Source organism: Podarcis erhardii (genome assembly GCF_964252035.2).
Source record: "Podarcis erhardii genome assembly, chromosome: 13".
Taxonomy (NCBI): domain Eukaryota; kingdom Metazoa; phylum Chordata; class Lepidosauria; order Squamata; family Lacertidae; genus Podarcis; species Podarcis erhardii.
Window position 1 is genome coordinate 32,769,924 of NC_138502.1, and position 138,712 is coordinate 32,908,635.

At 45.3% G+C, this 138,712-nt stretch overlaps 2 protein-coding genes and 2 long non-coding RNA genes across 7 annotated transcripts; 3 read left to right on the forward strand and 1 right to left on the reverse strand.

Annotated features, from left to right (window-relative positions):
• Positions 1 to 1,351: 1,351 nt before the first annotated feature.
• Positions 1,352 to 69,128, forward strand: IGF2BP1 (insulin like growth factor 2 mRNA binding protein 1). 3 transcript variants are annotated; one of them, XM_081837908.1, is made up of 15 exons: positions 1,352 to 2,035; positions 3,682 to 3,742; positions 48,338 to 48,386; positions 49,204 to 49,255; positions 50,382 to 50,445; positions 53,450 to 53,731; positions 54,973 to 55,107; positions 55,758 to 55,880; positions 56,664 to 56,799; positions 59,938 to 60,054; positions 60,311 to 60,427; positions 61,686 to 61,760; positions 63,784 to 63,915; positions 65,057 to 65,170; positions 67,980 to 69,128. In XM_081837908.1, exons 1-15 carry the CDS (start codon positions 1,861 to 1,863, stop codon positions 68,070 to 68,072), a joined length of 1,725 nt encoding a protein of 574 aa, XP_081694034.1. In that variant the 5' UTR covers positions 1,352 to 1,860; the 3' UTR covers positions 68,073 to 69,128. The 3 variants fall into 3 exon arrangements, with proteins under 3 accessions (XP_081694034.1, XP_081694033.1, XP_081694035.1); XM_081837907.1 differs by having other exon boundaries at positions 1,356 to 2,035; positions 59,932 to 60,054; XM_081837909.1 differs by lacking the exons at positions 1,352 to 2,035; positions 3,682 to 3,742; positions 48,338 to 48,386 and adding an exon at positions 48,941 to 49,007 and having other exon boundaries at positions 49,202 to 49,255; positions 59,932 to 60,054.
• A 3,853-nt stretch (positions 69,129 to 72,981) lies between these two features.
• On the forward strand, positions 72,982 to 80,279 carry LOC309328281. The gene is made up of 2 exons (XR_014150729.1): positions 72,982 to 73,648; positions 73,681 to 80,279. It is a non-coding gene; the product is annotated as an uncharacterized lncRNA (long non-coding RNA).
• A 2,294-nt stretch (positions 80,280 to 82,573) lies between these two features.
• LOC309328283 lies at positions 82,574 to 84,572 on the forward strand. Its single transcript, XR_014150731.1, has 2 exons — positions 82,574 to 83,752; positions 83,790 to 84,572. It is a non-coding gene; the product is annotated as an uncharacterized lncRNA (long non-coding RNA).
• Positions 84,573 to 87,423: 2,851 nt separating this feature from the next.
• B4GALNT2 (beta-1,4-N-acetyl-galactosaminyltransferase 2 (SID blood group)) lies at positions 87,424 to 123,611 on the reverse strand. Of its 2 annotated transcripts, none has more exons than XM_081837963.1 (11): positions 123,479 to 123,611; positions 119,732 to 119,899; positions 109,986 to 110,123; positions 103,436 to 103,542; positions 102,654 to 102,691; positions 100,854 to 101,034; positions 97,557 to 97,643; positions 94,972 to 95,159; positions 91,096 to 91,236; positions 89,726 to 89,945; positions 87,424 to 88,079 (listed from the first exon to the last, which is right to left on the reverse strand). In XM_081837963.1, exons 1-11 carry the CDS (start codon positions 123,553 to 123,555, stop codon positions 87,868 to 87,870), a joined length of 1,557 nt encoding a protein of 518 aa, XP_081694089.1. In that variant the 5' UTR covers positions 123,556 to 123,611; the 3' UTR covers positions 87,424 to 87,867. The 2 variants fall into 2 exon arrangements, with proteins under 2 accessions (XP_081694089.1, XP_081694090.1); XM_081837964.1 differs by lacking the exon at positions 123,479 to 123,611 and adding an exon at positions 121,314 to 121,452.
• Between the last annotated feature and the right edge of the window lie 15,101 nt (positions 123,612 to 138,712).

The window sequence follows — 138,712 nt, forward strand, 5'->3', positions numbered from 1 at the left end:
CTCTTGCCCTTTTGCTGATATGAGGTATTTATTGACGAACCAAACAAAAAACAAAACAAAACAGGAAACCTACAAATGTTTAGGAGGAAAACTACTCATCGAAAAGTTGCAAGGCAAAGGAGAGCGGCTAGCATCGCGTTTGCATTCCATCTATTTGGAGCGAGCGGCTGCCTAGTCAGTACACAACATCATCATCATCATAATTATCATCATCATCATTATTTCAGAAAGTTCTAACAGGGTTGATACATGGTTTATTATTGTGGTTATTAAATCGCTTTTATGCTTGCGGAGGAGAAGCACCAGCTGGATGGCAAGAGGAGGAGAAGTGCCCATTTCAGATTCGTGCGTTTCCAACGCACCCGCCACATTTTCTTAAGAAACGCTAACGTGACATATTAAAGTTCGCAAACGTGTGAACCTTTCTTTCTGGCCCGCGGGATGCACAAATGAAAATGAAGATCGTGTGCTGCGGTATCACAGCCACCCACAGGATGTTTCCATTTTATATCTTATCCATCTATCATCTGCATATATATATATATATATATATATATATATATATATACACTGTATATATATCTATGTGTGTGTGTGTGTTGGGGATTCAACAGTAGTTCTAAAATTATTATTGCACCAATAATGCCTCCACAACTCTTCACACAAACCAAATTCCAATATGGCTCTCGTCCATGCTCACCACCCCCACGATCGCATCTGGTCATCTTCGCCTTTCCCCCCCTTCAGAATCCGCCCCCCCTTCCTAAGGCGATCCCCAAATCGTGCGGATGGGCAGAGCGAGGCTCCGGATGCACCGCGCGCGCTTACTTTGCGCGCCTGCTTGCTCTCCTTCCTTCCTCCGCCCTCTTTCCTCGGGGCGAGCCAGAGCGCCCTTTGAATTAAGTTTACACCCAGAAAATCTCATTCAAACTCTTTCAGAAGCAGCTCATGGCTCATGAGGGGGAGGGGTGGGAGAACCGGCTGGGGGAAGAGGGGGGTCGCGATGGGGGTTGGGTCTCGTCGCAGCCCTCCAGCAAAAGCGGTGGGGTGGGGAGGAGGCGAGAGAGGTGGTCCTACTACACAGATTTGGATTCTACAAGGAAATGGAGAAAACGGGTTGTTGTTTTTTAAGGGGAGGGAAAGAAAGATGGGCAAAATGTAAATAAAATAGTATTTGCCGTTGGGGGGTGGGTTAAAAAAAAGAAAGAGAGCGAGCAATGGAAAGCTGCCGCGCCTCTGCCCATGAGCGCGTCTGTCGGTGCGTGCGCGCCCCTCCCCTCGGAGGGGTGGTCCCTTTTGGGGGCTCCACCACGTGGCTTCCTCTTGCAAACATTTTCACTCATTTTTCCAGGTCGATTTTATTTAGGGGCGGCGCCAAAGGCTGCCTTCAGCCTCAGAGACGTCCTATGTGGTGTGTGTGTGTGCGAGTGTGACACATGAGCTGCGACTCAAAAGGAGTTGGGGGGCCGCTGGAAAAGGAAAAAAAAAAGAGCCATTTTCCCAAGTCCGCCATAGCAAGTTGCATCCAGCCCCACCAGCCCCATTGATTCCGTCAAACAGGGAACATTTCCCCCCCTCTTTCCTCTTAGATCACCCCCACCTTTCCTCCCCACACCCAAAATAACAGGCTTTTCCTACTTGCTGGGCCTACAAGATTGAATAAGAAACTTTTTTTTCCAAACAAAAAAAGAGAGGTAGGATTTTTTAAAAAAAGAATCTGTTGAAAGTTTCACACCCACCCACCTACCATCGCCCTCCTTTCCCCACCCCGGTGTGTGAGATAATATATTTTCCCTCCCACCTCCCGTGACTCCCTCCCTTTTTGGACCTACCCCACATTTTGTGCAAAACGCATCAGCCATGAACAAGCTGTATATTGGGAACCTCAACGAGAACGTGACTCCGGCGGATCTGGAGAAAGTCTTCAACGACCACAAGATCTCCTTCAGTGGCCAGTTCTTGGTGAAATCTGGCTACGCCTTTGTCGACTGCCCAGATGAGCAATGGGCCATGAAAGCCATCGAAACTTTTTCTGGTAAGCCAATGGATCTCTCTTGTCTCTTCTCCACCCCATCCCCCCGCTCTCTCCTTCTGAAGCCGTAGTGGATTTAGGGTTTTTTTTTGTTTTTTGGGGGGGGGTTGAGATTTTTTTAAAAAATTATAGATCCAAACACATTTCTTTTTTTAAAAACAACAACAGCGGCAGCAGCAGTAACTGCCTAGCGCTCCCAGTTCTGGCGATCCTCTTTTCCCTTTCCAAGATCCACACCAATGTGGTTTTGCAAAGATGCGTTCAGCCACACTTCTCCGATACTCGTGCGTCTTCCGCCCTGTTTCTTTTCTACCTCTGGGGTGTCATCAATGAAAGTTCACTTTCGTTTCGTATTTCTCCCCCACTACTCTCCCATCCGCAACTTGGGGTAGTTGGGGACACACACACACACACAGCTTTGCACCCCCCCTTCGCCCTGTCTATCTGACCCCGAGTCGAGAACCATGTCTCTTGTGTGTCTTGCGTAATACACAACTTGTAGGGCCTAGGATTGTTAGTGTTAGCTTCCAGTGGATTTCTAGAGGGCTCGCAGAATTCTTTTATTTGTTTGAATTCCTCCTCCCTCCCACCCAGAAGGTTTCCTCTTCTAACATAGTGGATCTCCCTTAAGGGTAAAATTTGGCAACCCCCCTCGCAACGTGAAAACGCGCACACAAAAAGGGCGAGAATGACAGTTTTCTCTTTTGCTCCCGGGAAGTCTTTGGACGCCCCCCCCCAAATCAGCCCCCGCTCTCTCTGGAGATGAAAGGGGGGATCAAATCAAAATATTAAGCCCCTTTCCCCTAATTCGAGGTTCCATGATCAACCCCCGCCCCCCGGCCTCGGTGGTTCGTCTTGCAAGGCCATTTGGGTTTTGCCATGGGATCAAATGCTCTGTTTTTGCCCTTTAAAAGAGTGTGAGGTGCTTTGTGGGATGGGAGAGGGGCTCCTCTGGAAGTGGGAGGTGGGGAGGGAAGACGGGAGTTGTTGGACTTTGGCCATTTTGATTTTAAACTGGGTTTTCCTGGGGCATGTGATGTGTGTATTAGCGCGAAGGTCGCCATGCTGCTAAGAGATTGAGAAGAGGCAGAGAGGAACTAGCAAGCAAAGCTGATGTTGCCTTTTCCTGGGGAAAAACCTCTTTTGCCCCTTACTCGAAAGGAACACATCAGAATTTAGTTTCCCCATCCTTTTCTAGATTCACGTTCCTTCTTCCCAGCTGAATACAGTTTTCATGGATTTTCTTATTATTATTTTTTAAAAAAAGATACAGCCGAACAAGTTGAGGTGGAATAAATCGACGGAAGAGGCCTTGCAAATCTTAAATTTGCCTTTCCTGTGATTAAACAGATCTTCCAGCGTGTGAAGGAGGAATGAATTGAATGTACAAAAAGTAGGGTCATGGGGAAACCTCCATTATTGGTTTCTTCCATTGTTTAGTCCCCTCAATTTGAAATCCAGTTTTTTGTTTTATCTAGAGGAAAACGCACCTCCCAAGGCAGTGGGATTTCTGATGAAGGCCATCTGAATTCCCCAATAAAATTGAATTAAAATATGAGGAATGGGAGCAAAAGTTGAGCTGTATGTGAGAATGGTGTCCAGGTTTCCTTATGCACATGTTTTTTTAAAAAAGACACTTGTGTTTTTAGGCAAAGTGGAGCTGCATGGAAAACAACTTGAGATTGAACACTCAGTACCTAAAAAGCAAAGGTAATCCAGTTGTTTAATTTCTTTAAAATTTTCCATGTTGAGAAAATTCCATGTTTGCTTAAAGGAAAAGAAGAAAACGTGTTTTTAAAATTCCCCAGAGTTGTGCAGACAAAACTAGGTGTATTAGCATTTTCAATCTCTGCTTTGAAAGGAAACTATTTTGAAGAGAGCAGAAAACAAAATTGGTGGCTAATTTGATTCACCCCCCCATCCAAATTCCTAGAGTTACTTTTGCAGAGCAATCCTATGCAAGAAGCTGGTGCAAATTGGTGTAAATTAAGCTGTCATAAAGTCACACCAAATCCAAACCCTGTTTAGCAGTGGGGCTGCTGCTCTGCTTAATCCTGAAAGAGGGGAAAACTTTCAAAATAGTGCTTTTACACTGTATTGCCAGATCACGTGGCTGAGCCAAATGGGTTTAGGATCCTGCCTTAAGCCCCTTTCTCTGGTCCCACCCCCACCACGCCCCTTTTGGGGAGACTTACACAAGCCTCAACTCATCCAAACTGAGCAACTTACTCTCATGTATCTTCAGCTAAGCCAGGGTTGGGGCCTTGAGCTTGACTTCTGTATCCTATGCAGCTCATCCTGGTGGATCTTGCCCATAGGATTGCCCCCTTAAAGTACCAGAGGGGAAAAGAGATAAAATCAGAATACAGTATATTCAGAGGGAATTTGAAAATTGGGAGGCAGAGGTGCTCTTTTGTAAATTTCAGGGCCATTTACTGTAAATAAATACCTACTTGAACAGACTTTCCTCTGCAATGCAACCTTTTAATGCTTTGTTTTAATTTAATGTAATGCTTTGTTTTAATGCTTTAATGTATTGGTTTTTTTCTCATTTGCTGCCCCTCTGAATAATTCTCAAACTTTACATCTTGGTGGAGATGTAGTTATCTCATCATGCTTTAATGTGGTATTAACATATTCAATATGTGTACTTGCTGCTTGTACAATGGTTTGGTTGCCTGGATTAAAAATGGCAGATTTGGATAGGCATGGTGAAGCAAAAATCACATGGTGTGGAGAAAAGTTACAATTACTCTTCATTCCTGTGAAATCTAGGAGACGCAAACATCATAATGCGCTGTTCCACCAGAATTCAGTGTGAATTTGTGTTTTCCAGGCAGTTGTTTAAAAAATAAAGGGGGTGGGGTGAAAGGTGAGTGTTTGTTACTATATAGTTCAATATATTCTGTTTTGTGATTCCCATCACAATTTCTCTTTCTCCTTTTGGGGAGTGTAGATATCTTGGACTTTCAAACTTTGTAGCAGAATGTGCTGATGGAGGATAACATTTCTTTTTTATGAATGACTTCCCTCAGCTCCCTCCGGATTGGAAGGCTCCCGAAATCTATTCGATAATTTATTTTATTGTAGCAACAGGCATGGGCCTTGTGTAATGGGTGATCAATAGTGCTTGTAACTGTCTTTGTGGCATGGTACACAGTGTAGCTGTGGTTTAAAATGACAATTGGGAGAAGGATTTTGGGGCAGGCAATTCTAGAATGAAACAAAGCAAAATAAACATTTGGGAGCTGGGATTGGGTGTTGGAGGGAGAGAAAAGGAACTTGATTATTCTTGTTTCCTGTTCAGCGCTTTCAAAAAAGCCTGTCAGTTGTGTAGAAATTTGATGATTTTGAGGAGTTGCTGATTCTCTTTAAGTCTTGCTAAGTAATGCTAAGAAATCTACCATATACAAATTAATCACTTGAAAGATTTTGTAATTCAAAGCAAATTGTGGTTATATGGGTGTAAGTAGGAAGAAAAATTAAACCTGGTAGTAGACTTGAGGCAGAGAAATCAAACAGATCCCAGACGACTTATCACTGGGGTATATTTTCACCTCCATGCATCTAAACATCTGCCTTCTTAATAGTCAGTGGCCATGTTGGAGTTTTCAAAGTCTTCCTTAGAAGAGTTGGTCTGACGTCATCTGTTGCATGCCAGGATTTAATTTGTAGGTTCCCTTAAAATACATTTTTAACCTTGTGCTCAGGATGTGTGATAAAGTGACTTCAATAGTTTCCCAACAGGGATTTTGCATTTCTTTCCTATAGAAGTGAGAGTAAAAATGTTGAATCTTTTGGGCAAGGTATTAAGGGCAAGAAAGGAGAGCCTGTATTTCATACAAGATCACTTTTCCATTGATAAAAATGTATACTCTGCTAGCTTGAATTTTTACAGGGCTAAGGTGTTTCCTTTCACTTGTATCGAGACTTGATTTTCTTGTTTGGGATGATACCCAACTAGTTAATTAAATATGATTAGCATAGTCTCAATAACTGTGAGAGTTGTTTTCCCCTTCTCTCTAAATCTGTAAAAAATGTCACCTTTTAAGTGGAAGAAAATTCTAGCCAAACAGAGGCATACTGATCTGTATCCTTTGTTTATTATTTTTTTTAATGAAGTAAAACCACAGTTAAAAATAAATAAAGCTTGGCTTATTTCTTGAGCCTCATTTACTAGAAGTTGCCCCAAAATACTCAGATTTGAAAGGAAAGATTTCTAGGAATGATTATAATCTACACTGCCACTGACATGGCATGCCTACCATTTATAAACTCTGCCACCTGGATATCTTAAATAGTAATTAAAACACGTGTAGGATGTGCTACTGGCCTCTGTAAAAATGGTTGGTCCTGAATATATCTAAAAGGGCTTATCTCCACCACAATTGTGAATGATTTCAGCTAGTTTTTAATGAATTGGTTGTTGCAGGATGTTATATTTTTAAAAAATGAAGCTCAACAAATACCAAGTTGAGATACCAAGCACAGAGTTAACATTTTCTTAATATATGAGATGCACAGATGGATAAGTAAATTTGCGATTTCCTACTTAGAAAAACTGAACTATATACAAATAAAGCACTTAATGAGAAGTCTTGTTGGGTCTTTCTGGGACTGTAATATCTCTACTTGACATTCTTGTTAAAAGTTGCATTTACTTACAAGAAAGTACTCCCGAGTTGCAATTTATATATATTTAAAAAGACTTTGTGTGTTTGGGATGTATGTTTTCAGTTATAACTTTATTGAAAAAAAGGACATGGGGGGATTTTTTTTTTTTTGCAATTTTATTCCTTAAAAGTCAGCAAATTCCTTTGGTGGTGGAAAGGGTTAATTAAAACAACCTCGAAGATGTTTTAAGGACTCAAGAATGTTAAGAAATGTTTGGAGGTTAGGGGTGGGGTTGTCTCAGACTGAAAAGATTGAAGTGGATAGAGTTGTGGGGTGGGGTGGGGGACCAGGACAAATGTGAATGGATAAGAATGAGAGGAGGGAAAATTAAGTGAATCCATCAAGCAAACATTCCAAATATGAAAGACTGGAAGTGACTAGCATAGAGAGAATGAAATTTAGTAACTAAGGAAACAGTGATTATACCTCTGTAGTCAAAATTCTAACTAATAGGGACATGTTGCATGTGATGGTTTTAAGGCAGTTTTTCTACAGGTATAGCTAAGCTTTGTTATTCACAAAAGTAGCACACTTATTAATTATTAGGATTTTTGTTGTTGTTTGGGGTTAACTTCTGTAGAATTATGAGAAAACTTGCTTAAGGTATCTCGTCAATACATGTGCAGTGTCTTAAGTTAGGCTCTTTTTAATAGAATGTGTGAAAGCTTAGATCCTGTAGTAGATGTGTAGTTTTCTACAAATTTAGCTGAAGATCCGTGTGTCTGTGAGCTTTTTATCCTTACAACAAACAAGGAACTAACAGGGCAATCCTATGCATTCCTACTCAGAAGGAAGACACATTGAGTTTAATGGAGCTTTCCCCCAGGATGATTGTGTGTAGAGGTTTGCAGCCTTAAGTTTAATGGGAGAATCTACAAAAAAACATTTGCTTTAATTTGTTACTGTTCAATTCCCAGCAAAAGGGTTAACTTTACACTTGTTTTGCATCAAAAGGAAAGAAAGTTGGAATCATGCTAAAAGCTTTCACTTAAAGGAGCTTAAACGTACTATTTCAAAATGGTTCTGTTTTGCTTTTTGCATACCTATTTTGGTAGATTTACCTGTTTGGTATTGCTTCATATATATATATTTTGGTTACAGGCAACAGTGTCTTTCCTAGGGAATTGTTGGGGGTATAAAAGTAAGCTCATAAAATGCAACGGGTAATAGGGACAGGAAAGGCAGAAATGACATGTAGATTTAAAATCTCTGTTGCAGTACAGTGGTACCTCGAGTTACATACGCTTCAGGTTACATATGCTTCAGGTTACAGACTCGGCTAACCCAGAAATAGTACCTCGGGTTAAGAACTTTGCTTCAGGATGAGAACAGAAATCGTGCTCCGGTGGCGCGGCAGCAGCAGGAGGCCCCATTAGCTAAAGTGGTGCTTCAGGTTAAGAACAGTTTCAGGTTAAGAACGGACCTCCAAAATGAATTAAGTACTTAACCTGAGGTACTGACTGGTTTCCAATCCAGGAACTGTTCATAGAGTTAAAGATGTGCCCCCAAAGTAGCCCTACTTAGAGGCAATAAAAATGGGAAAAGGTTGGTGTGAAGCAGTTACCCCTAAGTGGCTAGAGAGCCAACATGTGACAAGGAAAGTTTCGCGTCTCGCTGGATCGCTTCTATTGATCCCATGCTGCATACTTTTTCTGCATGGCGCACTGCAAATTCACATGAGGGAGATCCCACGGATCAAGAAAAGTATGTCTTGTCTTCAGCTTGGACCTGGTACCTTTTGAGCAATGTGAATTAATTGGATCTTCCTGGTTGAAATTTTTAAAGTTAGACAGGCATAGGCAATCCAAACCTATGCATTTTACTCAGAAGTAAGTCCCAATATGTTTGGTAGGGCTAAGTCTCAGGGAAAGTGCAGCCTTAGTAGAATTCTAAGCACCTGTTTAGTTCTTAAAAGTTTCAACTGAAGAGGGGAACTAAGGGGGCAGTTTTTCACTGGTTAGAAAAGTGTTCATATTTTACATAAAGGAAAAATAGAAGTTTTAGGAGAATTCACAAGTAATTCTTGGTTTGCATTTGCAGGGAAACATACCTCAAATGATAAATGCCATTCTTCCCACGCCCCTTTTTATGTATTCATTTCCCCCCAAACTTCCCAAAATACCCAGAAAAATGGATGCTTTTCAGAACTGTGGCAGCAAAAAGTTGGGAAAATGGAAGAGATTCTTGAAAAAAATAAGACAAATTTAGCATTTAAAAATCCCAAGCATCTAAGATAGAGAATCAACTCCAAGATGCCTTATAGGAGGTTCTATTTATTGGTAGCTAATAACTAGTCTGCTCAGCAGATACATGCTGACTTTATGAGTTGAATGCGTTTCCCTTGGTGACACCACAAAAGATTTCTTAAGTCTTAATTCCTATGCACACTTACCTGGGAGTCAGCCCCACTGAGCGAAGTGGGGCTTGCCTCCAAGGAAATGTGCAGGTTTACAAATACAGATTGCACGGTATGCCCTTTTAAATTTAGTGAACTTTTGTGGGGGTTTTGTAAAGGCAGGGGGAAGCATTGGTGGGAAAGTTCAGTTTCCTGAAAGGGTAGTGACACTTGGAACAAAGCAGCAAATATTTGCTTTAGAAGAGACGTAGAATGATAATTGGTTCTAGAAGTTGTGATACCTACAAGTTGTAGCTCTCTAAAAAGATGGCATGCTAAAGATTTGGGAAAAGAAAGTGCAGCTTCTTAGTTTTACAGTGGTACCTTGGGTTAAGTACTTAATTGATTCTGGGGGTCAGTTCTTAAGCTGAAACTGTTCTTAACCTGAAGCACCACTTTAGCTAATGGGGCCTCCTGCTGCTGCTGCGCCGCCGGAGCACGATTTCTGTTCTCATCCTGAGGTAAAGTTCTTAACGTGAGGTAATATTTCTGGGTTAGCGGAGTCTGTAACCTGAAGCATATGTAGCCCGAGGTACCACTGTAATTTGTTTTCAGCTTTACACCACGTACTGTATAGTTAAATGGCGGTGTCCATGATTCCTGGGGTCTAAGATGCTGCATTTATGAAAAGAGGAAGGTACTTGTTCATATTGGTGAGGCAGAACTTTGAAAACCAGGATCCTTTACCCAGAACAGGGGAATTGTGCCCTTTTCTTTTTGAGCAGTCGATTTCCCCCACTTGGCAGCATGTTGCTTGAGAAACATTAGCCCCATGTCTTCCCTTGGGTTCACAGCATTTGCCAAATGGTTCTTTGGGTCCTGTTGTTGTGTGAGTTCTCTGCATATCTGAGGACCTCTGACTTAGCATTGGCCAGGATGATGGTTTGGGCTTGGATGTGTGGGTATTCCTACCATAAGCCGGTGTGTATTTAGCTAGGAGTAAGCCCCATTTGTGGTCTAAACCACAGAGCCTAGGACTTGCCGATCAGAAGGTTGGCGGTTCGAATCCCCGCGACGGGGTCCCTGCTCCTGCCCACCTAGCAGTTCAAAAGCACATTAAAGTGCAAGTAGATAAATAGGTACCGCTCCGGTGGGAAGATAGAATGGCGTTTCCGTGCACTGCTCTGGTTTGCCAGAAGCGGCTTAGTCATTCTGGCCACATGAACTGGAAGCTGTCTGCGGACAAACGCTGGCTCCCTCTGCCTATAGAGCGAGATGAGCGCACAACCCCAGAGTTGTCTGCGACTGGACCTAACGGTCAGGGGTACCTTTAAACCTCATTTTACTTAGTCGGATGCAGTTCTGAGTAAACAATTTGGTATTGTGTTTTGGGGTTGGGTTCAGCTGTAGCAGCCCAGTTGTGTAACAAATAGGACTTCGCTTTCCTCCCCTCTCCAGTGGCAGGGAAGCAGAATCCCATCATAATGGTATTATAAATAATAGAACCTGTTATTCCCAAGGAAGATAGTACAGTGGTACCTCGGGTTACAGACTCATCAGGTTACAGACTCTGCTAACCCAGAAATAGTACCTCACTTTAAGAACTTTACCTCAGGATGAGAATAGAAATCGTGTGCCAGCAGCGCGGCAGCAGCAGGAGGCCCCATTAGCTAAAGTGGTGCTTCAGGTTAAGAACAGTTTCAGGTTAAGAACAGACCTCCAGAACACATTAAGTTCTTAACCCGAGGTACCACTGTAGTGGATTAGTGAACTAGGCGACCCACAGGGTCCCTTCCAACTCTACAATTCTATGATGCATTTGGTGGTGTTTTTGCCATTCTGTGGGATGAGCAGTGTCTATTTATCTGAACCTCAGTGTCCCTTTTTCTTATTGCTTGTCTTAATACTTGAGTTTTGTTTTGAAGGCTGTGGATCTGCTAGGAGAAGGTGGGCAACTTGTTTGGCCCCCAAGATCATTCATGTGTTCTCAGCTTCAATTCCAGCATCTCTTGGTGTTGCTGAGAGAAAGCCCCCATCTGAGACCTTGGAGAGATGTGGCCAGTCATTTTAGACCATCGTGGACCAGTGCTCTGATTCATGGATATAAGGCTCCCTTCCTACACTAAAGTGGTGGTGGTCCTATTTTATGAAGTTCTGGTGGGAAATGTCAATGGCTTCAGGTTTCAGGAATTCTTGCAATCGTAAAGGGTATGGAAACCAAGCCTTGTGGGGAACGGTTGAGGGAACTGGGTATGTTTAGCCTGGTAAAGAGGAGACTGAGAGGAGATATGATAGCCATCTTCAAATATCCAAATGGCTGTTTTCTCCTGCTGCAGAGGGTAGCATCTGAATCAGTTACAAAAGAATAAGATTCTGACTAAACATCAGGAATAACTTTCTGACAGTAAGAGCAGTTTGACAGTGGAGCAGACTCCTACAAGGGGTGGAGGGGACTCTCCTTCCTTGGAGGTTTTTAAGCAGAGGTTAGGTGGCCATCTGCCATGGATGCTTTCATTGAGATTCCTGCATTGCAGGGGGTTGGACTAGATGACCCTGGGGACCCCTTTGAACGCTACATTTCTGTGCTCTCTAATGCTTCATTTATTTGGTGTATTAGAGCAAGAGAAAAAAGTTAGGATTCTATCCCAAGTGATGCCAAGGAGCTCCACTTTCCTTCCAGCCGAGTGCTTAAGAACATCTTTAATATCACTTTTTTGAAGTCTGTAGTCAAAGGTGTTTAAAAACATCTGCTGGACGCTTGATTAATGGAACAATCCAACTAAGAAGATTCAGCTTTAAGAATGGGTTTAAATCAGTTTATGCTTCAGCAGCTAGTAAGATGTTAGATGTACACAGGCTTCATGTATACAGTACAGTCGTACCTTGGTTCTCGAACGTAATCCGTTCCGGAAGCCCCTTCGACTTCTGAAAACATTTGAAAACCAAGGCACTGCTTCCGATTGGCTGCAGGAGCTTCCTCCAGCCAATCGGAAGCTGCACAAGACGTTCGGCTTCCAAAAAACGTTTGCAAACTGGAACACTCACTTCCAGGTCTGCAGTGTTTGGGAGCCAAGTCGCAAGGCGTTCGACAACCAAGGTATGACTGTATCTGTAAAGCACTTTTAAAGAACATTCCTTTCCTTCAGAGAATCCTGGGAACCATAGTATACCCCTCACAGAACTACAATTCTCAATCCTTAATGAGCTACAGGTTTCTTTGGAGCAAAACAAAGTTCTTTAAATGCATGGTGTGTGTGCAGAACATGTCACCATTAAATCTCTGGGATTTAAACCCTGGTCTTTATTTATTTCACTGGTATTTAGGCATGTTTTTCCTCTGGGATGAAAGATGAATTCAAGACAAATATTTTGTCTAGATCTGAATAGACATTTCTTTTTCTGTGGCTTTTGCTGATCCCATTTCCCAACTAATGCAGAATACGTATGTATGACAAAATTGCCTCCTGACAATCTTAGGAAAGAGGTTGAATCAAAAACATGTTTTGTCTTGATCCAGCCTTGTGTTGAACAATCCAGAAGACTAACTCAGCTTGTGCAAATTCACTGACTTTGGGCTGGGGGAAAAAGTTTACATGAACCTGTACAAGATTGGTTGGAAGCCAATAAGATACAGAATCGCCTTGAGGAATCTTGAGAGTCAGATTCCTGCTATTTGCATAGTCTCGGGCGAGTCACTATTTCTGATTCTGAGATCCCCTTCAGCAAAATAGAAATAATTCTGACTTACCTCTGAGGAGAATTACGAGAACACAAACAGGAGTAAGAATCTAGAGAGCTGGTCAGTTAGAGAGCTAGAATACCCCAATGGTTAAAAGATGGTTGTAGAAGAATGGTGGTTCTCAGGGTTGTGGCTTTAGTAAGTGAATTAACAAAAAGGCAGATCTTTCAAACATCTCTATTTTCCACTGAGAGATGGTGCACGAGGTTTACTGGTAAAAAATTTCCAGCATACAGTGGTACCTCGGGTTAAGTACTTAATTCATTCTGGAGGTCCATTCTTAACCCGAAACTGTTCTTAACCTGAGGTGCCACTTTAGCTAATGGGGCCTCCCGCTGCCGCCGCACGATTTCTGTTCTCATCTTGAAGCAAAGTTCTTAACCCGAGGTACTATTTCTGGGTTAGCGGAGTCTGTAACCTGAAGCATATGTAACCTGAAGCATATGTAACCCGAGGTACCACTGTAGTTGAGTTGTACTTAATTTTATGTCTGAGGAGTGTGTTGAATATCACAGGTTAAGCTTTTTGTTCATGTATATTCTTTTGATCCATTATACCATATATGTACATAGAATTGGTCTATTAACATTAAAAAGGAAAGGAGGAAAGAATCAGGTGGGGTGTGGGGAGGGAAATAAATTAATTCAGACAAACATGTGAGAGTAGTATGAGAAACTCAGATATATAAGCTAGGGGCCAAATGGCTCCTTAAACCAAGGTTGCAGTTGCCAAAATGGAATGTCTGGTTTACATTTTGAGGCATGACTGCTCTGAATTCTTATTTTTCAAATGATGGATTGACCGTGATTGATTCTCAGTTACACATCTGGCTAGTTCAGATGACAACCTTGAGAAAGGTTAAGAGCTTCGAGAACTTAAAGAAGATAAGTCACTCAATCTAGGGACCGTCCACATACATATTGGCCTATTCCGACCTCTTTTTCTTAATGGTGACAACTTCTGCTCACGCTGCACAGAAAAAGCAATATGGTTCCTGAAATTCATTCTGATTGTGTGGATAAAACATAACTGGTTGAATTCTACAGAATGGGGTATTAGTGTGTGAAAATACTCCAGATCCAATGATCCTGGCGCCCAGGCTTCTTCACTTGGTCAGAAGTGGTCTAAAGCCAGGTGCAAAATGCACCTGATGTGTGGTCAATTTTGAACACCTGAATACAAAAAAAGGAGAGGAGGCAAGGAAAAGAGAGGGTGGAAAAAGTAGAGCTATTCCTATTAGTACCAGGGTTAGTGACCCAAAGGTGCGCAGTGTTTTTAATTTTTTAAAAAATATATATCAGATTTTTCAAATTTAAATCAGATTTTTTAAAGTTAAATTGGATTTCTAAAATAAAATGCTTTTGGAGGAAAAATCTTTCTAAAGATAGTTTTCTATTTAAGTTACATTCTACTCCAAAGGCTATTCATCAGGAAATAAGGATTTGTTTTAAGTTTTTCACGTATGCTAAAACTCAGTCTAGTTTTTTTATTTTAAAAAATCGTTTAACCACATGATCAGTTAACAAACATGGATACATATGCTATAATGTTATTGTTTTAGTTAAATTAATTGTTTAAATTGTTATCAAGGAAATGATTATTTTTCTCCTTCCAGCAAAGTACAGCAGAAAAGTTGTCCAAATATAAACAGTTAACTTATTAAACCTCACAATAATTTCATAATTATTTGTCTATGTATTTCTAATGTATAACCAAATCAGTAATTTTTGATATAACTGTAAAAACTACTCAGAAAGTTTATTATTCCAAAAACAAAACCTTCATCTGGTTGTATATATTAAGATTATATCAGCAAGAATGAGTCTTTCTGTAAAATAAAAATAAAAATATTTAAATCAAGTCTTACTGACTAGTGATTTAAATCAATTTGATTTAAATCAGATCCACCCTGGACCAAGTGAGGGTAGGCAGTCTTAACAATCTGTGTCTGAGCAGCACGTTGTTCAGACTGAAGAGCCAGCCCAGAGCCAGCAGCTTTATAACACCTGGTGGAATCCTATTGGCTCCTTGTGTCACCTGATTTTGCTATCTGGTAGGTACAGAGACTGGTACAGAGATAGGTGCCCAGGTCCCATTGCTAGAGTTCTGTTTGGGACCTCTGGCCTCTCACACAAGCCAAATTCAGCTGTCTCCGTGGTTATTGTGTTAAAGGATCCTACCAGCGACCCTGTCCCCTTCCATCCAAGCATATGGGTCCAGGTTCCTGTAAGGAAGGGACGTGGGTGGCGCTGTGGTCTAAACCACTGAGCGTTTTGGGTTCACTCATCGGAAGGTCGGCGGTTCGAATCCCCGCAATGGAGTGAGCTCCTGTTGCTCAGTCCCTGCTCCTGCCAACCTAGCAGTTCGAAAGCACGCCAGTGCAAGTAGATAAATAGGTACTGCTGCGGAGGGAAGGTAAACAGTGTTTCCATGCGCTCTGGCACTCGTCACGGTCCTCCATGCACCAATAGCAGTTTAGTCCTGTTGGCCACACAACCTGGAAAACTCTCTGTGAACAAACGCCGGCTCCCTCGGCCTGAAAGCGAGATGAGCACCGCAGTGCCGTTTAGTCGCCTTTGACTAAACTTAACTGTTCAGGGGTCCCTTTACCTTTATGCAGGGCTAGCATTCAGTGAGTGTACACACATAGTGTGCTTCTTGCCCTGACCACAATAAGTAGAAATTAATGCCTTCAGTTAAGCATTCTAAACTCAAAATAATTTTGAAAAATTGTAAGGAGTTGCCAGTCACCAGGACAAATACATGTGCAGGTGTTAAGTCTTGTCTGCAGTCATCCATATGACATCGAAACAGATTTGCAAAGCTTTTTGCATTACAGTTTCAGCTCACATTCACAGGGTATACCGGAGCTCAGAGCCTTAAGATCATTTTTCCATAGTGTCTGCTGTGACTGAGACAGACGGAGATTACTGCACTATTGTCAATAAACGATATGAATGGGGAGCATACATTATTGACTTAGGAAGGCTAGCCCTGGACAAAGTTTGAGATGGCTAATGTAGAGCTTGGGACAGAGTCTGTGCAAGTTTGTGTACACAGAGCTGCAAAATCTGAGAACAGTAGAAGTGAAGCCCCCCCTGGGTTTACTCTTTCTGGGTAGTTTTCCACTATCTAACAAGTTGAGAATAGCTAGAGGCCAAAGGAGCACAACTCCCAATCAGATTTTCAGATCAGTTAAGATATATTGCTTGGATTCAAAGCCACGTTCATTCAGCATAGCTGAATAAGACTTCTAGATTGCATTGCCTATCTATCAGCATTTTTAAAAAAGTAATTAAATGTATAAACAGGTGACAGGGAAAAAATAAAAGAGCAATTTGTTTGCAAAGAGAGAGAAAAGAGTAAGTTGTCACAATCAGTAAAGAAGACACCTATGTAATGTATTAAGTAATAATAAAACATATCAAGAGGGAAAGGATATGTAGTTTATAATTACAAAGCATACCATGGCCTAAATACAAACAACTGCAAGTTTTTATTTCAAAAAAATATATACAAAGCATTATATAGCATTTATAAACAATGTTTTTTAAACCTCTAAGCAGTGTACAGTTAAAAAAAATATGATATTGTTAAAACAAAAATGCAGCCCAAAACCAATAAAACTGCAGTATAAAAGAGCATATAAAATCAAATAAAACAGGAAGTCATGGGCCACAAACACATAAAATAGTGTGCAGTCTGATGGGTCAGGGAAAGTGAAGATGTTGAAAGCAACTTGTGGTTGCTGGTTTACTTATGGCAGAGAGGGAAGGGCATTCCAAAATACAGGGGCAATATGAGAAAACACCCATTTTCAGCTCACTGCCCTATGCTGGCCACATGACCCCGAAAAACTGTGTGCGGACAAACGTCGGCTCCCTCAGCCAGTAAAGCAAGATCAGCGCCACAACCCCAGAGTCGTTCGCGACTGGACTTAACTGTCAGGGGTCCTTTACCTTTACCTTTACCTTCAATCCTGAAAGCCTTGGTGCTCGGAGGTTTTGGCTCCTGAACGCCGCAAACCCGGAAGTGACTGTTCTGATTTGTGGACGTTCTTTGGAACCCAAACATCCGATGGAGTTTCTGCAGCTTCTGATTGCCTTGGAAGTCGAACAGAATCCATTCCAGAAGTCCGTTCGACTTCGAAAATGTTCAGGAACCAAAGTGCGGCTTCTGATTGGCTGCAGGAAGCTCCTGCAGCCAATCAGAAGCCCCGTCGGACGTCCAGCTTCTGAAGAACGTTTGCAAACCGGAACACTCACTTCTGGGTTTGCTGCGTTTGGGAACCAAAACGTCCAATTACCAAGGCGTTTGACAACCAAGGTATGACCGTACAGTGGTACCTTGGGTTACATACGCTTCAGGTTACATACACTTCAGGTTACAGACTCCGCTAACCCAGAAATAGTGCTTCAGGTTAAGAACTTTGCTTCAGGATGAGAACAGAAATCGTGCTCCAGCGGCATGGCAGCAGCAGGAGGCCCCATTAGCTAAAGTGGTGCTTCAGGTTAAGAACAGTTTCAGGTTAAAAACGGACCTCCGGAACGAATTAAGTACTTAACCTGAGGTACCACTGTATAGGGGAAAGAACCTCCATTTCCTCAGCAATGGTGCATTGCCATTTTGGTGCTCGAAAAAGTCAAGGAAGCTTGCCAAACAGGTGGGCTTTCTTGAAGAACGTCGCATGGACGCCGTGCTACAAACAAGCAACGACCATCCACACACGTACGACGCCACAAATGTCTCTGTATGTGGAGTATGTTGCGAGTGGCTAAAGCCAAATTTCAGGCAGCCAGGAATGTTCATCACTCATTATTTCAGCCTTGCAGCTGACCACACGTGGTTTTCCGCATCTCACAGAAATGTGGTTGTGGTGGTGGTGAGGATGATGATAAGAAAGCATCCCATCTGCTCTGGGGTGGCTTGAGTGGTAGATCTTGCCCAGAAGAATAAACACACTGGGTGACTGGCTAATGGCTATGCTTCGTCATCTGATCCCTTCCATGCAGTGAATTATTGTCACCTTGTAACATAGCCTTTTGGGATCAGCTGTCAGACCACCAGTATTCATTTCAGCCCTGGGACCGCAGCTTGGACTAGCTATTTTCAATGCAAAATGTGCCTTTCCACCGTTCTGCATTGTTTCCTACTAGGAGACGCAGACCATCGGTCCACCCCTCTTCTGGTTTTGCTCCCCAACCACGCTGTAGCACCCACCTTTTCTCATTTCATGGCCTGTGTGATGTGTCCCACTGCTGCCCCCAAGATCTCCTTCATCTCCTTGCCCGGCTTCTGTCAACACCGGGTCCTGTGGATTTCCATCATGCGCTTGTGAAATTCCGACTTCATTCTTCCGAGTCCCTGGACTTTTATGAATTAAGGCAACCACAGCAGGCAAAGCTCAAGTTTGTTTTTTAAAATGGAGGTGAGGAGGAGGAGGATTGTACCCCAAGCGCCCTTTTGCTCTTTCAGGAAATGGGTCATTTGTTTTATTGCAGCTGACACTTGAGAGCCATGACATGATCAGGAACGAAGTGAATTAGCTGCATTTACAGCACATTGAGGTGGGCACAGTGGATCTGTGGTACCTCGGTTTACATACGCTTCAGGTTACATATGCTTCAGGTTACAGACTCCGCTAACCCAGAAATAGTACCTCGGGTGAAGAACTTTACCTCAGGATGAGAACAGAAATTGTGCTCCGGCGGCCTGGCGGCAGCAGTGGAAGACCCCATTAGCTAAAGTGGTGCTTCAGGTTAAGAACAGTTTCAGGTTAAGAACGGACCTCCGGAATGAATTAAGTACTTAACCCGAGGTACCACTGTCATACACAGTGGTGGCAGAAACAAAAATGGGAGGGAGGGTCTTGTTGCAGATTCACTTTAAGTAAGTAGCCTGTGTTGTCGTGTCAACCTGGCTGGCCGCGAAGTTATAAGTGAAACTCGGCCTTCCCAAACCTGCAGACTCAAGTCCATTTGCAGAAAATAGATTTGGTGTGTGCATATTTGCTGTACTAGATGTGCAAAAAGGATGGCAGGGTGTAGAGGGGCTGGGATTACCCCAACCAGCAAGCTGGCAACGCTTCGTCCCATTTGTATCCTTGTGTGGAAGCTCTCCCTTACCTTCGTTGACTGATTAAGGAAGTGTGTGTTGATGGTTAAAACCCTTCTGGCATGCCCGCTTTTTCATAGTGGTCTTCACGTTTTGGTGGCCTTCCAAAATTCATGTTAACAGCGGCTGACCAGTTTTGCTCTGGGGTTTGGTGGTGCTCAGAGAAACCCCAAAGCCCAGAGCAACTGACGAGGAAACCTCTAAGCTTGGGGAAATGGGGGAGTGGGTGGGTGGATTGCCACCAGTGTTCAAAATTAGTTGGGTGCCAGGTGCGTTTTGCAACTGGCAGCGGGTCCAATTGCGACCAGGGAAGATCTTTGGATATCAGGCTAGCAACTGGGGAAAGCAAAATATCACTTAGAAGAAGGATCTGACATATTTTCCCTGAAGCTTGTTTTTTTTTTATCCTAGATTGTTTTATTGGATGTTTTAACGTGTTGTAAACCGCTTTGAGATTTTTTCCTCTTTAAAATATATAGCTGTACCTTGGTTGCCGAACGGCTTAGTTGCCAAACATTTCAGCTGCCGAACATCGAAAACCCGGAAGTGAGATTTCTGTTTTTTGAATGTTTTTTGGAAGCTGAACGTCCAATGTGGCTTCTGCGGCTTCCGATTGAGTCCAGGCAGCCCCTGCAGCCAATCGGAAGCCGCGCCATGGTTTTGGAATGGTTCCGGGAGTCAAACGGACTCCCAGAACGGATTAAGTTTGACAACCAAGGTACAACTGTAAAGCGGTAAAATAATAATAATAATAATAATAATAATAATAATAATAATAATAGTAGTAAAACAACTGCAACAAAAGTTACCTAGACATTCTGTTGTGGCTACCGTACCCTAGGTTTAAGGTAAAGGTAAAGGGACCCCTGACCATTGGGTCCAGTCGTGACCGACTCTGGGGTTGCGGCGCTCGTCTCGCTTTATTGGCCAAGGGAGCCGGCTTACAGCATGACTAAGCCGCTTCTGGCGAACCAGAGCAGCGCATGGAAACGCCGTTTACCTTCCTTACCTTCCTATTTATCTACTTGCACTTTGACATGCTTTCGAAGTGCTAGGTTGGCAGGAGCAGGGACTGAGCAATGGGAGCTCACCCCATCGCGGGGATTCGAACTGCCGACCTTCTGATCGGCAAGTCCTAGGCTCTGTGGTTTAACCCACAGCGCCACCTGCATCCCATAAGTTTAAGGTACCATTTGGCTATTAGCTTATTTGTCTGAGTTTCTAACACTCGTTTATAGTCTGGGAGTTCTCTGGGAGCACATCTTGTAGCTGACAGAGGCTAGAAGCAACTTTTCCCAGGGATATCCTTGCCATTGCGACACATGCAATGGATTGGATGACGCTACTGTGCTCTATGCAGGCCTGTACCTTAAGGCTGGCCTGGAAGCTACTGCTAGTGTAGAATGCTGCAGGAGGCAACACTATTTCAGCACTTGCTAAACAAACAAAACCCATTTATTTTTCCAAGCCTTTGCTGGCAGTTCATACCAATTTGTTCTAAATTTTGTCGTGGCCGACTGCTTTTATGAGTGTTATTATACGTGCGCTGGTTTTATGGCAACTTTTAAAAGTGCCATACAGCTATCTTTAGTTTTAATGAAAGTGTGGCATCAAAAACATTTTAATTAAATAAAGATAATATATAGAACAAGCGATTGCATCAGGATTTAAAATTTGGTTGGGGTAGGGAGTTTGAATTTGCTTCTCCCTCCTGAGGAATTACCTGAATGATGAGTTTGGGTGAGAAAAGAATAAAGTTTAGAAGAGTGGGGTAGAAGAATTTCAGGATTTCAGAAAAGTTGATATACTAACAGTGAACTCATCCTCCCAAACGCTGATCTTTAGGTAGCTAAAACAGCACCATCCGCACACAAGAGAGAGATATAATTACACCAAAGGTTGTGGGTTCGAGTCCCATGTTGGTCAAAAGATTCCTGTCTTGCAGGGGGTTGGACTAGATGACCCTTGCGGTTCCTTCCAGCTCTGTGATCACCAGGCTTGGGAGAATCTCTCCCCACCGCTCCAACTCTACCCGGCTGCCTATTTAGGACTCAACATGGTTAGTGTCCACAAAATATTGTTGGGCATAACTGGAAACCTAGAATTAGGGGAATGGAGAATATTTGGGACGTTGTCATGACTGCCTGGCTCGAACTCTGGACAGGAGTGCTCTGCGCTGCAACAATTTGTTGCAAGATGCGCATAAAAGCTACCTTCCTTTGAAAGACATGGGTGAGCACTTCGCTTCCTGGGCCAATCAAGACACGTATATACAGTTGTACCTTGCTTCTCAAACTTAATCCGTTCCAGAAGTTCATTCCAAAACCAAAGTGTTCCAAAACCAAGGTGTTTTCCCATAGAAAGTAATGCAAAATGGATTAATCCGTTCCAGACTTTTAAAAACAACCCTGAAAACAGCGATTTAACATGAATTTTACTTTCTAACGAGGCCATTGATCCATAAAATGAAAGCAATAAACAATGTACTGCAGTCACACAATCAGTAGCTGAACTAGGTTCCACACAGTCACAAAAACAAAACAAAAAAGAGCCACAAAAACGCAAAATAAATCACACAAACAGACAGACCTCAGCGTAACACTCAAAACAGAAGCATGGCACTCAAAACAGAGCACGTTCGACTTCTGAAAAAAGTTCGCAAACCGGAACACTTACTTACTTACTTACTTACTTACTTACTTACTTACTTACTCGTTGTTTGAAGACTATCCCTGCCTCCGGGTCTGGCCTTGACCGGATGGATACTGGAATCAACAGGGGAAACCTACATGACCTGAAGGTGTTGCTGTGTAATGCCAGGTCAATGAGGAATAAAACCACTGCCATCCACGACCTGATTGTGGATGGAGGACTTGACCTGGCATGTGTGACAGAGACCTGGTTGGAGGAAGCAGATGGGCCTGTCCTTGCCGCTGCTTGCCCACCAGGTTTCTCTTACGCACAGCAACCCAGGTCATGTGGGCGGGGAGGGGGGGTTGCAGTGATTTTTAGGAAGTCACTAGCTTGCACCAGGCGTCCTACTGGGAAGATCCAGTTTTCTGAGTGCATGTTCTGGAAGTTGGGCAATAGGGGCAGTACAGGATTCCTTTTGGTGTACCGACCTCCCCGCTGCACCAAGGATTCCCTGTCTGAGCTGCTTCAGGTCGTGGCGGATTTTCTCCTGGAGACACCTAGTTTGGTTGTCCTAGGGGATTTTAACATCCATGCCGACACGACCTTACAAGGGGCTGCTCTGGACTTCGTGGAAAGCATGGCCTCCATGGGGCTGTCCCTGAATAAGTTTGGCCCAACTCATAGTCATGGACATGCCTTAGACCTGGTGTTCACCTCTAGTGACGTGGGTGATCTGACACTAAGTAAAAGTGAAACAAAAGAAGTGCCATGGTCAGATCACTTCCTGGTGCAACTGGACTTCTCCGCGACCCTTCCCCTCTGCAGGGAGGTGGGACCAATTCGGATGGTCCGCCCCCGCCACTTAATGGATCCAAATGGTTTCCAGAGAGTGGTAGGGGATGCCTTATCCCATGTTGATGGCCTTTCAGCTGATTCCCTGGTGGCCCGCTGGAATGCGGAGTTAACCAGGGCTATCGACTGTCTGGCTCCGAAGCGCCCTCTCCGATTGCATGGAGCCCGGACAGCTCCGTGGTTTTCTTCGGAGCTGAGGGCGATGAAACAATCGCTGAGACGGCTAGAGCGTCGGTGGCAAAAATCTCACTCCGAATCTGACCGGACACAGGTTAGAGCTCAACGTCGAGCCTACCAAGTGGCGATAGCGACGGCGAAGAAGACTTTCTTCACCGCCTCTATTGCATCTGCAGAAAATAGTAGCAGGAGACTTTTTCAGGTGGTTCGTAATTTAACGGAACCACCTTTACCACCGGGGCTTTGTAAAGACCCCAAGATCTCCTGCAACGATTTTGCAAAGTTTTTTGCAGATAAAATCACTCATATTCGGAAGGAGCTAGACACCACCGTGGGAGCAGGGCTGGGGCGGGAGAGTGCTAGAGCTCTGTCTGGTCAAGTTGCATGGAATCGATTTCAATCCATTACCCCCGAGGATGTGGACAGGCTGCTTGGACGCGTGAAACCAACCACCTGTCTCCTGGATCCTTGCCCATCCTGGCTAATAAAAGCAAGCCGGGAAGGGCTGGGCGATGGGCTCTGTGGGGTGGTGAATGCTTCCCTCTGTGAGGGAGCATTCCCAGATCCGCTGAAAGAGGCGGTCATCAAACCGCTTCTTAAAAAACCATCTTTAGACCCGGCCAGTATGGCCAACTATCGCCCAGTCTCAAATCTTCCATTCTTGGGCAAGGTGATTGAGCGCGTGGTTGCTGAACAACTCCAGGCACGCCTGGAGGATGCGGACCATTTGGATCCCTTCTAATCGGGATTCAGGCCTCATCATGGGACTGAAACTGCCTTGGTCGCGCTGGTTGATGATCTCCGGCGAGCTAGGGACAAAGGTGAGAGCTGTTTCCTAGTTCTGCTGGATCTCTCAGCGGCCTTTGATACAATCGACCATAACATCCTTCTGGACCGTCTAGAGGGGCTGGGAGCTGGGGGCACTGTTATACAGTGGTTTCGCTCCCTCCTCCTGGGCCGTGTTCAGAAAGTGGTGGTGGGGGATGAGTGTTCAGACCCCTGGGCCCTCACTTGTGGGGTGCCTCAGGGTTCCGTCCTCTCCCCCATGCTTTTTAACATCTATATGAAGCCGCTGGGAGAGATCATCAGGGGGTTTGGACTGGGTGTCCATCAATATGCAGATGATACCCAGCTCTACCTCTCTTTTAAATCAGAACCAGTGAAGGCGGTGAAGGTCCTGTGTGAGTGCCTGGAGGCGGTTGGAGGATGGATGGCGGCTAATGGATTGAGGTTGAATCCTGACAAGACAGAAGTACTGTTTTTGGGGGACAGGGGGCGGGCTGGTGTGGAGGACTCCCTGGTCCTGAATGGGGTAACTGTGCCCCTGAAGGACCAGGTGCGCAGCCTGGGAGTCATTTTGGACTCACAGCTGTCCATGGAGGCGCAGGTCAATTCTGTATCCAGGGCAGCTGTCTACCAACTCCACCTGGTACGCAGGCTGAGACCCTACCTGCCCGCGGACTGTCTCGCCAGAGTGGTGCATGCTCTAGTTATCTCCCGCTTGGACTACTGCAATGCGCTCTACGTGGGGCTACCTTTGAAGGTGACTCGGAAACTACAACTAATCCAGAATGCGGCAGCTAGACTGGTGACTGGGGGCAGCCGCCGAGACCACATAACACCGGTCTTGAAAGACCTACATTGGCTCCCAGTACGTTTCCGAGCACAATTCAAAGTGCTGGTGTTGACCTTTAAAGCCCTAAACGGCCTCGGCCCAGTATACCTGAAGGAGCGTCTCCACCCCCATCGTTCTGCCCGGACGCTGAGGTCCAGCGCCGAGGGCCTTCTGGCGGTTCCCTCATTACGAGAAGCAAAGCTACAGGGAACAAGGCAGAGGGCCTTCTCGGTAGTGGCACCCGCCTTGTGGAACGCCCTCCCATCAGATGTCAAAGCGATAAATAACTACCTGACATTCAGAAGACATCTTAAGGCAGCCCTGTTCAGGGAAGTTTTTAATCTGTGATATTTTAGTGTATTTCTGGTTTTTATGGAAGCCGCCCAGAGTGGCTGGGGAAACCCAGCCAGATGGGCGGGGTACAAATAATAAATTATTATTATTATTATTATTATTACTTACTTTCTGAAACACTGGGTTTGCAGTGTTTGGGTTCGAAGTTGTTTGAGTACCAAGGCGTTTGAGAACCAAGGTACCACTGTATATAAAAAAATACACCTCCCCCCCCCCCCCGCCCAGCCAAACAGGTCAAGAGAGAAAGGACCCGAAAGCTGTCTTCTTCCAAGCTGCCTGCCTGCCTCTGCTTCGGAAAGCCGGCCTCGCGCTTTGAGAAACTTGGCTTTATTCGCAGGGGAGCGAGAGAATAAAAGAGAGAGAGAGAGAGACCGCAGTGTTCTGTGCCGTGGATGGGATTTGCAGCCTGGCACGTGCCCGCCTTTCAGCTGCAGCTGGCTTCCCCCAGAGCTCTGCCAAGTCCGGGCAGCTCCATGGCTTCCTGTGGGATTGCACCATTTAATGGCTGTGGGCTGCCACCCTCCTTTCCTAAACACTGCCCCTGATGCCTGGGAGGAGCTCCCTCGGAAAAACCTGGCAAGGCTGCTCCTGCAGCACGCGTGCCGGTACCACTCGTTCCTTCCAACATGCAATGGCCTACAGTACAACTAACTTGGCAGCTGGCATGCTCCAGTCCTTTCCTATTAATGCCGATCACAGCTGACTCACTGCTTGTGTGTGTGTGTGTGTGTATCTCTGCCCGCCTCCTGTTCGTAGATACCAGTCGCTTTCATTTTACGCTGCAATTAGCATTGAACTTCTCTTAAACACCCACCGATCAGTTCAGGATCCTATACAGTGGTACCTCGGGTTACAGACGCTTCACGTTACAGATGCTTCAAGTTACAGACTCCGCTAACCCAGAAATAGTACTTCGGGTTAAGAACTTTACCTCAGGATGAGAACAGAAATCGTGCAGTGGCAGTGGGAGGCCCCATTAACTAAAGTGGTACCTCAGGTTAAGAACCGTTTCAGGCTAAGAATGGACCTCCGGAACCAATTAAGTTCTTAACCCGAGGTACCACTGTAGTTTGAATGTCCAAAACTAACATTTAAAAAATCCAGCCTAACCAGAGAACGATCCCAGCCGTTAGGGACACCTGTTGTCAGAAGTTGTGTGAAGAAAGCCATTGTACACGCTGGGAGGGGAATGGGGCAGATTGGCGTGCGTTAAAAGTCTGCTCCCCAGATCCAGTTATCAACAGACTTGGATTTATTTTGGCAGGGGCTGGATGGAGGCAACGAAAGAGGCGGAAGAAAAGGGGAGGGTGGAGGAGCTCTGCAGTTGTACTTTGGCTTCCAAATGCCTTGGCAGTCAAACTTTCTGGTTTTCGAACGGTCTTTTGAAAACTGAACGTCCGATGGGGTTTCCAACTGCCTGCAGGAGCTTGCTGCAGCCAATCAGAAGTCGTGCTTTGGTTTCTGAACATTTCAGAAGTCAAACGGACTTCTGGAACAGATTCATTCGACTTCTGAGGTACGGCTGTATTTAAATAGGGAAATGGTTCTTTGGCATGTTGGGGGAAATTAAGTTTGCGTCTTAACTTCTTATTCATTGTGTCGTATCTGGCTCCTCTTGCTCCCCATTTTATCCTCACATCAACCCTGCAAGGCGGGTCAGGCTGAGAGTAAGTGGCTGGCCAAAGATCACCCAGTTTCATGGCCGAGTGGGGATTCGAACTGTGTTCTCCCAGGTCTTAGTCCAGCACTTGTACCACTGCACCATACTGTTTATTACACTGTACAGTGGTACCTCGGGTTACATACGCTTCAGGTTACATACGCTTCAGGTTACATACGCTTCAGGTTACATACTCCGCCAACCCAGAAATAGTGCTTCAGGTTAAGAACTTTGCTTCAGGATGAGAACAGAAATCGCATGGCGGCAGCGGGAGGCCCCATTAGCTAAAGTGGTGCTTCAGGTTAAGAACAGGTTCAGGTTAAGTACGGACGTCCGGAACGAATTAAGTACTTAACCCGAGGTACCACTGTACATAAAACCACCGGGGAAGGTTGACTGGAGATTTGCGCTAAGGTGTCCTCATCAGGCTGATGATGCTCAGCTCTCTGTCTTTTGTACTTCCATCTGATCCCGTGGATAGTTCTAAAATGGTGTCTCATGTGTGTAATGGATTTGATGTGGACACCGCTGGTTGGTTGATTCCGTGGTGAAGGGCCTGTTCTGGATGGGGTTTTACTCCCTGTTTGATATATTAAGTGTATGTCTATATATAACAGTGTCGGATATATAAGCTAATTGCCAAACGGCACCTTAAACATATGTTCGCCACAATGGAATGTCTAGCTGCCTCCCCCCCCCCCCATTTTTTGTTGTTAATTTATTTTCTACACCATTTTATATTTCAAAAGGGGGGTGGGATCTCGAAGCAGTTTACAGCCTATGAAACCATCAAATAAAACAATCCAGAATAAAGCAAAATTCAAGCTTCGAGGAAAACATATTTCAGATCCTTCTCTGAGGTGACATTTTGCTTTCCCCATATTTAGTTACCTGCCTAATTCATATTGCTGCCCCATAGCAGAAGTACTCTAGGAAGCCAGTGTGGTCAGAGCATCGGACTAGGACCTGGGAGATCAGGGTTCAAGTCCCTACTCAGTCATGAGGCTCACTGGGTGACCTTGGAGTCAGCATCACAACCTCTTAACCTACTTCACAGGGTTGTCGTAAAAAAAATGTAGTATAAACACTGACAACTGGGAAACACTGGCTTGCGAGCGCTCCAGTTGGAGAACAGCCTTTTCCAAAGGTGTCATGGGCTTTGAAGACACTTGAATTCAGGACGCAAGGGAGAAATGTGCCAAGAAGAAGGCACGCTTGGCAAATCTACACCGTGATCAACTCATGCCCGGCAACCAATGTCCCCCAAGAGGAAGGACGTGTGGATCCAGAATTGGCCTCCACATTCACTTACAGACTCATTGCTAAAACCGTGTTTATGGAAGACAATCTTACTCGGCTACGAGTGATCGCCAAAGAAGAAGAGAGATTAACTGAGGAAGGGGGTGAACCATGTACTCCTTGGGATATAAATGAGCTATACATGGAATAAAAAGGTGGGATATAAATGGAATAAAAGAGCTCTTCAGCTTACCTCCTTAAGAAAGCAGGAGAGTTCAGCCAGGTGGATTCAGAGATCACCACATGGTCGCAAGTATTATTATTATTTATTGAATTTATATACAGCCCTATACCTGGGGGGGGGGGTCTCTTTACCTTTACCTTTATGCAGGGTTTGGGGCACGAATCTCTGCCAGCCCTACCTGGAGATGACAGAGATTGAGCCTGGGACCTGTTGATCCACAGCCCTTCCCTGAACAATGAAGAGGAACATGGGAGAAGGCCCTCAGCATAAGTTTATTTATTTATTGAATTTATATACCGCCCTATACCTGGGGGGTCTCAGGGTGGTTCACAGAATAAAATGAAGATATCAAACCACAAAATACATAATAAAAATAAAAACAACAACCCAATAGCCCCCCTTCACAAACAATTTTTTTTTTTTTAAAGGGCATAGGTTGTAAAACAGATCAACCAAAGGCCTGGTTAAAAAGGAACGTTTTTGCCTGGTGCCTAAAGGTGTGTAACGAAGGTGCCAGGCGAACCGCCCTGGGGAGAGCATTCCACAGATGGGGAGCCACTGCAGAGAAGGCCCTGTTTTTGTGTTGCCACCCTCCGGACCTCTTGAGGAGGAGGAGGCACACGAAGGAGGGCCACAGAAGATGATCTCAGGGTCCGGGTAGGTCCATATGGAAAGAGGTGGTCCTTGAGGCATTGCGGTCCTGAGCCGTTTAAGGCTTTATAGGTGAAAACCAGCACTTTGAATTGGGCCCGGAAACTAATTGGTAGCCAGTGCATACGGACCAGGATCGGTGTAATATGCTCAAGCCATCTTGCTCTGGTGAGCAACCTGGCCGCTGAATTCTGCACCAGCTGAAGTTTCCGAACCGTTTTCAGAGGCAGCCCTATGTATAACGCATTGCAGTAATCTACCTTGAGGTTACCTGCAATTAGACTCCCACCAGTCACAAAACAGGCCTGGTGCCTGGTTGTACCCCCTCAGAAGCACTACATTCATGGCATTGAGGGGTAGGGGTGGTTCTTTTGTACCTGTTCCTGGCCTTGCCCACCCTAGAAGCCGGGCTGTGTAGACGCCTGGCATCATCCGGCAGGGCACTTCTTAGGTTATGCTCTTAATGTTCCTTGTTGGCTGCTTGGCACTGAATGGGAAGTATCCTTGTCCTGAATGGACAAACAAATGAATAAATGCATTGCAGCCACAGACCGATGAAATTTGATAAGACACAGAAGGAAATGCATAAATAGAATACTGTTGAATTTCCAGAGGGACCAGAAGGAAGTCCTTACTTTACCGTCTCCTCCTTAATTTGTATTGACAGTGGAAGGGATTTAGCTCACTTAACTACTAATACAAATAGAGTAATGTAATCAATTAAACAAGAAAAATAAACAATTTCCAGTGGATCTTCCTGGCTGAGTTCTTAATAAAAGAAGAGTCAGCCTCTCTTTGGGCTCCCTATACAAATTATATGGATTCCCTCTCTCATTCCACAAGGATAAAATTGTTCGCTAAGCCAAATCTTATTAAATTGGCCAGAGGCTGGTTGCTCGCTTGTGTGGAGAGTGATACAAGGTGAGGAGTGATATTTATATATTTCTTGTTTAAATTTATACCCCACCCTTCCATCAAGATTCATGAACCCTGGGCAAGGAATGACACGAAAGACTCATAAAACCACAATCGATAAAATCAACTCAGGCAGTTAAATCTGTCAAATGCTAAAGGCAGCTTACAATAAAACAGGATCGTACACACACACACACACACACACACACACACACACACACACCAGTTTACAAGTGATGCATTTGGCAAGCTCTTCACAAAGGCCCAGGCAAAGAGATGTCTCCCCCTCAGCTATCACCGAAAGATGAACAATGATGGTGCTGGCTGTACCTCACGGGGAGGGAATTCCATAGCCAAGGTGCTGCCACGAAAAAGGCCCTATATCATGAGCTTTGCCTAGTGATGGAGCAATGGGCAGAGTCTCTCCTGCAAATGTTAATGCACAGGGAGAACTTATACAAAGTGGATAGCAGCTGCATCTGTCCATACCTGGACCTGGGAGCTCATGAAGGTTGATAAGCTGAGAATGGGTATTTCAGATGAACTCCCCACTTTCCCATTGAGCGTATCCCCGCCTTGTTGACGAGCCCACAAAAGGTTCCATCCTGCACAGATGTTTACTAGCCAGCAGAAGAGAGATGGAGAAGTAACAGCCTTACAGTGGTGCCTCGGGTTACATACGCTTCAGGTTACATACGCTTCAGGTTACAGACTCCACTAACCCAGAAATAGTGCTTCAGGTTAAGAACTTTGCTTCAGGATGAGAACAGAAATCATGCTCTGGCGGCGTGGCAGCAGCAGGAGGCCCCATTAACTAAAGTGGTGCTTCAGGTTAAGAACAGTTTCAGGTTAAGAACGGACCTCCGGAACGAATTAAGTACTTAAACCGAGGTACCACTGTACTTGGCTTCTATGTTGTGTGCAGAAAAGTCCCGTTCTCCTGTTGCCGCCCTCCAGACCTCCATTGAAGGTGGCACATGGAGGAAAACCTTGGACAGCGATACCTTGCCTCCAGAACTGGCCCAAAGAGTATCTTGTGTGCACCATATTTAGAAGGACACCCTACTGACCTTTGTAAGTTCTCCCATCTTGCTGACCTTACTTGAGCTGAAAGCCTCTCTTTATCAATTCAGCAGATAAGTGGCAGAGGAAGGATGCATGGTCTCTTCCAGATCACCATGTAGTGCTGCTTGTTTCTTTTTTTGGCATGCCATGCAAGGGCAGAGATGCCATTTTCCTTTGAGTTGGGCATTGATGTTGGTTTTGCATGCTCAGGAATTGGCTGGCCTCTTCTCCTTGTCCTGCAACAGCCCAGAGGAGCTGCCTTCCACTTGCCCAAAGTACCTAGTTTGCTCGGGAGGCAGCAACCATTGCTTTAACCCAGGCATAGGCAATCTTGGCCATCCAGATGTTTTGGGACTACAATTCCCATCATCCCTGACCACCGGTCCTGTTAGCTAGGGATCATGGGAGTTGTAGTCCCAAAAATCTGGAGGGCCGAGTTTGCCTATGCCTGCTTTAACCGAGTGAGCTGATGTTCAGTGCAAATACATGCTTTGTTGCTCATTTCATCTGGGGTGTGTGTGTGTGTGTGTGTGTGTGTGTATGCATACGCATTTTAAGTTGCAATCTTGGCATTGTGGAACTAAGCTGGTATTCCATGAGATGATTAGAGGCTTAACCTGCCTGCTTGAATAACTTTTTGTGTGTATGTTTAGCGAAAACGCGTGCTCTGAACTGCTTGGGAAACCCAACCGAAGGCGGCGCAAACAACACGTTAAATTTCTAGACCAGAGAGTAGTATTTATTTCAGGTTCCTGCATAAGCCATATACCTTCATCCATGTGGATCACAGCCCCGAAACTTGTTTTCAGCATGTCTAGAGTAATAAGAAAGGAATGCCTCTTAAGGGTGTGCAGTATTGCTCCCCACCAGGCCCAGACAGAGGGGGGGGCATAGGGGCCACTTGGCCCAGGCCTCCGATTCCAAAGGGGACCTCGGTCAGCATATTCACAATCACAGGGGATGCAGTGGGGCGAACGCAGAGGCGGCAGCGGTGGTGGGTGGATTCCCTGGGGCCATGGCTGGCAGTGCGAGAGAAAAGCTTCCCCAGTGTCTGGAGTGGGGCCTGCGATCAAGAATTCACAGAAAAGGAATTTATAAGACTTCAGTTATCCCCAGGGTAAAAAAGGGGGGCACATTATCTACCTGGCCCGGGCCTCTGCCTGGCTCTGCAAGGCCCTGCTCCCCACCACCACTAATGCTAAGCACAGGCAAACCCCTTTTGCATGGCGCACTGGATCTTGCTGGATCCAATTGTGTGCTACCCTCTAGGCTGCAGCACTTCCATTTCTGCCTCTAGGGCAAAGGGAGAGATGGCTGCCTTGCCAGGTTCTCAGGGAATCCTCCCAGCCGCTTCTGCTTGGTGTATCCTGATATATTTCCTGCATGTTACACATGCAGAAACGCCCCCTCACTACATCTAGCATCAAAAATAGCAGTGCTTATTTATTTTAACTTTCCATGGCAACGTATAGGCTCGGAGGATGGGGTTAGCTCGTGTTTCAGAGCTCACCGCTACATACGAATTTTGAGGAAGAATTTCCTCTGATCAGATTGTTGCTAACCTGGAGCCGGTTTATGATAGATCACAAAATACGCTCAAGACTTTGCTAATCTGTTCTTCACCCCCCTCCCCTTCCATTCTTTGCCACATGTTGTCTCCTTTTCTCTCCTGATCATGTACTCTTGCTTAAAGGCCTTGTTTGCACACCATGGTACGGCACAGTCTGATTTGAACCATCGTTAAATTGTGAACGGGACGCGGGTGGCGCTGTGGGTTAAACCACAGAGCCTAGGGCTTGCCGATTCAAAGGCCGGCGGTTTGAATCCCCGTGACGGGGTGAGCTCCCGTTGCTCGGTCCCTGCTCCTGCCAACCTAGCAGTTCGAAAGCATGTCAAAGTCAAGTAGATAAATAGGTACCACTCCAGTGGGAAGGTAAACGGCATTTCCATGTGCTGCTCTGGTTCGCCAGAACCACATGCTGGCCACATGACCCGGAAGCTGTACGCCGGCTCCCTCGGCCAGTAAAGCGAGATGAGCACCGCAACCCCAGAGCCGGTCACGACTGGACCTAATGGTCAGGGGTCCCTTTACCTTTACCTAAATTGTGAACACGTGTCCCCCTTGCCCCATGTCACGTGAGTCCCTGTGTGGCTTCTCCCCCCTTCCCCCCTGCCCCAACTTCCTGTGGCACCCTCAGTGTGGGAAAACACTGGGCATCTTCAGTTGGTCACAAGTGGTTGATTTCTAACACTGCTTTAACACCAGAAAGTTCTTCCTGAGTCGGCCCCTCCTTTCTTAGGATGCTATCCCTGTTCCCACATTTTAGCTCCCTTCCCACACTGTTCCAGTTTCCCTCCATGAGTTGGAGGCTGATCTTCTGAACTGAAGAGCCCCTTGTGCTCCTGATATTTTAGGGTTCTAAAACGCACATGAGGCTTCATTGAGTCAGAAGATCACCCTCCCAACTTGTGGAAGGCAGTTGGGGCAGCAGTGGAGATGGAGCGAGACCATATGGTCCAAATCATGAAGTCCTGAAGAGGGACTACTGATTCTCCGGTCTGCCGCGTCTCTGCAAAGAATTCTAAAAAGCTCGTGAGATGTGTTTGGTGTGTCCGCCAGCACAAGTGGCTGTAGCCTTTTATTGCCCTTTCCAAATGCACGGTGGAGACTTGCTTGTATTCGGGGGTTTCTCAACAACAGGAGTTTTCCCCTTGTTGCAATTGGCAACTGTGCTCACCAGCTTCCCCTTTCCCCCACCCACCCCAGCAAGGAGTTGGTGCTTGGTATGCAATATCCACGTATTTCAAGGGAAGTGAGAATATGCTTTGTCTGTAGCTATGTGGGAGAAGGATCATAGCTCAGTGGTGGAGCGTCCGCTTTGCCTGCAGAACGACATTTGGGGTACTGGCAGACCAGAAGAGGGCATTCCGTGTGACACTTCCTAAGTTGTGAAATTCCCTTCCCACAGAGGTGCATCTTACATCTTCATATAGTTTCTGTTGCATGCTTCTCTTTGCTCCACCCTTCAACACTTGAGGAGTATATCTGCAGGACCTGCCTTATTCCTGTGTCTGTAATTCGTTGTGTCTGGACAGGCGTCTCCCCAGTTACACGGGGGTTATGTCCCCTGGTACTATGCGTATACATGAAATCGCATACAGTGGGAGACACCTTCTAAACCACCAGACCTCCCCCCCCCCCGAAATCCACAAAAATCCACCAAATTCTACCGCAATCCTATCCTCCAAACCTTCCTTCTCAAACTCCCAACTCTCCACAGGCCTCAAATGTTGGTGCAAAGGCTCATGGGATTACTAGCCATTTTACTGCTCTTTTTGTGCCGTTTTGGCAGTTTTCCTGCTCTTTTCAGGCCATTTTCATGCCTTTTCACAGTTTAAACCGATTTCTTTCAATGCCACGTGTATTTGCGGTCACACACAAATCTCACGCACATGGTTTGTTTTGAGTGCTTTTTAATATAGATTTTAACATTGTTGTAATTTTTGCTAATATTTTACGGTGAAGGGCAGGTCAGAGATGATGGTGGTGATAATAATGATGATAATAATAATAATAATAATAATAATAATAATAATAATAATATATTATTTATACCCTGCCCATCTGGCTGGGTTTCCCCATGATGGTAATTATTACAAGTGTATGGTTATTTGCCATCCTGTCCTCCAGAGTCCCTGCGCTAGGAGATTATGTTGGTATCTGGGGCTCTCCCTTAGGTGGGTTATTACATTACAACAAATATTTTCTTTGTGTGCACATTTGTGGGGGAGTAAGCTTTGCGGGAGCATAGGATATCAGCTAAACTGGCCAATCCTCAGTTCCTCCCTCACCATGTACCAACCCCTCCCATTCTGACTCCCCCCCCCCATTGGCATAATACACTGATTTAAAGCGATACCACCGTGAAGCTGTCACAACCTGGAGTTATGCCAGCATATGGGATTCACTTGCAATCCTATCCTTACCCAGCTGCCGTAACTCCAAGGATAAATTAGCACGTTTGGGTGGAGGGGGGAGAAGGAAGGAAGGAGAAACTAATTTTGTGGCACTCAGTAGGAATGCCGTGATGGAGCAGTCAGGAGCAAGGGCTTGGCATGAGATAAGGGGTTTTTTTGTGCATGGCAGAAGGCCAGAACATGGGCTCCGATCTGCCAAATTCAGACTACCCACATAAACTACTACTTCCTCTTCCAGCCATGTCTTAGTTCCTTTTTCCTGTGGCGAGTCAATCTTTCACCCTCACCAAAAAAAAAACACAACCAAACCCCAAACTCGGTCGTTGTCCCGTCCCCCCCACTGTGTCTCCCCTCTGTTACAAAATCCTTTGCCATCCCCGATGCCTGGCGCAATCCACACCCCTGGGGATGTGCTGGTTCTGTTCAAAATTTCCCAGTTAAACGAGGACAATTGCATCCTTCTTGGTGCAGCTGGAATGCAGCATACATGTGTTGGTTTTTTAATTTTAAATTCCTGCAATATCATTTGACTAGATCTGACAGATGAGAATCTAGTATATTTGAGAGTAAAACAAAAGTGTGTGTGAGAGTGAGAGAGAGACTGAGACTGAGACTGACTGACTGAAAAAGAGATTTATGTGGCCACTTGTTCATGATCGTTGCTGTTGGAGACATTCAGAACCAGATAAGTAAATGGTTCTTATTTTAGACTTCTCAGTTTCCTTCACACACGCAAAAAGAGAGACTTGCAGAAACCATACTGAGCTCTTTATTTGCTTGCAATGCCACCTCCCTTTTTCACAGCTCAGCTTTCTCTTCCCCGAAGCCATCCTTGGAACAGAACCATCCACAGTGGAGGTGTAGCTCCAATCTAATCTTTAAGATGCTTGTAGAGAAATGGCCGAAGAGACAAGGCTTTGGAGCATTGGAACAGCTGGATGTGAAGTCCGGTGCCTACAGGTGGCAAGCTGCCTTGAAGCTGACCTGTTATCTAATATTACAGCACCAGAGCTTCATGGGGCTGACGTAGTTCAGTGACAGATCATCTGCTTTGCATGCCAAAGTTTTGATTTCAGGTATCTCCAGGTTAGGGACACGGGTGGCACTGTGGATTAAACCACAGAGCCTAGGACTTGCCAATCAGAAGATCGTGGTTCGAATCCCCGCGATAGGGTGAGCTCCCGTGGCTCAGTCCCTGCTCCTGCCAACCTAGCAATTCGAAAGCACGTCAAAGTGCAAGTAGATAAATAGGTACCGCTCTGGCGGGAAGGTAAACGGCGTTTCCATGCGCTGCTCTGGTTTGCCAGAAGCGGCTTAGTCATGCTGGCCACATGACCCGGAAGGTGTACGCCGGCTCCCTTGGCCAATAAAGTGAGATGAGCGCCGCAACCCCAGAGTCGGCCACGACTGGATCTAATGGTCAGGGGTCCCTTTACCTTTACCTATCTCCAGGTTGGGCCGAGAGAGCTCTTCCTTCCTGAAACCCTGGAGAGCCGCTGGTAGTCAGTGTAGACAGAATGGAACTAGATGGACCAGTTGTTCTGACTCTGTATAAAGCACCTTCCTATGTCCCTGTGCCTTTTTGTCCCAGAGTGGACTAAAATTATTTATCCCTGTTTGTTTCTGGTTCAGACCACTCACTGGATCGCTTCTGGTTTGACACACAGTGCTAGAAACTCAGATATATAACCTAGGTGCCCAAATGGCTCCTTAAACCAAGGTTGCAGTCGTCAAAGTTGCCATTTTGGGGCAAGACGGCTCCATAAAGTTACCGTATTTTTTGCTCTATAAGACTCACTTTTTCCCACATAAAAAGTAAGGGGAAATGTGTGTGCGTCTTATGGAGCGAATGCAGGCTGCACAGCTATCCCAGAAGCCAGAACAGCAAGAGGGATCACTGCTTTCGCTGCGCAGCGATCCTTCTTGTTGTTCTGGCTTCTGAAATTCAGAATATTTTTTTTCTTGTTTTCCTCCTCCAAAAACTAGGTGCGTCTTATGGTCTGGTGTGTCTTATAGAGTGAAAAATACAGTACCTTTCAAACTGTGGATTGACTGTGATTGATTCTCCGTTAAACATCTGTTCAGATGGCAACCTTGAACTAGGTTAAGAGCTTTGAGAACTTAAAGAAGAAAAGTCATTCAATCTAGGGACCGTCCACATATATTATTGGCCTATTCCAACCTCTTTTTGCTTAACGGTGACTGCTCCTGCTCAGGCCGCACAGAAAAAGCAATGTGGTTCCTGAAATTCATTCTGATGGTGCAGATAAAATATAACCAATCGATTTCTACAGGATGGGGTATTAATGTATGAAAACAGTCCATACCCAAGGATCCCCAGGCATGCACCTCCAGATGGTGATGTCAGGCATTATCCTGGAGCCCAGGCATCTTCACTTGGTCGTAGGTGGCCAATAGTCAGGTGCAAAATGTGCCTGGCTAATTTTGAACACTATTGGCACACCTGTGAACCAGTTTGGTGCTGCAGTGCATTCTTAATCTGACCTTGTGGTAGTAGAATAATTTCATAGCTCCAGCGTGGAAGTGTTTTCTTGCTACCATTGGCGGAGGGGAGGGGGAATCAGACGAGAGTAGGCTACAGACTGGCCCTACTCAAACTACACTAAGAGCATGTACACAAAGGCTTGGTTTGGCTTACAGCACAATGGCATATATGCTTCCTTGGAAGTCAGCTCACCTGTGCTCACTGCGACTTACCCATTGGTGTGGTTAGGTCATTTTACACTCTAGATTTAATAGTCTTATGCCATAGCAGAGCTCTTTCAAGGGTCATCTATATTACTTTACCTGTTCAATATGTGGCAAGCCCGCACTGCTACATTGGCGGGGGGTGGGGAGAGAGGGGCTCCTGCTTATTCTGCTGCATGTCTGCTCCAAAGCCCTACCCTGATAGCACTGCTGGATGTACTCCATGGTAAATGTACACGGGTGGTGCTGTGGGTTAAACCATAGAGCCTAGGACTTGCCGATCAGAAGGCAAGTTTGAATTCGGCGGTTCGAATCCCCGTGACGGGGTGAGCTCCCGTTGCTCAGTTCCTGCTCCTGCCAACCTAGCAGTTCGAAAGCACCTCAAAGTGCAAGTAGATAAATAGGTGCCACTCTGGTGGGAAGGTAAATGGTGTTTCCGTGCGCTGCTCTGGTTCGCCAGAAGCGGCTTAGTCATGCTGGCCACATGACCCGGAAGTTGTACTCCGGCTCCCTCGGCCAATAAAGCGAGATGAGCGCTGCAACCCCAGAGTCGGCCACGACTAGACCTAATGGTCAGGGGTTCCTTTACCTTTACCTTTAAATGTACCGTACTTTTCCGTGTATAAGACGCGGGGTTTTTTACTCTAAAATAAGGTTAAAAATTGGTGGGCATCTTATACTTGGATAGTGCATATGCGGGACGGGCGATTGGTTGCAGCCGTGAGCAGGAGCTTTTCAGTGGCGATTGGGTGGGTGATTTGTGGCTGTGTTAAGGGCTGCTGTGGATTGGCTACCACTTGTTTTATTTTGCGACGCGTGCCATTGGCAGCGTTTGTGAGTCGGGTGAGTGATTTTGGTATTCCCCTGCGAAAAAGCTCAGTAACTCTGGGCCATCTCCCCCATTTTCTTAAATTGGAGTCCCGAAAAGTAGGGGGCGTTTTATACACGGGGGCGTCTTACACACGGAAAAATACAGTACTTAGGATTGACCTCTCAGGCAACCTGTTTGCCAGGAGTAAAAGACCTGCTGTTATGGTCAATGTGGTTTCAAGTCCACTGAGCCTAAAGCTGAAATGAAGTACAGTGGTACCTTGGGTTACATACGCTTCAGGTTACATACGCTTCAGGTTACAGACTCCGCTAACCCAGAAATAGTGCTTCAGGTTAAGAACTTTGCTTCAAGATGAGAACAGAAATTGTGCTCTGGCGGCACAGCAGCAGCGGGAGGCCCCATTAGCTAAAGTGGTGCTTCAGGTTAAGAACAGTTTCAGGTTAAGAACGGACCTCCGGAACGAATTAAGTATTTAACCCGAGGTACCACTGTAAACACCTAACCTGGGGAGGAAATCTCTTTGAACTCAGGAGAACTTACTTTTGAGTAGATATGCATAAATAAAATAGCTCTCTTTCTTTCCTGCATAGGAAAGAGATCCCAAAGGATTACCATCTCTTTGGCATATCACAAAGCACAATTGAGGCACATTGATCCGAACAGGAATTTTGAATCAAATGTGTGTGGTTTGCAAAGCTGACTCACTCATTTGAGCAAGCTAAAAAAAATCAAGTGCAACCCCAAGTTTCTTTGAATTTTGATTTTCTTTATTTGGCGACTAGGTTTCCTTATTCTGTATGTTTCTGTATTTTATTGGACTTGCAATAAGTACTTAATGTAAATTGCAAAATGAAGGCGCACAGAATATTAAGGAATTCCCAGTTCCAAGCCTTGCCCTTTGAGAAGGGATTGGTTTTTCTGAACTGTTTTTTCCCCTCCCATTTTGTTGCTTTCCCCACTTATGCAGATGTACCCCGTCTTTGGGCACCGAGGCGATTAATTGTATTTTTCTTTTTCTTTTTAAAACAACAACCCCAAACCATGGTGACTTTGGGTAGCTCTGCCAGGATCTCCAGTGAAAAATGAAAAATGAAAAGGAAACCAAAAATGTGTTTCTCATTGGAATGGAGGGGTCTTGTCCCATTTTTGATCCCCCTCCCCTTTTTGGTGGGGGGATGGAAATTGTAATGAAATCTCTTGCTTGAATGCTGTTCCATGTCCCCAAATGAATGGAGGAGCCATTGTTTAAGGAGTCTGGAATGCAAGGAATGCTGTACTATAGGAAGGGGTCAGAGGGATTTAAGTTGATAGAGGAAAACATGTGTTGAACCAATTCCTACCTCAGCCAGTTCGGCCAGACATCTTTTCGGCTGTGCAAAAACCTGAGCTGAGAAACTTAAATTCTGCACTCGGTTGTATAGGACTAAAATTTATTTATTTATACTCTCCTTCCCCTGTTTCTATTATTTTTAATCAATTTTAAGCAGTGGGATTAATCAAGTAAAAGATTTTGTTGAAATGTGCCCTTCTAGTTAACGTGGTAAGCTGCTCCTTTCTTCGTCTTGAGATTTTCTTGGACAAAAAAAAAAAAGACCCTTCGAAGGCTGGCCTTTGGTTCCCAGTCTGTTTCTGAAAGCTTTGTGTACTTCAGGATGAAACTGTGAGGCTTTTCATTCTCATCACAGGCAACGGAAGCTGGCAAATCCTCACTTGAGGAAAATGGCAGTATGTTTCTAAAAACTGGATCTTCGGTAATATAAGCAGTCTTTAAACTCGACTAAGCTTTCCTTTGCCATGGGGGGAAGCCATTTTAAATGCCTGTCTCTGCACACAAAGCACACACAGACAGGTGAGACCTGCAACGAAAGAATCATAGAGTTGAAAGGGACCCTGTGGATCATCTAGTCTAACCCCCTGCAATGCAGGAATACGCAGCTATCCCTTATGCGGATTTGAACCCGCAACCTTAGTGCTACCAGCACTGCATTTGATCCAACTGAGCTATAATGAGGTGGGAATGTGGAATGCTTCTGTTCAGGGTTCCGGCCAGCCATTTCCCTTTCCAGGATACAATTACAGTCATACCTCGGCTTCCAAACGCCTTGGGAGTTGAATGCTTCAGCTCCCGAACGATCGAAAACCGGAAGTGAGTGTTCCGGTTTTCTAACATTCTTTTGGAAGCCGAATGTCTGACAGGGCTTCTGATTGGCTGCAGGAGCTTCCTGCAGCCAATCAGAAGCTGTGCTTCAGAAGTCGAACAGACGACTATTCCATTCCAGCTCCAGTTTTCCATCTGTCTGCTCCCTCTTTCCCCTGTCAAATCAGCTTTGAGGATTTTTCACACGCACACTCTTAAGAGGTAGGTTTTGTTTTGTTTTTTAGTTAAAAGTTTTAAAAATATTTCTGGAAACCTAGGGGTTCATCCGGGCATGCTAATGAACGGATGGTGTTGATTTTTGGCTGCATAAGCAACGGCACTCGTGAGAATGGGTTCCATCATTGCTACATGGGATGTTAAAGGCAACATGGTTTTTCCATTGGCAAATGGCACCTGCTGTGCATTAAATCCCGAGGCTTCTCATACTTGTTTGCTTGCTTGTTTAGAAAATGTTTTTATACCATCCTTCAACATTTCCGATTTCAGAGGATCATGCAATGTACAGTCGTACGTCTACTTACATATCCCTCTGGATACAGAATTTTTGGGTTACGGCCACGTCAAACCCAGAAGTGTATACTTCCGTGTTTCGCCGCGCACACATGCGCAGGAGCGCGCCTCTGTTTACATTATTTTCAGACCCCCGGAATGAATTAAGTTCGTATCCGGAGGGTCCACTGTATAACCAACATCAGCAGCACTCTCAGTCAACAAAAAGCAGCAGAGAAAATCTTAAAATGGACTAAACTTAGCCTTGGGAAATTTGCTCTGATGAGAAAGCCCTTATGGTTGATCTTGGTACCTCTAATGATGCATGCCTTCTGCTGAGTCAGGACCCTGTCCCATCTAGCTTGAATACTGCCCACACCAGGTTATCTTCAGCTTTTTCAGATGCACTTTGAACCCCATCATGTATTTAGGGACCTGTTTCTTCATCTTTGGCCATATATTTGCATCATTGTTAGAAATTCCCCATTTGCACTTCCAGTTGCGACCACGTGGAGGTCTCTGGGGGAAAGCAAAATGCCTCTTAGAGAAGGATCTGAAATATTTTCATTAAACCTGAATTTTTTAATTCAACTTTTATCCTGGATTGTTTGATTTGATGTTTTAATGTGTTGTAAACCGCATAGAAATGATAATAATGATAATGATGATGATGATAATTGCAATTATTATTCTTCGGGAACAAAAGGCACCCAGACATTCCATTGTGGTGACCGTAACCCAGATTTCAGGTGCAATTTGGCGATTAGCTTATAGACCTGAGTTTCTAACACTGATTCGCATGGTGGCCGTGTTCCTGTTGCGACCTACCTTAGATTAGGCCGTGATCCACTAGTGAGTTGCGATCCACCAGATGAAGACCAGTGGTCTATACTAATTGGCAGCAGCTATCCAGGGTTTAGAAGGACGCGGGTGGTGCTGTGGGTTAAACCACAGAGCCTAGGACTTGCCGATCAGAAGGTCGGCGGTTCGAATCCCCGCGACGGGGTGAGCTCCCGTTGCTTGGTCCCAGCTCCTGCCAACCTAGCAGTTCGAAAGCACGTCAAAGTGCAAGTAGATAAATAGGTACCACTCTGGCGGGAAGGTAACAGCGTTTCCGTGCGCTGCTCTGGTTTGCCAGAAGTGGCTTAGTCATGCTGGCCACATGACCAGCTGTACGCCGGCTCCCTCGGCCAGTAAAACGAGATGAGCGCCGCAAGCCCAGAGTCGGTCACAACTGGACCTAATGGTCAGGGGTCCCTTTACCTTTACCTTTACCCAGGGTTTGGGGCACGAATCTCTGCCAGCCCTACCCGGAGATGACAGAGATTGAGCCTGGGACCTGTTGATCCACAGCCCTTCCCTGAACAATGAAGAGGAACATGGGAGAAGGCCCTCAGCATAAGTTTATTTATTTATTGAATTTATATACCACCCTATACCTGGGGGGGTCTCAGGGCAGTTCACAGAATAAAATCAAGATATAAACCACAAAATACATAAAAAATGAAAACAACACCCCAGTAGCCCCCTCCTTCACACAAAAATACATTTTTAAAGGGTATGTAAATCAGATCAACCAAAGGCCTGGTTAAAAAGGAATGTTTTTGCCTGGTGCATAAAGGTGTGTAATGAAGGTGCCAGGCGAATTTCCCTGGGGAGAACATTCCACAGACAGGGAGCCACTGCAGAGCAAGCCCCGTCCTCATGTTGCCACCCTCTGGACCTCTTGAGGAGGAGGCATACGAAAGAGGGCCTCAGAAAATGATCTCAGGTAGGTTCATATGGAAAGAGGTGGTCCTTGAGGTATTACAGTCCTGAGCTGTTTACGGCTTTATAGGTCAAATGCAGCATATGTTCTTAAGAGAACAAGTATGACAACAAAGTGGCCCTCAAACACAGCAAATGTTGAGGTTTTGCAAATATGCCGAGGCCCCCACAGGTCCCATCCCTGATATTTCCTGGTAGTGTTAGGAGAGAAATATTATCTGAAATCTTGGAGAGCCACTGGTCTCGGTTCTCCATCTGTAAAATGGCAATATTTTACCTCTGTTGACCAGTCTACCCATTAGGGATTCAAGTTCCAGAGCTGCTTGAGCTCAGTGCCTCTCTTTTTCACAGGTTTAACCCCTATTGGTAAGGAACTGTAGCACAAGAAGAATGCAGTTAGAAAGGGAATAAGTGCTGAGGTAATTGAACCTTGCGTGTAAATGGTCCATGCAAAGGGGAGTTGCGTGTTTCCTGGGTGTAGATACTGGGAAGGGTGGGTGGGTCGGCTGAGGAGCTCAGAGGAATGATAGACCCAGATAGATAAAATATGAACAACCAAAAACTTTGGCAGGATTAGAGTAATGCTTGTACAGTCGTACCTTGGGTAACGAACGCCTTGTGAGTCGAACATTTTGGCTCCTGAACTCCACAAACCCAGAAGTGAGTGTTCCGGTTTGTGAACATTTTTTGGAACCCAAACATCTGACGCAGCTTCCTACTGGTTGCAGGAGCTTCCTGCAGCCAATCAGAAGTCGCGCTTTGGTTTCTGAACATTTTAAGTTGGAACGAACTTCCGGAACAGATTCCGTTCGACTTCTGAGGTACCCTTGTAATGTATCAAAAACTAAGGAAATAATGGATTGTTTTAAGAAGAATAGCGAAAATATATGATGCAGTCGAAAATGTTTGATAATGTAAACCATGGAGGGTTGGAGGGAAGTCTAAGGATTCAGGGAATCCTAAATGTTGATGATTATGATCAGTGTTTGAATTTAAATGTATAATGTAAAATTGAATAGAAAAGATTAAAAAACAAGATAGATAAAATACAATTTGCACGTGGAGAATAGTCACAGCGGATAGCGAGTGATTCGCATGGCCACAGATCTGTTACAGTATTTGCATGTCACCAGCCCTAGATCGCAGCTGCTTGGTGAATTGAGGAATGTCCAGAAAGTCAAATGTTCCACCTGTACTTGTATGTGGCAGCTGCTGCAGAAGGATGGGATAATTTTGGCTCTGAAAATTCCCAAAGATTCTATTTTGGGAAGCAGGAGTCGTGAGGAGGAGCAAAATCAGGAAAAGAGGTGTCTGCTTGTTGCTCTCGGGTTGGCACACTTATTAAAATTCTCCGCTGCCGTTACTCTTCTTTAATTTCTTTCTCCTCGGCCTCCCATCCATTAAAAATGAGAGCATGTTTTATAGACAGCCCTTAGGCTCTTTATAGAGATCCTCTCTCTCTTTATTGACCCCCTGAGATTCAAACTGACGCTCTCCGAGTGTAATTTTGCTCGCCCCATCTCCTTCCGATGGATGCGATTTTCAGAATGCTCTGGAGAGCCAGACAGGAGACGGAGGACTCAGATCCCAAAGACTTTGGAAGCATTAGGAGACAGAATATGATGTCTCGGGTTTTCCTACAGGATGTGGTAAAAGCTAGGAGACTTAGGGAGCAAGGGGGATGGGGTTGCTATGGTTGATGGATGCTCTTTCATCTCGTGCTATGATGACCCAACATTTTGGAACAGCTGTCAAATAATCCACCTTGCGGAATAATTTAATACCAGGTTGAGCCACTTGTTCACATTCAAAGCTGGGGGGACTGTTGCAACAAAGTGGGCATGGTTTGTGGTGGCGGCAGCTGCTACCCCGGATAGAATTTAAAACAATAAATTAGAATTTTTGTTTACAAAATTAGGGAGCCGACGTGAAATGCCCAAATTAGAACGGGAGTTGTGGCACCATCCCAAGCTCCCCAATGATGTAAGAATATATGAAATAAGAATGGCATTTTGGTGGTGATAGTAAGATGGTATCTTATCATTAGTTGTTGGAGAAGTCATCATTGAAACCATGTTTGCGGATTAAACCATACCGTGCAAGCATCCCGATGGCATGAGCAGGTAAGCAGATGAGGAAATGAAAGCACAACGTTCTCTCCAAAGAGCCAGCGTGGTGTAGTGGTTAGGAGCGGTGGACTCGTAATCTGGTGAACCGGGTTCGCTTCCCCGCTCCCCACATGCAGCTGCTGGGGGACCTTGGGCCAGTCACACTTCTCTGAAGTCTCTCAGCCTCACTCACCTCACAGAGTGTTTGTTGTGGGGAAGGAAGGGAAAGGAGAATGTTAGCCACTTTGAGACTCCTTAGGGTAGTGATAGAGTGGGATATCAAATCCAAACACTACTTCTTCTTCTTCTTCCAAAGCTTCTCCCTGACAAGCTAGGATTCACAAACCAACAGTAAACCTTGGTTATGGCTGGCAGGCAATCCCAGGAACAACTCGTAATCTGGGTTTTGAAGTACCGGTAACACTAAAGTTATCCCCCTTGACCTGGTTTGTTTATCTTACTTATGCAGAGGGAAGATTCCAAAATGGGAACGACTGGGATTTCTACACTTTGTGGTTTATTAAGCCAAGGCTCTTTGTCATATGCAAACATGGAAGGCCCCATCTGCACTGTATGTTTAAAGCACTTTCATACCACTTTAACTGTCATGGCTCCATATGTATGTATGTATGTATGTAATTTATGAAGGATGCTGAGCATTGTTAAGAGACCCCTTTTTGCCTCACAGAGCTATAATTCCCAACGGTTCTTGGGTAGAGATGGTTAAACCACTCTGGGAATAGTAGGGGAATGAAGGGGTGGTCTCCTGAGAACTCTCAGAAGCCTTAACAAACTACAGTTCCCAGGGTTCTTTGGGGGAAGCCATGGCTGTTTAGATGCTGCTTTACATGTATATGGCAGATGCGGAACATGGCACATAGAGACATGAATTTTGGAGGTCAAACCTGTTACGGTTGGTCATTTGTCAACATTTTAAGACTGTTGCCAAACAACCTGTCCTCCTCGCCTTTCTTCCTGTTTTTCCTGTTGACTTTACTCCAAAATGTGTATTGCATTCAATTCGAAGCTGAAATAGTTGTTTGCTTGGAACTCAGAGCCTTCTTCAGGCACAGAAGGAAAATAGCTGGCAGGTAAAGGTAAAGGACCCCTGGACGGTTAAGTCCAGTCAAAGGCGACTATAAGGTTGCAGCTCTCATCTCGCTTTCAGGCCCAGGGAGCCAGCATTTGTCCACAGACAGCTTTCCAGGTCATGTGGCCAGCATGACTAAACTGCGTCTGGTGCAATGGCACATGCTGACGGAAGCCAGAGTGCACGGAAACTTGGTTTACCCCCACAGCGGTACCTGTTTATCTACTTGTACTGGCGTGCTTTCCAACTGCTAGGTTGGCAGGAGCTGGGACAGAGCAACGGGAGCTCGCCCCGTCGTAGGGATTCGAACCGCCGACCTTCTGATCGACAAGCCCAAGGGGCTCAGTGGTTTAGACCACAGCGCCTCCTGCTTCCTCAAAGAACTCAAAGCCGCCTTCAGGCGCAGAAGGGAAATAGTTAGCATGGAGCATTGGACCCCTGCAATTTCTGGCAGGAAGAAGCCTCAGAGCCTGATCATCTGCTTTTTTCGGATCAACAGACAGGTTACTTGCTGCTGTCGGCCTCAAGCTTGCAGCTCAAGGATCTTTAACTGGAAGGTCTAGATCAGGGGTCAGCAAGCTTTTTCAGCAGGGGGCCGGTCCACTGTCCCTCACACCTTGTGGGGGACTGGACTATATCTTGAAAAGAAGAAAAGGAACAAATTCCTATGCCCCACAAATAAACCAGAGATGCATTTTAAATAAAAGCACACCTTCTACTAATGTAAAAACACGCTGATTCCCAGACCATCCGCAGGCCGGATTTTTACAAGGCGATTGAGCCGGATCCAGCCCCCGGGCCTTAAGTTTCCCTACCCATGGTCTAGATCAGTGGTTCTCAACCTGTGGTTCCCCAGATGTTGTTGGACTACAACTCCCATCATCCCTGAGCTCTGGCCTTGCTAGCCAGGGGCGATGGGAGTTGTAGTTCAACAACATCTGGGGAACCACAGGTTGAGAAAGGCTGGTCTAGATGCTAGCCTTAGCTTCAACCTGTTGCCCACAAGTTAACAGCCATCAAACGGAAGTTAGCCAAGCCTTATCTTCTGAGCATGCCTGGAGAGGTTAACACCACTGTATATCAGTGCCTCTAATCCATGCTAAATCCCTGAGGCATCCCAGCAGCACTTCCTGATCAAGTGTATTGGGGCCTAGTAAGACCAATGGGGTTGCACCCCCTCAGTCCAGGACTACAAGTAAATTGTCCATCTGAATGACCAAATCTGTCTCTGTCCGCTTGCAAAGACTGGAACCAGACTGCTTATAGATAGACAGGAATTCACAAACAAAAAAGTTTAATACATGAGTGCCTGGGCCAGATAGATGTGTGTATGTTTTCAGAACAAACAAACAACAGCCATTTTATTATTTATACCCTGCCCAGCTGGCTGGGTTTCCCCAGCCACTCTGGGCATCTTCCAGCACATATAAAAACGTAATAAAACACCAAACATAAAAAAACTTCTCAATATAGGGCTGCCTTCAGACGACTTCAAAAAGTTATGTAGTTCTTTATGTTCTTGACAACTGACGGGAGGGCGTTCCACAGGGAGGGTGTCGCTGCTGAGAAGGCCCTCTGTCTGGTTCCCTGCAACCTCATTTCTCACAGTGGGGGAACTGACAGAAGGCCCTTGGAGCTGGACCTCAGTGTCTGGGCTGAACGATGGGGGTGGAGATGTTCCTTTAGGTATACAGGGCCAAGGCTGTTTAGGGCTTTAAAAGTCAGCAACAACACTTTGAATTGTGCTCTGAAACATAGGGGGAGCCAGTGAAAATCCTTTAGGACCGGTGTTATATGGTCTCCCAGCGGCTGCTCCCAGTCACCAGTCTAGCTGTTGCGTTCCGGATTAGTTGTAATTTCCCAGTGGGTAGCCCCACGTAGAGTGCATTGCAGTAGTCCAAGTGGGAGATAACCAGAGCATGTACCACTGTGGCGAGATATGCTCACCTAGCTGACCAACCCATGCTGAGTTCGAAACTGGCTGATGGTGTTCTGGTTCTCCTGGATTAGGTGATGACGGCTCGAATTCTGACTGCAGCCCGAGTCCTTTTAAAGTAGCTGGTAATTCTTCCCTGAGAAGGAGGGAGATGGTGCATGTCTTTCTGAATATCTTGACTGCTTGCAACAGGCAACAGTAGCGCCCTCCTTATCTGGCCAGATATGACCTGGCGGTGGACTGGACATGTCTGGTGCAGGACTGGCCACGCATACAGCCCGTTGGGTTGGACGCGAGCCATTTTTATCTGTAAAATGAGTTTCCAGAGTCTTTTAAAAGCCAATTAAGTCCATAAGCCTCTGGGGGCAGACTATCTTAATAGGTTTGTTGCAGAGGTCTGGAGCACACCGTACAAGTTCATGGGCACTGATCATGGGTATGCAAACGTTGAACGCACCAGATTCATTCTAGCTTATTATTATTTTGTAATCTGTAGACAACCTTCTTTTACAGTATACGAGCAGCAGCCTTGAGGTCCTCTCTAGAGAATCTTGTAGCATTGTTGTCAGACATAATTTTCAGATTGGTTTTCTAATAATAGGATTATTGTTCCTGGGTGTGTGGAGGTGTGGAATTTGCTTTTATTTGATTTTTGCATGTGGAAATGTATTTTAATTTTGTAAATTGCTCGGAGAGGAAGTTTCCTTCATAGGGCAGCCTCAAAATCTTCAAAACAAACACTAAAAATGGTTTGGGGCACAATTGCAGATCAAGACTGAGGAAAGCTTCATCTGTTGAATTTCTGCATGTCATAAAGATGTTTAAGGTCCCAGGAGCCTTATCAGATGTTAATCCTACAGTACAATAATTAAAATTATGTGAACCGCCCTGAGACCTTCGGGTATAGGGCAGTATAGAAAACAAACAAACAAACAAACAAATAAATAATAAAATGTATCCTTTGTTTTAGGAGCCGCAAAATTCAGATAAGGAACATCCCCCCTCAGTTACGATGGGAGGTAAGTGAGGTCTCTGACAAGTGCATAGTCTTAGCATCTGTGTCTGAAATGTCTTTTTAATAAACTGGAAGCTGCATGCTGGATGAGTGAGCTTTCGGATACTTTGAGATGTGTGAATGGGGCAGAGCAATGGAGATTAATTATTAGATTTTCCGATTCCCTTTCGTTGCAAAGAAAAGAATCCCGCTGGAGCGAAAGGAAAGAGACCAGATTAAATGGAGTTTCCCTCTTGCAACTCATGCATTTCCTAAACAATGGTGCATGCTAGTCTAACCGCTGAAATGTGTTTATTTACAATATTATGTTTGCATACCGTATGAGTACATTTTCAGGTTTTTTGGGTTCCGCTTTGAGACCTTGGCTCCATCTTCAGTATAGATTTAAGAAAGTAACCTTGCCTCTTCAAACACTCAGGGCACCCTCTAAAGAATCCGGGGAACTGTGGTTTGTTAGGGGCGTTGAGAGTTCTCAAGATATTCCTATTTCCCATCACACGGAGCTACAATTATCCAATTGGTCGTCAATCCCTCTTCCCAGGGAACTCTGGGAATTGTAGTTCTGGAAGTGGAATGGGGGGTATCCTAGCAACTCACAGCACTCTTTACAAGCTCCAGACTCCCCAGGGGTTTTTTTTTGGGGGGGGGGCAGAGGCACGACTTTAAATGTTCTTCATCTCCTGTGGGCTGTTGTTGTTTTGTCCTTCATTTTTGGCGCTTCCTTTCCTGATTTTTACCTTTGGTGAAATTTTCAGTATAACTCTTTCTCTTTCTTTCTCTTCCACAAACCACTTCTTTTTGTTTCTTCCACATCTGAATAGGTTCTGGATGGTTTGCTAGCTCAGTATGGTACTGTGGAAAACTGTGAACAAGGTAAGGACCTTTGAGATGTTTCAGAGAATGTATATGGGTGGGCCTTGGAGCAAAAGACAGGAACCAGACCAGGGCAATGGATGAAACAGGTTGTAACTACTGAGCCTCTTGGGTTTGCCGATCAGAAGGTCGGTGGTTCGAATCCCCACAATGCGGTGAACTCCCATTGCTCTGTCCCAGCTCCTGCCAACCTAGCAGTTCGAAAGCACACCAGTGCAAGTAGATAAATAGGTACTGCTGTGGCGGGAAGGTAAACGGTGTTTCTGTGCGCTCTGGTTTCCATCACGGTGTCCAGTTGTGCCAGAAGCGGTTTAGTCCTGCTGGCCACATGACCTAGAAAGCTGTCTGTGGACAAACACCGGCTCCCTCAGCCTGAAAACAAGATGAGCGCCACAACCCCATAGTTGCCTTTGACTGGACCTAACCATCCAGGGGTCCTGTACCTTTTTTTTTTTTTTTTTAACCTTTAATCATAGAATTGTAGGGTGGGGACCCTGAGGAGCATCTAGTCCAACCCCCTGCGATGCAGGAATCTCAACAGACTCAATACCTGACAGATGGCATTCTGACCCCTTTGCTATTCATTCATTTACCAGATTTCTGGACTGCTGTTCCTTACACGTAGTGATCTCAGGGTGTGAGGTTACAGCATAACATATTGCATAGACTCAGCTCAGGACAGAATTTGTGGCATATGGTTAAGGGTGAAACGCATATTCGTAAACAGACACACGTTATAACTCTAGCAGAAGATCCCAGATCTCTTTGTTGTATTCATGTATGAATACACGTGAATGCTGGACATGTGTGTGGGTTTAGACACATATATATGTCCCCGCAGACAACAGGGGCAGCAATAATACCACACACAATACCTAGCGGAAATGGCAGGGTTCAGTGTGGATCCTTCTGAGCCCAGGGCTGTCAGCAGGTGCCTGGTCATCCTGACACCACCCCTGTGGTCCAATCTGCTGGAAATTGTGAAAAAGCAAACTTCTTTAAGCTCCAGCCCTTGCTTTCTCTCCTGGGTGGTGAGGATTGAGCTTGTTTTATACAGAGTTATTTTTATTGATGATATGGGAGTCTGCTTTAGCTAACCGAGATTTCTTCTTCCTCCTCGTGCAAGTGAATACGGACAGTGAGACGGCGGTTGTCAACGTCACCTACTCCAACCGGGAACAGACCAGACAGTGAGTTTTTAAAGTACCTTATTGGCTTGTACAGTGGTGCCTCGCAAGACGAAAAGAATCCGTTCCGCGAGTCTCTTCGTCTAGCGGTTTTTTTGTCTTGCGAAGCAAGCCCATTGATGGCTTAGCGGATTAGCGCTATTAGCGGTTTAGCGGCTTAGCGGCTTATCGGATAAGCGGCTTAGCGGCTTAGAAAAAGGGGGGGAGGGGGAAAAACCCGCAGGAACTCGCAAGACATTTTCGTCTTGCGAAGCAAGCCCATAGGAAATTTGTTTTGCGAAGCACCTCCAAAACGGAAAACTCTTTCGTCTAGCAAGTTTTCCGTCTTGCGAGGCATTCGTCTTGCAGGGCACCACTGTAATTGTTATCTGACTTGGTCCTTGGGTGTGTTTACAATTCTGTGCAGGGCTTCGAAATCTGTGGCTGGCAAAAAACAACAACCCAAAATGCATTTGCTGCTGCCTGCCTCCTTAATTTATTTCTGTTGCAAAGTCTGTGACTTGTTTATTACAGTGGTACCTCGGTTTACAAACTTAATCCATTCCGGAAGTCTGTTCTTAAACCAAGGCACGCTTTTCCTAATGAGGCCTCCTGCCGCCAGTGCCCTTCCACCGTTCGGATTCCATTCTTTGACCGAGGTAAAGTTCGCAAACCGGGACGCTGCTTCTGGTTTTGCGGAGTTTGTAAACTGAATCGTTCGTAAACAGGGCTGTTCTTAAACCGAGGTACCACTGTATTTATTTAAGTGCATTTCTAATGTCTCATCCCCGCCCCCCGGTGATATCAGCAATGTTCAGTATTACACAGTTGACTAACATTTTCTTCCTCTTCTTGGGACCACATTCTCAGGGTTGTGTGACAGTGGTGACTTAGGGCTGGACAGGGAGGTTTAAAGCTCTCTTCCCACCTCAGCAATGGTTGGCTTTCTGCAGCATGAGAAACGGCAGAAGAACACCACAGGGAAGTTATTTGGGTGACCATGACTGGGCTTGTAAAAAGCAACTGAGCAAAAACATGGCAGTTCATCACCAAACTCTGAGCACAGAAGCACCTCAAAAGCAACAAAAAGGGTTCCTGCCATGATGCAATGTGTAGAAATAGTGGGGGTTGCAGCAGCATCAAAAAAGAAAGAAAGAAAAAAGAATTGCAGTATCGGATTTAAAGGTAGCAGCAGCCGCCGCCATGTGTTGGGATGCTGGGATGTGTTACCAGGTTGTCCCATAATGTGGCCTTGTTAATGGTAACACCCCCATCTATAGGTGGCTGTGTGGAACTGCAGCCCATTACTACAATTATACTCTGGCCTTGCTTTCTTAAGGCATGTTGTAATCCTAGATCTCTGATGAGTTTACCTCAAATACAGTGATACCTCGGGTTACATACACTTCAGGTTACATACGCTTCAGGTTACAGACACCGCTAACCCAGAAATATTACCTCGGGTTAAGAACTTTGCTTCAGGATGAGAACAGAAATTGTGCTCCAGTGGCGCAGCGGCAGCAGGAGGCCCCATTAGCTAAAGTGGTGCTTCAGGTTAAGAACAGTTTCAGGTTAAGTACGGACCTCCAGAACGAAGTAAGTATTTAACCTGAGGTACCACTGTAAATAAATAAAGAAGCTGATTTGTTTGTTTGATTGTTTGTGGTAAACTCCTTAGAGATCTAGGATTGCAACATGCCTTAAGAAAGCAAGGCCAGTGTGTGTGTGTGTGTGTGTGTGTGTGTGTGTGTGTGTGTGTATACATATACAGTATGTATATGTATATGTATATGTATATGTATATGTATATGTACACACACACACACACACACACACACACAGTATGTTTCCGTGTATAAGACTAGGTTTTTTCCTTAAAAATAATGTCAAAAATAAGGGGGCGTCTTATACATGGAGGCCCCCATTTTCTTAAATCTGTGTCCCCAAAAATAGGGGGCGTCTTATACATGGGGGGGGGGGCGTCTTATAGATGGAAAAAATATGGGGTATGTGTGTGTGTATTCCTTCATTCATTCTCCACCTCCAAACCCGTTTCATCACATTTAGTTTAAGGTGAAATGTACATCTTGACAAAATCTTAACGTGTAGCGATAAAAAACGTCAGGGTTTGAAGTGATTTTTTAAAAAAATGCCATTACTGATGGCTATTTCAAATTAATGGTGGTGGAGGGAAGAGAACTGCCCGTATATTAGCTTCCTTTCCCTTTGTCAGAAGTGAATAGGGAGAAGGGAAGAGCAAAAAATAATAATCAAAAAAATCACTGGAAATGAGAAGCAAGCCCTGTGGCAATTGGAAGAGGGAAGAGGGCTCGTGGGTTTCAAAAAGGGGTGGGGGCAGATGCATGAGGAACCTTCCGGCTTTTCAAGATGGCCTTGTTCCTATATGTTCTTGGCTGTTTTATCAAAACAAATTCCTTCCAGTAGCACCTTAAAGACCAACTAAGTCAGTTCTTGGTATGAGCTTTCGTGTGCATGCACACTTCTTCTTCTTCTTCTATCTGAAGAAGTGTGCATGCACACGAAAGCTCATACCAAGAACTGACTTAGTTGGTCTTTAAGGTGCTACTGGAAGGAATTTGTTTTGTTTTGACTATGGCAGACCAACACGGCTACCTATCTGTAACTTGGCTGTTTTATATATCGGCCTTGCCATGACTCCATCCCTTTTTATTTACTATAATAATACAGCATGTGGTGTGTCTCATAGTGAAGCCTCTGGTGTGTGAATTGGTAGAGCTGCTGCGGTGGTGGCATGGAAGAGAGAGTAGTTTGAAGTCCAGCTTCTGTGAGGGAAGGAAAAGTTGTCAGCTGGTTGGGGATTAAAACCTCAGGACAAGCTGAGGAGTGGTCCTGGCCAAGACTGCACACAGTAGTAGGAGGACTTGATTTCACATGCAGATTTTAACTAACCAGACAGTTCTTTTGACTGCAGATGTGCTGATTTTAGTTTTAAGTGGAGTTAATTGAGCGGCTTCTCTCTCTGTGTATCTGTCCGTCTTGTCTTCAGAGCCATTATGAAACTAAACGGCCACCAACTGGAAAACCACGCACTGAAGGTCTCCTACATCCCCGATGAACAAACAGTCCAGGGTGCAGAGAACGGGCGCCGAGGGGGCTTTGGATCGCGGGGTGCCCCGAGGCAAGGTTCACCCGTGGCTTCAGGAGCACCCGTGAAACAGCAGCCGGTAGACATTCCCCTCCGCCTTCTCGTTCCCACCCAGTATGTGGGAGCCATCATTGGCAAAGAAGGTGCCACCATCCGCAACATCACCAAGCAGACGCAGTCCAAGTAAGGCCCTGATAGCTTAGCAAGTGTTTCCATAGCAACCCCGCTTGCTTACTGCTACACCTTTGTACTGATTCGCTGCCAAGAGTGTGCTAGGTGCTGCATGGGACACAAGGCCGGCCCTATCGTTGGGCAGAGTGAGATGTCTGCCTCAGACGCTGGGGTGTGAGGTGCCGGAAGGCACAGTGGTGTGTGTGCCAGGCAAGCTGCGTCGCATCCCTTCGGATGTCCTGCAGGGCTTAGGCAGAGTGGAAGGCCCTGTCCTGTTGACGCTGCTGAAGCCCAGTTGGTCTATGGGAGACGCCATCTTGTCCTTCTCCCTAGGCAAATAAAGCGACTTGGGGTATGCTCTGGTGGAAATGTAGTCCAGAAGGATTTAAGCTGTTAAGACTGGAGGGTCAGAGGCCTGGGGGTTGGGATTCAGAGAACAAAACTGTGCCTGCTCTTGGGCCTAGAAGGCACCTCAGGCTGCAGATGTGGGTGCTGTTAAGGGTGGCACATTGGGACATTTATTTATTTACAAGAGTGTTTATGTGTCTTTATATAATATGTATGTGTGTGTGTGCGCACACACACACACACGTGCACACATTCTTGACCCGCTGCAGGGTATTTTCAGTGATGGTCCCCCATTTGTGGAGTGCCATACCCTGTGAGGTACAAATGTTTCCCTCATTGTTACCTGGCTCATGGAGACCCAACCCAATGGGAAATGATATATTACTTTATCATTTGTGTTACCCTTGTGTTACCCTTTCTCTAACAACTTCCTCTTTCCCTTTCCCCTCACTGCAGCCCCATGACGTAGCTTAAGCTGAGAGACAGGGACTAGCCCAGGAACTAACCCAGTGAGCTTGATGGCTGAGGAGGAGTTTTAACGCAGGCCACCTCAGTCCCAGTCCCAGAGCTCCATTGTTCGAGATTCAAAATTACTTCTACTGCGGAAATGTTCCTTTACTGGATGTCTAAGAAGGCTTACAAATGGCCTTGTTCTTGCCCGGGGAGTTTTACAGATCTTCCTGAGGTTGACAAGATGGATATGGAAGGGGCAAAGAGAAGGATTGTAAGATTTGTAGTAAAAATGGGGAGTCTGGGCAGAGGCAGAGGAGCAGCCAAGGGGATTCAGGTTTCTGAAGGATCTGTTGGGTGGACTTTGGGTTTCTGGTTCTTCAGGCGCATGCTGTGATCCACCTTTTCTGAGTTTTGCTACTCAAGCAGCTGACTCTTCTCTCCCTTCCCTGCAGAATTGACGTGCATCGGAAGGAAAACGCCGGCGCAGCAGAGAAAGCAATCAGTATCCATTCGACCCCAGAGGGCTGTTCTGCCGCTTGCAAGATGATTTTGGAAATCATGCAGAAGGAGGCAAAAGACACCAAGACGTAAGGCTGTGGGCTATCGTTGGCGCAAAGTGTGGCGTTGACTTATTGGATAGTTGTTTATTTCCTTGACATCTGATGGGAGGGCGTTCCACAGGGCGGGCGCCATTACCGAGAAGGCCCTCTGCCTGGTTCCCTGTAACCTCACTTCTCACAGGGAGGGAACTGCCAGAAGGCCCTCGGAGCTGGACCTCAGTGTCTGGACTGAGTGATGGGGGTGAAGATGCTTCTTCAGGTATACGGGACCGAGGCCATTTAGGGCTTTAAAGGTCAGCACCAACAATTTGAATTGTGCTTGGAAACGTACTGGGAGCCAATGTAGGTCTTTCAGGACCGGTATTATGTGGTTTTGGCAGTCACTCCCAGTCACCAGTCTAGCTGCCGCATTCTGGATTAGTTGTAGTTTCCTGGTCACCTTCAAAGGTAGCTCCACGTAGAGCGCATTGCAGTAGTCCAAGTGGGAGATAACTAGAGCACGCCCTACTCTGGTGAGACAGTCCACCTACAGCTTCCAGAAGAGGCCTGTCTGTTCAGGGGTTGGTGTCCCAAGGCATAACAGGTTGCCTGGAATTGACCTCAGGAACTTGTCAGAAGGTGGGAGTCCAACCCTCTGATTTCAGCCCTCCCCCTCCAACTTCTCCCCCCTCACGCAGGGCTGATGAAGTGCCCCTGAAAATCCTAGCCCATAACAACTTTGTGGGACGGCTGATCGGCAAAGAAGGCCGCAACTTGAAGAAGGTGGAGCAGGACACAGAGACAAAGATCACCATCTCTTCGTAAGGATTTCTTTTCCCTTCTATCCCCTCACCCCCTTTTGTTTTGACCCCCTTTTTAAATAAAAAAGGTATTGTATTCAAATTAGGCTGTGTTCACACTAGGGCGCTATGGAGTGTTGAATCTGTGTTTCCCTTCATCCACACTGGAGCAGTTTCTATTTTATGCCTTCATAATCTACCTCAAGAGTTTCCCGCCAATACAGTGGTGCCTCGCAAAATGAAATTAATCTGTTCCGCGAGTCTCTTCGTCTAGCGGTTTTTTCGTCTTGCAAAGCAAGCCCATTGACGGCTTAGCGCTATTAGTGGCTTTTAGCGGCTTATCGGCTTAGCGGATAAGCAGATAAGCGGCTTAGAAAGGGGGGGGGGAGGAAAAAAAACCCGCAGGAACTCGCAAGACATTTTCGTCTTGCAAAGCAAGCCCATAGGAAATTTGTTTTGTGAAGCACCTCCAAAACGGAAAACCCTTTCGTCTAGCGGGTTTTCCGTCTTGCGAGGCATTCGTCTTGCGAGGCACCACTGTACTGTTGGGCAAGGGGTATATTTGTACTGTGTGTTGTTGTCCTCTCCCCTCAGTTAGTTACTTCCCTGCCCACCATAAGTCTGGCAACTTGAGGTGCATTGTGGATCAGTGTGCACTTTTTTTTAAAAAAAATTGTTTTTTTGAAAGACGTATTTTGCACGTAACAGCAGTCAAAAATGAATTGAGATTATGCATGTTGCTCCAAGTTGGGCAAGGATTTGGGGACACTTGCGTGAAAGGCTGATGCTTCCTTTCCTCCCCAGGCTGCAGGATTTGACCCTGTACAACCCTGAAAGGACCATCACAGTGAAAGGCTCCATTGAGAACTGCTGCAAAGCAGAGCAAGAGATCATGAAGAAAGTGAGAGAAGCCTATGAGAACGATGTGGCGGCTATGAGTGTGAGTCTGCTTATGTTGCACCTTCTTTGGGCATTTAGAAGCTCTAAAGACAGCCCATCTAGAGCTACTGCTATCTGTCTGGGAATCGCTGGCTTTCCATCAAAAGGCTCCGAAATCCATCCAGCTGCTTTGTATTAATACGTTATCCTTTAAAAGCCATTACCTAGTTGGTTGTGGACTTGGGAATCTTAATTCTTGCACTGGGTTCTGCATTCTTACTTTGAATAGCATTGGTTCCTCCCTGCCATACTTTCTTTTCCTTTTATAGGTTATAATGGTATGACAAATAAAGTAAGGTGCAGATGGGCAGGTGGGATGATAGAAATTCTTGTGGACTAGAAACTTTTGCTAACTTGGTTGCAACATCATAATAAGTTAAGTAGTCAAAAGAGAGGCTGTTAAATGGCAGGTGGAGGAATAACTTCTAAGAAGAAATATGTGCATTTCTCTTGATTTGAAGCAGAGGCCCTGAAACAGAGAAGGTTGGTCACAAATGAACCCACCAATTAATATGATGATGATGATGATGATATATTTATTATTTATACCCCACCCATCTAGCTGGGTTTCCCCAGCCATTCTGAGCTGCTCCCAACAGAATTAAAAGCACAATAAAGCATCAGTCATTAAAAACTTCCCTAAACAGGGTTGCCTTCAGATGTCTTCTAAAAGTCAGATAGTTGTTTATTTCCCTGACATCTGACGGAAGGGCGTTCTACAGGGTGGGCACCACTGCCGAGAAGGCCCTGGTAGTAGTAGTAGTAGTAGTAGTAGTAGCAGCAGCAGCAGCAATATTTAATATTGACATTGGGCTTTTTGAATGTTCAGATTGCAGTAATCTTTACAATAATTGGTAGGCATTCTTATTCTCTATAGTAGATGGAGAATGAGAAAGACTTAATTCTGATGTATTGGTTGCATATGGGCAATCAGTCTCTGGCTTAATGAACACAGGCAATGGGATATTAATGCACAGTGTGCAAATAATGGGCAGCCCTTTTGATTCTCCCTTGGTGCAAGTGAACAAAAAAGCCAGGAAGCCGCAGTTAACCGCAGCTTCCTGTTAACACGCAAAGCGGGAGCTATGGTTAATAGCTCCCAAACAAGCCAGGATTCATAAGTCAACCTTATGCTGTGTTTTAAAGCTGGCTTCTGATCCTGGCTTGCTTGGAAGCCATGAGCCACAGTTCCCAGTTAGAAGGTAACAGGAAGCCGTGGTTGATTGCAACTTCCTGTCTTCTCCTGCACCCATTGGAAGGCAGGAGGAAAGCCGCAGCAAAGGGGTTATGTGCAAGTGTGCACGACCTGGATTATTAAGCTAGAACATGAATATCTGCACCAGGCCAATGTTGTACCATGGTTTGGCAAACAGCAGCATCTCTGTGGCTTTCTGGGCTCCCACTTCTTCCATCTTGCACCTGGGCTGCCTCCTCTCTGGTTTTTGCTAGCCATTGTTGTTGTTTAGTCGTTTAGTTGTGTCCTCTTCTTCGTGACCCCATGGACCAGAGCACGACAGGCCCTCCTGTCTTCCACTGCCTCCCGCAGTTTGGTCAGACTCATGTTTGTAGCTTCGAGAACACCAACCATCTCGTCCTCTGCCGTCCCCTTCTCCTTGTGCCCTCCTTCTTTCCCAACATCAGGGTCTTTTCCGGGGAGTCTTCTCTTCTCATGAGGTGGCCAAAGTATTGGAGCCTCAGCTTCAGGATCTGTCCTTCCAGTGAGCACTCAGGGCTGATTTCCTTCAGAATGGATGCGTTTGATCTTCTTGCAGTCCATGGGACTCTCAAGAGTCTCCTCCAGCACCATAATTCAAAAGCATCAATTCTTCGGCGATCAGCCTTCTTTACGGTCCAGCTCTCACTTCCATACATCACTACTGGGAAAACCATGGTTTTAACTATATGGACCTTTGTTGGCAAGGTGATGACTCTGCTTTGCTAGCCATAGTATACGGTGAAACCTGAATTTTCAATCTCAGGTTAGTCCCTTACCTCCAGAGTGCAAGCGGCTGTTCCAAGATTCACACCCACCATAGCTTGACATTGACTGTAGTTAGCAAGAAGCAGGAAGTGGAAGAGGGGTGTGTGGCGTTTGCCTCCTAGGTGGGTCATAAGGAAAGGGTTAAATGCGTGTGATGTGATTGGCCAGAGAGAAACTGAAAGGAGGAGTTAGAGTGAGAGTCGGAGTGGTCTGAAAGTCAGTTGAGAGTTGGGAGTTGAAGAAGGAAGAGGGAGGTTAAGTCTGTGGGTTGGTCGAGTTGTGTGGTGAGGGAGTGAGAGGAATTGTTAGGTGGAGTCAGATAGATAGTTGGAATAATCAGTTTAAAGTTGTTAGGAACGTATAGGACAGTTAAGGAATTAAGAATCTGCCAAGAAAAATTAACTGAAACCATAAGCTTGTTCATGCCTATAAAATAAACTTGATTATTTGTTAATGTTAACAACTGTCTGGACTCCGTGTGTACCCGTGAGGAGAAAAGGGTTGGTGGCAACGAAGAAAGCAATCACGGTGGTGGCACAGGGTCAATAGACCGTCAAACGTCCAGGGGCCCTGTGTGATCGCCACAGGGACCTATGCATGTGAATGGAGAAAGGAGGTTGTCCGAGGCCCACAAGTCTGCAGTGTTGCCCTCGATTGCCAAATTCTGTGAGTTGCACCATGGTGGCTTGCCTAAAGCCACCTGGGGAATTCCAAGAGTGACGTGAGCTTGCTTCCGAGTTCTCTGCTCCCACTTCATAGCTTGTGCTGCACCGTGCTTCATAAATGTGTCGGGTTCACTGCTTTGGGGTTGCGGAACAGTTTCTCTTTGTTTACCTTGAGCAGCTGATCAACCTGGGTGCATAATGGAAAGTGGCAATGTGCTAAAGTGTGTTTCGGTCCCCTAATTACTGTATGGACGCCACCTGTGCCCAAACTTGTTTCCATGGGTGCAGAAGTTTATTATACAGAGCCTTTGGCTGCTTTCTTGGCTGTCTAAATCAGGACAAGTTGATTGAACCAGTCTGCAAAAAGCAAGGCAAAACCGTTGCACCGTGAGAAGTGTTTCAGTGCTGACAGCGAATTCACAGTAAAAAGGTAGAAATTAATACTTTGCTTGCCATATTACATTTTCTCACTCTCTTTTTCTTTTAGCTACAGTCGCACCTGATACCTGGGCTGAACCTAGCTGCCGTTGGCCTCTTTCCTGCCTCTTCCAATGCGGTGCCTCCTCCCCCAAGTAGTGTCTCTGGAGCAGCCCCATACAGCTCTTTTTTGGTAAGCTTGAGCTCAGCCTGCACACAACATGCACTAGCATAGAGCTTTCCTTTTCCTGTGGTGTGTGTGAGAGTTTCAGACAAAAGCACATGCGAGCGCTGCCAAAACAAACAACCCATGCATTAAACATTCTGTGACATCATAGCAAGTCAGCCAATGGTGGGTGCATGGCAGACAACAGTTTCAAACCTAGTAGTTTGGGATATCCCGTTGGACTGATACTGACTGGTGACCCCAGAAACTTTTATCTCGGCAGCCTCCTGAGCAAGAGACAGTGCATGTCTTCATTCCTGCCCAGGCTGTGGGTGCGATCATCGGCAAGAAGGGACAGCACATCAAACAGCTCTCCAGATTCGCAAGTGCCTCCATCAAGGTGCCCGTTCCATCCTGTTTAATCCCTATTGTTAGTTTTGTTGATTGATGCAAGCCATGATGGTGCTAGAAAACAAAGTAGGCATCCCAGGGTCCCATTTGAATTCCAGGGGAGCTGTGGAAGAGCAACCTGGAATCAGAGAGTTGTAGAGTCCAACCCCTTGCAATGTAGGAAAACGCAGCTGTCCCATACGGGGATCGAACCTGCAACCTTGGGATTATCAGCACCATGCTCTAACCAACTGAGCTATCCAAGCTGATCTACATTATTTGGTTCATGGGGGAGCTTTCCAGTGGATTATACCGTTATGCTTGTGTTGATGCAACTTATTGGCACTGTCCCTTCTGCTTGCTATTCTTGAGAGTTTGGGATCTTAAAATCTGCGGCAAATCTTTTTTACAAAGGCACAGCCAGTTTGCCAAGAGTGATGCAAAATTCCTTTTATTTCTTCCCAGCCTCCTGTTAGCAAAGTCAGGTACCGTATTTTTCGCTCTATAACACGCACCCGACCATAACACGCACGTAGTTTTTAGAGGAGGAAAATCCGTAGGCATGCCACCCGTAGGCATTCCCTCCATAACACGCACAGACATTTTCCCTTACCTTCTAGGAGGAAAAAAGTGAGTGTTATGGTGCAAAAAATACGGTAAATAACACAGAGAGAGCCCAGAGAGAAAAGAAATCCTGAAGAAACTGAACAGAAACAGTGTATAATTTAATAAGAAAGGAACAGTAAGGTTTTGTCCTTCTTGGTTCAGGCCTTGTGCATGGCAGGTATCTGCCCGCTGCCTGCTTCAAAGAGCCCTTTTGCAAAGTGCTTTAATACAGCCTGCCTACTTGTCAGGTTTGGCATGTGAGGCCAATACTGAGAAGGATCTGGCTCTGAGTCAAAAGTATTCCTCACCCCTGGTCCACATGGACTGTCAGGTAGGAGAGGCTTTTTCTTGTCCTCCCTGGAGATGCAGGGATATGATCAGGGACCTTCTTTCTGCAACCAAAGCATGCACTCCACCAGGGAGCTGTGGCCCTTCCCTAATTGATTTCTGCAGCTGTCTTGCCCTGGACTCCTTTAGAGGAAGGTGTAGGGTATGCCATCTAATAAATAACAATCACAATAATTGCCATCAGGAATGGATGGATCATCCTTTGGCTCAGTTCAGTCTGAACTCAGTGTCTTGGGAGTAGAGGGATGGGGAATAAATCCCAGGCTTTGCTGATAAATGGCTCTCCCTTCTGTTCTTCCTCTTGTGTCCTTCAGATTGCTCCTCCAGAGACGCCAGATTCCAAAGTGCGAATGGTGATAATCACTGGACCACCGGAAGCCCAATTCAAGGTTTCTTTCCTTCCTTCTTACAGATCAGTGGCCACAGGGGGACTTAAACATGATTACAAGCATCATCTTCATTATTTACTGAGTGCTGTTACTCAGGCCCTGTTACAGGCTTCAAATAGGCACCCAGTTGGCCACTGTGAGATCAGTTTGCAGAACCAGATGTTACCGTTACTGGTTTTTTAACATTATTTAATCACCACTATTGTGTCACAATAGTGATGTGAAGGGACACGGGTGGCGCTGTGGGTTAAACCACAGAGCCTAGGACTTGCCGATCGGAAGGTCGGCGGTTCGAATCCCTGCGACGGGGTGAGCTCCCGTTGCTCGGTCCCTGCTCCTGCCAACCTAGCAGTTCGAAAGCGCGTCAAAGTGCAAGTAGATAAATAGGTACCGCTCCAGCGGGAAGGTAAACGGCATTTCTGTGCACTGCTCTGGTTTGCCAGAAGTGGCTTAGTCATGCTGGCCACATGACTGTATGCCGGCTCCCTTGGCCAATAAAGCGAGATGAGCACCGCAACCCCAGAGTTGGTCACAACTGGAGCTAATGGTCAGGGGTCCCTTTACCTTTATTTTGTCACAATCCATATGCACAATGCTTTACAGAGTAACACAAGCAGAGAGAGAGAAAGAGGGAGAAGTCTCTGCCCTGAGGAGATGACCGCTCACATTTCAATAATAAGAGAGGCAACAGTCAGAAGAATGGACTGTATTTTTTGGCAAAGCGTGTTTAAGGAGATAACAGAAATCACTGGGTTAAAGCTGACCAAAACAGGTAGCATTGTTATCAATTTATGATGGGGTGGAAGATTTGCAGGCTACGAAGGACTCGTTCACAAATTTATTGACAGCTGCACGAATAAGGATAGCTAGGGAGTGGAAGGGGCAAGCAGAATATAAAATGGAAGAATGGTACAAAGAGGTGTGGGATATAGCTATTAATGATAAATTAACATGTGCCATTAAGGTAAGGCGGGGAATACGCAGCAGAAATTATTTTGAGGAGATATGGAGGGTGTTTGTAGAATTTGTGCTGTTAAAACAGAAAGGGGTCAAACCATCGCAAGAGGTGTTGAAATTTTGGGAGGCTGGATAGTTACAATGGAATAGTCTCGGTGGTGGGATACACATTTTTATTCTTATTTATTTATGATTATTACTTTGTCAAAATAAATTAAGAATAAGAATAGACTGTTTAAAAGCGCCTTGGAGTTTTTTTTTGTCATGGAGCTCTCAGTGAGCAACAAGACAGCAACTAACTCAACAAAGGTCTTGCTGACACTAAGCTCTAGGCCTGCCCCTCCCCTCTAGCCTCTCACTCTGGATCTCTCCCAAGCAGATGAAGGCTGTGTTGAAGGGGGTGGGCTCCTTCTTTGGACCTGTCTGGCCTGTTGCTCAGCAAATGTGCAGGATCCTCCTCAAGTGGGGAGGAGAGTCAGCAGGACTGGGACTGTCTTGGTCACACGTTTTGACTCTCAGCCTCCAATCCTGTCCTGGAAGGCTTGCCTTCTCCTGACCCTTCCTTGATCACACAAGTCTCCTGTTTCTATCAGCTTCCAGCTTGTCCCATCTGCTGACTGCTCCTCAGTGTCCCACCACCAGGCTTCACACACTAAGGTGTCATCTTTGGTGCCTTCCCTGGGGGGCTGTTGGGCTGGCAGCTCCCCCCCACTCCTCCCCATCCAGCCTGGCCCTGACAGTTTTAAAATACAGTCGTACCTTGGTTTTCGAACAGCTTAGTTCCCAAAACGTTTGGGCTCCCGAACGCCGCAAACCCAGAAGTGAGTGTTCTGGTTTGCAAACTACTTTTGGAAGCCGAATTTCCTCCGTAGGAAAAACGTAGCTGCGTTTTTGTTTCTGAATGTTTCGGAAGCTGAACGGACTTCCGGAACGGATTCCGTTCAACTTCCAAGGTACGACTGTATAACCAGCGCTAAGTCTTCTGGGCTGGGACAAGGCCAGGGATGTCCCTGGAACTGGTTGATTAATATCCTCCTGGTTTCTTCATTTCCTCCCCACCCTTCAGGCTCAAGGGCGGATTTATGGCAAACTTAAAGAGGAAAACTTTTTTGGCCCCAAAGAAGAAGTGAAGCTAGAGACGCACATCCGAGTTCCCGCTTCAGCCGCAGGGAGAGTCATTGGCAAAGGAGGCAAAACGGTAAGTGAATGGTCGGGTCTGCCAAGGCCTGCTTTGGGGCCAGACCACTGGCACTGCCATGACCCAAGATGGAGTATGGAGTGTGTCTCACAATGATGGTGTTTGATTATTATTGGTTATTACTTATTGAGAGCCTGCAAGCGTGCTAGAAGTTAAAGCTGGGGCATGGTTCACACTTTGACACCTGCCAAGTGTTCAGAAGAGGCTGAATTCTAACAGAGCCAGACCATGGTTTCTCCCCCCCCCCCACATCATATTTTCTTCTCTATTAACGTATATAACATACATAATCTATTCACACTTCTATCCAATCTCATACAATAGTTCACTTCCCCCTACCTCTTTACAGCTTCGTCATCTCTCTTTAATTCCTTATCTTTGTACTGTGTTCTAGCAAACTTTCATCCTTCTCTTTATATAATATCTTTCCTCTGCTGTGTTTGTGTGAAATTTACTCTAGGCACATCCAAGTATTACTTTGGGAATCATACTTAATTTTTAAAACAATCCCATTCTTTCTCGATTTTTATGTTTGAGTGATTTCTTATTGCTTGTCAGAAACAGAATGACAGACCATAGTTTCTTATGATACCAGAATCAACACTGTCTTGACAAAAGGGGGCATGCAAGTAACTAGTGATTTGAAGTCATGCCTGGAAGTGTTTTGCCAGCAGTGGTCTGGGCCTACAGTAACAATTTGTGGTGTTACATTTGCGCTGACAAAACCGTTGTTTGGGGTGATGCTGTGCCCTCATAGGGTACTGTTTAGAACAGCGTCCAAAAATATTAGGGGAGAAGGAGGAAGAAACCTATAAAACCATAATTTGCATGTCTGAAACACAAACCATGAAGTTTTAACTATGGTTAGTGCAAAGCGTGGTTACCTTTGAACCCAGTCTTATTTTTAAGAATCTGTAGGAGTAAGTGGAAGGGAATGTTAGTGTTTAAGTTACAGTATACAGAATAAGATGGCTTAAGTTAATCTTGAGCGCAGGCAAGCTTGAAGTTCTCCTGTTAGCCTTATTAAAGTGGAGTGAAGCTGGATCGCAGGAGCAGCAGCAGTGCAGGAGAGCTGAATCAGGGCTACTTCGTTTCATAAAATCAAAATGCAATTAAGCATTACTGTCTTTCCACTTGACAGGTCAACGAGCTGCAGAACCTGACAGCAGCAGAAGTAGTTGTCCCGCGGGACCAAACTCCCGATGAGAACGAGCAAGTCATTGTCAAAATCATCGGACACTTCTACGCCAGCCAGGTAGGGGCCACAATAGACCATTCTTGCCATATTGGCGTGGGTGGAAGAGGTTAAATAAGAACTGGACTAAAGACTTCCCCCACCTGATAGTGTTGGACTCTTAAGTCACATCAACTCCAGCCTTCGTAGCCAATAGTGAGGGATGATGGGAATTTTGAGTCCCAACAAAATCCCGAGGGCAGCAGTTTGGAAAAAGCAGGTTTAGCAGTATCAGAAGCACCCACTCCCAGGTTAAAGACACAGTTTGGTACGCCCAGCAAGGACAAATTGTAGTTCATTTAATCTATAGTTTATTGACACAAGGGATGTAGGTGGTGCTGTGGGTAAAACCTCAGCACCTAGGACTTGCCGATCGTCAGGTTGGCGGTTCGAATCCCCGCAGCGGGGTGCGCTCCCGTTGCTCGGTCCCAGCGCCTGCCAACCTAGCAGTTCGAAAGCACCCCCGGGTGCATCTAGATAAATAGGGACCGCTTACTAGCAGGAAGGTAAACAGCGTTTCCCTGTGCTGTGCTGGCTCGTCAGATGCAGCTTGTCACGCTGGCCACATGACCCGGAAGTGTCTGCGGACAGCGCTGGCCCCTGGCCTCTTAAGTGAGATGGGCGCACAACCCTAGAGTCGGACACGACTGGCCCGTATGGGCAGGGATACCTTTACCTTTACCTTTTATTGACACAAGCAAAGATCAACCCTTGGTTTCTGAACCTGGTTTATTCCAATCACCATGGTTTAAACCAGGGGTCAGAAAACTTTTTCAGCAGGGGGCTGGTCCACTGTCCCTCAGACCTTGTGAGGGGCCGGACTATATTTTTTTTTTGGTGGGGGGGGGGGAATGAACAAATTCCTATGCCCCACAGATAACCCAGAGATGCATTTTAAATAAAAGGACACATTCTACTCATGTAAAAACACGCTGATTCCCAGACCATCTGCAGGCTGGATTTAGAAGGCGATTGGGTCGGATCCGGCCCCCGGGCCTTAGTTGCCTACCCATGGTTTAAACTGGCATCTGGTACATGCCAAGGAAGAGAGGAAGCGATTAAGCCTAAGACTGGAGTAATCTCTTTCCAAAGTGCTTAAATATTGTTTTGTATTATATTCAGGAAGCCTATGTGCAATTTAAATGGTCAGTGGGTTTTCTGTAAAGGAGCAGAAACTTAAGATTTCTTACACTGACTGACAGGAGCCTCTCTGGGGGCTCAGACAAGGGGACATTTCTTGCCCAAACTCCAAATGTCAGGGATTGAACGTGGGATCTTGCTGGTTGCTCCAGCAAACCCAAACCAGCATACCAAGATCAAACCTTGGCTACAGACTGTGGTTTGTTGAGACAGAAATCAATTGCAAACCATGGTTTGGATGTGGTGCTAAGCCAGGAATCATGGTTTGCTTCATCCCAGTGCAAATGAGTGTGGCAGGCACAATAAGCATTGCTTTGTTTATTTCTTGAATGTGTTTATAATCCTCCCTTTGTGCAAAGGCCCCAAGGTGGAAAATGCACACACATACAGTCAACCTTGGTTCTTGAATGCCTCTGTTATTGTACGTTTTGGCTCCCGAATGCCAAAAACCTGGAAGTAACTGCTCTGGTTTTCAATTGATTTTCGGAAGCTGAACGTCTGATGCGGCTTCCATTCTGAGTTTCCCTATTGTATTGAGGCTTCCGCTTTCAGTTTTTGGTTGTCGAACGTTTCAGAAGTTGAATGGTCTTCCGGAACGGATTACATTCAACAACCGAGGTTTGACTATTCTTATATGGAGATCTTGAAAGCATGAGCCAGATTAGAAGGTGAGGGGGCATTCTTTTTTCTTTTCTTTAAATAAATGTAGATTCAGGTAGGTGCCCGTGTTGGTCTGATGCAGTCAAAATAAAAAATAATAATAATAAATTGTCCAGTAGCACCTTATAGACCAACTAAGTTTGTTTGGTATAAGCTTTTGTGTGCTTGCACACTTCTTCAGATATAAAGACGTTATCTGAAGAAGTGTGCATGCACACAAAAGCTTATACCAGAACAAACTTAGTTGGTCTATAAGGTGCTACTGGACAATTATTTTTATTTAAATAAATGTGTTTTGGTATTAATTTTCAATAAAATCAATAGGAGCAGGCATTCACCAGACATTTGGGACCCAAGTTGTTTGGGGCTATACACATAACATGGGGAAGGTGTTACCTCCTTCCTCCCTCAGATCTCACATTGATCAATTAGTTTGAACAAACAAAAGTGCCTAAATTTCATGCGAACGGGACGAAGAAGGAAGCAAGGTGGCTCTCTCTGCTCCCAACAGTTGTCTCAATCGAAGTTGTTTTTGTGGATTTTAGAGCTCGGTATTACACAACTCCACATCACCTCAAGATCCCACTTCCAGCCTGGAAGATTCAGGGACTCTTGACTCCTTCAGATACAGACATACCTTGGATCCCAAACACCTTGGTACTTGGATGTTTTGGCTCCTGAACGCTGCAAACCCGGAAGTCAGTGTTATGGTTTGTGAACATTCTTTCATTTCCACGGCTTCCGATTGGCTGCAGAAGCTTCCTGCAGCCAATCAGAAGCCGTGATTTGGTTTCTGAACGTTTTGGAAGTTGAACGGACTTCCGGAACGGATTCCATTTGACTTCCAAGGTACGACTGTACTTCATGGAGTTTGTCAGCCCCAGCCTGCACAGGTAATGGGAGTTGTGGTCCAGAACATCTGGCGGTCACCCAGTTGGGGAAGGTTGATCCACCATATCAGGCCAGTGCCATTGTTATAAATCTGTTTGCCCTCTCTCTCAACCCCCTCCCCAAATCTTTTTCTTGCCAGATGGCACAACGCAAAATACGCGATATCCTTGCTCAGGTGAAACAACAACATCAGAAGGGGCAGAACAGCCAGACGCAAACACGGAGGAAATAGGAAGTTTCTTTACCCTGGGTGTGTGAAAGAGAAAACAAAAGAGAGAGAGAGAGAGAGAGAGAGGAAGTGATGGACGAACGGACGACATTGACAACGGATGAAACAAAGCCAAGCCGAAAGAGTGATGAGCTGTTGATGCAGAACCCTAAGAGTGGCTGGGAATCAGTTTACCGTAGGAGGGCATTAGTAACTTTCTTGTAGACGGGTGACTTAATGTCTCACGAGCCAAAGGCAGTGTGCGATTGGCTCCTCGGTCATGCTGTGTGTATATATATAATATATATATGTGTGTGTATGTGTGTTTATTCCTCAGGCATGCAGCACGTATGTATGTAAGGATGTATGTATGTATGTGTATGTATATTTATATATACACACATAAATATGGAGCGGGGAGGGGGATTGGATCGGCCAATAGAAAAGAAAAATCCTAATCGGATCCCATAGTCTGTCGCAGTCCAGTAGCTTGAGGGGGCGGGAGCGTTCCCCCATGCAGTTTGCTGTGCTTTTTACCAAACGAAGGGCAGAGCAAAGGCATGTAAATCACACCCCCTCTCCCCCCAATCAAAAACACTTGTAGGGATTTATTTGGGAAACTTAATCTGCCCTCAACATCCCCACGTTGAAAAACAAAACAAAAGCCACATTAGTTTTCCCAGTCAGCGGGAGAAGGAAAATGGAGTGGGACCAGATTCTTTAGGGTTATCCAACGAACCTTTCTACCTGTTTTCTGGATGACCCAAGTTCTGTTTGAGTTGGTGGTTGTGGAACTCCGCTAAGGCCTGGTTGTCGGGGTTTCTTCTTGCTGCAGCCGTGTGCCCAAATAACTGGAGCTGCCGAGTGTTTTGACCTGGGAGAAGACACTTCGGCTGACCTTGCCGCCATCAGGAAAGCAGCCTGACTCCAAAGTCGCCATGTTTTCCATCCCACAACTTCACCTTGCTTGGTCATGGCAGCTTTCATCTCTAGGTTTCTGGTGGCGCTCAGCTCCGTACCAGTTTCCAGAACTGAAAATTGCTCTGCCAGCCCCACTTGTCAGGTTTTCCCTCACTTTGCTGCGGCTTCTGCAACCTGGCGCCCCCTAGGTGTTGTTTTTTGGACTACACCTCCCACAACCACTGACCTTTGGCCATGCTGGCAAGGGCTGATGGGAAATAGAGGTGAAAACATCTGAAGGGGGGCACCATGTGGGGAAGGATGACTTGCAGGGCTGCACAAGTAGGCTGGGGGTTATCTGGACCCATGCGCCCTCAGCTTGTGTATACCTGCCCTAAAAGTAAAACCAGCTCCCAACTTTTCATCCCAATGGCACACACACGTCGTTGAGAGGTTTCCTCAAAATATATTTTGAGCATAGAATTCTACCCACGTATTAAGGTTTCCTCCACCCCTTCTTTCTTAGAAATTGTCAACCGATGGGGAGGGTTTGGTTCTCCTTCAATTGGCCACCACAAAATCCCAGTTGTCCTGAAAACAAAGAGACGTAGGGAGGGAAAACAAGGCAATAACCCTGTCTTTTCAGAAGTCTCCCCCCTAAAAACCACACAATGGCTTAATTCAAACGTTGATACCAAACCATGGTTTATAGTAGCTTTAAAGGAAAAGCCACACGATGGTTTGAGCTTCCCGGCACAGAGTGAAATGGTGGTTTAGAGCTTCTTGTCTGTTTCCTGCTTCCATTTCTTCTGTGCCAGGACCTCCAGAGCTGGAGAAAGGGTTGTAGCTATGTTCCAGCAATTCAGATAAATTACAAAACATGATTTGTCAGGGCAGACAGTACAGTGGTACCCTTGGTTTACAACCATAATCCGTTCCGGAGGTCCCTTTGTAAACCAAAACAGGTTGTAACCCAAGGCACGCTTAGACCAATGGCGCCTCCAAATATTTTTTGTTCATAATCCAAAAAAATGGGTTGTAATCCAAAAAAAGGTTGCAAACTGGGACACGCACTTCCGAGTTTGATGTGTTTGTAATCCAAAACGTATGCAAACCAAGACATATGCAAACCAAGGTACAACTGTATGTCAAACCAAACTTAAGCTTCCTTAGACTATAACCCCTTAGTCGCTTGCCTGGGAGTAAGCCCTGTTAAACTCAGTGGGATTTCCTTCTGAGTAAACACATACAAGATTGTACTGTTAACCATGTATTTGGTGTGGTATCTGAATTGAGCCAGCTTCCTTGAAAAGTCTCCAATTTCCTTAATTAATTAAGGAAATAAGTGCATTCTTTCTCCCTCTCTCTCTCTCCCCCCCGACCCAACTGCCCTGGGTATTTTCATTTGTTAAGACAGGGAAAGTATTGAAATAATTCGAAAATCAAGCAATGGGGAAGCATGTCAAGATTTTAATCCACCAAAGTCAGCAAATACTTAATTAGGATTCCTGGTGGAGTGAATTGCAAAACATCACTGATAAAAGACAGAGATCATGGGAATGTGTCCCAGAAAATTAGAATGCTCATGAAATAGCAAGTCACCAGATTTAAATATATCCAGTTCAATTTTTTAAAAGAAGAAGCTATGGCTTGAACCCAGAGAAGCTTCATGCAATTGCGGAAGCATCTCTTGATCTGACTCACTCAGCTTTTTGCCCCCCTTTTTTTTTGCGGGGGGCAGATTTTTTATAAGAAACACCCAAACTTGGGGTTTTAGTAGTTCGTTGTTTTTTTTAATGCACCATCTGATTCTTATAAAAATCCAAGGTTGCAAACCAAATTTTAGTCACGAAGAGCAGATATGGCTGAGCAAGTTTTTAATTTTTGCTGAAAACGTATGAATTTTTTTTTTTAACCTAATGGTTAAGTAAGGTAAGGCGGCTTTGTCTTTTTATTTTGTTTTTAAGAAAGGTTATTTTATACTCCGGTGCCACTCTCTTGAATTTGTGGGTGTAAATTTTGATGTTTCAGTCCAGACCCACATCAAACTAAAATGAAATAAAACCCCATTTCCTGCTTCAAATGCACACAATCCCCGTAATTCCAAGGGACACTTCAGGGTTCATGCTTCTGCCTGCAGTTGACATGCCTCTCACACTAGCCAGACACTCTCCAGAGAAAAATTGAGCATGCTTAAATCCTAATGAAATCACTGCAGTTTAAACCTATGCAGTGTTCTCTGGAATGTCCCTGCCTAGAGACTTTAAATGGATGTCAAGGTCTTTGCTATGGAGCAAAGCCGACTGCAGTCCCCTGGGGAATAGCCATCTGCTCCCAGGTTCTGTTGAACAAAAGCTATAGTTGCCCCATCCCCCCACCTTGGTCACCTCTGGCAAATTACCTCCTGCTCTAGGGTAGACCTGTAGCCAGCTGGTGGCTTAAATGCACAGAAGCAGCCTTGGGTGGGGCGGCGAGAGGGTGTATTCACGGACCTGTCCCTGCTTAGGGGACTTGTGCCCCGGGGGGCACAGTGGAGACAAGCGGAGGTCACACAGAGACCATGTTGGGAATTCCTGCTTCTGCCCTTGATGGCCCAAACCCCAAAAAGGTCTTGTACAACCTATCAATGCTAGATCAGTGGAGGGGGGTGGTTGTTTTTAAATACACACAGGTCCTTAGATTGCATGACACATGAGCCATAGCCTGGCTTTAAAACCACACCCTTGGGGTTGGGGTGGAACAGAAGAAAAGAAATTGGTTGACATGTTGGCGAAAATTTCTCAGGCCAGAATCCCATGATTTCAGGCACCCACCCAGCCTAGGAGAATTAGATCCCCAAATCCTCTTTGGTTAATTCCAGAACAGGTCAGGGTTTCAGAAGTTTCTCCCCATCGCAGTGTCGCGTTACTTGGCGAGGTCTCGCCCGGGGAGCTCCACCTGTTGAGTGCCATCTCTAATCACTTTTGGTATCACGTTGCCCTACTTTCAAGGAACCTCAGCGCTTAGTTATACCAAAAAGAAGGGAAAGATGTCTGCCCTGACCCAGAGAACCTGAAAGCCGAGTGTGTCAGGGCAAATGGCTTCCTCCTCGATATTAACTCGTATGTTTGAAATGGGCGACCCTGGGGACTTAGACGGTGAAAACCTGTGCATGTCTACTCAGTGGTAAGCCTCATTTAGTTCAATGGGACTTGCTCCTAGGTGTGCATGTATAGGAAAGCATTATCAAGGACCTTGAACCCCAGGTTTAAATTACCACCCGCCCCGGGTACTGCTGTAGGAAACAAACCAATGTGTCTGAATCCCGCTCCCAGGGAAATGGAGGAGTCCAGTATGAACAAAAAACCCCATTATGTTTGGATTTCGATCTGGGGGTTGGGAAGGGAAGGAAAACCGGGGGGGGGGGTGTTTACAACTGAAACCAAAAGTAATTTTTTTTTGAGAATTGGAATGACTTAATTTTGGAAAGTGGGGAGGGGGGAGGGAAAGATCTTTTCTGCCACAGGAATGTCGAACGTCTTTATGAGGCGATACCAAATATAGACATCAGAAGAATGTAATGTGGTTACTGATCCCAGTCACTCTTACGCGAACTTTAAAAAGAAAGAGAGAGAAAAAATGTGTTATACAAATATGAATACAATGGATTTGTGAGTATCTGTGAAGGACAGGAAACTGCCTGGCTGGCAGCCAGATTACCGAACAAAGTTTTGTCTCTGCGTTCAGTCAGGCACTTGATGGGTTAAATCTCGCTGTTCCCCTGAAGAAAACCCACCCAATCCCCACAGTGCTCCAGAGAGCTTAAAACTCAGGTGAATCCAGTGCTAATTTTCCTGTCATTTGGATTCAAAATAGATTTGCAGCAGTGTCATCCAAAGTATGCTTCTGGGTGTGTTTATGTTCCCCTGTTAACCTAAAAGACCTGCAGGCCTGACTCCCCACAATGTAAAATAAGCCCTGCCCACTTACTAGCTTCTAAGAGGGCTTAACTCCAGGTCCGTGTCCATAGGATTGGGACCTACACAGGCTTATAGGCAAGTGTGCATAGGATTTCCGTTCTTGTGGCACACCCAGTGTTGCTTAGTCTTAAAAGAGCAGGGCGAGCTGCCAAGTCGCCTTTGCAGAGGCAGCTGGGGAAGGCAATGTACCACTCTGCGTACAAATTAGTCCTTTCTTGCACATCTGTCATCCCCAGGGCAGTTCTGAGTAGTGAGCATGGGCAACAAACCTAACCCAGGAGGAATCATTATGTGTCCAGGGCAGAGAGCAAACTATATGACTTTCTCACATGGATGGAACACCATGCCCAAAGATCTCAATTCCATTCAGAGGCTGCTGCAATGGACCTTTCAATCCGAATGTGCAGATTCTGGGGAAATCAAGATTTCTGGGTTTTAAGCTCTCTCAACTTGGGAATCAAATTGCATAGAAATAATTGAGATTTAGTCTAGAGGCATATGTGACCTGATTTTTGAAGCTAACATCGTGATCTTAAGCCAAGCACATTGACATCAGTATGGGTTTAGTGTCGTGCTGGATCAAATTTTGCCATCCCTGAAAGAAGGGCAGAGAAAAAGAGTTCTGTGGGGCAAAGCAATCTTTGCATTGCAATGTACATCTATATTAGCAGAGACAAGACTTCTGTTCTAATTTGACTCGCTGGATGGCCAGGTTTAACCAATACCTTTGGGACTGGGCCTGTTTGTCCCACCACAAAAGCCTTGAGATCCAGGTTTGGGTTGAGCAACAGCAGGCAAATCCAGTTCCAGTGTGTTTTCCACGTTCCTAATGCTCGACTGACAACTTTGAATTTTAGATTGAAGCGGCTGCATGGATCTTGCTGTTTACACTGAAGCAATTTCTGTCCTTTTTCATGCCTTCCAACAAAGAGACGTGTGCAGGAAGGTCAGGCATTGCTGTGTGTTTTAAGGGAAAAGGACGGGGAAAATAGGAAAAAAAGAAAAATGAGAGGAAAATGTGGAGGGAAAAAAGCTACCTCAAGGTATGAAGTTACCTCAGCAATTGTTTTGTTTTTGGGCTTGCTGATATTTTATATAAAAGCTGATAGTCTTGAATATTTTATTTTTTTAATGAAAAGAGAAGTTAAGTTTCATAATTTCTTATGAGCCAGAAGTTGTTATGCAGGTCGGCAGTGTTATGAGCTCTCTATGGAGAACGACAGAGACTTCAGACGTAGCGGAAAAGATGGCAGATCTCTCTCCACCCCTAAAAACGACAGTTCGGTCTTTGCCTTACTCTGAGAATCAAATAGCCCCTCAAAAATATGGCTGGTTTAGGATCTGCACCTTTTGATTACAGTGTCCAAATCGTTAAAATTTGTGTGATTAGACGCCACCCTCAAAAAGGCATATGTAAGAAAAACAAACACCAAACTGCAGTCTAGAGTCTTGTCCTGATTTAAATTCTCTTAATTTGGATGTTGGGGTGAGTTTACTTAATCAGTGTAGGTGGTTGTAGCTCTGTGGTTGGTTGCTTGGATTAAAGTTCAGGCCTGTTTATTCTCTCCGGATTTGGATATCAATGGTTTTTGCTGTTTGGCCTGCAAAAGGTGGGATTTCTCAGCCATGTTTTCCATCAGTAGGTGTTGCTGCTTGCACAGATAATGGCATTCTAGCAATAAAATGCAAAGAGAAATCACTTGAAAATAGCTGGTCCATGGTTGATTGTCTAGGCTAGGGAGATGGTAGCTTCCCCAGCCTCATGGGACCAGCTTGTAATTTATACAAGTGACCAGGTGAGGAAACCACCAGAGACACCACACAATTTTGAGCGACTTTGGTTGCATAAACTCAGCCTTCACTGCAGCAAAACCAGAGAAATCAAAATGGAGGTTTGAGTTTGAGGATTCGGAGGCTGATGATGGTCAAGGAGCAACGCAGATCAGGAACAAAACTTAAGAATCAGAACCCAACTCTTGACCTTGTAGACATGTGACCCTCTTTTCCGCTATGGTGCTGTGACATATTTTACAAAGATTACCTCAGTTATACTGAGGAGAAGCAGGCCGTTATTTTTTTTAAGAAAAGAAAAAGAAATGGGAGCCAATTTTCGGTGTGGTTTTTGTACCTTCTCAAGGATGAAAAGCGCAACCCAAACTGACGTTATTTGAAAAGGTTTGTGGAGGGTTTTTTTTTTTTTTAAAGGAACTTGCGTTTGCTACTCTCCATTGCACTTGGAGTAGAAAGCCCTCTGAATGTGTAATTTTCATCTGTTGTAAATGAATTCATGAGAGGCCAGCTTGACACAGATACTTCTACCCAGAGGCTCTTTTACTCACATATAAACTGGGAATTCTGGGTTTTTGAGGGTTGCTGTATTGGGCTGCTCAATGTATCTTTGCTCTTTTAAAAAAAAGTAACTACCCTTTTCTGTAGAGATTATAGAGACTGAGAAGAACAGCTCCCAAATTTCCCAGCTTCTAGAATAATCAAGTAGTATCAGATTTTCCTTTCGACAACACGTACAGCTAACCATATGGCTCTCTAATCTGCTTTTTTGATTGAAAAACTTTGATGTTAGCCCATGATCAATGTTATGGGGTGGGGTGGTTTTTCTTTTTTCTTTTGGCCCCTTTTATCAGCTTAGGAAAATTGCAAGATGCTCTCTTGTTAGGAAAGGAAACCAGGAATGGTTTATAAAATTAGGAAGGGGGAGGGGGAGAGTATTGTTTCAAATGCATCTTATCTATTCAGGGGCATTGCTAGATCCTTAAAAAATACTTGGGCCATGCCACAAATTTGCATATGCTTAAATACGTAGCGATGCAAATTCAGGCCAACTTTTCAGAATGTAAGCAAAAAAAGGCGCTTTTTAAAGTTTTAAAAAGGAGGTGGGAGGGTCAGGGAATCTGGGGTCTTTTGCAAAAGACCTGGGGCAGAGGGGCCCCTCGGTCGCCCCCAATATCACCCCTGCATCTGTTCTTTTCCCTACAGAAAGTGGGTGGGTGGTAAATCACTTTCCTTCTTTTAAAAAATAAATCTCTCACTTCTCTGCTTTTAATACAGACTTGCATAGACCAGTTTTTAATGATTATTATTCAGACATCAGCCATGACAAATAAAGTGGGTGTTTTGTTTGTCAACAGCAAGCAATTTTGGGTATTTGGTTCAAATTGCAATCTTAGGAGAGGTGGGGGGACACACACTCCCACCCCTTTCCCAACACTCTTAGAATCAAATTGTTGCTGTGTGCAGTTTTTTAAAAGTTCTAGACAAAATGGATAAATGTTTGTTCTGGGTGGGGTGGTTGCCATTTTCCAAATAGGCGTAGAATTAACCATAAGAACCAGGCAACTTTTTGGTGTTCAAATCATTGGCAATGCAGGGATCCTGTAAACTTCCATGATAGTTTTAACAGGCCGTGATTGGAAGATGGGAGCTTCTGTACGCGATGGTGCAGGGAGGGGCACTGGGTCTGCTTTTTAACTATCAAATGTAGATGATGACTACATATTGCAGTGACGAGAGTTCTGTACAAAGCTGGTAAAATGTTAAGGTGTTTGCTTTCAGTAATTTGTTGCTTTTTTGTGGTTGTTCATGCACAGCCATTGGAGTCCGGTCGCACTATGTCATGCCACTAAGGCCTGCTATTTTTTTCCCGCCACCAAATTGTGAGTTTTGCACAGAGTTTTGCCTCTTTTTCTTTAATGTCCACATTTGTCGTTTGGATTGCCTTGAACGCTTTTGAAATTTTTGTTCAATGACTTACAGCTCCCAGTTTTACAGCTTCTGGGAAACAGAATCCACCGCAAATTTCTAAGATACTAGGACTGTGTTTGTGGCTTCAGTTGAGATGAGAATTTGACATTGGACCTGGCGCCTATTTGCTGTTTCAATCTGCCTGTTCCTGCCCTTCTTCCCCCAGGATCTCAAGTTGATTCCTTCCTCCTGCTACAATCATTTTTAATTTCAAAAATGGGGCTGAGATGGCCGTAACGGCATACTGAGGGCTTTGAGTTCTCCCCCAAAGTACTAACTCCAGCTTTACCTCAAACTCTGATTGGTAAACAGCCAGGAAAGTGCTGAGAAATCCCACTGGCTTCTCTTAAAAATAAAATAAAAAAATGTTTGAACAAGCTCTCTGACAGAAAGAGTGCTGGGAATATAGGACCCCTCAGCCATTTCCCACCCATTGTCAAAAGTTAAATATGGGTTTAACATGATTGTGTAACGTGAGTAGCTTGGGAAACCACTTTTATTTTGGGTTATTTGTTTCTTTCTAACCATCGAGCAGTCTGAAAATGGCTCGGAGACAGTATGCAGAAAATCTGTAACATGTTTTCTGTGTGGCAAAAGCCTACTTGGCAAGCCAAGGAAAAGTGACTCCTTTCCCAAAGTGAGGGAATGAAAAATTATTTTTGCTGGTTACGTTAATACCTCAGCCTATCACTGTGAGCTTAACCTGGAAAGCTAGGTGCATTGGGACTCCACAAGAGCATGGTTTGACCCGTTCGCTGCCATTTTAATTATAGTTTAGTGTGCATCCTATTTTGCCCCAAGAGTGAGGGTGAAGGTACCCCTTGCTTGTTCAGTGCTGCTATGCATCTTGGCTTTTATCTTCGCATCAACCCAGAGAACAAGAAGCAGGGTATTTAGTATGCTGAAGTCCTTCTGAACTTGATAGGAAGCAAGTATATTTTCAAGGTCCGATGGGCATAACCAACAAAGCCTTAAGATAACAGGAAATGTCATCCTTAGCGCAACACAACTGCAAATCCAAGCCAACGTAACTGTCATGGTTCCCTCTCCCAGGCCATTGCGCCCTGGGAAGTCTAGTTATTTGAGGAGCCTAGAGATCTCTTAATCAAAGAGCTCTCAGCTCCACCAGAAAACGTTGGAGATGAGGACGATTCTTTTAAACAGGCACAGAACCCTTCAGTTTGTTAACAGATGCTGAGCATTGATAGGAGACCCTTCTAAGACCCCAATTCCCAGAGTGGTTTAACACTCAACCTCTTTCCCCTGGGAACTCTGGGAATTTTAGGTTTGTGAAGAGTGTCAGGGTCTCCTAACAATGTTCAGCACCCTTAACAAACTACAGTTCTTGAAACATAAAGAGTGTGGATGAAGCCTTTCATATCTTCATCCAGCCTTGTGCAAATTAAGCTGGTATAAATACCTCACTCAGGCTGTGTTATGGGGAACTTGGAGGGCTCAGAAGAGGCCGACAAGATTTCCCAAGGGATGGCTTGATTGCTAATACCCACCTTACCTTGCACTGAGGTGGGGGGACCTGTGTTCTAAGATGCGCTCTCCATTTAATGTGGGGCATTAATGCGGTCGTGCCTAGCAAGTATCCCCCGCAAATCTAATGTGCACCCGCTAGAATGTGCCCCAGCATCCTCAGCAATGTGATGGGGTTCGGTGTCAGGCATGCCAGGATTGCTTAGCAAACTCAGACCTGTTCAGGCACCCTAGCCTTTGCACAATGGTGGGAGAATATCCTTACTGGCCCATCTCCCTCTGCTATATGCCCACCAGCTACAGGGAGGGACCGATTGAGAAAGAACGAGCCTCCTCTTTCTAGAATTTGACATAAATGGAATTCATTGGCAAGCTGGTTTGGTTGTTCCTTACCTTTAAAGGCCTGCTGGAGAGGAGGAACGGGACGGTGGAGAAACTTAAAGACTTCAGGAGCATAAATGACTTAGGGGCGATCAGGGCAGGGCAAGGAGCTGTGAAAAGCAAATAACCCTATGACCATTGGAACTTCCATCCAGGCTTATTCTGGTGGTTGTTTTTAAAGCATGCATTTAAGCAGTGCCAGGAGGCCTGGAAACCTTAACGTGAGTGTCCTTCCAGATTCTTAGCGAATATGTGGAATATTCACAGCCTACACTACAGTTAATATGAGGTTGGGGTTTCCATGTGGAGTTCTAAAGGTAGCGGGGTGCAGTTGAACTCTTAACGGCTAATATGTTTTGGAAAATAGACTTTGTGCTCACACTTTGGTTCTCTTAGGACCAAATCTGGAATGTTTTTAAATGGAATCTGGTCCAAGGGCCAGATTACTTTCTTCTTTTTTCATTTTTTTTCATATGCCTTCTGAAGATTTCTCAAGGTATCCCGAGTCTTAGGTCACCAGAAGTACCGGCATATCCAAAAACGGTTGCTTAACTTGCTTTAGAATTAAAAAACAAGGCTTTGGAAGCCAGACCCGTAGCCGTGAAGAGGAATTAGACTCAGGCGGTCATAATGAGCCCAGAGTCATTCATCTGACCTGGCTTTTTTCTTTTTGAAAGATGGGAACAAAACAAGGTCGTTCTTTTTTAAAAGATGTGTGCCAGATATGAATTTGGCTTTTCAAAAAGTTTTTGAAATTGAAGAGGCTCTGTCATAACTTTATTACTTGGAGGATACACAGGTGTTAATAGCTATGAAATTTACACATGCATATACTACCTCAAAGTTCACAGTAAGATACAAATTCTAGAAGAGTGTGAGTGTGTGTGTGCGTGTGTGTGTGTGTGAGAGAGAGAATTATCCACACTCTGAGGCTGTTTCCCTACATAAGCCTTGAAGAAGATGGAAAAAAGAATCCTAGGATCGTCCGGCTACCACCATTTCCCCTTAAACTGGGACAGCTACCTCAAGGAAGAGTAGTAAAGATAACTTATGCAGTGGAATGGCGGCTTCTCTTACTTTTTGCCATAACTGCACCGCAAACTCTTACCCTTCGCTTTAGTTCTGGTGCAGTGGGATCCAGTAAAACTGGCTTAGTGGCACTGTCTGGCCAAAATACAGCAGGGGCCCAAAAGCTCACGAACATGTCACCTGTGAATTCTGCTCTCTCTCTCTTGAGAACTTTGTAAGTTCTGCAACAAGGAAATTCCTGTGGTGCAAGCCGAAACTCCAGTTTTCACGACCGAGATGGGTTATTCTGAAAATCGGCAACGTTAGCCATAGCTGCTCAGAGATTACCTTCCACTTAATCTCGTGGCAGCTGGCATTGCTTGGCATGGATTTCTGGGGCAGGGTATATAGAAACATAGGAAGCTGCCTTATACCAAGTAAGGCCAATGGTTCATCTAGGTCAGAATTATCTACAACACTGACAGGTAGCAGTTCTTCAGAGTTGCAGGCAGGAGTCTTACCTGGAGATGCCAGAGATTAAACCTGGTGCTTCCTCTATGCAAGACATAGGCTACATCCATCCTGGGACAGGGGCTTTGAGTTTTAAGGACCTGTGCCTTTGTTCTGACCTTTCCTTGAGTCTCAAACTTGGGTCTCGAGCTGGTTTTGAACAACAACTCCCATCATCCCCAGCTAGCAGATCCGGTGGTCAGGCATGATGGGAACTGTAGTCCAAAAACAGCTGGAGACCCAAGCTTGGAAAACACTTCTCTCTAGACCATAATAGACCTCTCTTATTTCACAGTTGAATTGATTCACATGCCAGAAGCACATGCAAGCATGATCTCTTGTCGCTTTTCATTCCAAGGCTCTTAAGTCTGCTCAGTCTGTTACGTAGTTCAGTTACAACATCAGAGCAAATAAGCCAGTCCAAGCCATGTGCTATGATAATGTTAATAAACAGAGACACCCCACCCTAGCCTCCTGTTTGAATAGGAGTGTTTTTCTAATATCTTCAAGAAGCGACAAGCTGGATCCTGCTGCACCAAACCTGGAGAAGAGAGGGAAGAAGCCATTACCCCTTTTTATCTGTAGCTCCCCCCCAGAAGAACTCGGAAACAGGAAGACATTACAGGTCTTGACTTAAGTTCCTTGGGGAGACAGCTTGCAAATGCCTAGGGGGCAGTGTTGGTACATCCTGTTTTTCAGCCAAGGAACAACAACTGAAAATGCAAACAACGAATTTTAGTAAACAGGCTGGATAGCTTAGTCCAAGGCTGGAATTTTCTGTAATCAGGCCACATTGGATGAGAGGGATCATCTACTAGCAGTGCATGGAAGGTCCGTTCAGATGAAAGAGTTTGACTTGCACACAGCCAGCTGACCCAGGAGTTCTTCTGTAGTTGTTCTATACTGAACAGAACTGGGGGGAGGCAAGACGTTGTTCGGCCATGTCTAGTGAAAGCAGGGAAGATTCAGATAAGGTGGATGTAGGCCATATTTTACTCATCAGTAGCTTAAATCACTGTGTGCATGTGGAGCCACAAGCTGACCATTCAAGTGACGTTTTAGCAAGCATCCGTAGTAAGAATGAATGCAAGTGGTGTCTCTTATGCGGGAGAGTACAAAAACAAACAAACCCCGCAGCATTCAGCTTAAACATGTTGGAAGCTGATTGTAAGAATCTGCAAAGGGTGAGAATCACTTGCCTTCTAATAGGCAAAATACGATGGTACATCACCATTTGTTCTGTTCACACCCTGGCTTAAATTTTGGCTACACAACCCTCTTGAAAATAATAATAATATTAATAATAATAATACAGTATTAGTCTTCTCACTCCTTTAAATCTGTATTTGAATCCTGCATCTTTGTCATCGGTTACGGAATCTTTTTACACGTTTGACTTTTTGAAAGCTAAATTATCTCCCTTGGTTTGCGGTTGGGTGTACAGGCAAAAGAGGACAGCCGTGTCAGGCAAGGATTGATTTGATACAAGTGGCATTCAAAACACGAAGCGCGTCTAGCTGGAATGGCAGTGACGGTAAACCAAGTAGTAGTTATGGGGAGAGTGTCAGAGAGAAGAAGGCAAGATTCCTGTCACTGGTCCCTGCCTACAATATATAGCATTCCCCTCGCCCCAAAAAAGCATGTGCTTTTTGATGGAATGACTGGTTTACACAATTTTCAGGGAAACTGGCATCTTTTTGGCATTTTGTTGCCTACATACAAGATAACAACCATTTGGCGCAGGTGTCTGATTTAAACTGTATGCAACTATCAGATACCCTGAAGCAGCGGCGGGGCGGGGGGGATGACCCACTTATTCCTTCAAAATACCCTTATGCTGAATATAATAAGCTGGCCTAGCCTTATCTGCCTCCCAAGGGTGGTGCAAGGGCTAAACAGAGCAGGTTGTGGAGCAACCTGCTTCTTTGATTCTGTAATCGCAAAGGGAATACAGAATTTGTTTCCTGGCTGTGCCTATAGAAATGGAACCCTCTCGACCAGGATTTAGCTGTCCGGAAATCTAAACAGTTGCCCTGTTCTAGAGTGGATGAATCAAAGAGTGCCTAATATGTAGGGTGGAGTATTTGAGGTTGTGTGTGCATTTTTAGTTGGCGGTGTGAGTACCGCGCTCACTCACTGAACACCGACAGCACCCTTTTTAGATTTAAAATCCTACTTGCACCTGTGGATGCCGTTAGCCAGATCAGGGTCTGCTGCCTGCTTCCAAAAAGCAGAAACTTGGCTGGACCAGCTTGAGTCTAGCCCTAGCACCCCTGCTTTAAAACAGCAGTGCCTGAGTAATAAGAGAGTTCTGTAGGACTCGAAAGCTCACTTCTAGCCTTTCAAATGCCTGCCCTGGTCCAGCATTTCTCCAGCAAATAGGAATCCTAAGTCACGGCTTCCTTAAATCTGACACTCTCCCTTTTAATCAGGGTCATTCCGGGCACTGCATGTTCATGATGGAAGAGGGAAAAGACGACCCCCCCCCCCAGCACCAGCCCGTGCCTTGGCTTAGTTCCTCTCAGCCAGCGTTATCAAGCAGCACCCCGAAGTGCCTGTTTGAGCTGCATGTCATGCCAGCGTGACGACCATATATACATATAATATGAATGAATATAACCAATTCATGTTTGTTTATCTACCTCTTAGCACCAATAGATTAAAAAAAATAAAAATAAAAGTAAATAGGGTAGTGGATAATACAACATGCTGTGTAGTGTAGGGAGAAAAATACTTCTGTTTTTTTTCCAAAGAAATAATTGTTCTGCTTAATAAATAAATAAATGAACTAGAAATGACGGGCGCTCTCTGCATTTTAAAGCAGACTTGGGGGGGATTTGTAGAGGGCTGTGGAATGATGGGCTAGAGGCAAGGTATGTCTGCAGGTAAAAGATGCTTGGTGCGGCCAACGTGTTTCCGCAACGGGCGCATCGCAGAGCAAGCCGCAGTCTTGATTCCTGCTACGGAATCACTGGGACAAGTCGCTGGCCCCGATCCAAAGAACAATGGGGGCAGGGTGTGGGGCGTGTTTAAACTGTGTGTATGCATGCCCAGGAACATCAGGAGTGAGCAGAGTAGGCGCATACAGGAAACCACCAAGTCTGTGGTTTCTACAGGTTAAGATTGCGTTTATTGCTGGGACAGAGAGTCTCGGCTGCGCGAGCATCCATCTGTAAAATGGTGGCAAAATAATCCCTTGCCGCTTTGCTGTGAGGGAGGGTAAAGGCAACAGAGACTGGGAAGCAGTTTCTCTATTGAGAAACTAATTCACAGCCACAAGCTATTTTGACAACAATGCTCTCAGGGCAGCTGCTGGTGTTCCACCAAGGCTGCATTGCCCAACTCCCCTCTACAAGCCGATTAACCCTGGTTTTTAAAGTGTGTGTTAGTTTGTAAGAGCCCCGCAACCTCAACTGTTTCGTCCCCCCTTTTATGACTTTGTTTTAAATGCACCACCTGATTACTCGTTTCTCCTCTTTCCTAACAAAACCCCATCATAAGTCCCCACTCCCATTTTCTTTCCACGGTCTTGGCGTAAGCGCTGACAAGAGTTGAGACAGCTATCCAGCAGTGATTGATTGAATTGTGCCTTAGATCCACAAGTGCATAGTCTTTTGCAAATATTTTCCTCGTTTGAGGGTACTGAACACACACACACACACACACACCACCAACAACAACCTCACTAGATCTGTGTCAATGGTTAATTGAAATAACTTGAACTGGGGGGTGGGGGTAGGAAGGACTCGTAAGAATTGTTTTGTTGGATGAGAGTCCATAAGTCCAGCTTTAGGCTAGCAGTCTTGATTCCAACAGTGACAACTTAGATGGCTCTGGGAAGATCAGAGCGAGAAATGACAGTCATTTTCTAGCCACCTGTTTTGCCACCAGCATCAGAAATACTGCCTCTGAACATGGAAGGGTTAGTTTAGTTAACCTGGTAAATGTCTCTAATCTTTCTCTGAAGCCATCTCAGGTGTGAAAAAAAGCAAGAAGTTTACTTCTTTCAGTTACTTTGCTGGAGACCTTGTAGTAAAGCTATTTTGCTACTTGGGTGTAGGTCCCAATTCCTTCAGAGCAATCGGTTGTTAAAACGATTTTATGACAAGTCACATGTATATGCAACGAGGTTATGTGAATTTGGGGGGGGGGGGATCTGTTTGCCGTACAATATTATAAGGACATGTAAAAAAAAAAACAGCGTCCACTGTTTTCTCTTTTTTATTCTAAGCCATTGAAATCATCACAAATTCAGACTAAATCTGAAAGGCTGTGCTCTTAACAATTGTTTTCCTCCCTTTTGGTCAACTGTATTAAAAAAAAAAAGTGGTTTTTTTGTTGTTTTTTTAATCTTTTCTCTCTTTCAATTCCCCTTTCTGTTCTTAGACTCCTTGTCTATTGCATGAGGCAGGTTAGTTGGCTCACATCCAAAGTTGCGACTACAGATGGACTGCGAGCTCCATTTTTACTTCCAGCTTGGTTATTGCCACAAACTGCTTTACTCCACTGTTTCATTTTTTTTTAATAAAACGGAAAAAAAATCATATTTTAATTTGTGCCCTGATTTAATATTCAAATCATTATTAATGGTGCTTTTCATGTGCTTTCATCCTTACAACATCCCTGTAAGGTAGGGTGGGGGAGCTTTTCCAGACCAAGGGCATCTCTGAACATACATTCCCTGAGTTTGATGGGGAACCGCAACCGACAAACCATGGCTGCATGCAAAATGCCTAGCCCAATTTAGCAGCTACAACCCTACGTGATTAGAGCCAGTAAATCACTTTGGGAACAGGGACTGAAGTTCTGACTTCAATATTCCTCTTCCCCTGCAAAAAAAAAAAAAAGTTGACCAGGGTATTATCACTGACCACCTCTGACTAGGGCTACAGTTCCATTGGCTGATCTTCTCAACTATGGTTCAGTTGAGTCTGTTCCAATCACCCCATAAAAGGTATGCCTCTCTTTTTTTGTCGGGTTAGAACATTTCAGACAAAGCATCCCAAAGACCATTCTTGGGAGCAAGTCTGCAAATAGAAGATTGTTCGGGACCAGCGTCCCTCGCTCCGGGCCTGCTGCAGCTGGCTAGCCACCGCCCTCCCAATCGCCTTGCACAGGAAGGGAATAATACGAGACAGCTCAGTAATATTTCTAAAGGCTCTGGAGTCAGGAGGGCGTCTCCCAAGTTGGGCCTTCTCACCACCCTTTGAAGGCAGTGAGCAAAACTCCTGTAATGAGGCATTAACCACTCCCTGCACCCACTGAGTCAATCCCTTCCTACTAGATTTTATCACCCATGATGGGCTGAGTTCAAGAGGGAATGCACTCAGCCTCATGGCCACAGGTATCCTGTCCATGCCATCATCCCCTGGAATTGGTCCCCCAACAGTGCTGCTCATGGGATCTCTCAACAGACCTGGACTAACTGGCATGAGTGAGTTTTTTGCCCTCAAAAGTGCCTTGCAGATTTTTCACAGCAGGCCACTGAGTGGTCTATTGCAAATGAAGAGGTACCAACCAATTTAACAGTCTCTAGACAGCTCTGTTGAGCGATTCACTCAGGAAGCAACAGGGGGCTGAGATACATATATGCTCTTTGCCACAGGCACATGAAAGGTGAGGCTGTGTACTTGCACCTCTATGTGGTCGGCTTCAAGCCACGACTTCTACCACCTGTGCTCCAGTTGTTGTCTAGCTTGCTTCATTAGCCAGAGGGCCTCAGAAAACCACAAATTCCTGAATTACTTGTGGTCAGACAGGGAGCTTCGGTGTGATTGTGCCAATGGCCTTCTCTCCATCTCAGTATTCCACTGTGAAACGAGTGCCTTGACAGGAGCACCAGTCATAATGCCTGGAAAATTTCCCCAAAGCATCCAGGAATACCTCAGACTCTTATCTGTCTCCAACTTAACTGGTCCTCCAGACCTGGGGGTGGGGGCAATCACAGCCAGGCCAATCCACAACAGAAAGCAATCTGCCCATGTGAAAATAGGGTGATGGCTGCCCACTCACCAGATCCTTGCCAGTCCCCTATGTGGCAAAAACAGACCCAGGGTATATAACCTATGACATATGTCAGGTGCATGTTGTACTGAAACAGCTCCATGGTTGTCATGGAAAGCCATGAGGTCCAGAACCAACACCAAACCAGAGATTGGCCCCGAGAGCGAGGTGGTTGGGCAGAAGGATCATGCAGATAAGATCCCTGTTGTGCCAGACACCAAATACAAACGTTCACATTGAGTTCCCTGAGGGACTGGCCTCGTGTTGGGAATGACAGGACTTCTGGATGACAGCTGTGTGCCACCTTGTCCCTCTGACCTTGACTGATACTGCACAAAATACCCAGGTGGACAAAGCTGGGTAGGGTCAGCCGCAGCTAACTGCTTGCCCTCCTGGTTCTCTGTAACACGCACCAGGTAGACCATTCTCAGCCATGATCAGAGCATGGCTGAGAGTTGTTCTTTTGTGCACTCACCTTGTGTTAGCCAATAGTGTCACCAGGTCAGCATAGGTACTAAAGTCTACTGAACAGCTGAACAGGGACAAGCAACATCAAGAGTCTGGCTTCCCACTCTCCTGTGACGATGTCGCCTACTGCCCTTTCCATAGCTCTCTTCTCCAAGACCACTGGATCTTCCCTACCTGTTCCCTCTGCCCAGACTTTTGTCTTTTGTTTGCTGTGTTTGGTTTTCTCTACTCCAACGCAACTGCTCAACTCCACCAAAGGAGAACTGAAGCTCTTTCCACCCTCCCCAGTTAGGAGTTACGGGAAGGACAAAATAATAGTATCCTACTCTGTGCCCCGAGTGCAAGTGAACAACTGCCCCGTTAAAAGTGCAAAACCACCTCAAAGTTCACTCCAAACTAGCTCCTTACCCCTCCTTAGCCAATAACCTTCCCACTTGCACCAGGGGCTTGACTCTCAAAACCCATATGCAGCCCCAAACTCCACTCCACCTATCATTAAGGCTGTCTACCACAAAAATGTACCACGGGTTCTTGTTCCTGCCCCTTGTCTCCCCAAAGGAGTGGTTCCTTTTGGTGTCTCCCCTTTAAGGTTGTCCCCACTGGAGTCGGCCCATAGCTGACTCCCTTTTTAATCCCTTTCAACCCAGTTAGCTGATAATTATGCTCTTAAGAGGACCAGGGGTTTGCATTCACTCCCTTCAACACAGCCTCCTTCTGTTGCCTAAAAAACATTAAAAAAGCAACCTAAAATAAGGAAAAATGGTGCCTTCCATAGTTCCAGTTACAGATAGGTAGCCGTGTTGGTCTGCCATGGTCAAAACAAAATAAAATAAAAAATAAAAAAAAACTCAGTTGGTCTTTAAGGTGCTACTGGAAGGAATTTTTTTATTTTATAAGGAAAAATGGGTCAGCATTCACAGGTTTGCTTCATGGTTTGAGCTGGCTTTAAAAACAGCCAGGGTTAAAGTCCGTAGAGGAATTGAATTCCACTTTAGCACAGCATACAACTTCCATATACTGCCTTTAACACAGAGCAGATAACAAAAATGGCCGCCGTTTCACCACACAGGCGTTTCAGTGGAAGAAGAGTGTTTGTGGAGATCCATGGCACTTTAAATACACATTTCACAGTAGGGTCCTGTTGCGAGAAACCCCCCAACAGGGAAGTCCCACGAAAGATGATATTAAGCAAGAGCTCTGGTTTTCAATCAGTGGGTTTTGGCCGCTTTTGTGGCTCCAGTCAGTTGCTTGTTCCAAGATAATCGAGAGTCCCTTCAGGTGAGCCCATTGCCACTTGAAAGATGCCCTCTAGGAGATTAGGGAGCAGTAGAGTTGAAAGACTGCAGTCAAGCCTTTGTGTAGCATTTCATCCTGTTCTTAAAGTAATGTAAAGCCAGTTTGAACCGGACCTGCTCCTGAGTATTGGCCCGGAATCTGCCGTAAGTCTTCTCGACGTCAGCCTCTCGTGTGTTTTTCGCACTGCCGTGTGGCTGGTGACCAACAACAACATGACTGCAGGAGCCGACTCGCAAAATCCCCAGTCCGTCCATAAAATATTCTGAAGGGAAGATTGGGGCGAGAGAAGTCAGTGGACTAGGGTTAGGAAACCTCTGAGCCTCCAGCTCTTGCTGGACTACAACTCCCATCATCCCTGACCATCGGCCATGCTGGCTTCGGCTGACATGAGTTGGAGTCCAGCAACACCGGGGAGGAGGGCAGTCACAGGCTCCCCATCCCTGCAGTAAGTAAATCACTTAGACGACATACTTTTGAATAAGAGACCTCCGTTCATACTTGTTCTCTGCATGTAGGAAGCACATGGAGCAGGGCCACAACTCCTGGCCAACCCACACATTAAACGCAGATGTCTCAAACATGAACTCTACAGCTGAGCAGCTGCCCTCACTTCCATGCAATCTGCTCCCCTGATCACACAGAGGTCTTTGCCATGTGGCTACTACCCTTCCCACAGACATCTGGTTTGCTCCTGTGTGAACTTGATTCTGGATTATCATTAGATGGGCCTTTGGCCTAATCCAGTAGACTTTTCTTAGGTTCTTATGATGGCCATGCCAAGAGCAGAGGGCATTGTGCAGGCTGCCCCCTTTCAGATGCCTGTGTATTAGGGAGTGTGGGTGACCACTGGGATAAGATAACTTAGCAAGCCAGCCTGCTCAAAGGCTTTCAAAGCAGAGGCTCAACAGTAATCTCTTGGGGATGTTTTCATTCTGGGCTTGATGGCCTACACTCCCCCCTCCAACTCTATGATTCTATGAAAAGGAAGACAGGAAACTCAATTTGCAACGCTCATTCTGACCTCCCTGAAAATTAGCTTCTGAAAAAGGGTTTAAAACAGGTGTGGGGCTTCTAGCCTGGGCACAAGTCTCACTTTTGATCCATGGGGCCTTTCCTCTCCAAAGCACATCCACCTGCCCCTACGCTACGGGGGACCAGTGACATAGCATGGGTTGCCAGTGCCCGGGGGGGGGGGTGTGGGAGGTAGGGAAACGGATGGAGTACCCATGCACATCCAACTGCCTAATGGCGCCCACGTCACCCAGGAGATTGCAGCTACAGAGATGAGAAAAGAAGAGTCGATCCTTTATCTGGAGAGGTCACTTCCTGGTTCGTATGGAGAAGCTACTTTTAAACAGAGTCCAGCAATAGAAGCAAGCAGCTGTATTGAGGCAGCACCGGGCAACTGCCCCTCTGCCCCCCCAAACTATGCCACTGTAAGGTGACGTCAGGTAGAGACCTACTCACTTTCCGCTGGTAAAAGGCAAAGAACCCCTGGATGGTTAAGTCCAGACAAAGGTGACTATGTGGCACTCATCTCGCTTCAGGCTGAAGGAGCCGGCGTTTGTCCACAGACAGCTTTCTGGGTTGTGTGGCCAGCATGACTAAACCGCTTCTGGCACAACAGAACACAACAGAAACCAGAGCGCATGGAAACGCCATTTACCTTCCCACCACAGCGGTACCTATTTATCTACTTGCACTAGTGTGCTTTCGAACTGCTAGGTTGGCAGGAGCTGGGACAGAGCAATGGGAGCTCACCCCGTCGCAGGTGGGGATTCGAACTGGCGACCTTCTGATTGGCAAGCCCAAGAGGCTTGGTGCTTTAGACCACAGTGCCACTAGGGACAATGTTAGCCCTATATATAATCTGGAGGTTTGTGGAGTGGGTGGGGCATGTGGCCTTACCTGTGTGAGCCACCCTTTGCAGCTTAGGGTCAAACCCAACACGCCTGCTCTCCTCAGTACGAGCGAGGAAGAAGTTGACTACGCCGCTGGTGACCACACAATTGGGAAAGCCTTTCAAGCGGTGGTAAGAGCCATATCGGATGTGCAGGCAACTGCTGTCCTCTCCTTCCTCATAGATGACCTTAAACTTGTAGTCATTGCCACCAACGCTGCCTCCGACCTATAAACCACACAGGCTCCTATCAGCACTTAACAGACTTCACCATGGTACTGCTGCCATTGAAACGCTGAATCCCCAACAGCAGGGTTGGGGAAGCTGTAGATATCGTTAGACTCCAACTCCCCTATCCTGACCACTGGCCATGGTGGCTGGAGGTGGAGTCTAGCAATACAGTGGTACCTCGGGTTAAGTACTTAATTCGTTCCTGAGGTCCGTTCTTAACCTGAAACTGTTCTTAACCTGAAGCACTTTAGGTAATGGGGCCTCCTGCTGCTGCCGCGCCACCGGAGCATGATTTCTGTTCTCATCCTGAAGCAAAGTTCTTAACCTGAAGCACTATTTCTGGGTTAGCGGAGTCTGTAACCTGAAGCGTATGTAACCTGAAGCGTATGTAACCCGAGGTACCACTGTATTTGGAGGTCCAACACTTCCCCATCCCTGGACTAAAAGATGCACCCAACTAATTGGACAGCTGGTTACATATTAAAACTGGCAATTCTTTCTAGAAGAAGAATCTGGACAGACTACAGATGGAAGGATATTCTCACATGGAGTCTTCAAAGATGATGCTTGCATGTGACACGTGGATGCAACCTCTGAAAATGAAATATGCTTCGGAACAGCCATTTTCTTAACCACGTGCAAATTTATACAGATTTCGTGAGCAATTAAATGCATGCAGTTAATTGGCCTGCAATCTTACACATTCTTACCAGACCTACTGAGCACAGTGGGACTAGCTTCTGAGTAAACATGCACAGGATTGTGGTGTGAGATTTCTTCAACTAGGCTACAGCTGCAACTTAAAAGCACAGCCTGCTTAGGTGCAACTGAATCTGTTAGAGCAGTGTTTCCCAAACATGGGTCTCGAGCTGTTTTTTGCACTACAATTCTCATTTTCCCCGACCACTGGTCTTGCTAGCTAGGGATGATGGGAGTTGTAGTCCAAAAACAGCTTAAGACCCAAGTTTGGGAAACACTGTGTTAAATGGATTCAGAAAGGGACCCAAAAGTTATTAGGCGCAACCGTTCGTTAACCTCTCAGACCCATTCCAGTTGTGTGGCTTGTTCTAGGAATGCAGGAAAAATATCTACACTGGCCAGAGTTGGGTTGGGAGGCTAGTAGACAGCATGGCAAAAAAATACATACCACATCCAAGTTGCTGTTCTCCAACACTTCCACTAGTTTCTCGATCTTGGTGTTTGCGGTGAACACAAAATCATCATCCACCCAGAGGTAGTATTTGGTCGTGACCTGAGAGATGGCGAGGTTCCTTCCAGCAAACCAGCCCTGAGGAAGTGAATCAGGAAGGAGAATCAGGCTATGTCAGTGGTGTGTTTTTGTTAGGGGGCTCTTTCCACAGCAGAATATCTACTTCCACCCCCTGCATAAAATTCAGCCTGTCAGTTGGCTGCTACACCTGATGCTTCCATGTAAGGCTTTAGGACAGCCTTTTTTGGTGGCCTTCCCGAATATAACGGAAAAGTTAATAATAGATACAATAAATTGGAAGAAAAGGGATAAGTTGAATAAAAAGGGATGGACAATGGAAACCAGAAAAGGGCAGGGAGGAGTCAAGGGATTCTGAGAATCCTAAATGTAAAGGTAAATGATACATTTAAATTGAAATTTGTTATGTAAAAGTTAATAAAAAAATATTTTTATGTTTATTTTTAAAAGGGAATGAGACAGGCTGGGGAATTGGGAATGCCAAAATCCAGGGAGAAAGGCAGGTGATGAATTTGAATGCATCCCTCCTTACACACACACAGCACACACAAACCCAGGTATCTGTCAGAGGAAAACAGTTCTGCTTGCTTGGAGTGAGGCACAGAAACAAAGACAATAAGCAGCGTGAGCCATTTTCATGGGGATCACAGGCAGGTCATCCAACCCCCCCAAGTATGTCTGAAACACTAAGCTTAGAACTAGACATCTCCCCCCTAGATCCTAGAATGAACACGTTCACATTGCACTATGCCACCGATGTTGGAAGGCTTCAGAGCAGGGTTTCCGAAACTCCAGCTGTTCTGGACTACAGTTCCCACCATCCCTGACCACTGGGTCCTTCTAGCTAGAGACCAGAGGGACATCACCCAGCTGTGAGTCGTGAAGGCCACTCCCTGCAAGGCCCTTTCCACCTGGCCTAGCAGGCGGGGCCCAGACTCACCAGCTCTTCTAAAGAGGCACCTGGTGAAAATAGAGGGACATCGCTATGCCTGACAACAAACCCTAACTATTGGATTCTTTTGCCCCACCTTTTTGTGCCTGCCAAACAGCCGTGTCCTGCTTATGATAACATTTTATCCTCTTGCTAATTATGCTGTTTTAAATGTGCTTTTTATATTTTACTTCACTTAGCAATGGTGTTTTTTTTTTAAAAAATGTTTTAAGGTTTTATTTGGTTAACTTTTGCTTATGTTAAATACGTTTTCTGTAGTTGACCTCTCCTTTGTAATGTTTTATTTTGAAATCTTTAGGATAATATTTTAGTTTTCTGTTAATTATGTTGCTTTGACTGTATACTCTATATATTTGACTTTCTTCAGATGCGTTTATTGATGTTTTAATATTCTGATATTTTTCTTAAAAATATAAAGCGGTATAGAAATGAAATAAATAGTAAATAATAATGATGGGAATTGTAGTCCAAAAAACCCTTCCAAAGCAGCTTACAATTAACATCCAAATATTTCAATAAATGGTATTTTTTTGAAAGAGCAATATAAAAATGTAAGTTTTCACAATTCTACTCACAGGCCAATACTTGGTGGCAGATGGCACTAGAGATAGGTGGGTGGGGAAAGTGTGGACAGTTCAGCTCGAATAAGCTCAGGGTCTCTCTCTTTTTTACTCAACACATACACTCTTCTCCTACTCCATCTCACAGGGCAGTTAGTGGCAAATGGCCCTGTCTGGGGAGGGAAGCAAAGAAAGGCATTCTCCCCCAGCCCTCCAAGATCCTCTTTCCATATTGCCTCTCGTAAGTGCTCTCAACTATTTTAGATGGGACACAGAGGACACCAAAACACTGTTCAGATAATGACTCTGGATGTTGGAAAATGACGGAACAAAAGGGGGCACTGAGAAAAAGAGAAGGCAGGAGTCGAGGGCAAGGATGTGGAGAGTTTCACAAGCCCTTAAAGACATCAACATTATACACTTGAAAGTGGTATAAGAGTGCTTCAAATGTCGTGGCGTCCCCAAAATATCCTGGAAACTGTAGTTTGTTAAAGTTGCTGAGAGTTATTAGGAAACCCCCTAGTCCCCCTCACAGAGCTCCAACTCCCAGAATTCCCTGTGAAGGAGGATGGATTGACCAACCAGTATAGCTCTGTAAGGGTATTAGGAGTCTCCTGATGTCAGGCTTTGGAGAAACGACTCCCCGCCCCCGCCACCTTTGGCCCACCTTTGTCAGCAGAACAAAGCAATTAGAGTCCCTTATCAGTTTAAGGGACGCGGGTGGCGCTGTGGGTAAAAGCCTCAGTGCCTAGGACTTACCGATCGAAAGGTTGGCGGTTCGAATCACCCGCGGCGGGGTGCGCTCCCGTCGTTCGGTCCCAGTGCCTGCCAACCTAGCAGTTTGAAAGCCCCCCCGGGTGCAAGTAGATAAATAGGGACCGCTTACTGGCGGGAAGGTAAACGGCGTTTCCGTGTGGTGCGCTGGCTCGCCAGATGCAGCTTTGTCATGCTGGCCACGTGACCCGGAAGTGTCTCCGGACAGCGCTGGCCCCCGGCCTCTTAAGTGAGATGGGCGCACAACCCTAGAGTCGGACACGACTGGCCCGTACGGGCAGGGGTACCTTTACCTTTACCTATCAGTTTAAGAGCATTTAATGATCACAGCAAAAGGACACAGCAGCCATTCTCTGAGTGAAGGTGCTTCCAATTAAGTTGTCCTCCCCCCCCCCCAAGTCACCGTCACTTCCCCTTCTGGCAACCTGATCTTGCAACCACTGAGCCTTCTGTGTAGCAACTTTATCAGCTCGCCTTGCCTGTGGAGAGATAGGCTGGACACTCTCAAACAAAGAGGAGTCGGTTATCTCTCTCTCCCTGCTCTGCTGCTTCTAGCTGTTCCCCACTCAGCTCTGCCCAGCTGTTGCTTTCTGAACTATGTCCCTCTGCAAACCGATTCTCTAGATCTATACTGCTCCACTGTTCCTGAGCAGCTTCAGGATCCTGGTTAGGAGCAGGAAGAGGGGGAGGTTCCCACCATTCCTCATCAGTGCTGTAATCCTCAGTCTGGTCTCTGGCACCTGACAACGCTCAGCACCTATCACAAACTTCACCTCCTAGATTCTTCGGGGAAAGCTGTAACTGTAAAAATGATACGATACTGCTTTAAATTTAGAGCACAAACTATCAAATTAAGAGGGAATCGTCTCTCTTAATAGCTAGGAACTAGGCACAAAGTCTGGAAGTTCAGCATACACCTGGGGTAGGAAACCCCAATGTTATAGTGCTTATTAGAATCACAGAATTGTAGAGCTATAAGAGAGCCCCAAGGGTCATTGAGCCCAACCCCCTGCGATGGAGGACTCTTTTGCCCAATGTGGACTCAAACCCACAACCCTGAAATTATGAGCCTCGTGCTCTAGTGCAGACATAGGCAAACTCGGCTCTCCAGATGTTTTGAGACTACAATTCCAATCATCCCTGACCACTGGTCCTGTTGGCTAGAGATGATGGGAGTTGTAATCCCAAAACATCTGGAGGGTCGAGTTTGCCGAGTTTGCCTATGCCTGCTTTAGTGCCTGAGCTATCTGGCTTGGTTGTTGGGACTGCAGCTCCCATCAGCCCCAGCCAGCATGGCCAATGGTCAGGAATGATGGGAGTTGTAGTTGTAGCAACATCTAGAGGGCCACCAGGTTCCCCATCCCTAGCATACATCATGGCCCATCAAACTTCTCCATGTCACCCTGCCACACTGCTGTCAGAAGGGCCCAGGATTGGCTCACTTGACCAGGAGCTGGGAAATCCCTCTCAGCAGTGGAAGAAGCCACATCTGCACGTGTTGGTAGGTACCTTTCCAAAGGGCATAATGTACTGCTCAACGTTGGCTTGTTGAATCATCTCAGGGTGTTCGCTGTCGTCTGCCACAATGACCTTCATATTCGGATAATACTGCCGTATGCTCTCAAGGAGGACCCTCAGCTTGTGGTAGCGCAAGAAAGTCTTGGTTGTGATGGTCACCATATTACTGATGTTGTAATCTGAGGCACAAAGAGAGGGAAGGAAGAGTGAGCCAACACACTCAACAACCCACGTGGGTTTGTTTCCCACGGCTGTACTCTAGGAGTCTTCAGGTTACATAAGCTTCAGGTTACAGACGCCGCTAACCCAGAAATAGTACCTCGGGTTAAGAACTTTGCTTCAGGGTGAGAACAGAAATTGTGCTATGGCGGTGCGGCCGCAGCTGGAGGCCCCATTAGCTAAAGTGGTGCCTCAGGTTAAGAACAGTTTCAGGTTAAGAACGGACCTCCAGAACAAATTAAGTTCTTAACCCGAGATACCACTGTAGAAACATTTCCTACCACAACCCAGAGTAGGCCTCTTCCTTGAAGGTTCTGTTCCTGAGCCACTGTTTTCACTCTGGGTACCTGCTTAGGTCACCTTCTGCAGAGCTGAAGTAACTTCTCTTCCCTACCACAGATGTAGCCCATATGGTGCCCTCCATCAGCCCAGACGTGTCCCTATTTTCCAGGGCCAGTCTCGATTTACAGGAAGCTGTCCTGGTTTCTGATTTGATCCGATCCTGGAATGCCCTGCTTTCCCTTTGGACGCCCCTGTTTTCACCACAGAAACGTTGGAGGGCATGGAGTTATGCAACCCCCAAGCGAAGGAGATGAGTAAGTACACAACATTTAGAAGACATCTGAAGGCAGCCCTGTATAGAGAAGTTTTTAAATGTTTAATGTTTTATCAAGTTTTTATGTATGTTGGGAGCCACTCATAATAATAATTACTCTTATGGAATAGGACGTCCCTATTGTCATCGGAGAAACGTTGGAGGGCATGTCAGCTCCAACTAGTGAAGTTAATGGTCAGGGATGATGAGAGCTATAGTCCCAACATTTGCAAGGCACCACATTGACTACTCCTGCCCCACCATAAAATGAGAGCCAGCGTCGTGTAGTGGTTAAGAGCAGCGGACTCGTAATCTGTTGGGAGGCAGAAGCTGAGAGTCAGAGCTGTGTTTTTTACTTAATAAAGTTTGAAAATAATAAAACAAACAAGTTGACAGTCATTGTACACCAAGGAAGAAGAGGAAGGCTGGCAGTGCTTGTGATGGGCTGAAAACTTGCTTTAAAGGAATAAGTTGTTAACTGTGCTGTAGAAGTGTAACAGCTTTTTTCTTTGAAGCAAGTCTGAAGCAAGTAGTAGTAGTAGTAGTAGTAGTAGTAGTAATAATAATAATAATAATAATAATAATAATAATAATAATAATATTTCTATCCTGCCCATTTGGCTGGGTTTCCCCAGCCACTCTGGGGGGCTCCCAACAGAATATTAAAAACATGATAAAAATTCAAACATTAAAAACTTCCCTAAACAGGGCTGCCTTCAGATGTCTTCTAAAAGTCAGATAGTTGTTTATTTCCTTGACATCTGATGGGAGGGTGTTCCACAGGGCAGGCGCCACTACTGAGAAGGCCCTCTGCCTGGTTTCCTGTAACCTCACTTCTCGCAGTGAGGAAACTGTCAGAAGGCCCTCGGTGCTGGACCTCAGTGTCTGGGCTGAACGATGGGGTGGAGACGCTCCTTCAGGTATACTGGGCCAACACCATTTAGGGAAGGCATCCCCAACCTTCGCCCCTACAGATGTTTTGGACTACAATTCCCATCATCCCTTACCACTGGTCCTGTTAGCAAGGGATCATGGGAATTGTAGGCAAAAATATCTGGAGGGTCGCAGGTTGGGGATGCCTGATTTAGGGCTTTAAAGGTCAGCACCAACACTTTGAATTATTTTGAATTTTATAATATTTTATTTATACCCCGCCCTCCCTGTCCAAGACCAGGCTCAGGGCGGCTAACATCAAGTATGAAAACAATTGATTAAAATACAACTTAAAAACAGGATTACAATACAACTTAAAATGCAGCCTCATTTCAGTGGAAGCCCACTGTGCTCAGAATTGTGCTCGGAAACGTACTGGGAGCCAATATAGGTCCTTCAGGACTGGTGTTATATGGTCTTGGTGGCCACTCCCAGTCACCAGTCTAGCTGCAGCATATCTTTATGCTGCACATCTATTTTGTTTTTCTGCTAGAACCCCAAGATCCACCTACAAAGGACATATATTTAGCATTAAGGAATTCTGAGCCCGGGAATTTGTTTTGAGTACCAGAACTGAGCTCACAGTCCTTCCACAGAGAAATCCATTACAGGTCGCAACCACCCCTGCTTCCCGTCATTTCAGCATTATGATCTGAGGCGGTAGGTGGAAGTATTACTTTGTTGTTGCTGTTCTTCAGGATCAGGTGTCGGAAACCTTTGCTGTTTGGCTTAAAGTCATCCAGAGATCTACCTTCTGTCCATCTCTGCTTAAGAGAGCCAATAAAGGTGTTACATCATCATGGTTTTGCTATTTGCATCAGAAGCTCACCTGGTCCTGGGTCAAACAGCTTAGGAAGGCCCGGCTGTCGGATGGTCACAGGAAACCTCACCTGATGAGTCCCCATGGTAAATGTCACTGGAAAGTAATGGATAGGTCGGTCAACAGTTGTCCATTTCTTGGCTCCCATAGTTCAGATGGCACGTGGGACCATAAACCCCCCCACTTATAGGAATATGCAAGCCATACTCCAAAAGTGGTGGAATCCACCCTTCTGCTTGAAGTGTCTCTTAGCAGACAATGCCCATGTCTTTTAAAAGGTAAGTCTGGATAGCTCAGTTGGCTAAAGCATGGTGCTGATAATGCCAAGGTTGCAGGTTCGAGCCTCGTATGGGAGAGCTGCATACTCCTGCATTGCAGGAGGTTGGACTAGATGATCAGGGTCCCTTCCAACTTTACAGTTCTATAATTCTGTGATTCTAAGGTACAAAACCAGCATGTGAGTAGTGAATGCCGGACAAGGCTGCCTTCTGAAAAAGAAACACTGGCTGTTTATTTTGACCCTTGATGATGGGGTAAGTGACCAGTTATATTGGGGAGTAGAAGTGTCTAATTGGGCCAAAAACAATGGAGTAATTCCTTTAGGGCAGGGGTGGGGAACCTGCAGCCCTCCAGGAGATTTGGGACTCCCAATTCCCATCAGGTTTAGCCAGCTTGGCCAATACTCTGGGGGTGATGGGAAATGCAACCCGCAAAACAACATCAAATCTTGCGTTACGTGAAATACATTTGACAAACACACAAGACATAATTGGCTGTGCATTCACAGAAACAATACTCTTCTCTATAGTCTTATCACAATATCAAATGTTTATCTTGCACATAAAAGGTACAGGTAAAGGGACCCCTGACCATTAGGTCCAGTCGTGACCGACTCTGGGCTCATCTCGCTTTATTGGCCGAGGGAGTTGGCGTACAGCTTCCGGGTCATGTGGCCAGCATGACTAAGCCGCTTCTGGCGAACCAGAGCAGCGCACGGAAATGCCATTTACCTTCCTGCCAGAGTGGTACCTATTTATCTACTTGCACTTTGACGTGCTTTCGAACTGCTAGGTTAGTAGGAGCAGGGACTGAGAGCAACAGGAGCTCACCCCGTCGCGGGGATTCAAACCGCTAACCTTCTGATCGGCAAGTCCTAGGCTCTGTGGTTTAACCTACAGCGCCACCCGCGTCCATCTTGCACATAAAGTGCGATAATATAGATGGAGTCCTAGGCTCTGTGGTTTAACCTACAGCGCCACCCGCGTCCATCTTGCACATAAAGTGCGATAATATAGATGGAAGTCGCAATAAATCAGTTCATTCATAAAGACCAAATATCTGCTAGTTTCTGTTCCACATATGTTCATAAAGTCCAAATTGGAGCCTACTACAGTTCCACAGTGTTGACAAGGATTTCCTGAATAATGCCTTGTTTTGCTCTCATGGGCTTCATCAGTGGTACATATTCTAAGTAATATAACTGAATATAATTCAACATATTTTAACAAATTAAAATTAAATAAGATTAAGATTATATAGATTACAGTGGTGCCTCGCAAGACGAAATTAATTCGTTCCGCGAGTTTTTTCGTCTTGTGATTTTTTCGTCTTGCGAAGCCCGGACTTTGAAAAAGCTTCAAAAATACCAAAGTCTTCAAAAACCTCAAAAAAGGCTACCACACCACGTGCTATGAGTTGCTCCTCGAAGTGAATGCACGGTTTTAAGAAAAAGGAAACAAACTTGCAAGACAAAGGAAACAAACTTGCAAGGCGTTTTCGTCTTGCGAAGCAAGCCCATAGGGAAATCTGTCTTGCGAAGCAACTCAAAAAACGAAAAACCCTTTCGTTTTGCGCGTTTTTCGTCTTCCGAGGCATTCGTCTTGCGAGTTACCACTGTATATAGACTATATGGACATTGTAACAGTTGTTGTTCACTGCAGAAACCACTATGTTATAAATTCTATTATCTTGATACTTCACATATGGTATGTACTTCCATAGCACAATTGTTTCTATAATTTTAATTAGACTCCAATTTGGACTTTATGAGCATATGTGGAACAGAAACTAGCAGATATGAATAAGCTGATTTATTGGGACTTCCATCTATATTATTGCACTTTATGTGTTGTTTATGTGCGAGATAAACATTTGATATTGTGATAAGAATATATAGAAGAGTATTGCTTATGTGAATGCACAGCCGGTTACATCTTGTGGGAACTGCAACCCAGCAGCACCCAAGAAGGTCACAGGTTTCCTATTCATGTTTTTAAAGTCTTGTCATTATGTTGTCCTAATCAAGTGGTACTTTATCCTTTGGCAACCATATGCTACCAAGGTTACAAGGCAATCATTAACCTCGCAATATTATTGGAAGCTTCCTTATACTTATAAGGGACGCGGGTGGCACTGTGGTTTAAACCACAGCCTCTTGGGTTTGCTGATTGGAAGGTCGGCGGTTCAAATCCCTGTGACGGGGTGAGCTCCCATTGCTCTGTCCCAGCTCCTGCCAAACTAGCAGTTCAAAAGCACACCAGTGCAAGTGGATAAATAGGTACCGCTGCGGCAGGAAGGTAAACGGCTTTTCCGTGTGCTCTGGCTTCCATCAGGGTATTCTGTTGCACCAGAAGCGGTTTAGTCATGCTGGCCACACAACCCGGAAAGCTGTCTGTGGAGAAACGCCAGTTCCCTTGGGCTGAAAGCGAGATGAGCACTGCAACCCCATAGTCGCCTTTGACTGGGCTTAACCATCCAGGGGGTCCTTCACCTTACCTTTTTCCTTACATTTGCAAATCTAAGCCTTTTAAAAAATGCCAAGACTTTGAACCTTGGACCATACACACCCAAAGCATGTTCCCCATCACTGAATTATGGTCCACACCAAGTCAATCAAAGATTTGTAGAGCTGGAAGGGACCGCAAGGTCATCAACCCCCTGCAATGCAGGAACCTATCATTTTCTCTGCTTTCAGTGCTATTTAGAGGGTGCCTATTTTAATCAACCATCTCAAATGTCAGTTCTGACTGGGCAGCAATATTCTTCCACAAAACTTTTCCAATCCCCCGCCCCCAGGTCTTCAAAACGAGGAGGACAAGCCATTTTCAACATCGCAAAGCATTTTATCAAGAAATAAAGCAAGATCTGAAAAGATAATAATTCACTGCCTCCTTGTGGCATTTGTTCAAAAGGGGGGAATGGCCGGAAAGCTGCTCAAAAGCGTCTTGCAATAATTATAACACGGATTTCAGGCTGGTGAAGTCAAAGGGCAATCAATGCTTGTCCCGTAATAGCAATCCAACTCACCCAGATCCACAACATCGAGTAGATACTCTGTGCTTGTGTACGTGATGTGTTCCAGGATGTAATTCAGTAGCTTCACATGGGGAGTAGAGATGGTCAGCTTCTTTTCCCCTCGCCCACCTACCACGTCTTGGGATACATCAGCCAGGGTGTTGAGAGCGCCAAATGAAGCTTGTAGGATCACCTGGAGATTTTGGGTCCCAAAAAAAGTCTTAGGAGCAAATAAAATCCCTCCATTTTCATCTAAATCAGGTGATACACAAACGGACATCAGCAGGAAATGGGGGGGGGGGGTAAACAGAAGGTCAGAAATCAGGGGATGTCCAGTTCTGGGTACCACAATTTAAGAAGGATGCTGACAAGCTGGAACGTACACAGAGGAGGGCGATTGGGAAGATCAAGGGTCCGGAAACCAAGCCTTATGAGGAACAGTTGAAGGAGCTGTGTAGGTTTAGCCTGGAAAAGAGGAGACTGGGAGGAGATACGATAGCCATCTTCTAAGATCTTAAGGGCTGTCACATGGAGGATGGAGCAAGGCCTGCTCTGGAGGGCAGGACTCCCATGGCTTCAAGTTACAAGGAAGGAAATTCAGACACAACTTCAGAAGACATTTCTGACAGCAAGCTGTTTGACAGTGGGACAGACTTCCTTGGGAAGTTGTGGCCTCTTATTCCTTGGAGGTTTGTAAGCAGAGTTTGGATCCTCATGAGAAGAGAAGACTCCCTGGAAAAGACCCTGATGTTGGGAAAGATGGAGGGCACAAGGAGAAGGGGACGACAGAGGATGAGATGGTTGGACAATGTTCTCGAAGCTACTAACATGAGTTTGACCAAACTGTGGGAGGCAGTGGAAGACAGGAGTGCCTGGCGTGCTCTGGTCCATGGTGTCCTGAAGAGTCAGACACAACTAAACAACTAAACAACAACAACATGTCATGGATGATCTAGTTGAGATTCCTGACTTGCAGAACATGGATTATTATTTTGATTGGAATGTAACTGGATTAAATTAGACTTTAGAAGCAGAATTAAAATAATTTACCAAACCTGTAATTCTAGCATGCAGGGGGGGGGGGGGAGGCACCAAAATTATACAATTGGAAAGTTGATTACTTGATGTTTGATATTTGATTTGGTATTGTGATTTGATATGGATATAATGAGGCTTATTTTGGATGCTTGTAATTGAATACTAATAATTTTTTTTTAAAGATTCCTAAATTGGGGGGGGGGGGGTTGGATTAGATGACCCTTGGGATCCCTTCCAACTCCATGATCTATGAGAGCTCTGTGAGTAAGCTTTGTGAGCTGAGTGTTTACCAGCGGTGGTGCGTTTCCATGTGGAGGCATGACAGCCACTGGCCCGTGGCTGTCTCAATCACTGGCAGAATCCGTCAGTGGGCGTTTCTTGAACTTCTTCCAGCAAAGAAGCTCTTTGACGCCTAGTCTCCGCCTACTCTCCCTGCGCAGAAGCCTTCTGCGCAAGGAGGGTGTGGGCAGCGGAGGACCCGTGCTCTCCCCGCTGGTCCCCGAAGAGGAGTCATGGGACCGCCTCGCCGATTCCCCCATCTGCCCCCCTTCTCCACTGGTGCTACGCTGATTTCCTTCCCCAGAAGATGGGCTGCTTCTCCTCATCCCGGGACGCTCTCCAGAATCCCTCTGGAGCTCTCTCTCTCCCTCTGGCTCCGATGGCAGTTCCCTGACACATTCCATTGTTATGCATTGACTCTTTCAGCTGCGTTGTTTGATAATTCAGAAAGTGGGAGCATACAATGAAACATAATTAATGAGAACACAAAGTTACCTGGAGGTTTTCTGTACTTGCTCCATGGAAACCAAGCCCTTTAAGAACAAAAGCAACCACAGATCTGCCATTAATACTCTTCCAATTTTCCGTTCCCCACACCCCACCAAGTCCAGCAAAGCTTGATTTACAGAGTTGGCTGCAATACTCTCCCGAGAAAGAAACAATTGAGCCCAAACCAGCATGCTAAGAAGACAAAAAGCTATAAGCACTCTTAAGGAAAGTGGCCACTGTGTCCAAAAGTTTGAAAGGAAATAAAATTGTTTCAGTTTGTGAACACCAGCATTTCTGTGACCTTTGAACTGCTTGTCTAATTTTTCACTCTCTTGCCTCAGCTTGCCAATCACAGGCTCCTTAGATGCCAAGAGGACCTAAAACCGAACACCAAACAGAGGGCTTTGTGTGACATGTTTGTTTGTTCAGTATTAAGGAACACAGACACACATGGTATGGGTGCCCTGTCTGTGGTCTCCTTGATACCAAGTGAAATGTCAACTAGTCAACTTAGAATTTCTGCAGTACAGAACCAGCTAAAGCCTTAGGTCAGGGGTTGGCTAACTACGGTCCGCAGGCCAGATCCAGGCCAATTGCCCTCTGGATCCGGCCCACGGACGTTCCATAGATTGGCGATTCTGTTTGTTAATTTTTTTATCATTCTTTCCCCCCCGGAAGTGCCATTTTTCCCCTCAAAAAAAAAGTTTGCTGACCCCTGCCTTGGGTCAGTAACCTTTATTAACTGTTTAATGTTTCCAAATGTCATTCAGCTACGTCTGTTAACATACCTGGAATTACCATGGTGTGCAAAGGCATCACCTCAGCTCCTTGAATCGGATAGCTTAAAGGAGTGTTTGGCTGAGCAATAAGGACATCTTTTGTCTCAAAGGGATACCTAGGTCAAAGCAAAGAGACAGGACTTGAGTCTTCAGAAGCCATGTTGCGAGTGTGGGAATCACAGGCAAGGAAACTGTTTAAAAAGTAAAATAAAAAATAGCCCACCTGCCCAAAATACACACTTTGAGCAGAGCAACTGGCCCCGTTTTCTCTGGGATAATTAACTTGCAGGCTTGAACAACATCACAATACAGCGACTAGGTCCAACTATAGATCATAACAAAGGCTGCGTAGAAACTGACAACTTAAAACACAGCCAGGCCATTCTTTTTCTCAAGTAGGATTGAAGGCCATTTGTGGGAAAATGCGACAGAACACAGTATTTCACAAGGCAAGGCAGGTTACATATTTATTGTGCTTAGCGACATGCATGCACCACTTTCCAAATCAGAGGTGGGAGTGCGTGAGATACAGAATATATGCAAATGTGTAAACAGCCACAAAGAGTTATTCCCCCCCCACAGAATTCTCCTCAGGCATAGTGGTTTGACAAAAAATCCCTCTGGGAATTGTAGCTCTGTGAGGGGAACAGAGGTCTCCTGACTACTCTCAGCAGCCTTAATGAACTACAGCTCTCAGAATTGGGGGGTGGAGGGAGGGAGAGCCATAACTGTTAATGTGGTATAATCGGCAAGGGACTTTGAGGTGCTTTCGAACTGCTAGGTTGGCAGGAGCAGGGACCGAGCAACGGGAGCTCACCGCGTCGTGGGGATTCAAACCGCCGAGCTTCTGATTGGCAAGTCCTAGGCTCTGTGGTTTAACCCACGGCGCCACCCATGTCCCTCTGTTTTTCCTATTTTCATCCAAAAAATGTTGGAAGGTATGGAGTTATGCAACGCTCGAGTCAATGAGATAAGTAACTAGACAACCTAGTTGTCTTCTTTGGAGGTCTTTAAGCAGAGGCTTGACAACCATATGTCAGGAGTGCTCTGATGGTGTTTCCTGCTTGGCAGGGGGTTGGACTCGATGGCCCTTGTGGTCTCTTCCAACTCTATGATTCTATGATTCTATTCTATTCTAACCTTTAGAAGACATCTGAACGGAGCCCTGCATAGGGTATGTTCAAATTTGTTTAATGTCTTATTATGTTTTTATATATGTTGGAAGCTGCCCAGAGCGGCTGGAGCAACCCAGTCAGATGGGTGGGGAATAATAATAGTAAAATAGTAATAGTAAAAGGACGTCCCTGTTTTCATTGCAGGGTATGATTAGTGCTTGAAATATATATTGTGAATGTGGCCCGTGTTCCAGCTAATACAACATGCTATTCTCACAACGTCTCTCTGGGAATCCTATAACCAGCACAAGAGCACCCACAGTCCCTCATGACTTAACACACCTTTGTCTCAGGAGTTGTCAGCCACATTTTCCACAAGAGAGACTCAATACTTCAGGCCTGGAAGGATAAACCTTCACCACCTACACAATGGACTGAAGAACTAAATGCCCTTGCTACATGTGAACATATTATTATGGGTTTGCGTGTGCCTTGACTCACCCAATGGCTAAATTCATCACTCTAATGGTGCTGGATCTAGTGGGTGTTAATCAATGCTTGGAATATTAAGACGGGCTGCCAGATGCTGAATTTAACAGTGTCAAAACACAGGCCAGGTTTCCTGCCCCCTACCAGGAAATTGCTTGGGAGAAAATGGGCCACTAGAAGGGAACAAAGACAGGCAGCAGAGCCATGAGCTAAGATGGCAAAGGGGTGCGGCCCCTCCTCCCTGAACTCTGTGTTATTTAGCAGAGACAAAGGTAAGTAGCAGTCGTAGTAGAGGTTTAAGATTACAGTTTCACTGTAATGTGAAATGGTGCATTTTGGTAAACGCAGCAAGCTGAAGAGGGGGGGGGGGCAGCAGTTGGAATTCAAGGCTGCAGGAATGGGAGAAACGGAACCCTCCTGGGGTGTAACGCTGTAAGCTCCTCCATTATAGGCTCAGGTTGTATATGTGTGTAAATAAACCATATATACTAAAGTTACAGATAGGTAGCCGTGTTGGTCTGCCATAGTCAAAACAAAATAAAAAAAATCTTTCCAGTAGCACCTTAACGACCAACTAAGGTAGTTCTAGGTATGAGCTTTCGTGTGCATGCACACTTCTTCAGATACACTGAAACAGAAGTCACCAGACCCTTCTATATAGTGAGAAGGTGGGGAGGGGTATTACTCAGAAGGGTGGTGGGAATGGGTGATTGGCAGATAGCTGTGATGAGCCTGTTGACGACTCTTAACGACTGCAATAGGTCTTACAGGAAGCTATCAGCCAATCACCCATTCCCACCACCCTTCTGAGTAATACCCTCCCCACCTTCTCACTATATAGAAGGGTCTGGTGACTTCTGTTTCAGTGTATCTGAAGAAGTGTGCATGCACACGAAAGCTCATACCAAGAACTGACTTAGTTGGTCTTTAAGGTGCTACTGGAAAGAATTTTTTTATTTTTTTTCATATATACTAAAGACACCCCGGTCTCCGCTGTGCCTCATTTCCAAAGGAAACACGAACCCTGAGTGAGAGCCCAGACCCTTCGAATGCTGCACTGCTGTGGAGATTGGTGTTTATAAAAAGCATTGTCACAAGCCACCTCAATTTCACTTGGCTACCTACAAAGACATTTGGATGGCGTCTATCAGTTTGTATGTGTAACTTCCGTACATCCGGAATGTATGGAAGTGAGAGCTGGACCATCAAGAAGGCTGATCGCCGAAGAATTGATGCTTTTGAATTATGGTGCTGGAGGAGACTCTTGAGAGTCCCATGGACTGCAAGAAGATCAAACGTATCCATTCTTAAGGAAATCAGTCCTGAGTGCTCACTGGAAGGACAGGTCCTGAAGCTGAGGCTCCAATACTTTGGCCACCTCATGAGAAGAGAAGACTCCCTGGAAAAGACCCTGATGTTGGGAAAGATGGAGGGCACAAGGAGAAGGGGACGACAGAGGACGAGATGGTTGGACAGTGTTCTCGAAGCTACCAGCATGAGTTTGACCAAACTGCGGGAGGCAGTGGAAGACAGGGGTGCCTGGTGCGCTCTGGTCCATGGGGTCACAAAGAGTCGGACATGACTAAACGACTAAACAACAACAACATGTGTAACTTAAGATGGACAAAGAGATGCTAATTGTATATGTTATTGCAAACCAGTGGGTTTTTCCTCTCCCTGTTTCCCCCTTCTCCTGCTTTCTCTTTCTTTATAAATTTGCAAAAAAAAGTTAAGTAATTAAAAAAATGAAAAGGAGTGCGCAAATAAGGAGAACTAAGCCAAATCTTCTCCATTATCTCTGTTCCCTCAAGCATGTCTCCTTCCATTCTGTTTCCTTTCCTGCCCCTGCTAGTGCCAACTGGCAATTTCCCATATAACCAGGGATTGGAAACCTAGAGATGTAAAATTTCTGGAAATTTTGAAGCCACGAGGAAAAAAACGTCTGTCCCCCTCCCCCCACCCCCCGGAGAAAATGAAAATTTTGGAAAAATTGAAAAAAAAGTTCACTGTGGAGTAGTTTTACAAATTGCATGAAACAATTATGCTTGCAATAAAACAGGTAACCACCCCCCTTTCCCTCAAAAAACAACAAAAAAGCAAGAAACCATCAACATAAAAAATAATCAGATTTGCCCTTCAGCACCAACAGCAAATAAAGTTAAGGTCCACCTCAGTATTTAAGCTCCATAGAAGGTCTACCCTTTGAGTAAAGGTAAAAAGGTAAAGGTACCCCTGCCCATACGGGCCAGTCGTGTTCGACTCTAGGGTTGTGCGCCCATCTCACTTAAGAGGCCGGGGGCCAGCGCTGTCGGGAGACACTTCTGGGTCACGTGGCCAGCGTGACAAGCTGCATTTGGCGAGCCAGCGCAGCACACGGAAACGCCATTTACCTTCCCGCTAGTAAGTGGTCCCTATTTATCTACTTGCACCCGGGGGTGCTTTCGAACTGCTAGGTTGGCAGGCGCTGGGACCGAGCAACGGGAGCGCACCCTGCCGTGGGGATTCGAACCGCCGACCTGACGATTGGCAAGTCCTAGGCACTGAGGTTTTACCCACAGCGCCACCCGCGTCCCTACCCTTTGAGTGGCACTTTTTAAAAAATAAACAAAACAAGACACAAAGATATACATGCAGTTTATTCTATCTCATTTTCTGAACTACTGCTATCATTTTCGATTTCTTCTTCCTCTTCCTCTTCCTCTTTGTCATTTTCCTCATGGACTTCTAAAAAATGGCCTTGGAAAAAAACACGGGGGGGGGGACCCGCCCCCCCTGTTTTTTTGGTCCCCCCCTCCCAGGCCTTCCCATATTTACTTGAGGACAGCCGGGGCAAAGCATTAGGCAATTTTTTTTGCATGCCAGGCCCAGAGGTAACCAACATCCAGTTACTGAATAGTATGTTGCACAAAGGCTCAAACACTGCTTGAAAGGAAAATGAGTGTGTGTGTGTTTTTTAAAGTGAATTTGTTATTATATATTATAAACCGCATGATGGTAAGAGAGCTTTCTAAACAGTTTACAAAAATATACAACAGGACATGAAAATGATTGATAAAACATAGTTAAAAGCAGGTATGTAAGAGTATTCAAAAGATGATTAAAGTCGGCAGTGGTTAAAAGGAAGTAAATTGCATGCAGCTTCTACGTGTTCAGATGGGCTGGCCCTAACAAAAATGTTTTGAGCAGTTGCTGGAAAGAGTACAGTGAGAGACCTGGCCTGGTGTCAGTCGGCAGGGAGCTCCAAAGTGTGGGTGCTGGAAGGCCTGGGGAAAAGACGGAAAAATTGGGGAGGACACACAGGTTTTTTTCTGTTTTTCCCCAAAGCCATTTTTTTCAGGAAAAATGAAAAATATAATAATAATAGTGTGTGGAATATTCAAACTATATCAAACCATTATTTTTTTTCAAATTTTCTGGAAATTTGAAAACCCATTTCCCCCAATTTTTCTGGTTTTTTTCCAGGCCTTCCCATCTCTAGAAACCTGTGGCGCTCTGAAATGTTTCTGAACGACAACTCCCATCATCCCTGCTCAACATTGGTTGGTTGGGGATGATGGGAGTTTGCATCCAAAAGCATGACAAACTAACTTTTAGTACGACTAACTTTTAGAACTGAATGTCATCAGATGCGATGATAGCCGCTGGATTTTGATTTGGGGACACCCATTTGTAAAGAAGCATTCGTTTCAAGGAAGAGCGCAAATGAACCTCAAACGTTGGTTTCAAGAGGCTTTTAACGGTTGGTGCAGGTTTTATTTTGAGATGCTGTTGCTGCTGGAGAAAGTGGCATTTATATGGGTAAGGGTAAAGGTACCACTGACAGTTAGGTCCAGTCACGGACGACTCTGGGGTTGCAGCGCTCATCTCGCTCTATAGGTCGAGGGAGCCGGCGTTTCTCCACAGACAGCTTCCGGGTCATGTGGCCAGCATGACTAAGCCACTTCTGGTGAACCAGAGCAGCGCACGGAAATGCCGTTTACCTTCCCATCAAAGCAGTACCTATTTATCTACTTGCACTTTGACGTGCTTTCGAACTGCTAGGTGGGCAGGAGCTGGGACCAAGCAACAGGAGCTCACCCCGTCGCAGGGATTCAAACGCTGAATTTCTGATCAGCAAGCCCTAGGCTCTGTGGTTTAGACCACAGCGCCACCCGTGTCCCATTTATATGGGAGACCAAGTTAATGATACCTGCAAGGAACTGAAGCTTTTGGGAAAGTACTGCATGGTCCGTGTAATGGTTCTAGGGGGTTGCTCGTGCGTAAGTTGGCGCCACACCTGGCTGGGTTACCTGGGTGAACCCTTTCTGTCCGGACAGCCACCCATCCGTGGCTGTCTCAATCGCTGGCAGAATCCGTCAGTGGGCATTTCTTGAACTTCTTCCAGCAAAGAAGTTCTTTGACGCCCAGTCTCCTCCTACTCTCCCTGCGCGGAAGTCTTCTGCGCAGGGAGGGTGTGGGCAGCGGAGGACCCATGCTCTCCCCGCTGGTCTCCGGCGAGGAGTCCGGGAGCCTTCTCTCCGATTCCCCCATCTGCCCCCTTCTCCACTGGTGCTACACTGATTTCCTTCCCCAGCGGATGGGCTGCCTCTCTCCCTACTGGGACCCTCTCTGGCATCCCTCTGGAGCCTTCCCTCCGCCTCTGGCTCCGATGGCAGTTCCCTGACAGTCCGCTAATAATCTGATGTGGAGACAACAACTCTTTTTTTTTGCCTAATCCAGATATAGGCAACCCGTGACACTCCAGGTGTGATTGCCCCTATCCCAGAACATCAACCATTCTGGCTGCGGCTGATGGGAGCTAGAGTACAATTTCACTAGGGAGGCGGGTGAACACAGGTTCCCGATCCCTGGTCAAATCCATGAAGATAACCCTTATGACCCACCACAACCCTTGCAGTTATGTTGTAAAGTTCTTGAAAATGCAGTTCTGGTTCACATGGGTAAGTTAACATTACCTTCGCTGATAATCCACAAATTCCTTCTCGCGCCTTTCTGTGACAGCAGCAAGCTTATCCTTATCAATATAGTTCCCCAACTGATAGACTGTCAGCTTTTTGGCTCCGACACACTCGCAGCGGTTTTTTGGTCCTAGCCTGTTTTGGACAGGGTGGAGAGGGGCAAGCAGGAGAGAACAGAGGAAAAAAGAATAATAGTTAAGGACCATTAATATAAAATAAAGTTACCTTTTGTGAGTAGCTGCACAACATCTTACACTGGAGACCCAACTATGCTTGAAATTGTATAAAATAAAAGGAATTGTCCACAAAGTATAAAACTTAGAGAGAATTTAATAAAACTTTTCTTATATTAAATACGTATTTGTATGTTCCAGAAATGCTACAAAAACACAGTTTGCAACAACAACAAAAAGAACACACAGTTCTTTGACAGGGAACACTGAAACTATTGGCCATTAATAATTTCTCCAATGGCAACTCTCTGTGTAGAAAGATAGATGGAGAATTTTCTTTTATGATTATCTTGTGGAAGTCCACCAAAATCCCACGAAAATTTGTTGCACATGGCCATCACATTTGTTCAGAAAATTAGGCCAAGTGGCAGGATCGCTGTAGTTCAAATTACAAGTTCTTTTATAAAAAATATACGCAAAAATATGTTGAAGCGGTTTGCGTGCCAGGGCGCAGTCCCACCCACCCTCTGGGAGCCAAACCTCAGATCAAGGAAATCACAAGACAATATATTTGGGATTAAAATGGCCACAACTTTATTAAAATTTCAGATGTAGGAAACCTTGGCTTAGGCATTGGGTGTGCATTCCTCTCAGCCCCTTGCTGTGTTCTCTCTGTTGGGGGTCTGAGGCAAGACAGGGTCAGTTGGGAACATGGGGACACTGCAAAATGTGCGTTTACACAGCTGGCCCCCCTTCCGCGTTGCTGAGGTAAATTCTATGGCCCAGTGCTGTGCGTTTGTGGTCAGAGACTCCCCTCAAGACCCCTTTAACGGGGAACCCTGATATCACCTCTGCAAAAGGAGAAAGTCACCACACCACCCCTTCGATTGCTGGACTAAAGGTTTCCGCCCAAGGCCTAAAACCGCCAAAGTTGTGACAATTGCTAAGGGGAAGGCAAAACCTGCAGAGCAGGGGAAATTCCCTCCCTGTTTTGAAAAAACAGCAACCATCGACCGAATGTAGCAACACCCAAGGGAGAAATGTTAGCCTGTCAGGAAAGGTAGAATTAGAGGGAGAGCCAAGTAGCTGATGATGCTCCAGGGTTGACTGTGGTGCCGGAGTCAGTCCCGGCCCCCTTTTAAATCTTTGGAGCGGACTATGGAGCAGCCTGATTAGTCATGGTCTGCTCCTCTGCCCCCCCCCAGCCACTGTGGATTGGTCAATTTGAAATTGGGTTTTGGCGGAAACCCAGAAGGGACCGCGATGGCCAAGGGGGGCGGAGCAATGGCCAGCAGAGCGGCGGGGCTTTGCGAAGACGGTGGGGCCACAAACCACGTCCATCATCTGGTGAGCATTGCAGCAATAAAAACACAAAACTGTGCAATAAAAACCATTAAAAGGTGAAAACAAACTTCAAGTAGCCATTGCAGAAGGTCCAAATGCTTCTATGATAGCCGATATAAAAATCCTAACGTGCCAGTGTGAGATTAAGAAATAAAGAAAAATTACAAGCAAGGGTGTGCCTCAAACTCAGTCTGGAAAGTCCCCATGAACTGCGTACACAGGGTAAAGAAATCCAAGGGGCGTAGGCCCATATCTGATAATAGATGAAGTGGTTAGTGTAGAGTGGACAATGTATTAGAAATGTGTTGAACTCTGATAAGTAGATTGTAAGCCAAGCCTCTGAGAGAGGGGCGGCAGCTGTAGGGATAAAACTGCTGCGCTTACGCCTGATCGAGGCTCTTCGTATCTACGGGTACGGAGGGTCCGCCTTTGCAAACGCGACTAATAAAAGGGTTAACCTTATATTGAAGTCCTTTGTCTGTTTGTTTCCACGAACGACTTCTCACAATTCTGGCGCCCAACGTGGGGCTCTTGACGGGTGGCTTGAGCGATACTCGGACCCCGGGCAGGCGCCCCTCCGTCCTTTCGGAGTGGCTCGGGGCTGGGATTTGTTCATAGCGATCCACAAGGGCTAAGACAGGACTCAATATAGGTGGGAGAGACAGTCTCGATTATTAGTGGTCAGGGACCGCGAGAGCCCAGCGGGGACGCCCGCCTGTTCACTAGTCGCGAGAAGCGGCGCTGGACTGTATTGGGTGAGTAGACGTGAGAATTTTGTAAACTGTGTTACGGGGCGGGGGTGAGAGACTCGTCTCTTGAGTGAAAGAGAGGTTCCATACGGACGCATGAGTGTGGATCAGGGCTCTGCCCTGACGAGAGGATTAGCTTGCGGTTCCGTCTATCCCGCGAGGGAAGCGGCCAGGCGATTCCGTGTGATTGTGATAGAGAGTGAAGTTGGAGACATTGTAAACCATGGGTAAGGGTCAGAGTAAGAGACAGAAGGAGATAAATGTGAAGGGTCCTATAGACCCTAATAGTCCATTAGGGCAAGTATTAATACAATGGAATGAGGATTATATGAGACAATATACAGTTGGTTTGTCAAAAGTGACTATGATTAACTTCTGTAGGGTGATTTGGCCAAAATACCCTATAGGGTCGGACAAAATGTACAACTGGAACCCTGAGGGGGAGACTGAAAGGTATTGGATGACACAATTGAAAAAGTACCTTATAGAAAATAAGAGGAACAGGAGGATGGGTTAAAATGGGAAGAAATAAAAAGGACACTGATCGGGGCCCCGGTCTTAGCATTGCCCAGTCTTCAGCAACCGTTCCACTTGTATGTAACGATCGGTTCCCAGACTGCTGTAGGGGTCTTGGCCCAAAAGAGAGGGGGGCGATATCAGCCAGTTGCATATCTTAGCAAAACCCTGGAACCAGTAGTACGGGCATGGCCCACCTGCATCCAGGCAGTGGCAGCAGCGGCTGTATTGGTGGTTGAGAGTAGAAAATTGACTTTTGGAGGGGCCCTAATAGTTCATAGCCCACATCAAATATCTACTGTGATGACGGGGGCAGCCTCCACCTGGATGACGGACGGTCGCTTAGTAAAATATGAAACTATTTTGAGGACAAGCCCCAATATTACTCTGGGAACTGACCGAAATTTAAATCCAGCTGAGTTTCTGATCGGGGAAAGAAAAGAGTGGGAGCCAGATGAACATGACTGTATGAGTACTATACAATTAATGTCAAAAGTCCGGGAAGATTTGTCAGAAGTGCCCCTGGCGGAAGGAGAAAGATGGTACACTGATGGTTCAAGTTATGTTGAAGAAGGGAGGAGAAAATCAGGATACGCTATAGTTAAAGAAGATGGGGAAATTCTCGAAAGCGGGGCTTTGCCGGCAACCTGGTCGGCTCAGAAATGTGAAATCATGGCCCTGATACGGGCTCTCGAGTTGGCAAGGGGCTTAGAGGTAACCATATGGACAGACTCCCGCTACGCATGGGGGGTGGTACATACTTTTGGTAGAACTTGGCGGGACCGGGGATATATTAAGGCGGATGGAAAGCAAATAGAACACATGGCATTGTTAGAAAGGCTATTGAATGCCCTTACTGGACCAGAAAAGGTGGCAGTGGTTCATATTTCAGCCCACACCAAAGGAACGAGTCCCGAAGAAGAAGGAAACAGGTGGGCTGATTTGAGAGCGAAGGAAGCCGCCAAGGGCATCCCTAGAGCCACACTGGTTCAACAATATAGTTTGAAAATACCTGTCTTGACCAAAGCAGACACAGAAAACCTGGTTTTTACCCCCCAAGAAATTGATTATATGAAGAAGGAGGGATGGAAACAGAGGGATAATGGATGGGAAACCCCAGCAGGGCAAGTGGTAATACCAAAAGCTATAATGATGGGGATCCTAGAAAAGGTGCATGAGGGTGGGCACTTCGGGACGGAAGCAATGATCAATATGGTAAGACCCCTATATTGGAGTAAGGACATGTGGCCTATGGCACATGCCATAGCCTGGAAATGTTTGATATGTCAAAAAGTAAACAAGACCAGGGCCAAAACAACTGAGAGAGGAGGGAGGCCGTTAGCAGTATGGCCTTTCCAAAGAGTGCAGGTAGATTTCACTGAACTACCCGAAAGGGGGGGCAGAAATATTTATTGGTGTTCAAGGATCATCTCACAGGGTGGATAGAGGCTTTCCCTAGCAGGAAGGCGACGGCGCAGGTGGTTACTAAGGCTGTTCTAGAACATATCGTTCCCCGGTTTGGTATAATCGAGGCCATAGATTCAGATAGAGGCACACACTTTACCCAGAAAGTGTTACAAGAAGTGATGGTAGCCCTGGGGATTAAATGGGACCTCCACACACCATGGCATCCTGAAAGCAGTGGGAAGGTAGAAAGGGTGAATGCAGAAATTAAAAAACACTTAACTAAATTATACTTGGAAAATGGGCTACCCTGGACGAAAAACCTTTCCCTGGCTTTGTTAAGAATACGAATAGCACCAAGAAAGGACCTGGGACTCTCCCCCTTCGAATTGGTGATGGGAAGACCATACCTAGCCCAGCTGGGTCAGCCCCTGGTAGAATTTAAAGATTTGTTCCTAAGAAAATATTTGCGGTCACTCTCCCAGTCTTTGTTGTCTCTTCATAGACGTGGCGTTTTGGTCCAGCGTCCTCCACTATTGGAACATCAGCACACATTTCAGCCTGGTGACCGGGTCCTGATAAAAGCGTGGAAGGCGGAGAAGCTACAACCTGCTTGGGAAGGTCCGTTCCAGGTACTGCTTACCACCGAATCTGCAGTAAGGACCAGAGAGCACGGGTGGATGCACTATCATAGGGTCAAGAAAGCTCCGCAAGATTGGAGGGTATCTGTTGATTCAGACAACGCACTAAAGGTGACGCTTACCAATCAGGGAACCAGGAACCAGAGAGGACTCAAACGCTGACCTTAATGTGCCTATTCTGTGATTGCAAGTGCTTCTATGAATGTTGTTGTTGTGCCCATTGTGAGTGTTGTGTACTATGCGTGCATTGTACAAGGTTATGTAACATAATCTTCATAGAGGACATAATTATCCAATATTGCACAATCACCTTAGAAGGAGAGGTCCATTGTAGTCTGACTAGAACCCCTACAGTGGTGCAAGCAGTGGACCAATTAAGACAGAAACAATGACAAGGGAGGGAGTAAAGAAAGTAGTGATGGGAATTGGCCTGTTGATCATGTTAAGGGGTGTCACGGCCAAAGAAATTCAGAATTGTGACCAGTGCATCCAGACTACTAAGACTGGGACTATGATTACACGAACTCTAATGTATTACAACGTTGCTCTAGAATGTGTGAAAAAAATTAGATCCCTGTGTCCATAATCAGACCCAATATTTTAGATGCAAAACTAGAGAAAATAAGACAGAATGTTACGAGCCCCTAGCAGTGGGACCCATTACGTCCAGCATATATGTATATGGATATAAAGGGGGAACAGCAAACAAAGCAAGCGAGAGAGCGTCCATGTTTTCCCTAGCACAAACTAGGCAGGGATATATAGCCCATAACTCCACCAGGGGCACAGCGAAGATACATGTTTGCTTTGATGCGTGCATTGCCATCGCCAAGGGGCAAGGGCCTAACAATCAAGCTGGAGTCACCCGTGGATCATTAAGCTGGGAGAGATCCTATCTCCAAAAGAATAAGTACCTGTCCCAGCAGGTTGCCGGTTTTAATGTAGGGGCCACTTGGACGACAAATTATTGGTATACCGGTGAGGTGGAAGGGACACCCCCATATCGGGGCCCAGAGGGGATCAATATCACCAAGGGGGCGGCTTTAACGGCCTGTATTTCGGGGAAATGCAACCCTGTATGTTTATGGGCTAAGGAACGTCCTTCCACTAGCCCCAAATATATTCATTTTGGTTTGGGGATAGATGGAACCGGAAGGGATCCTTATGGGTATCTGATCATAAAAATACATACCACAAAAGTTAGCAAAAAGCTCATTTCAGTATATGAGAGCTTCGAGGAAGAAATACAGCAGTTAAACAACTTACCCCTACCCCCAAGAGCCCATAACATGTTTTTAAGCCTGGCTGAGACCATCGCCAAAGAGTTAACTGTGAGGAATTGTTTCGTGTGTGGAGGAACAAACATGGGAGACCAATGGCCTTGGGTGGCTCACGAGGTAAATTACACTGAGGTCTGGAGAAATGAAAAGAAATACACATACTATCATCCAGGCAATGAGATACGAACCCATACCGACAAATGAGGAGGAGAGAAATCACTGGGAGCAGCTATGTGAGTTTGAGGCAAGGTATAAAAGAGAGGGGGGATTGTGAGATTAAGAAATAAAGAAAAATTACAAGCAAGGGTGTGCCTCAAACTCAGTCTGGAAAGTCCCCATGAAGTGCGTACACAGGATAAAGAAATCCAAGGGGCGTAGGCCCATATCTGATAATAGATGAAGTGGTTAGTGTAGAGTGGACAATGTATTAGAAATGTGTTGAACTCTGATAAGTAGATTGTAAGCCAAGCCTCTGAGAGAGGGGCGGCAGCTGTAGGGATAAAACTGCTGCGCTTACCCCTGATCGAGGCTCTTCGTATCTACGTACGAGGGTCCGCCTTTGCAAACGCGACTAATAAAAGGGTTAACCTTATATTGAAGTCCTTTGTCTGTTTGTTTCCACTAACGACTTCTCACACCAGGGAGCAACCAGCAAAGTGAGCTTATCAGATGCATATTCATCATCCAGAAACAATTGCCTCACAAGGAAGTCCATGACAATTTTATGACACTGCTGCAATTTTGGGGGCAGGGCTGTGTTTGGTCTGTGTGATGCCAATGTCCCTTCCAATTCCTGGATATTGCAATGGCTAAAATCGAATGGAGAATTCCATTGCTGAACTAGTCAAGCAAGTTTATTCGGAAGCTTGTGAAAGGTCCCTCCTTCACCTGACTGGAAGTGAGAAGGACAAAAGCCAGCGGCCATGTGAGCCGAGAGCAAGCTAGGAGTTGGGAGGCAGAAGCTGAGAGTCAGAGCTGTGTTTTGACTTAATAAGGTTTGAAAATAATAAAACAAACAAGTTGACAGTCATTGTACACCAAGGAAGAAGAGGAAGGCCTGCAGTGCTTGTGATGGGCTGAAAACTTGCTTTAAAGAAATAAGTTGTTAACTGAACTGTAGAAGTGTAACAGCTTATTCCTTTGAAGCAAGTCTGAAGCAAGTAGTAGTAGTAGTAGTAGTAATAAGTTATTATTTATATCCCATCCATTTGGCTGGGTTTCCCCAGCCACTCTGGGGGGCTCCCAACAGAATATTAAAACATGATAAAACTTCAAACATTAAAAACTTCCCTAAACAGGGCTGCCTTCAGATATCTTCTAAAAGTCGGATAGTTGTTTATTTCCTTGACATCTGATGTTCCACAGGGCGGGCGCCACTACTAGGAAGGCCCTCAGAGCTGGACCTCAGTGTCTGGGCTGAACGATGGGGGTGGAGACGCTCCTTCAGGTATACTATTCAGTGGACCCTCTGGTTACAAATTTAATTTGTTTTGGGGGCCCATGCGCACCCCAAAAAATCCATAACCAGAGGTGCCGCTTCTGTGCATGTGCGAGCGTTGAAACACGGAAGAATACACTTCTAGGTTTGCCGCTTTTGCAACCCGAAGGTTACATATCCAGAGTGGTACGTAACCTGAGGGCCCACTGTATTAAACGAACAAGCTGACTGTCACTGTTCACCAAGAGGAAGGCCTGAAGCACTTGTGATGGGCTGAAAACTTGCTTTAAAGGAGTAATAATAATAATAATAATAATAATAATAATTTATTATTTATACCCTGCCCATCTGGCTGAGTTTCCCCAGCCACTCTAGGTGGCTGCCAATCGAGTGTTAAAAATAATACAGCATTAAATATTAAAAACTTCCCTAAACAGGACTGCCTTCAGATGTCTTTTAAAAATAAGATAGCTGCTTATTTCCTTCACATCTGAAGGGAGGGCATTCCACAGGGCGGGCGCCACTACCAAGAAGGCCCTCTGCCTGGTTCCCTGTAACCTCACTTCTCGCAGTGAGGGAACTGCCAGATGGCCCTCGGCGCTGGATCTCAGTGTCCGGGCTGAACGATGGGGGTGGAGATGCTCCTTCAGATATACTGGACCGAGGCCGTTTAGGGCTTTAAAGGTCAGCACCAACACTTTGAATTGTGCTCGGAAACATACTGGGAGTCAGTGTAGGTCTTTCAAGACCGGTGTTATATGGTCTTGCCGGCCGTTCCCAGTCACCAGTCTAGCTGCCGCATTCTGGATTAATTTAAGTTTCCGGGTCACCTTCAAAGGCAGCCCCACATAGAGCATATTGCAGTAGTCCAAGCGGGAGATAACTAGAGCATGCACCACTCTGGTGTTAACTGTACTGTAGAAGTGTAACAGCTTATTCCTTTGAAGCAAGCTTGAAGTAAGTGCTCCTCCTTTCCAGTAAATCAGTGTTTCTCAAGCTTTCTGATGTGGTGGACCAGCAAACCCAGCCTCCTTCCAACTGCCAGGGTCTGGTACCCTTAAGCATCCCATTTAACCTGGGTTGTGGTAAAATTGCCAGGGACCAGCAGCTGATGTCCCTGCCCACAGACCACCATTCTGAGTAGCAACTGCAGCACCAGAAATGGTTTAGTCCTGCTGGCCACACAACCTGGAAAGCTGTCTGCGGACAAATGCCAGCTCCCTTGGCCTGAAAGCGAGACAAGCATCGCAACCCCATAGTCACCTTTGACTGGACTTAACCATCCAGGGGTCCTTTACCTTTTTAACCTAGTAAATATAACAGCTTCATCCACAGTTGGTGCCTATATGGTAGAACTCAGAGGGTTGCAGTATTGACCTTTGCAGGGTACAGTTTTATACTGATTAGTTTTTGTTATATTTCATACATTTCTGATAATATTTTACTATTACTTTATATTTTGAAGAATATCATCAAGTTAAAAGTAATCCACAATTAGAATTCTTTTTATGTATGTAGTTTTTGTCATATTTTATAAATTTCTAATGAAATTCTCCCAAATATAAAAAGTAAAATATAATTTTTGAAGTGATTACCGGTAATAATTAGAATCGTCTTTTTCTGCATATATGAAATAGACTGTAGAGTTGATTGTTGGTTATGCAATGTATACGTAAAAAGTGAAAATGCACCTAATTTTAAATCTTCGTCACATCTTAATCTTATTTTTTTAAATGTATTCATTTTTCTAGTGAGCTGCAGCCGATAAAAAGAGAGAGAAACCATCACAATTCATAAGATTATTCAAAATTATCTCTGTGCTAAAACATTTCCTTTTGCATTTGAGAAATATAATGAAAGATTGTTGCATTACTTATTCTTGCAATTCAAAATAAATTTAGCAGTTTTAAGTTTTGTGCTTTTCTCTTTATTTTTTCTTTTCTTTTTTTAACAAGACACCTGTTTTGAAAACTAAAGTTAGCAGGGGGGGAAACTGAGCAGGGGTCACAAGTAGTTAGCCTTGACTAGGGTGGAGAATAGCATAGCATCAACATTGGCTTAATCACACAGTGAAAAGCAACATTTAAACTGAAAGATTTGGGATTCCGAAGTAAGGGAGAGTTGGATTTCCCTGGTCTCATGCCTTAAAAAAGAAAGAAAAAACTTTAAAAATAAGAAATTGCGTTTGAGGAGCTTACCAAATTCCATCAAACAAGAACATGGACTTGTATTTTTCTTCTGGCAAAAGCTTCAAGAACAATGGAGTTTCATCCCACCCCAGTTTGATTTCGGTTAGCTGTCCTTTCATCATGAAGACATAGAATACAGCACATAAACTGAAGATTATCACACAGATGCACTTGAGTCTGTAAGAAAGCAGAGGACAGGATCAGTTTCCAAGCCAGCCCAGTGTTTACTGTTCAGCTAAATCTTCTTATAAGGTACCAATATTGTTTGTCGTCGCAGTGCATACAAGGTAATAAATCTGGCTCCTGAGAATTCACTCCCTTAAATTCAGTGAATTACCTTTTTGCAGATTAAAAGGTAAGCAGTCACAGCTGGGAAGTTGTCACTGCAAATAAGAAAATGCAGCTTGCAACATACTGTATTTTTCACTCCATAAGATGCACTTTTTTCTTCCTAAAAAGTAAGGGGAAATGGCTGTGCATCTTATGGAGTGAATGCATGGTCCCTGGAGATGAATTGCCAGGGGCAAAAAGCAGATCATGCTTTTTTTTTTGAAAGAGGGAAATGGATGTTGAAACAAAGCCGCGGATCGTTTGCTGATCAGGGAGAGAGATAAGGGACCCTAGAGATAAAGGAGGCTACTGGGAGGGGGCCACAATAGTGCAAAAACCTGGTTACAAAGCACGGATCCACATGCATCCTCAGAATTTTTGCATTGGGTCACCCCAAACTCACCGTCAAATCACATGTCTGTGGCCACAGCATGAACCACAAAAATCATATTCGTTCAGAATGTTTTTTTTTTTTCTTGTTTTCCTCCTCTAAAAACTAGGTGCGTCTTATGGAGGGGAAAATATGGTACTTATCCCTTGTATGTTCTTATAAGCCAGTATGCGAATAATCATACCAATTCCAAAACCTTTTTGGGGGGGAGGGCGAGTCTTACATTTCAGAATACTACTCTTGGCATTTCAGAATATTTGCAATCCTCACATTTGGAATTTTACTTATGGTTCATCCATACCATCCCACTTATTATGGGTTGTGAGCCCTTGTGCCTGCATTAATTCTTCCTTGTTCACAGGGCTTTCTTAAAGTTCTGCTGTCCTGCAATTTCTTCTTTCGAAAACTGAAAATTCCCTATGCTTTGAAAATACAAATAGGAGTATTACATTGATTCCATGTCCCTGGGTGCCTCTTAGTTATTGTGCACAACCCCATATTAAATTAGCAAGAGAAGTTGGCATTTGATTTCCCACCTCCAGCTCCAAAATGTCTTGGGGTGACCTTCATAAAAACAGGAAAAGGGATCATTTTAAATTTTACAAGTGGTTACAATAACATTTTCTTTTTCTAACACCCAGAAAATGGTAACTTGCATGTGGCAAAAACTGCATTTCGGATCCTATTTATGTGTGTAATTTCTGATCGTTATGTGTATGCATTATACAAGCGGCACATACCTCTCCCACCACATGCAACCGAAGTCAAAGATATTTGCCATTCACCTTTGTTTAACATGCAGAGGGAAACAAAGAAAACACTCAAAAGAAACATCACTAGTATCACAAGCTAATCTCACAGAAGTTTTACCTTTTGTTGTGACGCAATGCCTTGAGCACCTCTGGGTCACTGTAAGAACATTGTAAGAGCCTGCCGGATCGGGCCAATCCCCCTTCTAGCCTTGCATCCTGTTCTCACACTGGCTGGCCTGATGCCTGCAAGAAACCCCCTATAGGACCTCCCTTTCTACTTGCACTAGCTAGAAGCATATTTTTAGGGTGTTTCCAGCTCAGCAATTGTCACCTCTGGGAACTTCCTGGAGTCCCTTTTCAAGGGGAAAATAGCTTTGGAGTGGAGGGAACTGGCAAAGGAGTTGATTTTATATTATTTTTAAAGCTAGGTAACTTCCCTGACCTGTCAAGTTGAAAGGATACATTTTTGTAATTTCTGTAACACCCAGCCACTCTGGACCGTTTCCAACATCTATAGAAACATAATAATCAAGCATTAAAAAACCTCCCTAAACAGGATTGCCTTCAGAAGGCTCAGGGGGTGGCGGTGGGTCAGATAACTCTATACGCTCCAACATTTCTCCCATGTTCTCTTACAATGGCAATGGCATCCGTATGAAAGGTGCCGGAACTGAGTTCTGGCTGAGAAAAAACAATGTTTATAGTTATATTAAATTCTTTATATATTTGCATACACAGTGGTACTTTGGTTCTCAAATTTAATCCGTTCCGGAAGTATGTTCCAAAACCAAAGTGTTCCAAAACCAAGGCATGCTTTCTCATAGAAAGTAATGCAAAATGGATTAATCTGTTCCAGACTTTTAAAAACAACCCCGTAAACAACGGTTTAACATGAATTTTACTATCTAATGAGACCATTGATCCTTGTGTCTATATTCATTAATGAGAAATGCTTCAGGAGTAAACCCCAAGGAAAAAATCTGCTGCCTTACTGGAGTCCCTAAGACGGTTCGATGGTGCCTTATACACCTCCTTCCTGCAGCCAAGCTGGTGCCAAACATATTGCTCTGCTTTCCTTTGGACCACATCAGCGAGGCAGCTGAGGACCTCTATAAACAATGCCCAGGCTTGTACCCTGGAGAGGTCACTTCACTTTCACTTCACTCCCGGATATGAAACTCCATTGTCTTTCAAGATAGATGGGCACCAACAATCCCCTATTAATCTAGGCTGTGTACACTTTTATGATTTAGAACTATTCATTGGCTGAGAGCTGAGTCACCAATTCCGAGAACAGCAAGTCAAGAGAGCCAACATATTACAACATGGCACCACTGCATCGCCCAAATCCTGTTCCACCCGCTGAAAGGGCAGGTGGAAGTACAGATGGCAGGATTTTCCCTAGCATTAATTTTGGGTATTGTATTATTGGGAGAAAAGCAACGACAAACCTAGACAGCATCTTAAAAAACAGAGACATCACCTTGCCAACAAAGGTCCGTATAGTAAAAGCTATAGGCACAGATAGATTGTTAATGCATTAAAGGAAAAAAACAAGGTTAGAATATGTTAAGGTAAATTACAGGACAGAAAACAGAGGAAGATGGAAAGGAATTGCTGAAACAGTTAATTGAAGTGGAATACAAAAAGGGAGGTGTGAGGAGGTCGCGGAAACAAGTGAACGAAAGATAAGATATTGAAATTATTGGATGTGTTTTTAATTGTTTTTGTTTGGTTTGGTTGATTCAATGTTTTAGGGTTTGTGTTGTGTGGTGTTTTTGTTTTTGTATTGTATTGTATTGTATTGTTTAATTCTTTTTCTTTTCTTTTGTAATCTTTAAACTGCTAATAAATATATTTTTTTTTAAAAAAAGAAATAGCCCCACCACAGCAACCCCCTCCTCATTCGGCTATCCAACACAAATGACAACCCAAAAGCAACACGGTAGGCTAATAATATGAGTACAACACTTTTACATCACTACTGAATTGTATCTTAATTTACAATCAGATAGCGTACAATATATACATGGTGACACCAACTAATGCGAGTTAAGAAAATGTCCCAAAGGAAGGGATTTTTTTGGCTAGTATCACATCACAAAGAACCACTCGAGCTTGTCGCAACATGCCTTCCAAGGTAAGTGTAAAAGTCGCATTTCCTCATAGGTAAAAATCCACTTGTATTGGAAAGAAACTGGAGCCCTTCATCTTATTTCCTCTTCTTCTATTTTTTGCATAAAGAACCCCAAGCACCACATAATTTTTTCAAAAGCCACTCACCTCCATAACTTCTGGAGGATCTGAAAACATCCCGCTTCCATTCTGAGAAAACTCCCCACTGGAGAAGAGCCAAGCATAGACCTCTCAACTCCACTAAGACAGGTCAGTCAGAACGATATCTTTGCATCTCCTACTGAAGAATAACATGCTCCACCTCCAGCCCCAGAGGGGTAGCCTCCAAGCACCTGTGAGCCTCCAACCCCACCCAGCCACAGGTGTGGCAGATAACATTATTGAGACAATGCACATAAGTAGTGAAGGGACGTGGGTGGCCCTGTGGGTTAAACCACAGAGCCTAGGACTTGCCAATCAGAAGGTCAGTGGTTCGAATCCCCGCAACAGTGTGAGCTCCCATTGCTCAGGCCCTGCTCCTGCCAACCTAGCAGTTCGAAAGCATGTCAAAGTGCAAGTAGATAAATAGGTATCGCTCCAGCAGGAAGGTAAACGGCGTTTCCGTGCGCTGCTCTGGTTCGCCAGAAGTGGCTTAGTCATGCTGGCCACATGACCCGGAAGCTGTACCCTGGCTCCCTCGGCCAATAAAGCGAGATGAGCGCCGCAACCCCAGAGTCGGCCATGACTGGACCTAATGGTCAGGGGTCCCTTTACCTTTACTAGGAAACTTTGAAAAGATGGGGAAGTGGCATCTGTTTCCACCAATCAGGAACAATACTATCAACTCTGCCCAGGCCCTCAGAATGATGGCGACACACTTGTCAATCTGGGAATGCAGTCCATCTAGGAGAAGGAAAACTCTGATCCTAAACCTCCTCTGCCTTGTGGGGTATCTTCGGAGTAAACCCTACACAAATCCAGAGTGGAGTCCCTAAGATGGTTGGGTGGCGCCTTGTAGGCCTCCTTCTGGCAACTCCTGTAGCCAAGCTGGTGCCAAATGCATTGCTCTGCTTTTCTTTGGACCATATCAGCGAGGCAGCCGAGAGGTGGGCCTTGTCATCTGGGCAGCCCAGGATCTCTGTACACACTGCCCAGAGCTGCGCCCCAGGAAGCTATCATCTTGTGTGATTTCCCTCTGGTCATTCGCGGAACAATGCCACGCCCTTATATATGGGGGAAATGGCCAGAGAGTCAGAATTCATAGAATTTTTAACATTCTAAGTTATTTCGGCCTTACCATTTGCAGACAAAAATTTTCCTGCCCTTTATTTACAGGATTGGTCAAGGCCCATATGTATTTGTATGTGCTTAAACTTTGAATTGACTTTGAAGTCTGATTTTTAAATAGACAAAATGATAAACACTGTAATCACTCAAATGCTTGATATTACCAGTTGTGCTTCAAAACATCACAGCTTCACCTCTCACCTTTTAAAACTAAAGAGCAAAGCTAGGCTGAATTTCAACTCCATCACCACACCAGAATTTAATAATTACCCTCCAATGCTTGCGGACACATGTCCTTCCACACAGCCACAAATTGGGAGAGTTGAAAGGGACCCTGGGGTCATCTAGTCCAACCCTCCAAAATATAGGGTTCACAGCAAGATTTCACAGCAAGATTTGTACTACACACATACTTATGTACACAGGCACTACTGGGGAAGAGAGCACAATCAATGCTCCTATCATGTACTAAGGAAGAGGAAAATAAAAGTACCCAGCTTTATACAGAACCCTCTAAAGGAAGAACAGTTTTCCTAAGATAAGATAGGAAGATAATCTGGGAGAGAATATTTTATAAGCATAGGGTTATTTCAGTTGATATACCCACTCAAATAATAAAACCAGTCCTGGATTTGATTTAAACGGGATACAAAAGTTAATAATGTCTCTGAACTTGCATAGGAATAGTACGCCTAACTACGATTTTTAAATAACGATACATAGGAAAGTGAGATGTCGGGTACTTTAAGCAAAGAATGTGCCCCCCTCCCTTGTTGAAGGAAGTTTACTCAGGAGTAAATTCATTTGGCACAGAAGTAAGAATGGGGGGGGGGTTCATAGGCATGTGCTTAATGAAATACATACACTGCATTTTAGCTTGAGAGAGCAGTTGGCTCAACTAGGCTTTTGCAGCTGAAACATTAGTTTCTTCACAGCACATTTCAAAATACTGGAAAAAAGACTGGAACACGGATGTAGAATCACAAACTCAAAGGTTGCAACATAACATTATCTACCATCAACTTAAAATCATACTCCTCACTTAAGCTACTCGGAGGAAGACTCTTTGGAGCCTCTCTCAAATAACAAACATTTGCACCCTTCATTCTCATTTTGTTTTTGGTTTTTTTTTTCCTGTTTTAAGATTGATAAGGTCCCTAGATTTAAATTTTGAAGCAAGCTTGTAGTTTAAACTATGCACACTTAAGAAAGCCAGAGACAGAAGGAACAGACAACACACATAACAGACAACATGTAAACATACATATTCTCATATATGTATTAACAGACAACACACATAACAGACAACATGTAAGCATATATATTCTCATTCTTTAGTTGGTTATTGCAAGGAGTTGGGCCGCTCCCTTTGGCTTCATTAAATGAAATTAGTAGGAAGGTCCCACATGGTTTTAAGAGCCTCCTTGCCTCTTCAAACACAACCAGTTAACCAAACTGGCAGGGCTCACAATGCTTAGTTGACTGGGTACCCCTTTATATATGCATGCGTTGTTGTTGCTTTATGTTGTTGTTTTTTTCTTTTCTTTTTTCTGGGATAGAGAAGGGAGAAAGAGAGGGGTTGATTTGGATTTGGGTAACTTGTACAGGGGGCTATTTAGGGTTTTTTTCCTTTTCCTTGTTGCTTGGCAACTTCCTAACAATTTAACGAGCTTCACCCACTCGGTTCCTTTTCTATTCGTTTCCTATTTCCTATTTAATAACCTGGGGTCCTTTTCCACTCTGCCGATCCTGCCCAATTCCTCATGGGCTATCCCTCCTGGCAACCTCCTACCTATCGTCACAATCTCAGGAAAAGGGGCCCTACTGAACGCCCGCGCCATGCGGTGCCAGATCGGGTGATCCCTGGATAGAATTTCGAATTGAAAATCCCCCTTGCTTTTGGAAGCGGGCTCACGCACGATATACGTGTTACGTGGCACCGACCAGTGTGGCTGGGATTAGGATAGAAAGCCAGACCCCTTCCTGCCCCCTCAGTAATGGCGCTCGGGAAGTTCGGAAAAAGAACTCCAACCCCTTGCTTTCAACTGGGATACCCATTGCGGAGAGTCGGCTATCTTTCAAGTCGGGTCTCTCCGTCTTACTTTCAGGCTCCCAATTGGTGCGGCTGGCTGGAGGGTTTGAGAGGAGAAAGAGATAGAGCTCAGAACCCCCCTTTTGGGTTGAGCAGCAGTCCACGGTCTCTCTCACCAATTGGACCAAGAGACAGGCGAGAAGGAGCGATAGAGAGGAGGGCAGAGAATTCAGTTGCCAGGAGATTTCCACCCCTTTCCCACCAGTGCACTGGATTTTTCCTTTTCCTTATACTCACGCGTCTTCTATGATGATCCCGGGATCGATGAATAAGCCGGCTGGATCCCTCTTTGCTCCCCGGCTGAACTCCTGGGGCTTTCGATTACCGCCCGGAAGATGGCCGGGGGTCCAAAGGATCTTCCCAGGCAAAATGGCCTGGTGCCGGCTGAAGATTTTGGGGCCCCCGGTCAGCAACGCGGGAGAACCGCATGCCCCACGTTGGGCGCCAACTGTTACGGCTAAAATCTGGGTGCAGGGCTACTCTGCCACCCAGCTCGTCAGACTAAGTGTCCGCGGGTCCCTGCGGAAGAAAAATGAGCTCAGCTGGGCACAGGAGCAAACTACAGAAGATCCAAGTTTATTGCGCAACAGGTTCAAGACGAAATTGAACAGCGAGAAAGGGGTGACATGAGTTTTTGAAACTCTCTCCATGTCCCAGAATACAGTGCAAAACATGTCATGAATACATTAAAGAGAGGTTTGGTTACACGGATTACATCATGCATATATTAAAGGGAGGTTGGGTTACACAGATTAACATATGGAGGAGGGAGGGGGGAATATGCAGAGTCGGAGATATGCACAGATAAACACTTCCTGAGAAGACAATGGTCCCAAATATGCATAGTCTGCCACCTGAAATTGCCTGGAGGAAAGGCTGATCAGAGCGATTTGACAGGATTAGTTTCTATGAATTTTATAGATTTTAGTCCCTTTTGACATTGACAATTGGGAATAAATGGATATATTGTAGCGAAGAAGAAGGTAAAGAAGACATCCCCCCCCCTTCCGTATCAATGGTCACATGAATTTTGATCCTTAGGTCTTCAGCAGACCTTGGCTCCGTGCCATTCAACTGCAAGCTTGCCTGTTTCGTAACCGTAACTTGAGAAATCAAAGCAAAAGATTTACTTAAGACTCCTCTTAATGTGGAGACTGTTGAAATACTTATAATTTGTAACTAATTCAACAAATTCTGCATTAAGAGTTGTAATACTTACAAAGCTATTCAGAGTTTTGTTTATGGTAACGTAAGGATACCAGCTATCTGATTACAGGATTTTGCTTCCAAAGCTATATATATAAATATTCAGAAAAGATGTGGTGACAGAAGCAGTGCTAGATATAATGAATGATTAACATTTTTAATAGCTTTATTCACATTAAAGTATATTTTGGCAAGTTAACAGCAGGACAGCTGATCTTGCATTTTGTTAATACAGTGGTACCTCGGGTTAAGTACTTAATTCGTTCCGGAGGTCCGTTCTTAACCTGAAACTGTTCTTAACCTGAAGCACCACTTTAGCTAATGGGGCCTCCCGCTGCCGCTGCATGATTTCTGTTCTCATCCTGAAGCAAAGTTCTTAACCTGAAGCACTATTTCTGGGTTAGGGAGTCTGTAACCTGAAGTGTATGTAACCTGAAGTGTAGTAACCTGAGGTACTACTGTAGAGGGTTTGATGAATGACAGAAACAGGGTCATGTCATTACTAATACATAGGTGTGTAAAAATAAGATATTATTTATTATTTCGAGAAGCAAACTTCGCATCACCCTCAGCTGAACTCTTCCCTAACTCTTGGGGAAGATCTGGTGAAGTAATTTTCTTGCAATGTTACAATTAGCTGCCCCTAGATCTGCCACCACCCACCAGAGAACAATTCTCCAGTATTAAAATGTAAGATCCGTGGCTTTCTGTGGTGGTGTTAAAAGTTTCAACACAGCATTATAATATGCCAAGAAAACGAACTGTTGTAAGAGGTATTCATCGTACCACTTAAGGACGAAAAGTACATATCTTGGGTTTACTTATAAAATCAACACTCTACTTGCAGAGGCCTCTTGACCCTGTTGTGGGCCACAACACTCTTTCTCACACACATTTATTTCTATTGAATGAATGAACAAATCTTTATTTGCGTCAGCCATCGGCCATAGCAACAAAACAAAAATGCGATATACAAAGAACAGAAACACAACACTCTTTCTCACACACATTTATTTCTATTGTTAAAAGTTTCAACACAGCATTATAATATGCCAAGTCGTAAGAGGTATTCATCGTACCACTTAAGGACGAAAAGTACATATCTTGGGTTTACTTATAAAATCAACACTCTACTTGCAGAGGCCTCTTGACCCTATTGTGGGCCACAACACTCTTTCTCACACACATTTATTTCTATTGAATGAATGAACAAATCTTTATTTGCGTCAGCCATCGGCCATAGCAACAAAACAAAAATGCGATATACAAAGAACAGAAATAAAAAAGTTGATTATATAAAACACACTTTATGGTCCTGAATCATTTATTTCTGTTTCTTCTGAGCATGTTCCAACAATATACAGCCATACTTTTTTAGCCTGCAATAGGGCAGGCACGAATTTTATTTTTTGTATATTGAATTGTGTTCCTATGAAAAACAGTGTATGGGGTGAATCAGTGTTGCTCAAATTTGCCTGGATTTTGTTACACTGGAACCTCGGTTGTCGAACGTAATCCGTTCCAGAAGACCGTTCGACTTCCGAAATGTTCAACAACCAAGGTGCAATGGGTGGCTGGCAAATTCCATTGAGAAAATGGAGAAAAGCACCTCAGAAGCCCTTCAACATTAGGGGGAGGAGAAAAAAAAGAAGGGGTGGAGGGAAGGAAGATGGGTGGGGGTGGGGTCGGGTGGCAATGTTTCTGTTATGCTTAATGTATATAGGGAGATGGTTTGACCCCTTTCTGTTTTTACAATACAAATTTCACAAATATCTTCCATATTTTCTCAGTAATTTCCCTTCCATATTCCCTGTCTTGCTTTGATAGCACACATTAATATATCATTAATCGCTATATCCCACACTTCTTTATACCACTTTTCTATTTGAAATCCACCTTGCTTTTCCCATTTCCTAGCTAATTTGTGATTAAGTCCTTCACAGCTTGCATACATTTAACTTTATCATACAATGGTATCAATGCTATTTCTGGACTTTCATTCAGCATTAACCCTGTTATTTCTCTTAGCTCATTAAACACCCTTTGCCAAAAGTTTTACAACCCCCACCACATGAGTGCAAGTCCCGGTTTCCTGACGTCCCCTCCAACATAACACAGAATGTTTTTTTGTCTATTTGATTTAGTCTTAGTCGTTTTCTTTTATCTTTATAGACATAGTTTTCACAGTGTGTTTCTCCAATATTTTCCCCCAGCTTTGACTATTTATTGCAACTGTTAACTCCTTTCCCCACAATTCTTTTAGTTGATCTTGTTGATCCTGAGATTCTACTAATATTTTGTAAATTTCACTGGTATTCCCTTTCATAACTATATTTTCTTATTTATTTTCCCAGCACTATTTAAGAAGGGTTGCCTCATTATTGCCTTAGCCATGGTTTTTGGGGATGGTGTTAACCTGTACCCAGTGGCTGAGGTGTGAAAGAAAAGGGATGCTGTGGATTAAAGACTCAAGATCAGAACTGAGTGTTGCTGAGCTAAGCTCCAATTGTCTGCTATCGTTGTAAGTTTAATGTACATTGTAGAATCAAAGAAGTGCAACACAGAATCATAGATTTGGAAAGGACCAATGGATGATCTAGTCGGAATATGTAGCTGGGATCAAACCTGCAACCTTGGCATTATCAGCACCCCACTCTAACCAGCTGAGCTATCCAGGCTGTGTTTTAATGCAATGTGTTGTTGGGAGTTTGGTGTGTGTTAGGCTGTATGAGTCCCTTCTAATTCCTGGAACCGGCATGGGTTAATATCTAATGGAGGATCCCGTGCTGAATTAGCCACACAACGATCATAACGATCCCCAAATCTGGGTCCTTAGTATAAATTTTAAATACTGTTGCACACCACCCGCAATCTCTAAGCAGCGTGCTTTTCCAAGGGTTCCGGGCGTTTGCCCAGGGTTTGATCTCCTTGGAACGATGGTGATTTTAAACATACACCCAACTCGTGCCTACGATGGAGGGGCTCACAGCATCAACACCCCAGGAGGTCTTGCTTCTCTCATACCCGATGCCTTGGATTCTAGCAGTAATGATACTGGCTATTGCTTTTCTCACTACCTGCCAGGTGAGAGAGACACACACAGAGAGAAAGTCAGTCTTCCAAAGCGCACCGGGCGCTGCTTCCTCCTTGCAAACCACAGCCTGATCCCGTGCGTTTTTACGCAGCAGCCGCAGCTGATCCCTGCGCCTACAAGCGATGCTCGTTCCTAAAGAGTTCCGCACGGAGATTTTCGCTCTGGGTGGCCGTTTCCCGTCCCTTTCAGGGCACGATCCGCACCCCGCTTGCCCTCAGCACAGTATACGGAATGAAGCAGCAGCAGGCGTGACACACTTGGCGTGTCCCCCCGCCCTCCCACCACTCCACCAAGCACTCAAGGATCTTAGGCAAGGTGCTTCTCCGGCGTCACCATCAGGCCCGGCTGACTGGCGCTGCACCAAAGGCTCCAGACGTCCTCTTTTGCACCCGCCCTGGGCGTGCAACGCTGCAGCCGGGACTAGCGCCACGGTGCCAAGAGCCAGGCCGTGCAAACGAAGCTCTACAGTCTAATGTTGCATAAGGGAAAAATAAATAAATATGCCATTTCCTGCTGAGCTCATGCTCATGCTTGCTTTCCCACCCACCTCGCCGGACGTATTTTTATGCTTTGTTTCCCTCCTCTTCCCCCCTCCAGCCAGCCTAATCCGCTCGTACCATTTGCAAGGCAACAGTGGGGGGAGTAACAGCAGCGGCAGCTGTAACTGAGGAAGCCTCCTGCTCCAGTAAGGAGCCAGCAGGTCCCATGGTGTAATGGTTAGCACTCTGGACTTTGAATCCAGCGATCCGAGTTCAAATCTCGGTGGGACCTCGTGGGGGACATTTTTGCCCTAAGTGAAATTTGGGGACCTCTTACTTAGGGCGACCAGGAGTTGCTCCGTCAAACCAGGAGAGGGGGGGAGAGAAAGGGGGCTGTATTTTGTGCTTGCAACAGGCATTGGTTAGCAGTGCGCATGCGCGCGGCTCTCGGGAGAAAGTGGAGGCTGGAAGGAGAGGAGGCGAAGCGGATCCGGCGCTGCCCTTCATTGGAGGCGCTTTAATGGAGCGCCCGGCTCCCAGGGTCCCTTAGCAGCCTGCTAATGTTTTTGCGCTGCCTTTTTGCAGGCGGGCAATGCTTTTGCAATTCGATCACTGGATAGAGACCTGCACCCCCGCCCGCCCTCTTTATTATGCAACTGCCCGGGAGCATCATTCCATAATTTAGCGTGCGTTCATGGTGTTGCAAAAGGGAGATTTCAATAGCTTGGGGGCAAGGCAGAATCCGTGCATATAAGGCTCTGCCAATGGCTACTGGCCACGAGGGAGGTCCGAATGCCAGTAGCGTTGCGGGCGGGGAGAGGGTACGAATTGTTGGGAGTTCGGTCTTTGTAGCATCAGAAGTGCAGAACTAGTCTGATTAGACTTGCTGGTGGAAAGAATGGAGAAACATAAGGGTTATTCATTTCGTCCATGGTATGATTATCTTCCATCTAGTCATTTTGACACTTTGTCGCCCTGTTTGCAAAATATAACAATTCCAAAATACAGGCGTGCTTTCACTTTCGAAAGACTGAATATACTTTACTCGAGGGTCGATTTCAAAAAAATTCCACTGGAAAAAACGGTTATGTCCCTGTGGAAATAATAGTAACAACAACAACAACAACAACAACAACAACAATTTATTTATACCCCGCCCATCTGGCTGGCTTCCAACAAAACACTAAAATACTGTACAATAACCTATTAAACATTAAAAGCTTCCCTAAACAGGGGTGCCTTTAGATGTCTTCTAAAAGTTTGGTAGTTATTTTTCTCTTTGACATCTGGTGGGAGGGCGTTCCACAGGGCGGGCGCCACTACCTAGAAGGCCCTCTGCCTGGTTCCCTGTAACTTTGCTTCTCGCAGCGAGGGAACCGCCAGAAGGCCCTCGGAGCTGGACCTCAGTGTCTGGACTGAATGATGGGGGTGGAGACGCTCCTTCAGATATACTGGACCGAGGCAGTATTAAGTCAGTGGCTCATGTGCTTCTGGGCTTGCACTCTTATTTATAAAGATTTGAGAAGTGAGGTTATTACCCCTCTATTATTGTGCATGCCAGGTCACTCAACCATTGCTACTGTGTTTTTTCTTTTAGCAGATCAAGGTGACAGCAAAAACTGCAAGGTGTTTAGTTGGGGCAATTGGAATAAGATCTATTATTTGACTACAGTGGTACCTCAGGTTACAGACGCTTCAGGTTACAGACTCCACTAACCCAGAAATAGTGCCTTAGGTTAAGAACTTTGCTTTCAGAATGAGAACAGAAATTGCGCAGTGGCAGGAGGCCCCATTAGCTAAAGTGGTACCTCAGGTTAAGAACAGTTTCAGGTTAACCCCCAAAATGTATTTTCTATGGTTAAGTTTTTACCTTGATCTTCAGTACATTTTATTTTATTGCTATGGCTGGTGGCTGACACAACTAAGGATTCTCTTTCTTTCTCTAAGCTAAGGTTTATTACTCCTGAGTAAGCAAAGCCATCCCGAGGAGGAGCTTACATGTGTCCATCACGGTGCCATGAAGTTAACAGAAGGGAAGGGTGAATCCATACCAGACACTTAAAAACACATCCAGCACACATTTGAAGCGAATCTTGGGATCTGTAGTTTGTTAAAGGGTGCTGGGAATTGTAGCTGTGTGGAGAGTTCGCCACAGCTTGCGTGCTTCTGAATACCATGAGACCACAGGTTCAGATCCTGCTTGATGTTTTCCCAAGGCGTTCTGTTTGCCACTGTGAGAACAGGATGCTTGACCAGACGAGCCACTGGCCTGATCCAGCACTGTTCTTCTTTTGTCTTGTTTTATATTAAACTATGTAATTCATTAGGGACGCGGGTGGCGCTGTGGGTTAAACCACAGAGCCTGGGACTTGCTGATCAGAAGGTCGGCAGTTTGAATCCCCGCGACGGGGTGAGCTCCCGTTGCTCAGTCCTTGCTCCTGCCAACCTAGCAGTTCAAAAGCACGTCAAAGTGCAAGTAGATAAATAGGTACCGCTCCGGCGGGAAGGTAAACGGCGTTTCCGTGTGCTGCTCTGGTTTGCCAGAAGCGGCTTAGTCATGCTGGCCACATGACCTGGAAGCCTATAGAGCGAGATGAGCGCGCAACCCCAGAGTCGATCACGACTGGACCTAATGGTCAGGGGTCCCTTTACCTTTACCTTTTATGTAATTCATTAAGGAAGGTGACGTGTGGCAAAATAGTGTTGAAAATGGGTTGTTTTTCTACGTTGCAGGATGATAGGTTTTACTCCTTAAATAAAGAGCAAGTTGCTCAAAAACAGCTGTTTGTGAGTGTGCGAACACTTCGTGGGGAGTTGCAAAAAAGGGCCTTTAATTATGGACTCTGGCCACATGGGGGCACACCTCTCTGTGCTAAAAGGTTCACCGAAGGAGAATAAGATAGACTTGCAGAGGTGGCCAGACTTGGCCCTCCAGCTGTTTTTGGACTACAACTTCCATCATCCCTAGCTAACAGGACCAGTGGTCAGGGATGATGGGAATTGTAGTCCCTAAACAGCTGAAGGGCCAAGTTTGGCCACCACTGTAGAGTGACATAACGGTAAAAAAGAAAAATATGGAAATAAACTGGGCTACTAAAAAAAAAGATTTGCCAAAGGCAAAATACAGTAAGCTGATATTAAAAGACTACAAGGAAATAAGGCATCACTTAACAGGGTGGATTCAGTATCGCCAACTAAATGAAGTGTTCAAGGCAGATAAGAAAAGAGGCTTTACAAATGAAATCTCATTACTAGACAAAGAGTTATTACAAAATAAGACCTGAGCAGAAGATGGAGGTGCTCACATATTAAGCCCCCCCAATTTTGTTTGTCTCCCCCCCAGCCCTTGCAGCATAGATGCCAACTTGCTGGGTGCCTGAGCACCCACAACATTCCCCATGAAGGGGCTAGGTAAAGGGACCCCTGACCATTAGGTCCAGTCGTGACCAGCTCTGGGGATGTGGCGCTCATCTCGCTTTATTGGCCAAGGGAGCCGGTGTGCAGCTTCCGGGTCATGTGGCCAGCATGACTAAGCCACTTCTGGCGAACCAGAGCAGCGCACGGAAACGCCATTTACCTTCCCGTCGGAGCGGTACCTATTTATCTACTTGCACTCTGACGTGCTTTCGAACTGCTAGGTTGGCAGGAGCAGGGACCGAGCAACGGGAGCTCACCCCATCGCTGGGATTTGAACCGCCGACTTTCTGATCGGCAAGTCCTAGGCTCTGTGGTTTAGACCACAGCACCACCCGTGTCCCATGAAGGGGCTAGGCACCCACAAATTTCAGTGCCAAAGCTGTACATGCTGCATGGCACCCACGGCCCCAGGTACCCACAGTTGCAGGGTAAAGTTGACACCCCTTTTTTGCAGGACCTTTCCAGTTTCCAGCTCACTCACACAGCAAATCTCCATCTCAGCTGGCTGTTTTTGTTGTTTCTCACATAGATGCAGTTGTTACAACCCATCTCACTCCTTGGAAATGCTCCTCAGGGCACTCGAAGTAGCCAGCTGGCCTTTGTCCTAAGAGAAACTTGCCTGGCCAGTCCTCCATCCTCCCCCAAACTCATAACAGTATCGGGTATTAGATGTCCCATCACCTCCTGGCAAATAGAAGGGGAAGAAATGGAAGCAGTGAGAGATTTTACTTTCTTGGGCTCCATGATCACTACAGATCGTGACAGCAGTCATGAATTTAAAAGACCCCTGCTTCTTGGGAGAAAAGCAATGACAAACCTAGACAGCATCTTAAAAAGCAGAGACATCACCTTGCCAACAAAGGTCTGTATAGTTAAAGCTATGGTTTTCCCAGTAGTGATGTATGGAAGTGAAAGCTGGACCATAAAGAAGGCTGATCGCCGAAAAATTGATGCTTTTGAATTATGGTGCTGTAGGAGACTCTTGACAGTCCCATGGACTGCAAGAAGATCAAACCTATCCATTCTGTAGGAAATCAGCCCTGAGTGCTCACTGGAAGGACAGATCGTGAAGCTGAGGCTCCAATACTTTGGCTACCTCATGAGAAAAGACTCCCTGGAAAAGACCCTGATGTTGAGAAAGATGGAGGGCACAAGGAGAAGGGGACGACAGAGGACGAGATGGTTGGAAAGTGTTCTCGAAGCTCCCAACATGAGTTTGACCAAACTGTGGGAGGCAGTGGAAGACAGGAGTGCCTGGCATGGCAGTCCATGGGGTCATGAAGAGTCGGACATGACTAAACGACTAAACAACAAGGCAATTCAGCAAAAATATTTGAGGATTCAGGAAATTATCTCAAAAACGTGGGACATCAACATTTGCAAGAGAGCATTTTTGAGAGCAAATTAGTTCTCGCTGCATCATGGATTCTTTTGACCCTTGGGTTGACCTGAAGGTCTGTGGTTAGGAAGCCAAAGAAAGTTTGCTAGTTTGGTCGCACCAGGACAGCCGGGAGCCCCCGCAAAGTTCTGGAGAAGGAATCAAATCGTGAAGGCCCCAGACTTCTGACTGTGACCTCGGTGCTTCCTGCATTACAGGAAATCTTCGGGGAAGAATCTAAAGGCAAACAGGAAAAGGCTAGAAGCCCAAATCCCTTTAAAAGAGATTATGTCATTCTGAAATAGGCTATAAAGTACATAGCTTGGTTTAAGTAGGTCACCTGTTTTACAGAAGGAGAAGAGCCCTCGACCTCGCAACGTGTATCTGACCCTTCAAATATATTTTTTATTAACGTTCCTCAATGGATGGACACACTCAGATTTTATGGGAAACCATATCACTGATCTAGAGACTCAGGCAAAACAGATTGCTGACATATTGCACTGCCTGTGGAGACAGAGGGTGCTTCCAGGTGGCCTGTTTATTGAGCGGTCATCCTGATTTAGTTTTCAGGGAGATTAGACAGTGTTGGCTATTTAATGGGCATTCATACTGATTTGTTTGTGAGGAGGTTAGATGACCATTAAGTCAAAAACAAGGGTTGCCCTGCACTTTCTGCTTCATTTCCCTGTCACTTTCCTTATCAGAAGAAGTCTGATCTTTGGGAGAAGCGGGTTGGTTGTACAACACCTCCCAATCAAGTGTAATTGTGCAACCTTTGGGATAACCAGCCTCATAGCTAACATGTGTAAGTCTTTCTTAATGCATGAAGGGGTTAAGATCATAGAGCAGGCTTCCTCAACCTCGGCCCTCCAGAAGTTTTGAGACTACAGTTCCCACCATCCCTGACCACTGGTCCTGCTAGCTAGGGATCATGGGAGTTGTAGGCCAAAAACATCTGGAGGGCCGAGGTTGAGGAAGCCTGTCATAGAGTAAGCTGTTCTGCCAGGCTTATCATGGGAGGAACGAGGTCAAGCTTCCTCAAACTTCGCCTTCCAGATGTTTTTTGGCCTACAACTCCCATGGTCCCTAGCTAGCAGGACCAGTGGTCAGGGATGATGGGAATTGTAGTCTCAAAACATCTGGAGGGCCGAGTTTGAGGAAGCCTGAACTGGGTAATCAGGCCTTTTCTCTCCCAGCCTACCAGAGAAGCTCAATGTGTAAACAGGTCTGAGCTTGTTGCTCTAAGTTTAGACCGCATGGCTTTAACAAGCCTTTATTGCGTTCCGGTACCAATAAATTAGGAATTTTCACTATTGTAACCAAGCCAAGTTTTACATCCTGTGCGCCTTTTTCTGAATGATGTATGGAAAAGCACATGAATCTGACCTTTGGAGGATTTGTAAGTAAACCATGTTTAACTTACCAAACATGCATTGCAGTCATTTTCTGTGCTAGGAGAAGAGGAGAACTTTGGGAGGAACTTCGAAGGGCATATTTTAAAGGCATAACAGCCTATATTTCAATGCTTTGCTTTACCACACTGCATATTTTGTGACTTTAAATCTCTGCGGGGGTTCTCTTACCAAATATTACTTGCCCCAAACATGGGATCTAGGAATTCTTCCTTTCTGTATCGTTTTTTCTTTGAACCAACACAACCTGAATTTGTTGAGATGTGCTTGAATTGGACCCCAAAATAGAACAACCTGGAAGCATTGCCTGAGGTACTCCTGAGGTATTCATGTTGGGGCACCAGCAGCAATGGGAACAGGCCTAAATTGCATTGAGTGGATCAGGGCGTAGATGATTAAATGGTGAGAGCCTTTTTCTTACATCCCCACACACCCCATACATTTAAAAGAACATTTAAGCCACATTCCCCCTGCAAAGAATTCTGGGAATTGTAGTTTTCCCCTTACAGAATTGTGTGTACAATTCCCAGCACCCTTAACAGTTTCCAAATTTCTTTGAGGGGGAAATATGCTTTAAATGTACAATGTGTATGCACATTTCTGAGGTGAAATAAGTGTATTTGACAGTGACAGTTTCCCCCCACGGAACCCACATTTGTCCCCTTGGAATTTCTCCTCACCGCCCTCCACCTCTCATGCCTTAGATATATTTCTCCAATAAATACTTGATTTGAGCTTCAAAATAAATAAACGAATCAAGAAATTCAAAGCAGGCCACATCCAATGCTGCACACAAAGATCTGCGTTTTTAATTACAAACAATTAGGTTATTGTATTTTGCACTTCACAATACAACTGACAATTCAAAATCTGACTTTAACGCTATCGTTATTTTGCAAGACAATTATATGTGGTGATGCTGTGTAAAGAATAAGCCTCATTACTTTTAGAAAAAGCGATGGCAATTATTAATCTTTGACGATAATTATGGACAATAGGCAGGGGCTGTGTTGTTTAATCTCTTTGTTAATGTG

What these genes read in the sequence shown, in the direction of transcription:
- IGF2BP1 (XM_081837907.1), top strand. Translation starts at nt 1,861, where the DNA reads ATGAACAAGCTGTATATTGGGAACCTCAACGAGAACGTGACTCCGGCG. An exon ending in TCAGTACCTAAAAAGCAAAG is followed by an intron (nt 3,743 to 48,337) that starts GTAATCCAGTTG and finishes CCTTTGTTTTAG; the next exon opens with GAGCCGCAAAATTCAGATAA. An exon ending in CCCCATACAGCTCTTTTTTG is followed by an intron (nt 60,055 to 60,310) that starts GTAAGCTTGAGC and finishes TTATCTCGGCAG; the next exon opens with CCTCCTGAGCAAGAGACAGT.
- B4GALNT2 (XM_081837963.1), bottom strand. Translation starts at nt 123,555, where the DNA reads ATGCTTGGCTCTTCTCCAGTGGGGAGTTTTCTCAGAATGGAAGCGGGA. An exon ending in TTTGTGGATTATCAGCGAAG is followed by an intron (nt 103,543 to 109,985) that starts GTAATGTTAACT and finishes GCTTTGACCTAG; the next exon opens with GTATCCCTTTGAGACAAAAG. An exon ending in GCACACCATGGTAATTCCAG is followed by an intron (nt 102,692 to 103,435) that starts GTATGTTAACAG and finishes TTGTTCTTAAAG; the next exon opens with GGCTTGGTTTCCATGGAGCA.